This window comes from Carettochelys insculpta, chromosome 3 (assembly GCF_033958435.1).
Source record: "Carettochelys insculpta isolate YL-2023 chromosome 3, ASM3395843v1, whole genome shotgun sequence".
Lineage (NCBI taxonomy): Eukaryota > Metazoa > Chordata > Testudines > Carettochelyidae > Carettochelys > Carettochelys insculpta.
Window position 1 is genome coordinate 47,955,894 of NC_134139.1, and position 144,179 is coordinate 48,100,072.

The 144,179-nt window shown below is 44.8% G+C and overlaps 1 protein-coding gene across 1 annotated transcript; it reads right to left on the bottom strand.

Annotated features, from left to right (window-relative positions):
- Nucleotides 1–8,063: 8,063 nt before the first annotated feature.
- Nucleotides 8,064–81,741, bottom strand: KCNK5 (potassium two pore domain channel subfamily K member 5). Its single transcript, XM_074988558.1, has 5 exons — nt 81,468–81,741; nt 18,396–18,507; nt 16,465–16,631; nt 15,248–15,416; nt 8,064–13,664 (listed from the first exon to the last, which is right to left on the bottom strand). The coding sequence occupies exons 1-5, from the start codon at nt 81,651–81,653 to the stop codon at nt 12,844–12,846; spliced, it is 1,455 nt and encodes a 484-aa protein (XP_074844659.1). The 5' UTR covers nt 81,654–81,741; the 3' UTR covers nt 8,064–12,843.
- Nucleotides 81,742–144,179: the final 62,438 nt, after the last annotated feature.

Here is a 144,179-nt window from a genome sequence, read left to right on the forward strand (position 1 = left end):
AAGTGCCACACTCCTTCTAGTGGGTGAGGGGCAGTCCCTCCCTCCCCTGCAGCAGCGAGGCCTAGGAGTAGTTCTTTCAGGCTGTGCCACTGCAGGGTAGGGGCAGGATTGTCCCGGTACTCATCAGAAGTGGCGTGGCGCTCATGGTGAGTAGGCAGGTGGGATGAGGGGTGCATGTGCCCCTACGGGCATCCCCACATTGCCCATGCTTCCAATCTATCTTGGCAACGTGGACTCAGTGATAAATAGTCACTTACACCAACCCCATCCCCAATATTTAAAGTTGCATCTAGTCCCCAAAGACGAGTCACTCACCCTGTATCAGTTTGAATCTTGGCGCTCACATGATAGCCACACCTGTAACCACTCCTATAATGAGGGAAAAGATAGTTACGTACAGGTGAAAAGCAAGCAAACAGATATGCACAGAGAAGATATCGGCTATGATTCCCAGAGATGACAGATATGCCTATCAATTCAAGATATCTGTCAGGGCAGATCTAGGGGGGGATTTCTGTGTCAGTTTATAATCTCTGGCCCAGAGAGTACACACAGGAAGCAGATGAAAAAATGTTTTGTGTCTGTTTTATTTCTTTTGTTCAGCCTCCATACGCATTGGAGGAGGTTCCTTGCATACAGCATTTCCTAGGTGAGATAGTCATTAACCAACCCTTTGTATACAATATTCCATGATGGCCCACCTGATTTTGATAGTTCTTCCAGTGAGTGTTGCTATTGTATTCCACTGAGTAGTAACAGAGAGATAGCCATGTTAGTCTGTATCCTATCAAAACAAAAAAGCAGTAATGAAGCAGTTTAAAGACTAACAAAATAATTTATTAGGTGATGAGCTTTCGTGGGACAGACCCACTTCTTCAGATCATAGCCTTACCAGGACACACTCAATATATAAAGCACAGAGGTTCAAAAATTGTTATCAAGGTTGACAAATCAGAAAAGTTATAATTGTTGGCAAATCAGATAGAAGAGCAAGAGAGGAAAGTGAGGAAATGTTAGATCAAAGTATGTGAAAGAGTCCTTATAATGGGCCAGGTAATTGCTGTCCCATTCAAACCATGTGTGAATGTGTCAAATTTGAATATGAATGTTAGTTTCAAACATTCTCTCTGTAGATGGTTGTTAAAGCCTCTTTTCTGCAGAACACAAATTCTCAGGTCTTTAACAGAATTGCCCACTCCATTAAAGTGCTGGCTGACAGGTTTGTGTATTTAGAGATATTTGATGTCTGCTGTATGTCCATCCATTCTTTGGCAAAGAGTGTTTGCAGTCTGTCCTGTAGGCAAAGTATATGGGTATTATTGGCACATGATGGCATATATGACATTCGTCAAGGATTCTGTAATTAACGTGGTTAGCTCCAATGATGGTATCTCCAGAATAGATATGTGGACAAAGTTGGCAATGGGGTTTGTTGCAAGAAGTTCCAGGATTAGTATTCTTGTGCTATAGCCTGTGGTTGTTAGCAAGAATCCTCATAAGGTTGGGAGGTTGTCTATAGGAGAGAACAGAGTTGTCACCAAGGGCCTTCTGGAGTGTGGCATCATGATTTAGGACAGGTTGTAGGTTTTTAATGATGTGTTGCAGTGGTTTGAGTTGGGGGCTGTAGGTAATAATGAGAGGTGTTCTGTTATTGGTTTTTTTTGGGTTATCTTGGAGTAGGACGGGACCTTGAAAGGCCATCAAGTCCAGTCCCCCACACTCACCGAAGGAACAAGCACCTGCTAGATCATCCCTGACATAACCACTTGGAGGGCAAACATAGAGTAGTATGCACTTTAAGAACCTGTGATATGCCCCTTCTCCCTGCCAGTACTGAACTGTTTGCCGTGGTAGAGTTATTAGTCCAGTCCAAGTGGGTTGGTTTGTTTGTTCTATGATTCAAAAGGATGGCGCTTTTCCTTGGGAAGCCATTGAACAGAATGGCAAGTCACTCATAAATTGCTGCTTCTTTGTTTTATCAGAGCCCTCCTTGGAAACCCTTATGATTTTCTTTGGGGGTAAGCCACAACTACTGTGTCACTTTGTAACAACAGACAGCCATAAAATTAATGACAGTAGGTTGTGGTCCCCAGCAAATGGCCAAGGCGTATTGCTTGCTGCTAGTTTTTCATTCATTTCCCATTTTAGTCAGAAATGAAAAATCACATCAATTGCCTTATTAATTTTGCCTGCCTTTCCAGCTGTGCCAGAGATGGAGCTGGCAATGGTCCCAGCCTGAAAGGAACAGAAAGATATTGGAGTAAGCTGTCCATGTTTGGATTCTTGAGCTGTTCCCTCTCTGTTCCACTGATTGCCAATATATAGTAGATAGGCGACAGGTCTGCATGTGGGGTATAGGGGAAGAATAACCTTGGCATTGAAATTGAAACCCTATCATCTTACCTCACAGGGTGTGGGAGTTCAGTCCAAGCTGAGAAATACAGCATTTGTTTCTGGCAGTATAAATACAGCTAGCCACATGCAGGAAGACAAAGAAAAAGCTTTCATTTGGTGGTCTATAACTTTTTTATAGCTGCTTTCTGGTTTTTATGAGACTTTTCCTGTAGGCCTGAATGCAGGGGAACAAATTGATTTCCTTCACATTTTTGGCAATAATTTTTTTTTTTTAACATCCTATGAATGGACATGGTCTGTGGTTGGGATAAGTGCTTCTCTTACGCCAGCATATTTTTAAGCCTCATTTTAAACAGTGCGCAGACCACAAATAAGCACAAGAGGTTTTAAGACTATGATCTGAAAAGTATTAGAAAATAATCACAGCAGTTCGTCATACACCCAGAAACTGACTAGAGAGGTATAAAGAGATGCAATCAGCAAGTTCTTAAACTCAAACCTATAAACCTGTAGTAGAAAGTAAGGTCTCCGATCAAAGTGGACTGGTTCTACTATTCTCAGTGCAGAGCTGTGCTACTTTTTAAAGAAGAGGTGATGATTTGAATACAATTAAAGGCACAGTGCATTGTACTGCAAGACACACAGGATTAGGCAGGATGACAGGCAGGTTTATGGATTCTTTGTTTCTCAAAAATAGTGGACTTGAATGAAAAAAAAAAGCATTTCTGCCCCCCTCCAAATAAATAAGTAAATAAATAAAGGATGAGGGGAAATTTTTGTCATTTAAAAAAAAAAAAATTCTTTTTCCATGAGAAATTTTAAAACTTTTTTTAAATAAAACATTTTATGTCAAAATTATTTCTTTTACTCTTTGGAAATCAAAAGCTTTCAGTTTTACTTCCTCAGATCCCCCTGTCCAAAACTCCAAAACCTGAAAAGGGAAACTTGAAATTGTTTTGATTTCCAAAAAACTGAAAGAAATTTCATTTTTAAATTATACAAAAATGTTTTTAATTGTAAAATGTTAGTTCAAAAAATTTTAAAAAAGTTTTGAATTTTCACCCCGCAGTTACTCCAACTATAGACTTTTTCTGTAAAAAAAATTAAAATATTACCTCAAAGTTTTAGTGTAGAAATGCCGGTGTCAGAGACTACATTCTTCTAACAGGAAGGTTTTAAAAAAGTTGACTGAAAAAAACTCTACTAACTACCATAATTTTTGAAGATTGTCCTGTCTGGAGTGTTATATCAGGCTTGACACCAATGTATGAGTACCTTACACCAGCAGAAGATTAAAATGTGTTTTACCAGCATCCTGTATGCCAACAAGAACTGTCAACAATAGCTTAATTTGGGAATGTGATCGGACAAAGTGCTTTCAGCCTGGAGTGGTTCAGCTTGTTTTCAAGGTCTGTTTCTGGGAGATGGTGTCCTTCTGAACTCTTTCTGCTCCCATGCTTCCTTTTGGGATTTTCTTTCACCCCTTTTTATCAGGAATTAATTTCTGTGGGCACTAAGCCCAGGGCTTTTTTTTTTTTTTAAATTACATTTATAGCTGAAGTTTGTACCATGCACAATATTATACCCTGAAGACAGGGTTTTTTTAACTCTAGCTAGGATGTGAAACAAGGATCTCCCATCCTGAGGGCTAAATACATGATGAGTCTTTTAATATCCACTCTGCTCCTCCTCCTTTGATAGATTTCTCCCCCCACTCGAAGTGTTTAAAGGGACTTTTTTCAGTTTGATTTTGTTGAACGTTTAAGGCAAGGATGGGAGGAATGACGGCCTAATTGAGCAATGGTAGAAAGACAAACTCTGTTCTGCTGGGAGCATGCATGTACATGCGTCAGCAGAAACGGTGCCAGATGCCCTGGGCAGGCTGGCATCTGTCAACATAGAAACCAAACATTTCCCCAAATATGTTAAACATCCCAGACTGCGCAAAGTCTACGTGTAATAATTGAATCTAGTCACTACAGAGAACACAGCCTGAAGAACTCCTAGGGAGAGTAGGGGCTGATCTAATCTTCCCATCATGGGATGTACACCAAGAAGAGGCAGGGCAGTTGTCCCAGCAGTTCTAAGGGATGGTCCTGCTTTGACTCACAAAATTGATTCCTGGTCCTGGTTAAAGTGACTCCCGTGCTACAGGGCTGGATAAACTCAGTTGCTCTGTGCAGGCAGGCCAAATTTGCATATGTTGTGTCCCAATGCACCAGGTTGCAGTGCCTTGAGCAGGGAGCTGAGCCCAGCCAATCCTGCAGGATCAGAGCTGCTGCAATGTGGGTTGTGCTTGATCTGTAGCTACCCCACCGCCAGCCAGCCCCAGGGCAGGGAGGGTCTCTGCTCCCTTCCCAGCTTGAAATATTAACAGGAAAGGACTATAGGCCAGCAGTGGGCAACGTGTGGCCATTGGGCCGCATGCAGCTCACTGGGGGCTCCACCTGCATCCCACAGAGCCCCAGTTACCCTCCTCCCACCATGCCTCTTGGCTGCTAGGGTATGGGAGCCCTGCCCTTCCTATACCTCCTTCCTGCCTCCAAGCACTTTCAGAGGAGACGTGAATCACCTGATTCATGCCCCATCCTCCCTCCTCCCAGCCAGAGCTGGAACTCTGCATGTCAGTTGATTCTCAGCGTTCCAGTTCTGGGAGGGAGCGGGGCCAGCGAGCGAATCAGGGGATTCACAAGCTCTGAAAGTACTGGAATGGAGTGCGGGGTGGTGGTAAATGCAGGGCCCCAGTGTCCCAGTGCACAAGAGGCATGGGTGGGGGGCATGGGGCCACAGGTGGAGCCCCAGTAGGCTGCAGGTTGCTGCAGCTCACTGAAGTGAAGGAGGTCCACTCATGCAGCTCACCCACTATTCCTAGCTGCCCATCCTTGTTCTAGGCTCTTCCTTCCCTCCCATCTCTAGTCATGCTCAAAGGGCGAGGCGCTCCTCCAGTCATGTCACGGGAGCAAATGTGTGAGGTGGCCAGAGGACGCTCCCCACATTAAAAGTGCAAAGCTATCCTGAGTGATGGTGGCAAGTCATGGGATTGCTGCCAGGCCTCTGACTGGTCGACTTCTTTACTGCCTCTGCCTCCCCTCAGGAGCCAACACCATTCTCACACTGGCAGAGAGGGGAGAGGACTGCCACACTGCAGGAGAGAGGGGGACTTGCAGCAGCACTCCCTATAGATGAGGGGGGCAGTGTCACTCCCTGTCATAGCAAGCCCAGGATGCGGCAACAGCCATCAGGCAGCACCACCCTGCAGGACCCCCTTCTCAGGGCTGGGAACTGGATGGTAGGTAGCAGCCATGTCTGCAGAGGAATGGGCCTGAGGCCAGCGCAGGGGAGGGACCAATCAGGGAGCACACCAGTCAGGGCTCTTTCCCAGCTGCAGCCTCTGCTCTCCAAAATCTCTGGACATTTCCTTGCATTTGAAACACTACCCCAGAAGATGGAGGCTCAAAAGAGAGGCTATAGCCTGGAAAACATGGACACATCATAACCCTACCAGGGAACAGAAAGACCCCAGCTGCTCAGGGGCTCCACTCCCTCCCTCCTCCTCCTGTAAGAGACACAAAACACACCCTGGAAAGGGGCAGAGGGGATTTTGCTGCTGCCCTCCCTGCCCAGGAGATTGGGGTCAAATAACCCTGGTGCTGCAGGAGGGGCACAGAGGAGGCAGAAGAGTTGGGGAAAAGGGGGCAGGATGAATCTGGGGTTAGAGGGCAGAATTAAAAGCAGGGCAGGAGAATAAGCAGATGTAGGGGATAGAGGGTGGGGAGTCTGAGTGATTCTTCCTTGAGGTGGGGGATCAACATCGCTTTGCCTCAACATTTTTGGGAGAGTTGGCAGCACTAATTGACACAGACGGGATGCACTGGTGGGAGTTTAAAAACTAACGACAGACCCAAACCCATTTTTAAGCCTCATGATCTAAAGGTCTGACTTACGATTTTTGAACCATTGGGATAGGCAATACCAAATTCCCTTTTCTTTCGTTGTGCCCTCGGTGAGAGAGACTGCAGCAGCAACCTCCTCTGCGGCAAGCAGGAGCTGTGCCTAGAGGCAGAAGACCGCAGCTGCTTTCCTCGGGGGACTAGCAGCTTGTGATTGGAGAGTGTGGGGAGCTAAGAAACCTTGGGTCAGTACTGGCCCCTCACCATAAGCAATGCTGTTCAGTCCCCTACCGGCTGTGATGCAGCATGAGAGCTGCAGGAGCTTAGGCACAGAGTGCAGTAGGACAGGCGTGTCCAACCCGCGGCCCAGCCCTGCACAGCTAGTAACGCGGCCCCACAAGATCGTAAACTTTTAACATTATTATGTGATTTATATACATTATTATATATTTTATATGCGGCCCAAGACAATTCCTCTTCGCTCAATGCGGCCCAGGCAAGCCAAAAGGTTGGACACCCATGCAGTAGGATGTCTGCACCATGGTGTCAAATATCCAGCTGGCTCAACCTTAAGCACTAGTGTTACAGAAGGTTGTCAGATTCCAAAAGGTAAAACTTACCCTTACTATGAGCAGGGATAGTTTCGTTGCATATGTAACCACAATAAAACCACATTCCTCAGTAGTCAGAGTTCAGGAATGGTATTCGGATCAGCTCCCTCATCCACACAAGAGCGTAAGGCAGAGAGGCAACATTTAATTAATACTGCACTTGCATGGTAACCTTTCAAGGGTCCCGTTGCACTAGTTATCATCCATGTTTTACAGGAGTGTAAACACTAAGGTGAAGAGGTCAAGTGACTTGCTCAAAGATACATGATGAGTCAGCAGCAACTCGAAACCAGAGCCAAGAGCCTGGTTCAACCAACACCACCACCTCATAGCACCACTGATACCATCACATAAAAACTGAGAGGACCACATTCCCAAGCTTTCAGGGTCAAGGCTGATTAGAGCTCTTAGGGGAGAGCATTAAATGGAAAGCACCAGGTGTTACAGAAAGCTGTGTCAAATTTCAAAAAGGTTATGCTTACCCTATGAGTCACTACTGAACAGGGTCTGGGCAATGGATGAGTGGTGCCTGCAGGAGCGGGGTGCAGGGAATGCCATTCAGAGGGATAGGGAAGGAGCAAGAGGGGCACTCCTTTAAGATTTTGTCAGAAGCACAGGGGTGCAATGCACCTCCCATGTGCTACCACACTTGACTTATTCCTGGCTTGGTACTTCCTGTCATCAACTGGTAAGCTGGAGTGCGCCATTGAATATGTACACGCTACAAACATACATATTAGGCTGTGCTCAGACTTTGGGGGGGGAGGGGTTGCCTAAAGCTAGGCCTGTGCATCACGTGACCTGAATTCTATTGTGCTCAGTGTATTAAATTGCAGAGACATAAACAGCGCTCTCAGGAATTCTAGCCTACTCAATGTCCACCTTAGGATTGTTTCTACAGATTTAATACATTTTTTGTGTTCTTTGCCTCCCATTTAGATACTGTGGACTGAGCAAGCATATAAATTAAAAAGGACCTTCCAAATGCTGACTTGTGCCAAGATGTCTTCGACAGATTTTGCTCCTTCAAAGTACAGTGTATTAATTTACAACTTGCTATGCCAGGGCCTTAGGTTTCTGAAACAAAAACAACCTTGTCTGTGATTTGCCGTATAAAGGTAAGGTATCATAAAAATAAGATTCATTTCCTTGATCCTTCTCCCATTCCCTTTTCCCCACTTATGACTGGAGAACGCAACTTGCATAATTCATGTTTTATTGCAAAATATTAAAATAAATTACATTGACACAGTCATCCAATATTTACATACATTGTGATTCCAGTGACAATCACCAAACACACCAAGAACAGACAGATGCGTTCACGTGATGGAGTGACAGAAATGAGATCACCAGGACTGCACAGACCTTAAGGTCTCTTTGTAGACTGATGTCTAGAAGGCAAGAAGCGTATAGAAAAAAATAGAGCTCTAAGGCTCCTATTAAGGTTATCAGGCTTCTATTTTTTTTTTTTTTGCCGTGTTCCTATTTTACAGAGAATGTCAGTATTTCTTTTTTATCTGTACCACTCAACTCAAATGCTGAAAAAAATTCATACCTTATGCAGGATGACTAGAGATTTGTCGGTAAGCATAGCATTTGTTTTATCTGTTTGTGACAGCCATTGGCAGCAATGGGTTAACACAAAGCCCAGCACTGAAGACCAAGACTCATTTTGTCTATTACTCAGCAGCGTTGTACCCATATATCAGATTTGTTAGCCTGCCTTTCACAAAACACACACACACTCATGCACACACACACGCACGCACACCTGAAGCTCATTTACTCATCCCCAAACAGGTCTAACTGGCGTAAGACAGAGGGAATAACACTGATAGAGGGCTAAGTGGAAGATGAGGCCGCCTTGTCAGTTTAATTTGGATGTAGGAATGACAATTTTCAACACAAGACTTTGTTGCAACTACCGATGCCTTTTACAGCATAGAATCATCGTGGCAAATGGTAGTCAGCCATAAAAGGGGAAACCACACTCAGATTTAATGCCCAGAGGTGGCTGGAAATTAAATTAGCAGCCATTAGTCAGCTGGAAGGATTTCCCCTCTTTATATATCTATATCTGCCATAAATTTTGTTTATTAAAGTTAGCAGCTGACCACACAATCCCATCTATAAAACTGAAATTACTAAAGAACAAAGCACAGCCTCAGTTCACAAAGCCAAGCGAAATTCTAAACCGTGGCAAATCATAAAAACTTAAGTTTCTTTGAACTACTTCACATTATACAAAATTTTGCCCAAGTAGCATCTTGGAATTGAAACTAGCTGTAGGCACTTTTATGATGAAGAGCTAAAACATAGACACTTATGATTCACTATGTGAGAATCAAAGGGCAATAACAAAATGCTAGTTAAGGCCCCCAGTTGTTGCTTTTTGTACAGTGGGGAAGACAAAGAGAGCTGGCTGGCTTCGAACTCCAGCAATTCTGAAATGGCACCAGGATCTGAAGAATACCAATGAAAATAAAATACCTTTTTGGTTCTGTGTGGGCCATCTGCAATATACTAATGAAATACCACAATCTCTGGGTGTAAAGCAGGATTTAATTGGTGCATAGCCCTAACATTGGCCCACTGCAGAGGGGTGAATTTTGTCCAAAATGGTTACATTAAGGCATGTGGGTGGGTTGTCTCGAGCACAATACTGTGAGGTGCGTTTATGTCTCCAAAAGAGAATTCTGTATTTAGTTCCAGGAAAATTAATCAGTACCAGAAAAATCCATTGTGTTTATAATAGAGACTTTTATATTCTATATAGGGTTGGTCATGAGAGCCATGTTAGCAGCTTGGCAGAAGGCAGAGAACTGCACTTAACTTGATTAGATGGAACACATTACATCCTTCCACATCTTTAAAGACACAGCTGCATTTTGATATGTGGATGATAAATCCCAAGGTGCAACATTCCATCTCAGGAAGAGAACCCAAACAAAGATTCTGGGTCACATAATTTCTGTGTTAAAGAACCAACACTCTAACACTCCATGGACCACATGTTGACTGCTCCTCTTCTTTCCTTAACACAGAATACCAAGTAGATGGATTTAATTTCTTCATTTTTGGTGTGCCTTTCTCCTCTATCCTAACCTACAATTAATTGTCAACAAAACTTTGACCTTTATGTCAACAATGGAAGACAAGCTGGAGAACAAGAATAGCTTGTTTTGGAGTGTTTTCTTAAAGTGATGTGCATTTCTTTAATTACACTATTTGACTTTCTACAGTAAAAGTCACATCTCTGTAAATGGGGTACTACCTCCCAGTTCTGATGGTTGAGGGGGAAAAAACCAAAAAAACAAACAACAACCCACAGTGGCACCAAGATATAATTATTACCCATGAGCCTCTATATAAGGAAGCATACCTGAGGGGCTTGGAGTCAAGAAAGACTGTGAAAAGTATTAGCTATTAGAATTAATTAAAACCTTCTGAGTGCAGACACTCATTCATTCCCATCACAAGTCTGGTGCAGCTAAACACAGATTCCTAAAAGCAGTAAAAGTATGTAATTATATTTTGAGTTAGATGCTCTCTTCGTCTATGATATTGTAAAGGTGGAATTAACTGCTGAAACCAATTAAGTTAATTCCATTTTTTCTGCTAACATGTTTAACAAAGCAAGACACTGTCCTTTGTTACAATTAGGCTACACACTCTCATGAACACAATACAAGTTTTCAAAGAGCAATCAATGAAGACATTCCTTGTTTTACAATAGGTGGTTTCAGAACTTCTTGGTAACAGAATATCTAACTGGACTGCTGGGTTCCCACAGTTCCTCCTCCAATGTGTTAGGAGACACCCGTGTTTCAAACAGCAGCCAATATTTACAGTTATTATTAAAATTTAGTAACTCAAGATTAATATTACAAAATCCCAGACAACCAATGTCACTGAGTTCTAGAGGCAGCAATAGCTACTATTTTCCTTCCCAAATCCTTATATTTAAGTTTTAAGAGTTTCATGAACTGTCAAAATTTCTAGAGCATCTTGGAATGATTTACATACTGGAAACATAAACAAAACCCTGCCATTTTAGATCCCAGAGTCTTGACAATTCTCTCTTCTAAAAATACTTCGGACTCTCAGACAGTCCTCCCGCTCCCTCAATACACACTTCTCAACAGCGTCCAGTATCCAAGGTAGTAGTACCGCTTGCCAACTTGCAATCACAAGCCTCATTGAAAGAGTATCACGTGGTGTATGCATAGATTTCTTTTTTTTTTTTTAAAAAGGAAAGAAGAATATATTACCATTTTCTTTTTATTAAAAAAATTCTGGAGGTTAACATTTTTAAGAAGTAGCCAACCCAAAGCCCTAATTAGAGGCAAACAGTAAAATTTTCAGCTGTGCCCAAGTGACTTAGGGCCCCAAGTCCCTTTTTCAAGTTACTGTGGCACTTAAGGGCTTGTCTACAAATAGTTAGCATGCCACAAGCCAGGGTATAATTGTACAGTGCACGAGCTTGGTACTCATTAACTGAAAGTTCCACTGTATGCTGTATGTGAAAGAACACTTAAGGAAATTTTAGAGAATGGTAGCAAGGTCTACATGGCCAGCTAGCATACAGCAAACTATGTTACATCAGCAAACCATGTTACATCCTCACCTATTGCACACTAATTCTCAAGGTACACAACCCTAAATCACTAACACTTCTGAAAATTGTACCTAGGGTCTAGCACTACACAACCTTCTTGGAAATGTGGTAGAATAACCTCGTATCCAAATGGATCATGCTTTTAAAAATGCCATAAGTAAAATGTGATTATTTTTAAAACCATCCTAACGTCAAGTGTAACCTGAAGTACCAATTGGAGAGAGAGGTAAAGCAAGGGTTTCTCAAAGAGAGATACTGATAATAGTGTACAGATTCCTGTAGCAGCTCTTCAGGGACATTTAACAGGTATTGAAACATTCAGACAGAATCCACTACTCAAAAGGGGATTTTGCTCAAAAAAAGACAGTTTAACTAAAACTTCATCTGTACAGACAAAGTGTATTCAAGTATTTTTTTCTAGAATATGGATAGTGGAAGGACCCTTCAGGTAAAAAGTCAGGCATATCCTTTGTGCTCCTCTCTTCTTTGATCAATGGGGGTTCCCCCTCCCCACCTCCTTCTTGTACAGATCTTGGCTGCTGGACACAGTGAAATTTAGCCACAAGTGCTTTTCATGCCCTTAAGATTTCATCCCAGGTAGTTTTTTTTGTTTGCTAGGCAGGCACTTGCTAAACCAGTTCCTTTGGCATTTTTCAGTTTAATATTTTTGTTCATAAATTCACTGCTCACCACTTACTAATGGTACTGGCATAACACAGACTAATGCTATGGTAGCATCTAGATGATTCTTTACTCACCACTGCCAATGCACCTCAACTCTGACCTATTCCAGTCCCAACCTTCTCTTGAAGAGAGATTACCAGTTATGCCACTAGTATTCTAGTGGTAGCAAGCTGGTGATGCGTGGCTAGGATAAGACCCCAGTTTACTTTCACTTGTGATCTATTCAGGACTTGAATCCAGCTTTACAGAGGTGAAAGGCTAGTGCAGTCATCTAACATGTTCTACATACCTAAACCAGTTTGTCTGCAATGTACAGTTTCACACCCAAATGAATTCTCTCATAAAAGGCACAATTTAAAAAAAAAACAAAAACAAAAAAAAAACAACCAGGTCCAGTGTAACAACTTTAGTCATTTCCTTCCACTTCAAGAACCAGAGTCCCAAGAGGAAGCAACACTTCAAGCTTTTAACTGTCATCTTCCAACTGTTCTAACACAGACAAGCAAAGGCGATTGGACTCCAAAAAGCAAATAACTGTTGATGACATTAAGACTTAAGACGTTTTTGGTTTAGGTGTTAGAAACAGGAGGTGGTAGTAATATACCTGCCTTCCTCCTGTGTAAAGTTCTGAATAGACAGTATTAACCACCTTCAAAAAAACATTGCCAAAATGCATGCTGTTTCACGTTGTAGCCGTTACATTGTTTACTGTGTTGTACACATTCATTAGCTGTTCATAAGGCACAGAAACCTCTGACTCATTACTGGTACAGGTAGATTCATCAGAGGATGGGAACTTCACCAGTTTTTTAGGAGTCTCGTGTTCCTCTGCAAGATTATCCTCCATAGAGGACTTTGAAGTTTCCTCATCATCTGAAAGATCTTCCTCATCATCTTCTTCCTCATTTACAAAAGTTATATTGGCACTCTCAAAGATCAGGGGTCGGCAATCCCTGGAGTCCCAGGCTTCCCCTTCTTCCTCACTGATACGGTCCAGTTGGTTTACAAACATGGTGCCCTCCAGGTGGCTGTCTCCAGTGTGTGTGTCATGTAGGTGCCTCATGACATGACCATTTTTGAGTCCTAGAGAAACCTTGTCATAATCAAATGATTTGCTCTTTGTATATGTCACTTGGGCATCCTTCTTGGCATTCTGGATATTTGGTTTGGCATTTTCTGCTTTAACCATTTTGTCATTGCTTGTCTTCAGGGCCTTCTTCCCAATCTGCTTGATGAGATCATTGTAGGTCTCTTCCTTCTTTGACAGGAAACTGAATATGTTCACATCCTTCGAGCTGCCCATCTGCAGAGGTTTTTTAGAGGGAGAGTGGTTTTCAAAGGACTCTTTCCTTTTTTTCCTCCGTTTTTTTATTGCTTTATGGACTTCCACAAACATGCTGACCTTCCAATTGACAAAGAGTGAAAGCCAAGCTAGGCCCAAGTAGATCCATAACTCCACAAAATATCTGTAAAGAGCATGATAGTTTGCGTTCGGGTTTACTCCTATAAAGAAGTCAAAACAAGAAAGGTTATATAACAAGTATGCACAAAGTTTAGGGAACATTTTGTCTGGATATAATGAGACTTCCAATAAAGAATCTCAGAAGGTGTGTCTACACTAGGAACTAACTTTGAAGTTAACTTCAAAGTTAGGCACTACTTCAAAAGTAGCCTGCAGAGAGTCTACGCACATGTTCCCATTCTTCAAAGTTAACTTTCAAGTAAGGGAGCCCAACTTCGAAGTCCTTAACTCCATTCCCAGAGTTAAACTTCCAAGTAGGGTGTGTGCAGACGCTCAACTTCAAAGTCTGTTACTTTGAAGTTGTAAGCAACTTCAAAGTTATTTTCGTAGTGCAGACATGGCTAAAGTGTTTTCAGATGACCATTTTCACACCTGCCTTCTACGACCAAAGCTGAAATAGAAAATATGGGGAGGTTTCCATTTAAATTCCGCTAGAATTCTACATGAATTCTTTTTCTTTATGAAAACACAATGTTTTGTAAATTGATTAGGGAGAAAGGGTTTGACAACTGAAATTGTCCTAGGTCAGGAATTATTCTATTTCAAACTCTACTGGGTGGATTTGGACAAGATATGCCCAAATTTTCAGGAGCGCATTCCAGTGTTTCCTGCAACCTGAGTGCTTGTGCGGCCACCCACGAGAGATTCAGGTGCTGCCCAGATGATTGGCAAAGCACCCATAGAGACCACAGCCAAGAACATGTGTTTGTACTGGTGGTAAATATCTGCACAAGGCTCAGTACACATAACAAAATGTATCTCCCGCATGTATGGAAAATATTAGAAGGAACACTGGTGCCCTCTACACATCTTGGGCTCAATATTCAGAAGTGTTGGTCATCCACAGCCCCCACTAACTTCAGTTAATCTATAAGTACTCAGCACTTCTGAGGAATAAATACTACTCACCAAAGCTGAGCCTAGGTGGCTGAAGTTGTACATTAGGCCTCAAAACCTCTGCATTTCCTTTTCTCCCATTGAGAAACAGGGACAATGCTTCCCTAACAGTGATTTGTGTAAGAGTGGTTCCATGAGGCATGTTTCTAAAAAAATTTGGTGGTTCTAAAAGCATGTGTGAAATATTTATAACTCAAAATTAGGATTATTGAGACAGGCATAAAGAATTTAATTGACTCTCCATGGCTGGCTCCATAGTTTTCCAGCTTTTTGGCCTAACCCAAGACTTTTTAGACCACAGGTCTATAGGTCGCATCCCAGATGATGAGACACCACCCAAATCCTGGGGCTGCTAGGACTGGCGCAACTAAGGACAGGAAAGGAGTAATGTCTTCCTCTTCACAGAGCAAACTCTCCCCCTATTCCTTTCTGCTTCCCCCAAGCTTCGTAGAGCATGGAGCTCAGGATCTAACAATTGTCATTTTTGAAAAGAGTTCCAGCTCCAGATTCTCTTGGAATAGTGCTGGTCTTTAATAAAAAAACTTCAGTAATGAGAAAGCCCCCAGATGCATCCCCACCACAGACACACATACACAGCATCCCCACCCCTCAAGCACTGACATTACATAACCCAAGCAATATACAATAAAACAGGGAATTAACTGACCAGCAACAAAGTCTCCAAATCCTATGGTGGTGATTGTGATGAATGAGAAATAGAGACCTTCAATGTAGTCCCAGCCTTCCGTCACCATAAACACAAAGGGAGGAATGACCAGATGGACTAACACGCCCCAGACAATGAAAATAGCTGTGCACGTAATTTGTGCCTTTCTCTGTGAAGAAAAAGAAATTTCAGGCACACAAGTCAAGCTTTCTTCAAGCCCAGTGCATTTTACAGAACATCCATCAAGGTTAGTCTGAAGACTGATGTCCACAGGCATGTCGCCAACTCTGTACAGTAGCTGCTGGAGCAATAGATAAGGTGTGCTCTGGTAGTGGGGGGTGGGGTTGCAAAATGCATGTGGGGGTAGGTGCATGGTTGACAGAGGAGGAGCCAGTGATCACTGAAGGAGCAGTACTGGATTGACAGGAGATAGCACTGGAGGGCTCAGGAGAAAACGCAGAGCTCAGACACTTTATATGAACTAAACATGCCATGTTCTGAATTCCTCGGCTTCAGTTCTAGCAAAGGTTTTTGCAAGCCACATGAACCACTTCAGCTGCACTACGATGTAGGTGACCCTACTAACACCTTTGAGAGAACAACGGCCCTGTAATCCACATGTGCTTGTTAATTCTCTCCAGGCAAAAACACCTTCTGGTGCAGAGACACACAACTTGCCCCCCAGAGCACTTAAGCTCTGGGCTGGGGAGACAGGATGTTGTGGGAGGATTAGTCACAGATGTTATCACCAGGCACACTGCAAATTTAGCACGTGTTGAGAGAATTTTAGCAACATCCTTCCCATTCTCTCCCTCAACCTCTGTACACACGTATTTGTATCTCACCTCCAACAGTTAATTGTACCTGCTTGGTTTTGCTGCATTAACAGTTATGTATAGAGATTATACTCACTTCTGTAACATTGTTTTGTGAATGTCTCCAAAATTATTAAATGTTTCTATGACCGTGTAATCCAGAGGCCCAATCAGGGCCCCTCTGTGCTAGGTGCTGTGCACGCTCTAGTGAGCAGGGACCTTGCCTCAAAGTGGTTACAAACAGGGCCCATTTACTTTCTCAGTTCAACCCTTATTATTCCTTGCAGAATATGGCCCTTAACAGCCAAGTACACTACCCAGATCAGCAGATAGCTGAAGAACTAGATGTTCAAGTCACACACCAACCACACCCTGCAGAAGGAAAAACGCAGAAATCCATACCAGGCTAACTCCTCTCTTTGTTAGGAACTGGCCCAGCCTCTTGGCACGCCCACCGAAGAACTTTCCCAAAGCACTGATCCAGGTCAAGCACAGAGGAACTCCAAAGAGACCATAAAATATGCAGAAGACACGTCCAGCGGGTGTCTTTGGAGCAACATTTCCATAGCCTGAAAGAGATAAAAGACCATTGCACAGATGCCAGTTCAAAGCAGTTCAGCATACAGATAGGGAGTTGTTGCCTAACACTGATGTAGGAGAAGGCCCTGACCTCACAACCGAGGCTGGGTTGTGTTGCTCCTATTGCTATCCTCTGACTGCATACTTCCCTGCCCTCGCCACCTACAGGGAAACAGTAACACACACTGGGCAAAAGGTTCCGTTTTCCAAGTAACCCTTGGATTTTGGTGCCATACTTTTTTGGGCTTATTCGCTAAGTCAGAGAACTCTCTCCAGACCAGAGAAGCAGGGGATTAAAAAGAAACTTCTCTTAGAGAGGTTTCTAAAAAGAATTTTTCTTTCTGGTAAAATAACGTGAAATGACCTAGTTTTATAAATTGTTTCAATCCAGAGTTTGACTTCATCCTACACATTTGTTAACGGAGACAAAAGGAGTGCTCTGTTGCTGAAGTATACCATTATTTCTATACCAGTAAAGTGCTCCTAACTGGGGGCACAGCCTAAGGAGAGGATGTCAAAACTGCCCGAGGCAATTTATAAATTTTACTGGGAAATCTGCAGACAAGGCCTTTTTTTTTATTTTTTCCCCCCGCCCGAGTTCCATTATGAATGTGTAAGTCTTGTCCTGACGTTTTTACACATAAAGGAGGCATGCTAGTGAAAAGGTGGAGGAAAAGTTGTGATGGAGCAACTTGCCTTGGTCAGGGCTTTGGTTAATTTTTGGACAGTGACAGAACTGAGCAGATATTCTGATCATAGTCCCGGTAAAGATCAAGCTAGCTGTCTAACTCTCTGCCAGTATTTTCTTGCTTAAACCAGTTTTTGCTTTCTCAAACTTTTTATTGGAAGTCAGTTTTTTTCAAAAGATTTTAATAATAGTGACAAGCAGAACATGATGCAGTATTTGATTTAGCTCTAAGGTTTCCACCTCCCCTGGTCAGTTTGTGTTTGTAAACACTGTATGTGTCCCTGGTCAGAACAAAATAACAAACAGTGCCCCTGATGTTTTCCAACATCTTGCAGAACATTCTGAATATATCGGCAAAGACCTTTTACAAATGCAAAGGAAGATTTTTGCAAAAGGACGCTGCTGATTTTGCACATTCTGCAGCACTGTCTGCATACCCTGGATGAGGAATAAGCCTTATTGGTGCTATAGGCTTTCACATGCACAAGCCAGCAGTCAGATTTAGGAGAGTGCATCATTTCTGCCCAGCTTTGCCCATGAAATACAGGAGACAGACAGGAAGGCTTTCAGATCTGTCACTTTCACTAATGATGATGCATTTATCAACAGCTTGTTTGGGAGTGTGTGGAACACTACATGACAGGAGAGTTCCACAAGATCTCATGAATGTGTGGATGTTCCAAACCCCCAAAGATTTGTTTAACTTAAATGCCACACTCTGAGCTAAATTTGTATTACAAGAGACTTGCACACATAAGTGCTGATTGGCCCTAAGAACACATTAATCCCACTTTGTCAGCACACTGGATCTGTAACTATGCAGCAAGATAAACATTTCTATTATGCATTTAAAGGATTTCAGACCTGCAAACACAGAGACTGAAAAATTGTCATTGCCTCACCAAATATGCTTCAAAAGGCACACTTTAGAGGTTTTTATTGATTTGTGTACACTTCCAACAGGCTTTTATCATCCTTCAGTAGACAGCCATTTGGACAGGAGAAGGTACCAGCCCACTAGAGCTTAAGACTTAAAGCCAGAAGACTTTACATGCTAAATACCCACCGATTGTTGTGATAACCGTAGCAGCAAAGATGACAGCATTAGGCCAATTCCAGTTATTGAAGGTGTTGTTCCCAGTGATAGCAACCCCTTTTCCAGCAGCATCTGATACCACCTACAAGGAAATAATGGACACATAAAGTCATATGCATGCAATGCCCAAAACGAAACTTGAAGTAGAAAGCTATGCCCATCAGGTATTCCGCCTAGTTCAACCTTGGAAAACTGTAATGAAATTTTACTGGACACCAAGCATAAAGTGACTAAACATCCATCCTTGCCAATATTGAAGGTGGGTTTGGGAAGAAGACACAACCATCCATAAGAACAGCCAAAATGGGTCAGACCAATAGTCCATCTATCCTGTCTTCCAACAGTAGCTGATGTGAGGTCTTTACCGGTTCTATGCATTCATTCTGAATCATCCTCTGTTGCCTATTCCCAGCTTCTAAGGACACTTTGGAGAATAGTTTTACATCCCTTCTCATCCTGGCTAAAAGCCACTGATGGACCTATCCTCCACAAAGTTATCAGGCTAGTGTTGAGCCCTGTTACAGTCTAGGCCTTCACAACATCCTCGGGCAAAGAGTTTCACAAGGCGACTGTACACTGTATGAAGAAACACTTTTCTTTTGTTTAAACCTGCTATTAATTTCATTGGGTGACTCGTAGTTCTTGTGCTATGAGGAGCAGCGAACACTTCCTTATTTAATTTCTGCACACAAGTCATGATTTTGCAGACCTCTATCATATCCCTGAGTCAGCTTTTTTCCAAGTTCGGAGTCCCAATCAATCTCTCCTCATATGGAAGCTACTCCTTATCCCTAATGACTTTTGTTGTCCTTTCTGTACCTTCTCCAGTTCCAAAAAATTTTGAGATGGAGCAACCATAACTGTGCACAATATGCAAGGTGTAAGCATTCTCTGGGACCTACACAGAAGCAATATGCCATTTTCTGTCTTATTATCTCTCTCTTTACTAATGATTCCGAACATTTTGTTAACTTTTTTGATTGTCATTGCACATTGGGTGGATGTCTTCAAAGAACTAGCCACTGACTCCAAGATCTCTTTCTTGAGTGGTACCAGGTAATATAGACCCCATCATTTTATATGTATACTTGGGATTATGTTTTCCAGTGTGCTTATCTGCCACTTTGTTGCCCGATCAACCAGTTTTATATGATCCTTCTGTAACTGTTTACAGTCTATTCTAGAATTAACTATCTTGAATAGTTTTGTATCATCTGTAAATCTTGTTGCCTCACTGTTCACCCCTTTTTTCCAAACCATTTACGAATATGTTGAACAGCAATGGTCCCAGAATAGATCCTGGAAGAAACCACTATTTCCCTCTTTCCAGTTTGAAAACTCACCATTTATTCCAATCTTTTGTTTCCCCCCACCCCCTCTTTTTTTTTCTTCAACCAGTTATTGATTTATGAGAGGACCTTCTCTCTTATCCCATGACAACTTACTTTGCTTCAGAAACTTTGGTAAGAGACCTTTTCAAAGGCTTTCTGAAAATTCTAAGTCTAGTATAACCATTAGATTACCTTTGTCCACATGCTGTTTCACCCCTCAGAGAATTCTTAGAAGATTGGTGAGGCATACTTTCGCTTTACAAAAAAAAATTTGCTTGTACTGAAGTTAGGCTTCATAGCCTGTAATTGATGTAAGTCACCTATGGAGCCTTGTTTAATAGTTGGCATCACATTAGCTATCTTCCAGTCATTTGGTATTGCTGAGTGAATACCATCTGATCCTGACGATTTATCATTATAGTTTACAAGTCCATTCAAAAACTTCCTCTAATGACGACATCTCTGTCTGGTACAACTCCTCAGATCTTCCCAATCCATTAATGAAAATGTCTTACCTATGAAAACTTAACTGTAGCAGTGTTCACAAGGTTTGCTTGGGAACCAGCTCTGGCTAGAGTTATATCGTTTCCTATACATCTCGTGAACTAACTCCCACTTTATATTGGTGAAATAGCATTCAAATGGTGTCTAGCACAGCTATCAAATATGGGTTTCTGAGGGGACAAAAGTCAGCATGGTTTCTGCAGAGGGAAGTCGTGTCTGTCTAATCTATTAGAATTCTTTGAAGGGGTTAATAAACATGCGGACAAGGGGCACCCAGTGGACATAATATACCTAGATTTCCAGAAAGCCTTTGACACGGTCCCACACCAAAGGCTTTTATGTAAATTAGGTGGTCATGGGATAGGAGGAAAGGTCCTTTCATGGATCGGGAATTGGTTAAAAGACAGAAAACAAAGGGTTGGAATAAATGGTAAATTTTCACAATGGAGGGGGGTAACTAGTGGTGTTCCCCAGGGCTCAGTCCTGGGACCGATCCTGTTCAACTTGTTCATCAATGATCTAGAAAATGAGGTAAGCAGTGAGGTGGCAAAGTTTGCAGATGACACCAAGTTGTTCAGGACAGTCAAAAGCAAAAGGGATTGTGAAGAACTACAAAAAGATCTCAGCAAACTGAGTGATTGGGCAGCAAAATGGCAAATGAAATTTAATGTGGGTAAGTGTAAGGTAATGCATGTTGGAAAAAATAACCCAAATTACACGTACTACATGATGGGGTCAAATTTAGCTACGACAGATCAGGAAAGGGATCTTGGAGTTATAGTGGATAGTTCTCTGAAGACATCCACGCAGTGTGCAGCGGCAGTTAGTAAGGCAAATAGGATGTTAGGAATTATTAAAAAAGGGATCGATAATACGACAAAAGATATCATACTTCCCCTATATAAAACTATGGTACGCCCACATCTCGAGTACTGCGTGCAGATGTGGTCTCCTCACCTCAAAAAAGATATATTGGCATTAGAAAAGGTTCAGAAAAGGGCGACTAAGATGATTAGGGGCTTGGAAAGGGTCCCATATGGGGAGAGGCTAGAGAGACTGGGACTTTTCAGTTTGGAAAAAAGGCGATTGAGGGGCGATATGATAGAGGTATATAAAATCATGAATGGTGTGGAGAAAGTGAATATAGAAAAATTATTTACCTTTTCCCATAATACAAGAACTAGGGGACACCAAATGAAATTGATGGGTAGTAGGTTCAAAACTAATAAAAGGAAATTTTTCTTCACACAGCGCACAGTCAACCTGTGGAACTCCTTGCCCGAGGAGGCTGTGAAGGCCAGGACTCTATTAGGGTTTAAAAAAGAGCTTCATAAATTTTTGCAGGTTAGGTCCATAAATGGCTATTAGCCAGGGATAAAGTATGGTGCCCTAGCCTTCATAACAAGGGCAGGAGATGGATGGCAGGAGATAAATCACTTGATCATTGTCTTCTGTTCTCCTTCTCTGGGGCACCTGGCATTGGCCACCGTCGGCAGATGGGATGCTGGGCTTGATGGACCTTTGGTCTGACCCAGTATGGCCATTCTTATGTTCTTATGACATATGCTGAAAAACAATCAAATTTTAAAAACTTTCTAACATTGTTATAAGGTCTGGAACAGCTTGGATATAAACAGGCCCCAATGAAATCCTTTGACCAAGCCACACAAATGCAAATAAACAAACAAACAAAAACATCACAGGCAAGTGCTAGTTCACCTGCTATCCCAGTCAAAGCCTCATGAGCTAGCATAAAACTGAGCTCCTTTTAGTTATAACTGGGAAAAACTAAATAATCTGGACTCTAGCTGCACTGCTGGAATCTGCCCTGTTTCTCATAAGATCTTCTTACATTAACTAAGATGATCTGAAAGCTAAACGTGCCCTTATAACATTTTGTGGTGGGAAGAGTCAATATTTTTGCTCTGGAGAGCTAGCAAATCAAAAGCCTGAACATCAGCTCAAACTGAAAAGGCAGTAAAGACTCACAAAGAATCCTCACATCTTGCAGGGATGATCTCTGGAGGTAGTTTTGTGTTTCTATTGATAGTGCACCTTTACGTATGCCTCAGTGCATATAAAATTATTCTGCACATGGAAGGAAAAGATCAGAGGGACCATTGATTGTATACTGTCTAGTCTGAAGAGAAGGCTTTTCTTTATGCTGGCCAACATCTTGCAGGTGAGTCTCTCTCTCTGCTCCCCCAACCCAGCTTTCCTTCCTTGCTAATGTACCGTACTTATCACAGAGATATAAACCCAGTTAATAAAAACACAGGTTATTTAGTTTTGAGCCTCACTACATACAAACTACCCTACCTTCAACCAAATTTTCCTCAAAAAGTATATTTATTGAGTATGTGGTGGAGAAAACCATTCATCTCACTCTATGAGGCCATTTAGAGATAAAAGAGAGCCTTGGAGTCTGGATGAAGGAATATGATTACAGACACTCTATGGGGGAAACTTGAGAGGCATGCAAGATTGTGTACAATATCTGTTGTAGGCTAAAGGCAACAAATACAGGTGCTGATAGAAAAAAGGGCCAGCCTGCTGTGGACTGTTATCAGTTGATAGAAACCACAAAGATGGGTGTTGCTCTGAGCGTATTTGTTAAAACCACAAGTGCCCCCACAAAGGGCATGCAGGAACCAAAAGAAAGCTGAATGCACACACTGAGTTCCTGCAGTGATAGAAAAATCTTTCTTTATATCAAGCATTTGCACGACAGTGACACACTTATGCTTCTCTAGTTCATAGTGTAGACATGGCCAAAGTTTAACAACAGCAAGCCAGAACAGACAAAATAGAAATACAATGCTGAATGGCTTCTGAAAGCCCACACACTCCCTGCATATTGAGCTGGAATGAAATGAGAAAACTGAGGCCTACATGAGAAAGTTTCACTAGTATAAACCAAGATGCCAGCTTAAATGGATGAGGTTAAACTGTGTGTGTGGATGCTTCCTTGATGCAAGGTGGCTTTGGTATGGCTTTTATATTTAGTTTAAATCAATTGAGAACTGATTCAAGCTAAACTGAAATAAGCTACTCTTGCACAAGATCAGGGAAGGCCAATACAGGACTTTGTATGAAATGAAGTTTGTCAACCATGCTTTCTCTGTGTAGATAAAACTTCAGTCAAATTTCAAATGAGAAAAGCCATGGAAAAGATGAACTATGGTTCAAACAACCTTCTGATTTCCTGGGATGGGGGTGCTGAGGTGAATGAATGGTGCCATTCCAAAATGACTTCATCAGTTCCTGGTAGGGACTGCAGAACACTTCAAAACCTCACAAGTGAGGGAGCTGACAGATACATTGAACTCTGCATGGCTGCCCAAACTTCATCCATTACCAGGAAAAGGAGATACTAGGTGTTGGTAAGATGCCACTCACTCTCAAATTGCTTCTCATGCTGTTAAACAAACTGCTTGTAACTCTGCAATCTGGGATTCTCTTGTCTGGAACATCTGTGGTCTGGCAGACAGCCCCAGTGGCCGGGAGCAAGGACAAGCTGGAAGCCCAACAGCTGGGAGCCCCAGCTGGGTAGGATACAGGGCAGCAGGCAGTGGAGGGAAAATGGGCAGCTGCAACCAAGAAACTGGTGGCCTGGGGCTGAAGCCACTGGCAGCCCAGAAACCTGGAAGTCTGCAACTGGCCTCAGCTGTGGCTGGTGCATGAAACACATGGACGGGACCGAAAAGCCACAGGGGCTGGGAAGCTGTGGGCGGCAGCAGGGAGGGGAGCCAGGGAGTGGGAGTGGGAGTGGCAAGTCAACATTGACCTTCCCTGGTCTGACAAAATCCCCGGTCTGGGACCACTCAGACCCCAAGGATGCTGGACTAGGGAGGTCAAACCCCTACTTGAATTAGTTTAATTCCTCACAAGGCAAGAGACCTCAAAATACACACTAAATCCCACACACAGAAATTTCAGTCTTCATTATCATTGGGCCATTATATCATATCACATTACTTCACCCTCAACTTGAACTAAGGAGCTCAGTGTACAAGTTTGTGAAAGCCGTCAGAGCATCATCTGTAAGTGGCCATGGCTTTGATTGTTTGAGGGAGAGAGCTCAGGAAGGAGAAGGCAGGTAGAGTGTAAGAGAAGCCCACACCTGCTTTTGGGCCCTTCACCATGAGTTAATTAATGTCCTTGGGGGACAGGACCAGCTCTTCTTAATGCTGTGTAAATATTTCAAAATATCAGCTATAACCGCACTTGCACTTGACTGAGAGAACTTTTACTTTTGTTAGTTCCCAAGTGCCTCTCCCCATCCCTCCCCCCACAAGTGACAAACTTTTGTCATGGCAAGTGCAAATGTGAACATTGGTTTGTGTGACAAAAGCAAAAGCTGCTTGTAGGAGATGGAAGTATCTTGTCATCAAAAGTGCCAACAAACAGCATTCACACATGCTGACTTAGCAACATGGCCCTGTCTCTAAAATCTGCGGAGTGTAGATCCGCAGTGTCCAATATGCTCCCCATTCACTACATATGGTGAATGGGGCAGCAGAGCCTGGCAAAATGCAGCTCAGGAGAGCCACATATGTGGGGTGTCCCTATGGCTGCTCTGCGCACATGCCCCACCACACAGCTGGACAAGCACGTGGCAGAAGTGGCGGAGGCGGCCCCTGCAGTACTTTCTCTTGACATGGCGCCTGTGGCCTCAGCTGGGAGCCATGTGGCTCCTTTGGCCCTGGTGTGGCCTCGGGACCTGGCATGGCACCTGCAACCCTGGAGACCCCAGATTCCAGCAGTTGGGTGGAATATACCGGGGTGGGGTAGGCTGGGCATGCCTGGCTCTGGGGGAGGACGTTTAATTAGAGCAGGAGGGAGGGGCCGGCAGAGCCTGGCTCTGCTGGAGGTGTTTGGCCTATGGTAAATGTGCAAGGAGGAAAACCACAAGTGTGGAAATCCTTGATTTACTATCGGACTCCCCTGTGGACATACCTTTACCTTCATGGCAATTCCCTGCCAGAGTGACACCTCCTTCTTGTCTCTAGTGTCAAGCAATTCTAGTAGCTGCAGTCTTGCGTGATTCTCCCACTTGCATTCCCATCTTAGTACTTTTCGCCATAAAAAACCTGTGCATAGCTGAAAGGTCACAGTTCACATTCAGCATATATAACCCAGAGGCAGAAGCCTGAAATAAACTAAACCTTTCTCCTTATAAATGTAATGTCCCTTAAACAGCACAATGCAAAAGAAGTTTCTTAGTGATTATGGTTACGGACCACAACTATTACTTGGTTAAGGACTGTACTGTAGGTTCCTTTGTAGGAAAAACGTGCAGCTTAGAACTGCAGACCATGTGTCCCATCGTACCAGCATGGAAGAAGAGAACAAGAGCAGAAAATTAAAATAATCTTGGTACAGAAGGAAAAATATGTAGCAATTTTCTAAGCAGAGTGCTACTTCTTGACCATTTTGAAACTTGAAAAAACAACATCAGCAGGTTATTCAAGCAGGCACTAATACCTTTCAATAGCAAATGCATTTTGTGTGCAAAAAAGTTTGTTAGACTGCTAAAATCTTCTTCAATTCGAACAGATTGTGTCAGAGATTAGGCCAATTCTGCCATTCCCCACCAAAGTATACAACTTCCTCAGCTTTTGGCATTGTTACTGAAAACAAACAAACACAGACATGGAATCCAAAAGAGGGAAGAAACTAATACATATTTTAACAATAGTAATAAATAAAGATCATTCCAACATAAAACACAGTAATAAAGTTCTCTGTCTTTCTCCCCAGACTAAAATAATGCTCCATAGCAGCCTCGGGTTTCCTTCAGTGGCATCTTTTACTGTTAACTATTAACGACTGGCTTGGCTGGAGGATTTATCAAAGGTCAAAGTGACATTCTAATAACTTTCTACCCGTTTGCCTAAGGCTTCATATTTATAGGAGGTTTTCCATGCTAATGTTTAAAGAGTTTTAGACAAGTGTGCCAGTTAGGTTTCCCATACAAATAAGAGTCTGACTGCAAACAAGAACAACAGAGCATATTTTTTTTAAAAGACATATTAGTTTGGAGGAAGATAATAGCGTGAGAAAAGCCAGATATTATGGATGGCTAGCCTGAGCTCTCTCCTGACATCTTTCCATTCTAGCAGAAAAGGAAAGAAAAGAAAGCTCAGACTTGAGAACAGTATGTGGATGAAGGCTAAGCCTTTCCAAACAACCAAACCACACCAGCCTGTACTTTGAAGGAAAAATGCTGGTGTAGGCATAGCCAAATTTCCTGCCACTGCAATATCAGCACAGCTCCAGTGCTAACAGGGATGGGAGTCACTAAAAACAAGGCACCTGTTTGTCAGCTATCAAGCTGCTAGATTATGCTCAGAGCAGGTCTCCAGACTGGTTGTTAGTACAATTTGATTTGTGTGGAAAATCTGACTTAGAATAGTATCGTAGACAAGATCTGTGGGGTCAGTTAAAAATGGACAATGAAAAGCAGGCTTCCAGGCCTTTAAAAAAAGAGCAAGAGAATGGTGGGACTTGTATGAAGAATACAAATACAAAATGATATGCAAGTGTGGCCACAGTATAAAGTACCCAACTGTGTTAAATTACAGCTCTTTAAACCAGTGATGGGGCAACCTATGCCAGTGAGTGGTCCGCATGAGCGGCCATCCAACTCAGTGGGCTGCAAGACTGTTGTAACTAAGATGGCCTCCTAGGATAGGGTAGTTTTTCGAACCCAGAATTTGTGGGGTACGTTGATTGTGTTGTAGAAGAGGTTTGACTGGAGGCAGAGACAGCACACGGGTCTTCAGTCAATGTTGTGCAGTCAGCATGCACCTTACTTCACATGCCCTTGTGTTGTGTGCGTGTCACTTTAGTAATACTGGTAAGGGCAAAAAAATACATAGACAAAAAAAAGAGTGGAATCTGGCAACCCTGCACATGGCCAACACTAAAAATGTCTCATGGGATATACACAGAACCTTGATGTGCATCATATAGAGCACAGGTTGCCACCACTGCTTTAAATTGTTATGCTCTGCCAGTGTGAATACAAGCAAGCCATACTGTAGCCAGATATACAAAAGACATGCAGTTTAGCTCCTCTTTTTCAAATTTAAAAAGCAGACTTTTAACTTCTATCTACGCAAATAAACCCTGCACAAAGTCTGAGGCTTTATTTTCTTCTTTTAAAACAATCCATCACATAGGTTCACATCCACAGCAATAAGATAGAACACTATTAAACAAATGCAGGCAATTTTGTAAACAGCAGACTTCTAAAGCCACAGAATATCATTGAGGAGCAAAGGGACACTTTACTTTACAAAGCTCTGGTTGCACATATTTTAGAAAAAACCCATCGCTCCCATTTTACAAGGGAGGAAAAAAATTACATCAGTTATGCGCAGTGTCCTTGTTTAGATACCTGCAATGATTTTCTGGCTTATCTCCAAACCAGGTAAGTGCTTTAATTGATTATGGCTGTAACTAGTGCAGCACTATCTGAAGATAAGTCAGTGCATTCAAAATTTTAATCTGCCCAGATTAAAGAGAAGAATGAGATGTACACAAAAAAAATCTGCTTTGTTATAGCAGTATCAGGTTTTGCTAGGCAATGCCTATTATCGTTGTGTCCCTTGGTAAAAAGCTGATAGAATGTCTGTGCAAGCAGAACACCCAGTAACAGCAGTGACAGATTTACTCACATGTGGGCCTGGGGTTATTAGATTTTGTGGGGCTCCTATATACAAGTCTTTTTCCTTATTTAAAACAAAATGACAATTGTGGCATCAAGGCTGTTAAAACTATACTAAATTTACCTTTTAATTAACAAAGCCATTCTGTGGTTAAACTTCACTCTTAAAACACATAGGCCATGTCTAGACTTAGGAAAAACTCTGAAATTGCTATGCTAATGGCCAAATCGAAGAATACTTATGAGGCACTGAAATGAATATTCACCACCTCATTAGCATGCTGCCGGCTGTGGCACTTTCACTCATGCGTGGCTCGTCTACATAGGGGTCCTTTTCGAAAGGATCCTGTAAACATCGAAATCTCCTTATTCCTATCTTGTAAATAAGGGGATTTTGAAGTATGCAGGGTCCTTTCAAAAAGGACCCCGTGTAGACGAGCAATCGAAAGCAGCATTTTCAAAGTGCCATGGTTGCCATTAGGCTAATAAGGCGCGGCATATTCATTGCAGCACCTCATTAGCATATCCCAAACTGTCTCATTAGCATCCCCCTTTCGAAAGAGGGGGTACTAGTGTAGACATAGCCTCTAAGCCACAGTGGTCAGAACAGAACACTGCATTTGAAAGCACACACTAGTACTTAAAGTAATGGTTGATATGTTCTTAGCTCTGTTCCCTGCTCTGACATTGACGCTGAATTACTTCAGGTAAACTACTTCACTTCCCAAAACCTGACATTCTTCATCCACGAAATAAAAACAGCCCATGTTCAGGTGTGCTAAAAACAGCATTTCTTAAGCTTTTTGAAACCACAGAACAAACAATTTGTTTTTATGCAGAACAGCTACGGAAATTTTCTTCAAAGAAAAAAAACTGCCAGACCTAAAAAACCCAAACCAACAGCAACATATACGGCAAAAAGTACAGTAGTCCCTCAAGTTATGAGAATGGCACCCTCACATAACTCAAATTTTGCATAAGTCGGGGGTGTGGGGGCTGCTTTTTTTCTCCTGGAAGAATGCATGTTCCGCAGCCAGGGAATCAGCAGAAGCACCCAGAGCTCGATTTGAAAGGTGAGTCCTGGAGTTGGGGGACAGTTGGGGAAGGTTAAGCCTGGTAGTGGGTTGGGACTGTGGGAGGGGGAGCAGGGGGGTTAAGCCTGGGGTGGGTTAGGGATGCAGAGGGGGTGGAATTGAGCTAGGGATGCATGGCTCTGCAGGTTGAGGGTTGAACCAGAGCCAGAGCTGGGCAGGGGTAAGGAGGGGTGAGCTGGAGCCAGGCACAGGAGGGAAGGCTTAAACTCCACTGTGACCAGTAGACCAGCTCCCCTCCAGGTGCTGAGTTTGAACCCAGGCATCCTGACTCACAGCTCCCTGCTCTAATCACTAAACTAGACTCCCTCCTCTTCTCCGAGGCACACTAAGTGCCGCTTTGTGGAACACTGGTTGTGGAGCACTGTGCTATGTAAATGTAAAACATAACCTAAATGGAAACTGACTAATAGGGTGTATTGTAAGAGCATTCCTTCTTTAACTGCACTCTGTTCCTCAGGTGAAGTTGACTGCACCTTACAAACCCACTGAAACATATGCTATACTGGCACCTAAAGATTTTCACATAATCCTCAAATCCTTTTCATGATCAATGCCCTTTCTATCTAGTACTTAGCTCTTTTGCAACAGACTTAGTTAACATTTACTGGCTCATGTCACCAAAATTACCATAACCTGCACATGTTTCTTTTCATTACTTGATGTACCTCTTGATTTTAACTGATAACTCATTTTCCACAACTACATTCAGAGTCTTGTATATAAAATTTAAAGATAGAAAACAATGTGGATCAGTTATCTAATCATGGGTACATGCCACACCAACAATTTAGCCAATCACAATAAAACTGTCCAGAGGCATGGGGTTTCCATTTATAATCAGATGAAACTTTACACTGTCATTCTTTCAGCAATTTTTATTTTAACTGAATCCAGCAGCAACAACAACAAATCCTCAGGCAATCCACACTGCAGTTATGTGTTTGATTTTATCACAAGCCATTTCAAGAGGGGAGGAGAGATCAAGTCAGCAAACAAGGAAGGAGCCCCAAAGGTGCTGTAAGCGTTAGTTGTACTTCACATCCACAGGATAGCTGTGGTTCAGTCAAAGGAAATAGAAGTCTACTCCTGTACTTACTGAGAAAGAGCTTCCATCCCACCTCTTTTTTGTCCCTGGTTGTCAGCAAGGTCTATGTAGTAAAAAGATGTATCTAGAAAGGATATGAAGAGGGATGCAATGGCAATGATGAAGAAGCTTATGGTGGAGGGAGTTACATCTGGAGGAAGGTAAGGGAAGTAAATGTACTGGAAAAGAGCTCAATTTGACTCCACCAGAATGTTCTACATTAACACAGATGAGCATATGCACATTTCCAAGACAACAAGAGACTCAACCCCAACATGTTCATATGCAAGGAAGTGAAAGCAATTCTGGGTGCATTATGGCCAGCTATCTGGAGACAGAGGCCAAGAGAATATTCAGAGCTATGCGAGTTCAACTCCAGGTGTTATTTATGGAACTGAGTTTAAATAAAACCAATATAAACCATAACTGTTAACCTAATGTAAACAAAGTTAAGAGTGTCTACACAGGATTTTGCACAATTTGAACTAAAATGGTTGAAAGCCACAACTAGAATTAAATTTGCATATGTATGAACACATGTAAAGACAGAGATCAAGAATTCAAAGCCCCTTACATGTAGCAAAGGGGTGATAAACAATAATCAGAGTTTATACATTCGGCAGCTTGAATACAACAATATTTTGACCTTTGCAATGTTAGAAAATGTAGAGAAGTTCACATATCTGGGGAGCAACATAACATCTAGACAGTAAGGAGGACATAGTAACTAGAATAGCGAAAGCAAGAGTGAGCCTGAAGGCGATGGGTAAGATCTGGAAAAGCAAAGCAATTAGCTTAAGAACAAAGCTGAGCGTCTTGAAAAGTTGTGTATTCAGCAGCATGTTGTACAGATGTGAGACATGGGTGATAACGAAAGATTCGAAAAAGAAGAATAGTGGCATTCAAAAGGAGTTGTGATAGAAAGATTCTGAGAATAGGATGGATGCAGAAGGTCACCAATGAGGAATTATATAGGAAGATACAGCTGAAAGAGAACCTGCTGCAGAAGGTTATAAAACGGAAGCTACAATTATTTGGGCATACTTGCAGAATGAACGACGAACGAAAAATCAATACCCTGGTATTTGGCATAATGGAAGGTTTGAATAGGAGAGGCAGACCCCACAGAGAATGGATAGATGATATAGTAGATTGGTGGGGAGCTAGTCTACAGAAACTAAGCCACGCCGCACTGGACGGGGAAAGATGGAAGTAAATAGTGAGAGAGGCATCAGACACCAACTGGCTCAGAGCCCACAGTTATTGATGATGATGATGAAAAAGAAGAAACTGATTCACGTGTTCTGTTATTCACTAAGGCAGTCTTGCTTTTGGGAGATTCAGACATGTTACATATGATAGGGTTGAACAAATCCTTAAATGTTTCAACACTTGCCCACAGTACTCCTCTCTTGTTTGTAGCAGTCAAAGAGCACTGTGTTAGCTGTTAGCAATGAAGTTTTCCTTAAATAAACTCTCATGATCTATTATTCCTGTGTGACCTGCAGTACTACATAAAGCGTTTAAAGCCAACAGAGCCCATTTATGTGCGGTGACTTAACATTTGTAGACAGTCTTGGACTAGGGAGAGAAGGTGATTATCTGAACAGTGGCTTATCAGAGTGTAAACTTAGCCACTAAACTGTTTTCTGCCTTTTTCCTCTTAATAAAAAAGTTACTTCTATCCAAGTTTTCTTCTCATAGCTTCATGTCTGCCTAAAGGGGCTAAAATGTTATATTTTCCCCATTATTTCTGAAAATAACCAGACTACTGTTAATGAACCCTTTGTGTGCCACCATCCTTGCTGCTAGCCAAAAACAAGGTGGCCTGGGATCATAAATATGGTCAAGAAGTTGAGAGAATACAAAAGGTTACAACAGAAGGTCAGCATAGCAAAAATGTAAGAATGATAGGGAAGGGGGAGATTATAACTCATGACTTCAGGGGTAGTTGAAAAAGCTGCAAAGGGACCAAAGCACATGCACAGGTTGAACCTCTTTGGTTCATTTGTGGCCTGGACTAGAGAGCCCCAGTGGCATAGAGCTGGTCCTGGTAAAGCCAAGGGGCCTGAGAAAATGCGGCAGAAGCACAGGTAGGGAGCCCTTCTGGCAACCCTGTGGTGGCCTCATGGGCTAGAGTGAAGCTCCCCTGGAGCCTGGAGTCAGGGCTAGGAAGGGAGCCAGACCAGCATGCTAGCAGCCCCCTGTGAGAGTCCAGAGGCCTGACATTTCCTGGTCCAGCAAATTCCGTCATTTGGGACTGCTCAAGTCCTGAGCATGCTAGACCAGGGAGGTCCAACCTGTAGCAGTGTATGAAACAGCAGCATCCTTCTAAGACTCTCCTTCTACTTTTGTATATTTCTCTCCACCATTTGGTGTGAGGCAAGTTGTTCATAGTGTGTGTGCAGTGTATGAATACACAGGAATATAGGACAAGAACTCCATAGAAATGGATCTGAATCACAAGAAATGCACGTGCTTTTGGTTACTGCCCAGCCCAGTCATAATGACAGCATCTTTATGATTGTTCACTTGGCCTCTCAGTCCTCAGCTGCTTGAAACATGCTGGCTCTTGACCAGGGTCAGTGTGCACAGCCAAACAAGCAAGCCTATCAGGAAGCCTCAGGCACTTGACAAAGTCTCTGTGGGACCCTGGAAATTAACAGGACTTAGGATGGCTGACCTTTCATTTCCACTTCCTCCCACACAGCATTATCTGAGGCTGGATTATGATTCTGATGTTGATCAGGATAACAGCCATGCCAGATGAGGGGGAAAAAAATTAGGAGAGTCCTGGGTTTCCTAGTTTGCTTTTGTGGGAATGGGTGTGACTTTTTTTGTCGAAAGAAAAATGACAGGTGAACCACATTGTCTCAAGCTCACACACAACACTGCAGTGCCTTACAAACCTGTGAAAGTTTGACTGTCATTTATGAGCTATGTAGAATGTAGTGTTTAGAGGTGAGTGGGGCAAAGCCTCCAAGACATGAGTCAGCAGCAGCATGCATTTGCACTTGCATTCGGGATGCATGGTGAGTGATAAATCAAGCGAGAAATAAATTCCAGATTTTAAGTAAGAGACATCTGTTGGCTACACAAATTCCTGCTTAACTGAGCATGTTGTAAGCAGACCCTCAGAGAAGATGTTGTGAGAGGCATCTCCTGCCAGCCATCTAATCCCAGCACTCCAGACTTCGAGGACCTCTGCATATCCTAGAATTCTGTACAGGTTGCACCTTTCTAGTCCAGCAACATCCGTAATCTGGCATGGATTTTAGTTAGCCAGATAACCACCCATCATAGGTACGGCCAAGTTTCCTGTGGTCCCACAAAGTTTGTTTACAGTCACCAGTCCTGGCTCTCAGTGTTCTGTGCTGTTACTTAGCTGTAATTCATCCCTAAATGTCTTCTAAGAGCCCAATAATGGTGGAAGTGTTGTTAATGCTGCGAGACAATACTGACTCTCCTGTGGTCTGGCAAATTCTCTCATTCAGCACTGGTCAGGCCCCAAAGGCGCCAGACTAAAGTGGCTGAACCCCTAGTAGGTTTGATTCTTCCGAATGTGAACATTAGCAGCATTCAACCTAAGAGCAGCATATGATCACTGCACAGAATAGTTTATGACACAAAGGATCAACCAGTAACAAACTATTGAAATTTGCATGCAGAGGCAGCAATGTATTTTAATTAATTGAATGCCATCATGGTACAGGAATTAGTGTTCATAACTGCCAAGAAGAATAAGCTTACTTTAACCATAGTCAAAAACAGCTCCATATTAACTTATTAGTTACATACATTTAATATCACTAGACAGTTCCTCCTCCCTCAATAAGGGGAAAAAATCTTAAAGCACAGGTGTTAGCTCTACTGTTTACATTCCCAGATAAAACTTTTACATATAAACCATACACATTTTTCCCTGAAGCCATACGCTGCCTTTAATAAAGGAATGATTAAATGGTATCAGCTAGTAACAACCACTTCAACAATTGCTTTAACTGACTGTATCATCCCAACAGGTTCCCACAGCAGCCAAAACCAAAGTTAACTAGGTTTCAACTGCTCTTTTCCTAGTCTTATTGTATATATAGGTTGGCATAGTACAGTGGAGCACTTACAGGTTTTTACTTTGAGGTGCATCAAAATAATCTAGTCATACGTATGTCAAAACTTTAACCTACGATTTTGCAGTGTGTCATGTTGACCTCCAAAGTTTTTCCCTTTCCTCTGAGGATTGAGGAAATCTCTTCTTTAAACAGGGGTCAAGTAAACATGATGTGACAGACAGGTTTTAACAAGACAAGTGGCACCTTCCTACTATCTACACTAGCAATTCTTGTAAACAAACCACAGACATTTTTACAGGCAGAACATGAAGCTTTAATGAGCCCTTATGACAAGTCATATGCAATTTAGTTATCAAATATCAAACTCTTATCAAAATGAGATAAAAACAAAAAACTTTGGCTCCATGGTAGTGAACACCTGTAACTGGTTAAGCTAACATTACTCGAGCTGTTGGTTTTCCATTTGCCTTTGCAATTTCTCCACATTTCATGCTAATTATGCAACAGTGCAGTTCTGCACACAGACATTTTGAAGATCCAAATTATGTTACTTGTTCTTACTCCTAAATTTACAATGTCCATAACCAGGTCTTAAATCTGAGCAAATTTCTCCTTACTCCATAGAGCCCTCACCAACATGCTGCCCCTGCCTCTACGTCTTGTATTTAAAGCATACAAGTAAATACATTGTCTGGTTGCTGCTTTGTACTGATTCTGTAATAGGACAACAAACCAGGCAAGCAGCAGGCCAGACTATTTTCCTGCTGTTTTTACAGTCTAGGTCTACTAATTAATCACTTAGTACCTTTAGAATTCCCTCTGGATTGATTGTTAGAAAGCATTGGTGGAGATATTTGTTCCTTTCATTTCTATCCCTTGCAAAATTGCTTCACCAGCAGCCCCACTAGTTTCTGAGAAGAAAAGAACACCTAACCAGCTTGCACTGCACAGGACTTTGGAACCATGCAGGTTCATTTCAAGGAACAATCAAGCATGGATTAGGAGGGCAGGCCAAGGACCAGTGCTGGAGTTTCTTCCAAATTCACTGATAAGCCAGAAGAGGAAAAACAGATTGTTCTAGCATAAATATATGAAGACCAACGTGACAAGCATGGCCAGGCATGTAGGAAACTAAGAAACCTATTAATGAGTTTTGATATGGCAAAATCTTGCCTCAATGACTGCACTATATACTCCTTGCCTTGATGGCCATGTTTAATTCCATGGGGGTGGGGGCAGTGATCTAGAACCAGTGTTACCTGTAAGCGCTGTGCTTGAGTGGCTGCCCAGGAGTGATTCAGGAATTGTCCAGGCGATTAGCAGAGCACCTACAGTTGCCAGCATGTGTTTCTATTGACCGTGTACCTCTGCATATGCGATGGTGCACAAAACAAATTTTTTTCCACCCATGGATGGAAAAAGTTAGAGAGAACACTGTGTAGAACAGAGGATTAAATGATTAGAAAAGAAACCATGCTCTTGCATCATGAGCTTTAATATTATTGTGGCCATGGGGAAGTTAGTTTCAAATCTTTTTACATGTGTGAAGAACAACAGAGAGATGATCCATAACTGACAAGACTCCGAGTTTCCAAAACCAGTTCAATACATTACATAACTGGGCAACTGGAGACACTAAGGTGCCCAAGATTCCAGCCCATAGCCTCTGATTACAAGAGCATTGGCACCAGTAATGTTACCGACAGGGGGGTTCAGGCTTAATCTCATGCCAACACAGCTATTTCCATCTACGTTGAACTTTAGACCTGCTTGCGTAGTCTATAAACAACAAGCAGAGAACACGGAAAAAAAAATCCCCTTTCAGTTCTATATCTTTATATTTGAAGGAAACTTTGTTACTTCTGTGATAATGACCACTACTAGCTACTTCCAGTTAATCAGTTACAGGTCATCCTTGAAGAGAATGGTTAGTCAACCTTTTATCAGAAAAAAGTCAATCTTCTTTTTAAGGATCACCCATTCTGGTTAAATTGTAAACCTCTGACAAGAAATAAATGAACAACCTCTCTAGACAAGAGAAAGTGAATGTCTCTGATTATTACAGAGATTCCTATTCAGGACATTGAGTCTCTGTGACCCGTCAGGGGAAAATGGGTATGGGTTTGGCTGAATCCCTTTTTTAGAAATCAAAGTACAAGGACGCTACACAAGTACTAAGAAGGTGGATTAAGATGCTGCCTTTAGCTACTGTCTTTGCTGCAGGTGTCCCTGTCTCACATGCTGAAAAATACAGTTCCTCTATGGCTGCAACTGCCAATCACAGGTGGAGTAATAAACCTGATACCCAGCATCCATAGCAGGTTCTGCTTTTAAAAATCCTCCTTTCCCCCCACAATCCCCTCCCTCAACTATTACTTCTCCTGCCCATTGCTCAGAAGACCACCCCTAATATATTCTCTTATAAAACATACAGATAATTCACCTAGATGGAAGAAGGGGGCAGGAGGAACATTTAAGAAATCCTGGAAAAAGAAGGGTAGCAATTAGAGTAGGAAAGACCACTAGATCAGAAATTCTTTCCCTTCTGCATCTCTGAAAAGCCTGGTAAGAGAGAAAACATTTTCTAAAATGTCTACTTTCCATTTCCTTTATTGAATTTAGGAAACTAAGTGCTTTTGACATGTTTACCATTAACACATTTAGGCTGGGACACAGACTCAGTGCTGCTGCTGTATTGTAGACACTTAACACAGAGACAGAAGTAGGTTTTCTGTTTTTGTAGTAAATCTACCCCTTGAGAAGTAGCTCAATGGAAGAATTCTTCTGTAATTTAACTGTGTCTGCTTCAGGGCTTAGGACAGTAACTCAGAGAGGTAGCCATGTTAGTCTGTATCTTCACAAAACAACACAAGCACTCCTGTAGCACCTTAAAGACCAACAATATAATTTATTGGGTGATGAGCTTTTGTGGGACAGACCCACTTCCTCAGATCTTTTCCAGATCTGAGGAAGTGGGTCTGTCCCACGAAAGCTCATCACCCAATAAATTATATTGTTGGGCTTTAAGATACTACAGGAGTGCTTTTTTATTTTGTGACAGTTTAACTGTGTGTCTCTAAGTGGGAATTTTTCACACCATTGAGTAACATAGCTAAGTTGACTTGTTTTTTAGGTGTAGACCATACCTCATGAAAGTTTAACTGAACAAGCTCAAAGGTATGAATTTGAAAGTACATTAAACCCCATGTGCAAATACTCTCATCCAGCAGTAAAGGGCCCTTACATCACTTTAGCTTAATTGTGCATTAAGCTAATCCCACCTATATATTAGAAGAGCTCTGGTGCTATAGTTTATACCCTCCCTGAGGGAAATAATCTATACTAGTAGAAGTGCAGTTTTGCTGGTACAACTGTGTGTGTGTGTGTGTGTGTATCTATCTATATCTATATCTATATCTATATAAGGGGCTTTTGCTAGCACAGAGCCATTGGACAATGATCAAACCTCATTACATTCCAACCTAGACACCCATGCTGACAAAAGTTTGTATTGTAGACTTGGCCTAAACAGTGTTCCTTAAGCTGAGGGCTTGGGCATCTGCCTCGGAGAGATTTACATGCTGCCCAGCTGATTAGCAGAGCGCCCACAGCTGGCAGCATGCATTCTATTGGGGGCACACAACTGCACAAGCCTTGGTGCACATGAAATTTATTCAGCCCATGAAATGAAAAATTTAGAGGGAACATTAGGCCTAAGGTCACTTTACTTATGAATGAAAGTAGTTGATGTGGGTGTTAAATACACTTTAGATTGAGACCATTAATTAATTTGATTTAAATTTCCTTAGTTAGGTATGCCATTAAAAAAAAACATGTCTTCTCTACACAGAAAAGATATTCCACAATAAGGCAGGCAGTGAATTTAAAGCAAGAGCTATTTAAAAAGAGCTATTCATTTGTGGACTCTTATTCTAGAACATCAGTGTCCTTTTCTGGTTTAGTTTAATCCATTTTCAAAGTGGACTAAATCAAATCAGAAAAAGAATGTAGTGGGCGCTAGTGGACAAAGCACTTACTGGCACTGGCATCTGTTCCTAGCTATGCCACTGACCTGATGGGTGACCCATCCATTGCAAGTCAGTTCCATTTTCTTTGCCTCAGTTTCCCCATCTGTAAAAAGGGGGAGACCACTGATTTCCTTTGCAAAGTGTTTTGATATCTACTGAGCTTAGTATCATCGTTATTCTGGGATAATAATACACAAACATGGATTTATTTTAGAACAGTTATTATTTCAGAATAATTCCATATGTAGAGAAGTCCTGAGTAATTGATTCTTAAATTATCATCAGAAGAGGTGTGAAGAGCTAGTTTATATGTGACTTTAAAACAGTATTTCTACAGCACCATTCATATGCACTGACACCACTTCATACATAATTCCTGCATTGGACAGCTTAAAATCGGAGTTAGAGAGAGGACAGCAAGGGATAAAGTGCATGGGGTACAGAAGAGATAAGGATTATAATCTTGGGAATTTCTAGTTTGTTCATTGTTGGTATACTTTTAAAGACTGTACAGTCAAAGGCAAAAGAGAAAAGTATACCCCTTCCAAATCAGACAGTTACATACTAATTGCCTTAGTAGTTCATGTTATCAGAAGCTCCTTAAAAAAAAAAAAAAAAAAGTATGCATTCGAATACTATGAACTCCAAGAACTCTGTATCACTTCAGAGGTACAGTGTCATTGAAGGACACTGTAAAGTGGTCTAAAATTGTGTGTTCAATCAGCATCAGGTAGCATCTCCAATTAAAACAGTGGCAGCACCAGTTCTTACCAATGTTGATATTCTTTCCAGAGCATCTATGGGGAGAGTGAGGTGCTGGTGTGAACAGAAGTTTCAGGGAGTTCTGTGACATTTCCAACTATCGCACAGAAAATTACAGCCGAGCAAGAAGCACGAATGCAGTGAACAGTGCTGTGCAGTGAACGAATGCAGTGAATCTATCTGAGGACAGGACTCTTTCAGAGATGTGAGTGCCCCCTCCCTCTTTTAATTACTGTCCCTCAGCATACAGTGCAAGGGCTGAGAATTTTTAAGGAAATGGAAAATACCCTGGGAAATAATAATCAGTGACACGCCAAGAAAACAAACACTCTCCTGTGGGACATTATCTTCTTATTACAAATAAACAGGCAGAGAGTAAGTAAATTTCCCCTCTCTGAGTCTTCCCACCCTTCCTTTGCATTTATCTTCAAATGCTGCAGAAGTCTCAGTTTGAGGAATAGGAGTCCCAAGAATGGATTTTAACTGCACTTGAGCTACAGACGTATTATTAAACGATGGATGTTAACCTTCCCCCCTCCCCCAATAGTATTTGGCAATGGAATGGGACTGCCCTACAGAAAACCAACAGACCCACTGGGAAGCCAACTGATTTGGCTTAATCCTGTCCTCTTATAGAAGCAGGGCGAGACAAGTCCCAGGTGACCACCTGTCCCATATTAGGTGGGACGGTCCCATATTTAGGATGCCAAAAAGGCGTCCCTACTTATTTTTTAAAAGGCACTAACTACCCTGAATTTGGGCCCCCTCCCCTGACCTTTTCCACCAGGAGCCCTGCACAGCTGCTGGTGGGAGTCACTTCCCTGAGCCTCCGGGAAGCAGGGGAGCGTGGGCAGCTGCCATGGCCCTGCTGCTTCCCTGGGGTTCAGGGAGCACTGGCAGCTGCTGCTTCCCTGCAGCTCCCACGGAGTGCTGGGGGTGGCTGCTTCCCTGGGGCTCCTGGGGAGGGCCAGCAGCTGCCAGTTTCTTGAGCTCCCAGTGAGTGCTGGGGGCTACTGCTTCCCCAGCTCCTGGGGAGCACCAGTGGCTGCAGCTTCCTTGGGGCTTCCAGGGAGTGCTGGGGGGCTGCCACCTCCTTCCTGGATTCTCGGGGCTTGGTGGAGCCGGAAGGGGCCACCCCTCCCTCCCATAAGTCCCTGTCCCATATTTGGGGCAAGGAGATATGGTCACACTAGACAGGTCACATCCTAATTCTATGTCTAGGCTACAGGGATTTATTGGCAGAAGTTTGTGTCAGAAGATACCTTGCAACAAACCCTCTGGTCGACAGATTATGGCCGGACTGCAAAAGAGGACCAAAAAGAGTGATGTGCTCTGTCAACAGAGAGTGGTCGGACTGCCTGGCCAATCTACCAGCAAAACAGCCACCCAGAAGCACAGCAGACAACGTTGAGCAGTGTCCCGGAAGCCTTTTCTGTCAACAGAAGGCCCCCCCAAGAACCTCCAGACAGGTGTTTTGTCGACAGATCTCTTGTCAACAGCGGCGTTCTTCCTTGTGGTGAGTGGGGTACGGCTGTAGACAGTGTGGTGTTCTGTTCACTTAGTGTTGACAGAACACCCTGGGAAATCTGGATGCTCCGCGGGTTTTGTCAACAAACCCCTCTAGTCTACACATACCCTCTGTGTACATGTTTGTCAACTTCCCTCTTGCTGGTCTAAGGACAGACTCAAATTAGAGAAGGAGATGTCTAAAACTCCCTTTTGGGCTTTGACCCGAATGCCTTTCAAAACCAACATGAGTGTTGCCATAAACTTCAATGGAAAGAAATAAGATCTTTAAACCAGCGTACATTGTTTGAGCTGAGCTACTGCAGTACTTTTATAAGCATAGAGGTAATTACAGACACACTGGAGTTCTCTTTCTGCATAGTTTAAAAATGAGTAGATGTGGGAGTGATCCATATAGAAATGCCTTTGCAGAGATCACTTATTTCTCTATGGCATGTGTTTTAATAATAAATTAGAAATTCTCAATCTAGTCAAGCATTACCACCTCACCTGGATATGCAGACACCATACAGATCAAGTACCATTTATTAAACACTTGAGACTTCCAACAAACCTGCAACATAAACAGTGTATGTTTTGAACTGATTTCAGCTCTGATTTTGCAAACAACCATAATTCAAGTTTAACTGTACACATTGATAGTTCTATTTAGGGTTGTCAATTGGTTAAAAATTGTGATTAACGAAACCAATAAACAATAGAATACCATGCATTTCAATATTTGGGATGTTTAATTTTCAAATATATTGATTTTAATTAGACTCACAGAACACAAAGGATACAGAGTTTATTTTATTTTCGATTATAAATATTTGCCCTGTAAGAACCAAAATTAATGTATTTTTTCTGTTCACCTAATACAAATACTATAGTGCAATCTCTTTATCATGAAAGTTGCACCTACAAACAGAGCCTTGTAAATTTGTGGATATCTTTTATATCCACGGCTATCTAGATCTGCGGCTATAGCTATCTGCGGCTCATTTATGTGGATAGGATTACTAAGTTTTGATCTAGAATCATGCAAATTTGTGGACATCTGCAGATCATTGTTTCAGAGGCAGAGGTGCATACAAATTGGCACAGGGCTCTACCTACAAATGCAGAATTATGTATAAAAAAATAACTCAGTTAAAAATGGTGCAGTGTAAAACTTTAGATCCTACAAGTGCACTCAATCCTACTTCTTCTTCAGTCAACAGCTCACACAAACAAGTTTATTTACATTTTCAGGAGATAATGTTACTCATGTCCTGTTTACAATGGCACCTGACAGCAAGAATAGGCATTCACATGACACTACCGTAGCTTGCACCGCAAGATATTTACATGCTTCAGCCACCATTCCAGAGGATATGCATCATTGCTGATGACAGTATCTGTTCGATAACAAACCAAAAGCAAAGCAGATCATCATATGTTCATTTTCATCAGGAGCCAGATGCCATCAAGCAGGTTAAATTTCTTTTTTGGCAGTTCAGGCTATATAGTGTCTACTTCAGGGTGTTATTCTTTCAAGACTTCTTGACGCACGTTCCACCTCATCCCTCTCAGGTTTTGGAAGGCACGTCAGATTCTTAAACTTGGGTCAAGTGCTGTAGCTATTTTTAGAAATCTCAGATTGCTACCATCTTATAGCATTTTGTCAAAGGTGCAGTAAAAGCGTTCATAAAACAAACGCGCATCATCTGAGACTACTATAACATGATATATAGTGGGTACAAACAGAGCAGGAGATGTACAATTCTCCTCACAAGGTATTCAGTCACAACTTTAATTAAATATATATTTTTAAGAGAGTGTCATTAGCACGAAAGCCTGTCTTCTCTAATAGTAGTCGAAGCAAGAAAGGGCATATGAATGATTAGCACTGTTTTGTTTTTGAGTGCAGTTACTTAGCAAAAAGCCTCATGTTTGTAAACTGCACTTTCATGAAAAAGAGACTGCACTATAGTACTTGTATGAGGTGAACAAAACACTATTTATCATTTTACAGTGCAAATATTCATAATATAAATATAAACTGAGCATTATACACTTTGGATTACGTGTTGTAAGTGAAATCAATATATTTGAGTGTAAAAAAACATTTAAGCAATAAAATACCAATTAAAACTGCAAGTAATTAAGATTAAATTTTTAATCATTCACAATTATTTTTCTGAGTTAATCACGTGACTTAACAGCAATCAAATCAATATCTCTAGTTCTGTTGCTTTTATGTGATAAGACCTCACTGCCGTTCATCATTTACTTGCCTTTTCCAAACAAGCTCTGAAAAATTCTACTCACCAAAGGGCAAGTTATTCACCTGCTCCCTTCCATGGGGCAAGTAAGGTGTTAACACTGTCAATCATAAATCAAAAGAGTTGGATTTTCTGTTTGGCAGATCAATTTTACTGAGTTTTGCAAAGCTGCTAAAAAGGACAAAGAACAGACAAAGGTGATGTTGCTCTGAGGAACAAATCATTCCAGCTCTGAAATTCTCATAACTGCTCTGAAAGTTTCCACTGAATACTAACGACCTTTTCCAACACTCTTTGGAACAGAAAGCAAGTTCTCTGAATATAGTGCATAAGAGGCAATTCAACAACCACACCTTTCCACCAGCATATTTTAAAAGCATGCAGGAATTCCCCGCAAGAGTACCAAAATGTTACAAAGATGTGTCATAGAAAAGGGAGGCCAGTGAGTGAAAAATCAATCATCCACCTGGCACATCATTATGGAAATAGCTCTACGAACCGAAACAAACAAAACAAACCAGCATGCAGTAGAATCTTGCTCATTTACATTTCTGTTCAAGCGACTCATTAGAAGATGCTAGCACTTGGGTAAATTTTAAAAAAGCAAGGTGCGTGAACCATGAGATATATTTATTCCTCAAACATGCACAACAGTGATATTCCAAAACTGACACAACTTTTTATGAAGTCTTGATCAGTGTGTCCCTGTGTACCATTAACTTGTGTGCCTGCTAAGGAGAGAATAAAATGCCACCCAGATGAATAACAGAGTGCCCACAGCTAGGTTTTTTTTATTTCTACTGCTGGTGCACATTTGCATATATGCTTCAGTACACAATAAAAATTGGATTCTGCTCCTTGATGGAAAAGATTAGAGGGAACATTGGTCTTGATACTGCAATACAGACCTCTGCTGTTAAAAAAACCAGATTCAAACTGCAAATTTTTTGTGATGACCCACAAGATTTTTACTTTTACAAAATGGAGTATTATCAAAAGTTTGGACACATCTCAGATGCAAAATACAAAGCTGTCCACAGATTAAGAAAAGTTTGCATGCAAATATTTTAATTTGTTAATGAAAATAGGATCAAAATTAAGGTGTATAGTACAACTATAAAAAAGGAATAAAAACAAAAAAAACAAAACTGGAGATATCCCCAAGCTACACATTCAACAAGAGCAGGGCCTTGTTAGTAGCAATGGTAAGAAAGACACCAATTTCATTACCTCCACTTTAAGAGTTTCACTTATAAACACACTATATTTTGAAATTACAAAAGAAAGAGTTCAAGGAATGTTTAGTCAACATGTAAATGCTTAAAATGTGTCCCTGCTTTGTAAACAATAACTCTGAGTTGCAATCTAGCTTGATTCCTACTAATGATTTTATCATTTCTTCTTCAGATTCACTTGAAATTTGCAGCAATTATAGAACCAGCCTTTTCTGACACATAGCCCCTACTCCTTCCCTCCCTCCCCCTCAAGGTTGAACTTTCACAATCGTGAATTTCAGAAACAAGGGTGCTCAGCATGAGAACCAGATTTTTTTTTTCTGTTCCATCTTTCCCTTAAAAAAGGCAGAGACCACTCCTCTTAGGCCACATCTACACATCCAGGACTATACTGGCTTAGCTATGGAGCGGTCGCCATACCGGCATAAACCCACACACACAGCCTACACTGAGAGATTTTTTGCTAGTGTAGGAACAACATTTCCCCAGCCCAGGAAAGCTAGCTCAGTGAAAGCATTCTTCCTGTTACTTAGCAGCTGTACACCAGGGATTAGGGTGGCACAGCTGTGTCATTCGGGGTCATGAATTTTTCACATCACTGCGCTGTAACTGTAAAATGTCAACAAGGCCTTAGCCACTGTCATGCTTTTAGAAAGCAAAATGTGTTGCCATCTTTGTTTCTTGTTTAATGTACTAAACAAGACCCGTGGAAAACCATCATCAAATGGAATGATTAACAAAAAAGAGGTGGGACTATATCTGGGTGCCTAGATAAGAAATACCAGTTGTTCTTTCAAAGCTTCGTTACATTGCCTCATTGCCACGTTTGTCATTTTACCTCACATCATGTAACTGTTAGGTCCCTGCTGCAAAGTATGGCAGGACTGAAAGACACATGTTTACTGTCAGAAGTCCGTTTCAAAACTGTCGTAAGGCAAGACATTAACAGCTCAAACTAACCAATTTTTTAACAAAACAAGATTAAGGACCATGCTCCTCTGCTAAAAGCCATAGAGTAGGTAAGATATTTTGCATGTTTTAGCCCAGCCAGGTTTCCTCACACTGTAAACTATCGGCGACTTAGACTAGGGCTCCTAGGTTCTATGGTAATATTGGACAATGCTAACCCCATATAGAACAGGCAGGAGATTCATCCTCCTATAGCAGAAGGCAGCCTGCATGGTCCTGAGTGCCTCAACACAACTGCTTTGCTGCCCACCTTTCCTGGTAGTATTACAGCTCCTTATGAAGACACGCTGGCTCCCACACAAGAGCTTTGCAGTCATAAAGAGGATATAGTGATTAATACTTCTTGGAACAACAGAGAGAAATAAATTCTACCTCTAAAAATAAAACAGTAAAATTTAGACTATTTGCCATTTGTAAGATGAAGTGTGAACATGACAGGTAAAATCATTTAAGCACTTAGGAAGACAGAAAGCACTGCCAGGAGAAAGGAACATGAAGTGTGAAGGGGGGGTTAAAACATGGAGCTCTGCTTTCATTCTCCATTCAGAACAAACACCGGGATATGTTACCATCCTCTCTGTACAAGAATTCTGATGTGTTTGTGCATTAATCTCTGAAAGGCATGTCAATATTTTCACAGAAAGTGCTGTTTTAAGATCTGCTTGCATATGGAGAATGCCATAGACAGTTTAGTTTTCCTATAAAGCCATAATTCATACAATGGACAAAAAAAGTGAGGGATATTAATGAGAAGAGAGCAAAGAGGTGATTCCCTCTTGTACTTTTCTGCAGAGTTAAACAATAACTTGCTGAATTATGAGTTTTAGTTGGGTGGAATTGTTCTGTCACTGCAGTAGTGAAAGCTGGAACTTCCCAGCCCCAGCACTGACAAGTCCCACATGTAGTTTTGTGCGCGCGTGCGCACGCGCGCGCACACACACACACACACACCAGTCAAATGTTACGTCACTTAATGTAGACTCGCCTGTCTCCTGTTTGGGTGTGAAGTACTTAAAAAGGGCTGTACCCTCTATATAAGCTCTTGTATTTGTCAGATGATATGGACAACACACAGTTTCTCACCTAACAGCATATGCAAGGGCGGGCTTCTATACTCTGGCTGGTCTATGTTGACAAGCTAGTTTGATCAAGCTACACTGCTGAGGGATGTGAAAATTTATGCCCACCAAGAGCTGTACTTAGGTTGACCTAACTACTAACATAACTGTAATTAAGGTTGACAGAAAAATTCTCATTGACCTCACTATAGCAATGGGAAAATCCCTTCCAAGAGAGTCTACATTATGATGCTACAGCGACTCAGCAGCAATACTGTACACTAATCCCTCGTTAAAGGAGTACTCGTAAGTAAAGTACTCGCTAAAACGAGTGATACATATACCTACCTTTGTTCACCAGATGAGTGAACTCCCTCCATTAATACAAGCCCTACCCCCTCCCCACAGCCCCAACCCACCACAGCCTGACACCCCCACACCAGCTCCACAGCCCCAACCCGCCACAGCCTGATCCCCCTCTGTCGACTCCGCAGCCCCAACCGACTGCAGCCTCCCCATCCCCCTGCCAGCTCTGCAGCCCCAACCCACCACAGCCTGACCCCCGCCGCTGGCTCCACAGCCCCCACTCACCACAGCCTCCCTGCCCCCACCCCCCGCCAGCTCTGTGGCCCCAACCAGCCACAGCCTGACCCTCGCCACCTGCCAGCTCCGCACACCCAACACATTGCAGCCTGACCCCCCCACACCTGCACACCCAACCCACTGTAGCCTGTCCCATCCCCGTCCCCCCGCTGGCCCTGCACACCCAACCTGCAGCAGCCTGACCTCCCTGCTGGCCCCGCACACGCAACCTGCTGCAGCCTTAACCCCCACACCTGCCCCACAGCCCCAACCTGCAGCAGCCTGAACGCCCCCACTCGCCCCACGGATGCAACCTGCCACCAGGTTTTAACCCTCCCTCCCGCTCATGGCCCCAAACTGCCCCCAGCTTTTGACTGTCGCCAGCCTCCCCCAACCCAAGGTTTACTTACCTTTCAAAAGCAGCGCAGCTGCTGCCACTCCTTCACCGAGTTAGGAGCACAAGGAACCACTCAGACTTTTACATGTATTTGAATGGTAATTTAGTGTCCTTCAAGAGTTTTTGCCTATGAGCAGAAAGTTGGGAACCAATTGTGCTCACACAGTGAGGGATAAGCATACATGTCTATCTGCAATGTAAACAAACTCTAGATCAGAATCCAGTTTCAAAAATGAAGGTGCTGAGAAACCATTCAGTGCCTTACAATCACTGTTTTCACAATTAACAAAAAGTGGGAAACTAAGGTTTCATCTAGAATAGGAGGTGTTTTACTGTATACACTGGCAAATCCTCCAAGAGTAGATGCAGCTTACACTGACAAAAGAGCCTTTGCTAGCATAGTTTATACCAATTTCCTGAACAAAATAAGCTATACCAGCAAAAAGACACTTTCCTTTGGCTGGTACAGCTATTAGCTAAACTTGTGATTTTTCACAGATAAACTTAAGAGCTGGTGGACCTATGAGAGTAAAAGGCATGTAAACAGAATCCTAAAAGGGCTTTTCATTTTCCTCTTCCAAATGGAGTGCCTGAGACTCCTTTTCGTTAGTAACATCTGTAAACCAGCATCATTTTAGGTAGCTGTATGACCACAATCATGGGTGTGGCCAAGTTTTCCATGGTCCCATAAAGTTTGTTTACAGCCACCAGTCTTCGCTCTCAGTGAGCTCTAATTTACCCCTAAATGTCTTCTAAGAGCCCAGTGAGCAGTGGAAGTGTTGGTAACACTGCTAGACAATATTGACCTCCCATGGTCTGGCAAATTCTCTCTCTGGCACCAGTGAGGTCCCAAGGGTGCCAGATTAGAGAGTTTCAACCACTGTAAGTATACCTCTCTGCACTTGTGATTTTTGCCAGTGCAGGTAGGTCAGTCAAAAATCTCATCATATCCCTGATTGACACAGCTGTTCCACAAAAGGATGTAGTGTAGAGGTACTTTAATCTGTTGAGCGTAGAGAAAGCCTAAAAAGCATTGTCATGGCTGTGTTAACGCTATAGTGAGGCTGCGGTGCCAGAGCTGGGAGACAGGTCTCCCAGCACTTAGAAAAACTACCTGCATGAGGAGTGTAGCTCCCATCATAGACAGCCTGTCTACATGGGTGCTTTACAGCACTGAAACTTACTGCACTTTGGAGAGGAGTGATTTTTCATATCCCTGAGTGAGAAGGTTTTAGTGCAGTAACTTGCCAGCATAGTGTCGCCCTTAAGTCATGATCAGGACCTGAAAAGGTGAGGCATAATTGGTCTATCAATGCCCCAAGGGCATGTATCCTCAGGAAAATTAAGCTGAATTAGGAGTATGTGTAAATTAAAAGAACATTTGTTTAAGTAATCTCATGCCAAAAGAAAGTGACCTCTCAATTAAGCTGAAGTGAACTGACCATTTTCCTTCTGAGTAAGAGCACCCGCATAGGGATTTAATCAAAGTATTTTAACGAATACTCTTTAAATTAGCATATTCAGTTAATTTAGCTTAACTAATGAATGTTAATTTCACTCTACCTGTTTACCTATTTGCAAAATATAGCTACATAGGTGCTGTAGGAGGGGAAATAATATTGAAGAAAAAGTTTCCCTTTGTAATTTCAATTAGATACAATTAAGCAAAATGAGGAAAAGTTCAGATGAACAGGCAAGCTGCCTGGCAACTTCATCTATGGAGATCTAAAGACCTTAAGTCACCAAATACGTTGGGGCATAATGTCAATGTATTCAGTGACTGTATAATATATTAGTTGACAGATATAATAGATCATACAAAAAACTAAGCATACACTGCTACTTTACGGAACAGGGGTGTGTAAAAACTTCCCCCCCCAACCCCCCCGACTGCAGCAAGTTACAGCTCTGTAAAACGCCAGCACAAACCGGCTTCCAGCACAATTAGCTACTTTCTTCGTGGAGGTGGTTACTGGGAGAGCTCTCTCTCAGCGCTCCTGCCACAGCTAGACTTTCAAGTGCTGCCACAGCTGAGCTTTCATTTTAGAAGTGTAGACAAAGCCTTAGCGAAGGCTAGTAGAGGTTATCGGAGAGAGAAAAAGAGGATTAAACTTTTATGTGAAAGATCTAACATAGCTAAAAGTAAAAAGTTTACAGATTTTATTTGCCTCAAGTGAGTTTTGAAGGTTAGCAAGTTTAGCCATTATTGTCAAGGCCTCACTTTTGTTAAGGAAGAAAGTTGGAAGATACTGTTCAGACACTGTACTCAAATAAGGATTGATTAACATTAGTCCTCCCACTTCCCGGGTAGAACTACCAAGATAAGGCAGAAGTTAGAAAGTTAACAGACACAACAACTTGCATTTGCTCAGCTTACAAACCCAAATGGTTTTTTTCTCCTAATGTGTGGCAACCCGAAACCTACAGTCCAGAACGTTATCAAGGATGTGAACGTCAAGCCAGTGTTGACAAAAACACTGACCTAACAGCTCTGGAGTATGCACATGACAAAACAAAATCCTGCCCCCTCCCATAGCTGCATGGGTGCTGTAAGGCTGACAGGAGTAACAGCAGCAGTTATGACTCAAACGCATATAGGATGCGCAGGTGCTGAGTAAAGGGATGATGGGATGGCATTTTTACTGGGTAACTTTTTGGACTACCAAACAGGCAGATACTGTATTGTAGTCTATACAAGTGTCGCGATGCAGTACCTTTACTAACTTTTCACCTAGTTAATGACCATCAAAATACTTCTGAACAACCAAGCACACAAGTCACACTTTTGCTCAGTAACATTTCAACAAAAGAGAAAGAGAAGCAAGGCAAGTTTCCAATGTCAGCAATGACAGGATGCATTTTAAGAGCAGGGAGGTGATAGTTTTATTTTAACAGGAGTAGTGGGAAAGAAACTCCACAGAAAAAACTACAGCTACATCTATACTACAAACACTACACTGGCACAGCTGCATTGACGGAAGGGGTTTTTCTGTCAAGGTCATTAAACCACCCCTCAGAAGTAGCAGCTAGATCAACAGAAGAATTTTTCTGGTGACCAATCTGTATTTAACCTAACCACATCTCTCATGGGTGTACATTTTTTATTCCCATATGCAATATACATAGGTTGACCTAAGTTTTCTGGGGCAGACCAAGCTGATTTTTCTTTGGAGACTTCCGTTACTGTGCATACAGTTTACTGCATGTCCTGACCCCCAAACCCTGGTGGTCCAGTTTCTCCACTGTTAGGACAAAACACTGGGTAATAGTTACCACACTTTCTTCTGTCATGGCAACAAAGGTTCCCCATTCAATTCTGAATGCTTTCAAAATGAAAGATATTGCGTATCTTGGATGAATGTTTGTGAGCAAGTAAAACACAAAACAAAACAAAACACACATTCTTCTGCTGCTCTTTTTACTATGTCCACCAGAATCATGTTACAGGTTGAACCTCTCTTGTCCAGCACCCTCAGGACCTGACCAGTGCTGGAAGACAGGAAATCAATATTTTATAGCACATTACCAATACTCTCACTGCTTATTTGGCTCTTAGAAAGACATTTAGGGGTAAACTACAGCTAAACAGCAGCACAAAACACTGAGAGTCAGGACTGGTGGCCGTAAACAAACTTTATGGGACCACGGAAAACTTGGCCACACCCACGATAAGTGTTCAACGAGCTAACTAAAATCATGCTGGATTACAGAGTTTGCCGGATGACAGTATTATGGATTAGAGAGGTTCAACCCGTACTAACATGGTGTTTTGTGCCATTCTGAACAGAAGAATAAAGACATTCCCTGCTGCCAAAGAGCGCCCAATCTTTAAGTCAGACATACACACACAAAGGACGCACAGGAAAATAAGTTTGTTTTGCTAAGCAGTGTCTTGTCAGTCCCTGGGCAAGAATCCATTGTAAACAAGTTGTCACATTTAACTGGGATATATCCTGTGGAAAAAAAAATGTCTTGAATAAATAAACAAAAAGCCAGTTTGTTTCTCTGTGACAGCTTGGGTCACTTACTTTCACAGCTTGAGTTCAGCTTTCAAGTATGGCCTATAATCCTTTTAGTGCTTTATTAAATTAACTGTTTTCAGCGGTTAACTAAATGATACCTACATGCTGAGTCTTAGAAATACAAAGTTCTCACATGCCAGTTTTAACATGCACTCCTACACCAAGACAAGACTTGATTTCTTCAGGTTTCAGCATGGCAATGTCACGCAAGACATTTCAAAGTTGTGCCATTGTGCAAAGCAACAGCATTATGTCCCCATATGTGTCAATATTAACAGTGCTGACAACAAGGGTGATTTTCTAGTGACTACTGAGCTAGGGTTTGTCTACACCGGCATTTTACTGCATTGCCGCTTTCCTAGCTTGGAGTATAAATCCCACACCCTCCCCACACCAAGTTCCAGTGAAGCACCAGTGTAAATGAGTTCCCAGCGCTGAGAGTTACACTCCTCATTTAGTTTACATAGAGGGCCCAGACAGCTCTCTCAAAGCACTGGTACTATGGCCATACTTTTACTTTAGAATTCTGCGGCAGCTGTGCTTTAATGTTTTAAGTGCAGACATAGCCTGAGACAGTCAGCTTCTAGAATGAAAATAAATCTGAGGGGAAGGGAGGCAGGGAATACCTAAAAGGAGGGGAGAATCATGAGCCTCCCTTGCCTCAATCAAGGCATGGGTGCCCAAACTTGATGTTCTTCTGAGCCACATTTGACAATTCTCAGAAGTTCAAGAGCTGGGGCTTTGGCCCTGTGGGTGGGGTGGGTGGTCTCAGGTCTTCAGCCATGCCAGAACCACCTGTTGAGGCTTGGATCTCCAGCCCTTCTGCTGAAGCTCCAAGTCCAATCAGGCATGCCCCACAGAGCTGAACTCAGCTATGCCTCTCCCTGCAAAAACTCTAAGCTCTCCTCTCCACCCCAGTTTGGTCGGCAAAGAATGAGGAACTCTGTGAAGAACTTTAGCAACACAAGAGCCACGTGCAGTCTGCAAGCTGGGATTTGGCTACTCCTTACAAGGCGGCAAAAAATCCCAGCTCTAGTTCATTCAAGCCACATCAGGCAAATGATGTGCAAACAGGGAAGAATGCATGTGTAATTATAGTTTTACACTGAATACAAACCATCTCTCGCTGGCCCACCATACCCTTCCTTCTATTCCTTGGTTGAATAGTAGACCAGACATCTTAGAAGTATGTACATATTTTTGAAAAATACATATTTAAAATACATCGGCTCTTTGCTGGAGGCTCTCTGCTCATCAAGACTGCAAGCCACTGGCTCCCTAAAACTCTAGAAGTCTCCATCCTTGATTCCAGACTCTGACACTGATGCAACTCAGTGGAACTGCATCAGAGAGCATGAGATCAGATCCATTCTTTTAGTGTTTGTTTCATTAAAGAAAACACAGCATGTTGCATAATCATGTAGGAAGAAATGGTGGAGTGCCAGCAGCCACTTTCACATAGATATTTGCAAGTATCCTCCAGCAGGAGGCGCTTGCGACCGGGGCTCTTGCAAACAGGCCAACTGCTAACAGATGGGAGTTTTGAGAGGGCCTCTCCTGGTGAAGGAGGGGGCAAACTATAGCACCTTGCGGTAAGTGGCTGTCTAGAGTGTGTGGATATTTGTGTTTGGGGGGTCTGGGCTTGTGTTTGTCTGTTTGTTTGGAGTTTGGAGTGCTGAATTGTCTGTTTGAAAGGCTGTGTGCTCAGGCTGGCAGTTGGAAGCTGTGAGCCTTGATTAGGTTTGTAATCCATGCCTCTGTGCTGATTGGCTGAGCTGTAGCCAGAGGGAGGGGCTATCAGGAAGGCCAGAGCCTTTTAAACCCTGCTGGCAAGCGACAAGGGCACTCGCAAACAGGCCGAATGCTAACAGGTGGGATTTTAGAGGGAGCTAGTTACTTCTAACGTCCTTAAATCTTTTATAAACATCCCCATCTGAAACTTTTACTTAAGAACCCCATATAGAATTAAATTAAATCAGAGGAGGAAATGGAGGCAGAAGACCAGCAGCAGAGAGGGGCTATCCTGTTTATTGCATTGAGCGTAATATGTATGATTACCTACCCTGTGGGCGGGTGGCTTATGTGTGCACTCGATGCAAGGAGCTCCTGGCCCTCAGAGACTGAGTGTGGGCTTTGGAGACCAGGGTGGCTGAACTGGAGGAGCTAAGGGAGGCAGAGAGCTATGTTGATGAGGCTTTCCAGGACATAGTAGGGCTGTCCCACCTCTAATCTGACAGCCCCAATGCTGTTAAGGAAGATGAAAGGCTCAGGGAAGGAGAGCAGTCAATGGGAGCAGAGGGAAACCATCCCATAGTTGGGACCCTCCTTCCAGAGGGTGCTATGGTATCCTCTCGCGCCGAGAATACCTCTCTGAGGGAGGGAACGCCAGCTGTTAGGAAGAGGCAGGTGTTAGTAGTGGGCGATTCGATCATTAGAAATATAGATAGTTGGGTCTGTGATGACCGGGAGAACCGTATGGTGACTTGCCTGCCTGGTGCGAAGGTTGTGGATCTTTTGAGGCATCTAGACAGACATATGCAGTACTGGGGAGGAGCTGGTGGTCGTGGTACATGTAGGTACCAATGATATAGGGAAGGGTAAGAGAGATGTCCTGGAGGCCAAATTTAGGTTGCTAGGAAGGAGACTGAAATCCAGAACCTCTATGGTGCTATTCTCAGAAATGCTTCCAGGTCCACGCGCAGGGCCAGGTAGGCAGGCAGAACTTCAGAGTCTCAATGCGTGGATGAGACGATGGTGTAGGAAAGAAGGGTTTAGATTTATTAGGAACTGGGGACACTTTTGGGGTAGGGGGAGCCTATACAGGAAGGGTGGGCTCCACCTAAACCAAGGTGGATCCAGGCTGCTGGCATTAAACATTAAAAAAGTCGTAGAGCAGTGTTGAAACTAAGAGATGGGGGAAAGCTGATTGGTGCAGAGAAGCACGTGGATTGGATGGAGACTTCTCTTAGGCGAGACTCCATTGATACAGATTCTCTAGAATTAGTCAGAAAGAGAAGAAGGGAGATGATAGAGTATGGGCCAGATCAGATGAGAAAAAAAATCACATGTAAAAGAATCCAATACGTCAGGGAAGGGCAGGCATATGAATAGTGGTAGTTTTTTAAAGTGCTTTTACACAAATGCTAGAAGTCTGTCTAATTAGATGGGTGAATTAGAGTACCTTATATCAAAGGAGGAGATTGACATAATAGGCATCACGGAAACCTGGTGGAATAAGGACAATCAGTGGGGCACTATCATACAGGGATATAAAATATATCGGAAGGACAGAATGGGTCGAGCAGGTGGCGGAATGGTACTGTATGTGAACAATAATATAGAATCAAATGAAATAAAAATCCTAAATGAATCAAAATGTTCAATAGAACCACTATGGATAGCAATTCCTTCCTCTGATGGGAATATAGCGGGAGGGATATATTATCGACCACCTGACCAGGACAGTGATAGTGATGCTGAAATGCTAAGGGAGATTAGAGAGGCTATCAAAATTAAAAAACGCACTAATAATGGGGGGATTTCAATTATCCCCACTTTAACTGAGTACATGTCACCTCAGGAAGGGATTCAGAGAAAATTTCTTGATGCCTTAAATGATTGCTTCTTGGAGCAACTGGCACAGGAACCCACAAGAGGAGAGGCAATTTTTAATTTAGTACTGAGTGGAACACAGGATCTGGTCCAAGAGGTAGCTATTACAGGACCACTTGGAAATAGTGACCATAACATAAGAACATTTAACATTCCTATGTTGGGAAGAACACCACAACAGTCCAACACTCTGGCATTTAATTTCAAAAAGGGGAATTACACAAAAATGAGGTTAGTTAAGCAGAAATTAAGAGGTAGAATAACTAGAGTAAAATCCCTGCAAACTGTGTGGAAACTTTTCAAAGATACCATATTAGAGGCCCAACTTAAATGTATACCCCAAATTAAAAAACACAGTAAGAGACCTAAAAAAGAGCCACCATGGCTTAACAACCATGTAAAAGAGGCAGTGAGAAATAAAAAGGCATCTTTAAAAAGTGGAAGTCAAATCCTAGCGATCAAAATAGAAAGGAACATAAACACTGCCAAATTAAATGTAAAAATGTAATAAGAAAAGCCAAAAAAGATTTTGAGGAACAGTTAGCCATAAATTCAAAAAACAATAGTAAAATGTTTTTTAAGTATATTAGAAGCAAGAAATCTTCTAAAAAAGCAGCGGGGCCCGTGGACGATAGAGACATAAAAGGAGCAATCAAGGAAGATAATGCCATTGCAGAAAAACTAAATGATTTCTTTGCTTCAGTCTTCACGGCTGAGGATGTTAGAGAGATTCCCAAATCTGAGCCGTCCTTTATGGGTGACAAATCTGAGGAACTGTCCCAGATTGAAGTGTCATTAGAAGAGGTTTTGGAACTAACTGATAAGCTAAACAGTCACAAGTCTCCAGGACCGGATGGTATTCACCCAAGGGTTCTGAAAGAACTCAAATGTGAAATTGTGGAACTCTTAACGGTGGTTTCTAACCTATCTTTTAAATCAGCTTCAGTACCCAACGATTGGAAGACAGCTAATAGAACACCAATTTTTAAAAAGGGCTCTAAAGAAGACCCTAGCAATTATAGACCGGTAAGTCTAACGTCAGTACCGGGCAAATTAGTAGAAACAATAACGAATAAAATTGTCAGACACGTAGAGGAACATGATTTGTTGAGCAAAAGTCAACCTGGTTTCTGTAAAGGGAAGTTGTGTCTTACTAATCTATTAGAGTTCTTTGAGGGGGTTAACAAGCATGCGGACGGGGGGATCCAGTAGACATAGTATACTTAGATTTCCAGAAAGCCTTTGACACGGGCCCTCACCAAAGGCTCTTATGAAAATTAGGTGGTCATGGGATAGGAGGAAAGATCCTTTCATGGATTGGGAACTGGTTAAAAGACAGGAAACAAAGGGTAGGAATAAATGGTAAATTTTCACAATGGAAGGGGGTAACTAGTGGCGTTCCCCAAGGGTCAGTCCTGGAACCAATCTTGTTCAACTTATTTGTCAATGATCTAGAGAAAGGGGTAGGCAGTGAGGTGGCAAAGTTTGCAGATGACACCAAACTGTTCAGGATGGTCAAAACCAAAGCAGACTGTGAAGAACTTCAAAAAGATCTCAGCAAACTGAGTGACTGGGCAGCAAAATGGCAAATGAAATTTAATGTGGGTAAGTGTAAGGTAATGCACATTGGGAAAAATAACCCCAATTATACATACAATATGATGGGGGCAAATTTAGCTACAACAGATCAGGAAAGGGATCTTGGAATTATAGTGGATAGTTCTCTGAAAACATCCACACAGTGTGCAGTGGCAGTCAGTAAAGCAAACAGGATGTTAGGAGTAATTAAAAAAGGGATAGAAAATAAGACGAAGAATATCTTACTTCCCCTATACAAAACTATGGTACACCCACATCTTGAGTACTGTGTGCAGATGTGGTCTCCTCACTTCAAAAAAGATATATAGGCATTAGAAAAGGTTCAGAAAAGGGCAACTAAAATGATTAAAGGTTTGGAACGGGTCCCATATGAGGAGAGGCTAGAGAGACTGGGACTTTTCAGTCTAGAAAAGAGGAGACTGAGGGGCGATATGATAGAGGTATGTAAAATCATGAATGGTGTGGAGAAAGTGAATACAGAAAAGTTATTTACTTGTTCCCATAATATAAGAACTAGAGGACACCAAATGAAATTAATGGGTAGCAGGTTCAAAACTAATAAAAGAAAGTTTTTCTTCACACAGCGCACAACCAACCTGTGGAATTCCTTACCAGAGGCCAGGACCCTAACAGAGTTTAAAAAAGAGCTTGATAAATATCTGGAGGTTAGGTCCACAGATGGCTATTAGCAAGGGGTAAGGTATGGTGCCTAGCTTTTTGTCGAAGGCGGGAGATGGATGGCAGGAGACAAATGGCTTGATCATTGTCTTCGGTTCACCTCCTCTGCGGCGCCTGGCATTGGCTTCTGTCGGCAGACAGGATACTGGGCTAGATGGACCTTTGGTCTGAGCCAGTATGGCCATTCTTATGTTCTTATCCTTGTCCCCATTCCCCTCAGAAACAAACTAATTTCTATTCTTGCTCTTTGTGCTTTAAACTGATTTGGTTAATGACGGCAGGTTGCTCCAATTCCTCTTTAGGAGCAGAAACATGCTACAGCAGGTAGATGTTTTTCATGGTATATGTTGACACATATAGAGGGAACAAATGAAGAGCTTCACAGGTGTTCTTTAAAAAAAAAAAAAAAAAAAAAAACAACAAAATATTGCCAAAGGCATGGAAGTGGAGTTCTTGGCCACTAGAAGGAGCTGAGATTAAATAGCCCATCATGTTACACAGATCATAAAAGGGCACACCTGTCTATATGGAAAGCTGTGACTGAAAAGCTTGGACATAAGTCAAGATTATTTGGATCCATAACTTCCCAATATTCTGAGTAACAAAAACAGGAACTATATTTACTTTTCTTGAGAAAAAGGAACAATTAAGAGTAGATAATTTGTTCTAGTTTCCTCATTTCTGCCATGGACTTGTCAAGTACATAGTACCTCAAGGACTGGCAAAGCTTGTCACACTAGAGACCTCATCTTAACACCACACTCTCTCACGAACGCTTCCTTTCCCAATTGCTATCACACTGACCAACACCCATTCACAACTGCATAAGATCGCTGAAGAAACTACTGGAGTTTCTGTTAGTTTTACACATGAAATATATACATATAACATTTAAAAAAATAAAACACCTCCATCTATAATTCCCGGTTCTCCCTTTCCAAAGGGAGTCACTAGGTGACATACAAAAAGTAAAAAGTCCAAGAAAATAACTGGAAATAACCCTACAAATATTTTAAATAAATTTCCCATATAACATCACAAATAGTTATACCATTTATGAAGAAGTACTAAGTGTCATGAACATTTGAGATTACACTCAAAATCAATAGTCAGAACCCATTCAAATTCACAGGTCTGAGATTTCACTAATGACTCCACTTCAGCTAATGGATTTTACAAGGCAGTAAAGTAAACTGCAGGGCAATAATCGCTTAATTTCAAGAGCACCACTTAGCACCGAGCAGGTTCAGTTTTTTTGGAACAGGTCCAAAAAGTCATATGAGAGTTATTGCCTGTTGAACTGTGTACACGTCAACATAAGCAAGATAATATACTGCATGGCTCCTTCTCTGTTACTATGCAAATACATAGAAACTCTTATATATCCAACTCAGATTACTTTTGGAGGCAAAAAGCACAATGCAATATTGATCTTTACAGACAAGCAACACAGGAACATCTCTCCCCCACTCCACACTCCTTGAGCCCCAGCCGGCATGGAAAGCTGAGCCACACTTGAATCTTCTGACAGAAGGAACAATCAACGGGCAGAATCACTGAAAAGTTGCAAGCTTCCGTTTCCAGCCCTTTCTCTCCTTCCTGCTCCTGTAACAAGTCTGGTAGAAACTCAGCAAGTGTCTCTATCTACCCCTTCTTACACGCCACAGGATAAAGAAAGCCATTGCTCAATTAAACTTCCCACTTTCCTGTGCAGAAATATCTTCAAATGAAGAGCTGTTCATCATCAGGGCATTTTGAAAGTCATCAGAAACACAGAAAAACTGCAAGCAGATGAACTACATACACACAAAAGATACAACAACTTCAGCAGCAAGTTTTCTTTCTAGTACCTAATCTGAAACTGCACTACAAAAACACATTCTTCAGCTGGAAAAGAGAACACAGCTGTTTCAACATCTGTCCAACCAACCATATCCCACAAACCGGAATATGCATTCTTAAGTGTGTGCTAAGAAAGCCAGGATGCTCCAAAAATATAAACTAAATCTTGCATTTAACCAAAGTTAAATAAAGAAGAGTATCTACTCTAGTTTTGCTGGGTAAGATGAAAGTCTTAGGACCTTACAAAGAGATACAGCAAAGTTATCACAAATAGACCAAATATGCAACACATAAGTGAAGGGTATTACAATATACTTCACACAGGAGCCCCAGTAATAGCCAAAGAACCACATTGTAGGGGGCACTGTACAAATACAGACCAAAAGGATAGCTCATGTCCAAAGACCTAATGGCCTGTCTTATGATCGTGCCTTGAAAATCTAAATGGGCTATTACAAAGAGGTAAAGTGAACTTGATTTTAACCCTTTTTGCCACTTTAAGGTGAAGGCAGGTAGCCAAAAATAGTCTCCCACATTTAAAGAGAAAAATCACATTCCTAGGGTCTGCCGAGATGGCCAAAGAAATGCCACTATTCATGACGCTCATTTACCCTAAGTGAACTTTCTAGTTATGTTACGTCCGCACTGAGAAAAAAAGGTGCATTTTTAAAATAGGGCAGCTCAACCTTTTTGTTAGGCAAGCAGCAGTTGCGTTAGAAGCCTCAACTTTCAAATTTGTTTGCTTTGCCACAGAAGGGGATAAAACGACAGTCATGCAAATGCAAGTCTGCATTTAACAAGTTGAAGAGGTTCAAGTGTGGTTAATGTAACTGACAAGTGCAGGCTTCCTCCATGCCCAGGGAGTGCTCAATCCCTTCTCTGCCCCTGGCTACGCTCCCACCTGCCTCCTTCCCCCAAGCTTCCATCCCTGTCCAGCCTCTTCTGCCCCAACCCTGCCTCTTCCAGCTCCTTCTCTGACTCTTCCCACACAGTTTCTCACCTTATCCTGCGCTTGTCCTGTTCCCCACTCCTCTCCTTAGTCCCTCCTGCTTGCCATGGAAAGCTGATGGTAGGGGCTGGTAGGTACTGTAAGAGAGAGGGAGGAGTTGATCTTTGGGGCCACTGACAAGAGCGTTGCCCTGGGGATGGAGGGAGATGAGCTAGCTGGTGGTGGATGCTAAGCCCCCATAGAGTCTGGCATATGGTAGTTTAAAAACTAGAGACTGTCAAATGAAAGCTGCTTTGGGAATCCAAAGTAGCACTGAAGAGCAGATAAACATGTCTCGCCTTGTTACACATAGCCAAGGTTCATATTTGTAGGACAACAGAGGAAGTTTCCCTTGTCAGGGCCAACTCAGACACAGCCATTATCTAACTTTATGGGAGTCCTGCACCTGCTGCAACTTCAAAAACAAGCTACTTTATATATACACATCACACAAACACGCACAAGTCTGAAAGGCTTGGATTTTATTTCTGAGCAGCTGGAAACCGGTTATATGTAATCTTGGGAGGCTGCATTCATAAAACACAAACAGAAGCCCTTCAGTGTTTGCAGATTTGTGCAAGCATGTCCAGCTCTTACCTGTCTTCTTAGAAGGCAACATGATCCTCAGAGCAGGGGCTCTCTCAAACTTCCCTCCACCCCAGAAGCCCTCCAACACGCTATAAAAAGCTGCACAGTCCACCTGTGCCACAACTGTTCTTCTTCATATAAATGCAGGGCCAGCATTAAGGACTAGCAATCCAAGCAAGTGCCCAGCTCCTCACCACAGCATGCCCCGCACAGTTTAGTTGCTCAGCATTTGGTGTCAGCTCCAAGGGTGGGGCTTGGGGCCCAAATTGGTGGGACTTCCATTTTTCTACCCTGGTCCCCAGTAAGGCTAATGCTGGCAATGCTTGGCAGACCCTCTCAAACCAGCTCATAGCACCACAGTGGGCTCTAGAACCCTGGCTGAGAACCACTGCCTTTTAGAACAAATTACTGTAGCACCAACCCTACAGAAAAGTCAAGTGAACAGGGAGAAAATATTACATACTGATGGAACAGGAAATTTTGAAATATCACAGGGTATGATAGATTCAGTCCCTTCTGAAAGACGATGGTCCACAAATACTTTATCTACCTCCATGCCCCTTCTCTTTTTATGCTCTTTTGAGGGAAAAGGACAAAGCACTTAAGGTTTTTGAACAAGCAACAGCTTTCAGAAGGTACTTAAAAGTTAACTACTCTGTGGGTCACAGGAACTCACGCACTGACTGTGAGATAAGATGTTTAGATTCAAATAAGGCTGGATGTGAAAACAGAGTTACTCAAGCAGAGTATGGGGGAATGGCTTAGTCTGTAAACTTAGATTTTATTTTAATTTTATTTGAATACATACTTTATGCAGATATATCAAGGGCTACAGTTATGCCACATGACATGGTAAGAAAATGTTGCCAATGTGCTCCACATTAGGTGTCGGGCTCGCCCGGCGCCGCAGATCGGATCTTCCAAGCAGTTTCTGCTGGACCGCGCATGCGCCGGCGCGTGCCGCTCCCTTGCGTGCTCCTGGCCACGTGCGCGATCCGGTCCCCGCCAGTTCCTTGACCAACCGCCTCGGATGCTCCTGCAAAACACTAAACAGAGATCCGAAGCGGGGAGGAGGGGCGGGTAGTGGAGCACCCACGGGGACACATCTCGAAGAGCCACCGTTACTATGGTGAGTAACCTTTCTTTCTTCTTCGAGTGTCCCCGTGGGTGCTCCACATTAGGTGACTACCCAGCAGTAACCCAAGATAGGAGGTGGGTAATTGGATTATGTGCAGCTTGTCCCCGAGAGGACCGCTGTCGAGAGATGGGTATCCTCTTGGAATACCCTGTGAAGGGCGTAATGTTTGGCGAAGGTGTCACAGGATGACCAGGTCGCCGCTCTGCAAATGTCTTTTAGCGCAACGCCCCTGAAAAAGGCTGTTGATGCCGCCACCGCCCTAGTGGAATGAGCCTTGGGCGTGGCCAGTAAAGGAGTCTTTGAGTTCGTAGCACATTTTTATGCAGGATACAATGTGCTTCGAGATTCTCTGCGAAGAGAGACCTTCTCCTTTCGATTTGGGAGCGAAAGAGACGAGGAGTCTATCCGTTTTCCGGAAGGACTTGGTCCTGTCTATATAGAAGGCTAGCGCCCTCCTCACGTCCAGGAGGTGTAGGCGCGCCTCTTTGTTAGAGTTATGAGGCTTTGGATAAAACGAGGGTAAAACAATAGGTTCGTTAATATGAAACTCAGAAGAAACTTTAGGAACAAAGGCTGGATGCAGCCGTATGGTTACCGCCTCCTTGGAAAAAACAGTGCAGGGTGGCGTTGCCATAACTGCCGCAAGCTCGCTCACTCTGCGAGCTGACGTGATTGTGAGAAGAAAGGTCGTCTTTATCATAAGGACGCGGAGGGAAACCGTGGCCAAAGGCTCGAACGGTGGTCCCGTTAGCGCATTAAGCACCAGGTCCAAGTTCCACGAAGGTGGAAGCGGTTTCCGAGGGGGGTATAGGTTTACCAACCCTTTGAGGAACCTGGTAACCATGGGATGGGCAAACACCGTGTGCCCTTCCTCTTCGTATCTGAACGCTGAAATGGCGGCAAGGTGGACCTTTAACGAGGATAGTGAGAGTCCTCCTCTCTTGAGGTCCAGTAAATACTCTAATATTACAGGTATAGGCACCGAAAGGGGGGCTAGCTGTTTGGTAGAACACCATAACGTGAAGCGAGTCCATTTCTGCTTGTAGGTCCTCCTGGTGGAAGTCCTCCTGCTGCTTTCTAGGACTTGTTGCACTTCCTCCGTACATGTACTCTCTAGGGAGCTGAGCCATGGATTAACCACGCTTGTAGTCGCAGGCCTTGGGGGTGCGGATGCACTATGGACGCCTGAGCTTGCGTCAGCAGATCCGGTGCCACCGGAAGGGGCATCGGTGGACGGTCCGACATGCGCAGGAGTAGGGGGAACCATTGCTGTCGATCCCACGTTGGGACTATCAGGATCATTCGGGCTCCTTCCCTCCTGGTTTTCTGCAAGACTTTGTGGATCAGCACTGTGGGAGGAAAAGCGTAAAGCAGGGGCCCCCTCCAGGAGATCGCGAATGCGTCCCCCAGGGACCCCCGTCCCAGTCCTGCCCTGGAGCAGAATCGTGGGCACTTCTTGTTGTGTTGAGTAGCAAACAGGTCTATCTGGGGAAAACCCCATGCGTAAAAAAATCAGTCGTAGCAGATCGGGACGGATCTGCCACTCATGCGTGAGTGCGAAACGCCTGCTCAGCTGGTCTGCCTTCGCATTGTGAGCGCCTGGTAAATACGAGGCTTTCAAGGTTATATTGTTGGCGATGCACCAGTTCCACAACCGGACTGCGTCCGCGCATAAGGCACGGGACCGAGCTCCTCCTTGCCGATTTATATAAAACATGGTGGAGGTATTGTCTGTACTGATCCCGACTACTTTGCCTTGTATATGGTCTCGAAAGTGTCTGCAGGCGTTGAACACTGCTCTGAGCTCCAGTATATTTATGTGCAGTGACTGCTCTGTGGAGGACCACAGCCCTTGCGTCACCTCTTCGCCCATGTGTGCTCCCCACCCTATGAGGGAGGCATCTGTAGTAAGAAAAACCGATATTTGTGGTTGGTGGAAGGGTACCCCTGTTACCAAGTTCTTGGGGTTTACCCACCATTGCAGGGATTTGCGCACCTCTGTTGTGGGCTACACCACCCTGTGAACAGTGTGTGCTGCTGGTTTGTATACGCTCGCCAGCCAGTGCTGCATGCTGCGCATGTGTAACCTGGCGTTCTGTACTACGAACGTCGCTGCTGCCATGTGGCCCAGCAGCTGTAAGCACGTCAGAACTGGCACCGTAGGGCTGAAGGTGATGACTTGCACGAGGGAGCCGATGGCCCAAAAGCGTGTCTCTGGTAGATACACTCTCGCTGTAATAGAATTTATGCATGTCCCTATGAACTCTATGTTCTGTGTGGGATCTATCTTTGATTTTGCCAGATTGATAACCAGGCCGAGCGAAGAGAACGTGCCTGCTGTGACACGTATCATGCGTAGTACCTCCTCCTTCGAGGCCCCTTTGAGTAGGCAGTCGTCCAGATACGGGAATATAAATACCCCCTGTCTGTGCAGGTAGGCTGACACCACTGCCAAGGTCTTGGTGAAGACTCTGGGGGCCGAGGAGAGGCCAAACGGTAGGACCTTGTATTGAAAATGTTCTTTGCCTACCATGAACCGGAGGAATCGTCGGTGAGCCGGATGGATAGTTATGTGAAAATACGTGTCTTTTAAGTCGAGGGCTGCGAACCAATCTCCATTGTCTAGTGCCGTAAGGATGGAGGCGATTGTGATCATCCGAAAGCGTTGCTTGCGCAGGTACCGGTTGAGGTCTTGAAGATCTAAGATGGGCCTCCAGCCTCCTGTCTTTTTCTCCGTGAGGAAGTACCTCGAGTAGAACCCTTTCCCTTGCAGTTGCTCCGGCACTCTTTCCACTGCCCCTATGAGCATGAGATGGTCTACCTCCTGCTTGAGCCTCGCTACGTGGGAGGCCTCCTGGAGGTGGGGTCTGGGTGGAGGTCATGGCGGTGGGAGCGACTGGAAGGGTATGGCGTACCCCGTGGCTATGATCTCCAGCATCCATTTGTCTGTGGTGATCCTTTGCCACTGGTCGTAGAATGGTCGGAGGCGATGGTGGAATAACCGCTTCGGATGACCTTGTGCGATGGTAGTGATGGCGCAGCCCTGGATCTGTGTGTCAAACTTGTGGCCTTTGGCCCTGCCCCGAGGACGCACGGCTCTGTTGGGAACGTCGCCTGGGAGTTCTGTACTGCTGGTGCTGTTGATGTCGCCCTTGCTCATAACCCCTGTGGTACTGGGGATGCTGTTGCTGGTACTGGTACCGTCTTTGTTGAGGGTAGTACTTTTTCTTTCTGTATGGAGGGGTGTAAATCCCCAGGGTCCTAAGTGTGGCTCTTGAATCTTTACTGGAATGAAGGACCGAGTCAGCTGATTCAGCAAACAGCTTCTGCGAGTCGAAGGGAAGATTGACAATCTTTGCCAGCAGATCCCTCGGTATACCTGAAGTCTGGAGCCAGGACTCCTTTGCATCACCACTGCCGTAGCTGTGGAGCGTGCTGTTCTGTCTGCAACATCCAGGGCGATCTGAACTCCCGTCCTCGAGGCCGCGTAGCCTTCTTGCACGATGGCCTTGAGCACCGGTTTCTTTTCCTCTGGAAGCGAGTCCATGAGGGAGGTTAACCTAGTGTAGTTGTCGAAATTGTGGTTCGCTAGATACGCTGCATAATTTGCCATTCGCAACAGTAGTGTGGAGGAGGAGTAGACCTTTCTGCCGAACAGCTCTAGCTTCTTGGCATCTTTGTCTGTTCCCCCTGTCTTGAATTGAGATGTCTTTGATCTTTGTTGCGACGACTCTACCACCAAGGAATTTGGTTGTGGGTGGCTGAACAGGAACTCCATGCCCTTCGCCGACACGAAGTATTTCTTGTCCGCTCTCGTGTGGACAGGCGGAATAGTCGCAGGTGTCTGCCATATCATAGTGGCGGACTCCAAGATTGCTTCGTCAAGCAGTACTGCTATTTTGGAGGAGGCCGGAGGTCTCAGATTTTTGAGGAGCTTATGGTGTTTCTCTTGCACCTCTGCTGTCTGGATGCCTTGCGTGAAGGCCACCCTTTTACACAGCTCTTGAAACTGTTTGAGATCGTCCGGAGGATGGACGTCCCCCGGGGCCGTAGCCTCGTCCGGGGAGGAGAGCGAGGAACCACTAGGATACGCCGCTCTGGACCCTTTCGGTTCCTGTTGGTGATGGTACATCTGCTCGCTGGAAGTTTGCAAGGGAAAATCTCGGGGTTCCATAACCAGTTCCCCCTGAGATACTTGAGTCTCTGTCCCCGTTCGCGATTGCCCTCGGGGATACGGGACCATCTGTGGGGATCTTTCCCTGGTAGACTGCCGGTGGTGTCTATGCCCCGTGTGACAGGGACAACCATGGCAGCATGGGCACTGTTCTTGGGAAGGTGACCTGGAGCACTCCCTTGGCGCATACCCCTGCGTCTGGGGGAGCGAGATCGTCGAGAGACCTGGGACACTGGAGAGAGCGATTTGTGATAGTACTCCAGCGGCTCAAACCCCAAGAAGGGTGAAGGTGGTCCCAGCCAGGGCGAGGCTGGTTGTAAAAATGGAGACGGGGGCTCCGGGTAGGCTAGGGGGGACCCCTGCCTTCTAGCTGGAGTCTGCAGCATGAGCGGAGGGCTGAGAGAAAGCAACTCTGCAGCCCTGTCTGGAGAGGGGCTGCGGTGCCTTGTTTTCTGTGCAGCCTTCCCCCTCCCTTGAGGGGGTGGCTACGCCCCCTGACGTGCAGGGGATCTCGGCCCCGTCCGCACTGCGCTCGGCACGCTCGCGGGTGGTGCCGCGCGGGTGGTGTCCTCCGGTGCCTGCAGGCTGCGTGCCTGCGCGCTCTGCACCGCCGGTTCCCCGGGGGTCGGTGCCGCTGCCTGCGGTGCCGCCAGTACCGGCGCTTGTTTAGCCGCCGCCCTGCCTGTGGTACGGGGCGGCTGTTTGATCATCGGAGGCTGAGCCGCCTCCACGTGGCTCTCTGTGCCACTGCCGATCAGCTGTTGCTGCGGCTGGGGGCTGTGCGCTCCTCCCGTCCTGCTCGCTGTTGCTGCCGGCAGGGATCGGGTTGGGGAGACTTTCCTCCGTTTTTGCGCTGATGGGGTGAGGGAGACAGCTTTCCTTTTATGGGCCCCGGAGGGTCCCTCCTGCTGCGGCCGCTCCGGCACGTCTGGCTGGAGGGCCTTGTCGAATAGCAGCATTTTAAGCTGCATCTCCCTGTCTTTCCTTGCTCTGGCTGTTAATTTTGCACAGAAGGAGCATTTCTGCGTGACATGGGACTCCCCAAGGCACCTTATACAGTGACTGTGCCCATCAGACGCTGGCATTGCCTCTTGGCAAGACTCACATTTCTTGAATCCTGAAGAGGACATTGTTGGTGAGTCTTTTAGTTGTTAATGGGGTACTTAGCACCTTCTCTGTGCTGTTTTCCCCTCTCGGATAGCCTGCCGCGGCAGGAGGGCTAATGGCCCTAGGCTCCTGGCCTCCAGTGCTCCGCTTGTTACTAGGACTGGACTGAATGCCGTCCCGCTTGTTGTTTCTTCTTTTTTTTTTGAAAATAACAACTGGCTAACTTAACAATAGACTAAGAACTTGAAAACTTTAAAGAAAACAGCTAAAACCATTGAATATGCTAACTTGGCCGTAGCCTAGTCGGATTCCGTCTGCAGCCGACGGCGGTTAAGAGGAACTGGCGGGGACTGGATCGCGCACGTGGCCAGGAGCGCACAAGGGAGCGGCGCGCACCGGCGCATGCGCGGTCCGGCAGAAACTGCTTGGAAGATCCGATCTGCGGCGCTGGGTGAGCCCGATACCTAATGTGGAGCACCCACAGGGACACTCGAAGAAGCAGCAGCACATCACACTTTTTGGCAAGCTGGATGTTTGTTCCACTTACTCTTGCCAACTGATAGCTGGAAAGAGCAAACCAGAAAAATGCCCGCTTTTTGCCACAAGTGCTAAGTCATCTAGGAGAGGGCTTATAAAACAAACTGTCATGGCCAAAATGGGATGTCTGGTTACCCAAAGGTAAATACAGAACTTATACGCAAGTTGATTAACTGTATACTTCTTTGGTACAAATGAAAAGCAAGCATTTTTTCAGTGCTGTGACACTTTCATATTTTTGTCTGATTTTGTAAGCAACTAATTTTTAAGTGAGGTGAAACTTGGGGGTATATAAGACAAATTAGACACCTGAAAGGAGTGCAGCAGAAAGGTTGAGAGCCGCCTCTCTAAGAAACTGTGTACTATACTTGTGACTACTAATCTCCCAGGAAGGCTATCACTTGGTTCAAAGTAAAAGCAGGGCCAGAGTTACACTGTTCTGGAACTACTGGACAAACCTGTATTTTGGCTCCCCTTCTTTAAGTACAGACACACAGTAGAGTCACACAGCATGGGTTTACTGGAAAAGCTTTTAAATTATGAGACAGACTGAGTGTATCAACAGCAGAGACTGCATGACAGGGGCTACTCTGTCAGGCACAAATTGAAGCCCAGCATAGCACACACCCACCACACCCACAACAAGGTTCATTTTCCCGAGCTGCCACGAACCTACCCAGGAAGCCCTGCTGCCTTAACTCCTCAGTGCCACTCAGCTTCAGACACTGCTGTGCATTCCCAGGACCATACACCTCTAGCCAGGACACTCCCCATCTGCCCCTGCTACTTGGACATTTGAGGGCAGGTGAGTAGCTACATTGGCTGGAAGACTATACCAGGCAGCCCAGCTTGAGTGCAATAGACACTCGATAGAAAAGTAGCACTCCCTCCAATACTCTCCTCGTCCCCGACCCCAGTGCATGGGGGCAAGACTTAGGGGCAAGGCCAGCCCTGGCTCCAACCTGCCCTGTAGGGTACTTCTCAGGGACAACTGGTGCTCTACTCCCTCACACCTGGTGCAGACCCTCCTACGGGCAAGTTGCAACAACACCTCACTACAGCCATGTGTCCCAACTATGGGTTTTTTTTGTTTTGTTTTGTTTTGTTTTTTTATAATAGCAACAAATGTTGGTTGGCTATTTTCTAAAGAGACTGAACACTTGCCTGACTGCTAAAGTCAGTTGCAACATAACTCATTCCTGGTTGTGTATCTATTTAGTTAGTATGTTTGTTCTAAGGACTGAAAAACATTGGAGGAAAAAAGTCTAATTGAAAACAAACTGAACTCTTATTTACTGTGAAAGTAACATTTTATTCCAAAAAGAAGATGAGTGAAAAATGGAACACAATCCTAAATTTTTACAAGATACAGAAGCAAGGGTTGACACAATAGCGAGACAGTGGCATGATATAATGCATTATTTCCTAAAATAACCAGGGGGTGAGTGTGTTAGCAGCACTGACCAGGGAGTCTGTGCTCGGACAACTAGTACCCATAGTTCTCCACTGGCAACAGCAATAGGTGAGGCTGTAGCATTGAGAGGGTTCAGGTATTTTTCCACTTAGCCATTTAACATTGCTCCAAATAGGTTTAAACAACAAAGCAACGAAAAGTAATCAAACTATTCCACAAGACACCCAACCATTTCCCATCCTTCGCCTACCCACTCTGAAGTTATCCAAACTAGAGCACGGCTATGTCTTCCCGTAAGTGAATTTTAGGTCTCAATTTTGTCAGCACATATATTGTCTATTAAGCAACGTAACCGAAGAACGACTAGGATTGCCAGTTTTGGCTGGATGTATTCCTGAAAGTTTCAATACATAACAATCTTTAAATTTCTGGAGATTCCAGGTCATCCTGGAGGGTTGGCAACCCTAAAGAAGGCAGGAGTCCTGGGAGCCACTGCCACATCTAGAATTGGTTGCTGAGCAAGCTCAAGTCAATTGAAGCCCACATTCCTCAATTTACCTAATTCTAAAAGGTGTAAAATAATACTGACCTTAAAGAGACAAACCTTAATTTGTGCTTTAAAATTCTTGGGCTCTAGTTACCAACAATATTTTTACTTAAGAATTTTATATTAGCAACCTCCTGCCCTGTTCATGTGAAGGCAGCTCCATTTTCTCTTCTAACTATGCAGGATTTGGACATATGTTGTATTTTGCTTTGGGAAAATCAGACATCCCAGAGTGCAAACTGCAAAATTCATATTACTGTTAAATTCTGCCTCCATCCCCCAGCACCTTAGATGTAGCAAATGCAGAAATCAGGGCAGCTGTGCAGTCTGTGAAATTTACACACAATACAATTCCGATGAAAGTCTTTCAATGACATCTTTTCAATGGAGAGCAAATCAAATTTGATGATTGTTTTGTTAACTTGGAGGGGAATGAATCATCACTAAACAACTCTACTCCCTTTACTGAATGTTGAGCAAGTGAAGTTAAATCTTAACTGCCTTTCAGGTTTTAGAAAAGTAGCCTACAGATGCTGTCAAGCCTGACAAACACTTACAGTGTTAACTTTGAAGTAATAAACCCTGGAAATACAGCATTTAAAGAAAATATTTTGTTTTTTTTAATAAGAAGCACAAGTGAGAGAGAAACAAAAACAACCACATGCATAAGTCTGGTACTGAAGCAAAATTCTTAAACCCAGGCAGGTGTTGTCAATTTCTATACCATCCTGTTTAAGTACTCTATGAAGTCCACTTGCAGGTATTTTTCTTTAGCGCAAAAAACACACGCACACTGTGAGCTGTCCTTGAAGATCTCTAAGCACTTCTTCATAGCACCAGGCTCTGATCCAAAAAGTCAAGCTATCTGACTGCTTATTTTAAGCCTTCTCTTTGCAGTCTTGTAAGATTCTTAAATAAAGATCCTAATTATTTGTTGAAATACCTAAAGAAACCAAACATTAGCAGCTGGAATAGGCAGTTTCTCCTTTCTTTCTTTAAGTTATTCTCCCCAAACAAGTTTCATAACACACAGCTTTGAATTCTTTCCTCCACTACCATGAGCAAAAAAAAATTTTGGCTTATCAAAAAACAAAAGTATTTTGACTATTCCCACCACCCGCCAAAAGAAAAAGTTCCCAATAAACAAGGTCAGTCAGACTCACCCACATGAATAAAGCTCCCAGCAGTTACCTCACTGTTTCACAAACTGGGTGTGGTAATAAAGAGCAGAGGAAAGAGAGTGGAATGATAGGGAAAGATTACATAGCCTCTTATCTACCCCCTGCTTTGAAAATGCACTGTCACAATTGAGAAAGAGTAGCAGAGGGCAGGTCTTCAAAAGTCACCGCCTGGCCTTACTATTCTGTCAGAGACTTCCTTGTGTAGTCAGGGACAATGGCAGGTTGCATGTTCACATTTGCAGATTTTGTTATCTGAACACAAAAAATTATACTACTTTATACTGTAATAGTTGAAGTGGCACAACCCCACTACAATGGACAGTTTTTACTGTATAACAGGATTCATTAAACTAAGTATAACTATTTACATATGGAATAGGAATAAGTTATATCGGTAGAAGCAGCCTGATACAAATATAATCCCAGCCACACTAGTGGGGTTGTACAAATACAACCATATTGGCTGATCCCCTCCCAACACAGTTATACCAATACAAAGCCTGTGTTTTAGACGAAGCCTTATTGTAATACCTCAGCTGTTCTCAAACTGTAAGTGTGAACCCCAATTTGAATTGTGACCCTGTTTTAAAGCGGTCATACCAGGGCCAATAGTAGATTTGCTGACTAAAGCCAATGCCAAAGATCCACTGCCCATGGCTGGAACTGATATTCAAGGGCTTCAGCCCTGGACAGTGGTGCTCAGACTTTGGGTTTGGCCCCAGCTGCCTGGGGTGGCAGGGCTTGGGCTCTGCACCCCGCCCCCCCAGGGCAGCAGTACTCAGGCAGGCTCCGTCTTTGGTGCCTCCTCCTAGGTTATGTATTCATTTTTGTTGTCATAAGGTGGGTCACTATGTAATGAAGTTTGTGGACTTCTGTAAACTATCCTAAGCTTCTCTTCTAAGCTCAGCTGCAAGAAAACAATGCCTGGCCCTGTGAAGCCAAACAACCACCTTCCTCACCAGAAACAACATGCAGCCTTCTGCTGAGGTAGCCCTGGGAGGAGTGAGGAAGCAAAAGACCTTAGACTTTAGCAAAATACTATTAAAAATGGCATCAAGGGCATTTGAGACCCTCTGTTCTGTTTGTGCTGAATATGTTGGTAATTCAGTTAGCTGTAAATTAACCTTACTCCAGAGACAAAACCAATTAACATGTGCACTCTTGTGAAACTCCTCTGAACCTTCTTAGATGTGGAAAATCACAAAAGGCATTTCAAGAAATGTTAGTTGTTGGCCCTCAAACACCAATCACCACCAATCAGTATGTGGCCGCCTCCCCACCAATCCCCAGCATCTCCCTGCAGGCCTGAGTAAAGTTGTCAAAATAATGACACACAGGGTTTGAACAGAGGAAAACTGCAACATAGCTCAACGGTTTTACCTAAAAGCATAGTGGCACCTGGCTGAAAGCAGTCATTTAGACAACCCTAGGAGGTTCACCGCTCACATTGGAATAAGTCTACTTCATCTCAGGGAGACACTTCAAAAATAGTATTTGGGAATATTTATAGGGAACTCTTTGCTTTTATTATAAAAACTGCACACGGGTAGTAGAAAAAAGTCTTCTCTTCACTGCATTAGTTACCTTTTGCATTTCTCTCAGTTTCCGTGGTGAGAACAGACTGCTTTGATTCATTTGCAGGTTCTTGTGCTCTAACACTGCTGTGTCTAATACAGTTGCCTCTCACCACATGTGGCGAATGGGCACCAGTGTGGTGATTCTGGCTCTAGAGCTGCAGCTGAGTGCAGCCTTGGTGCGCACGTGCCCCACCCCAATGGGAGAAGTATGTGCTGGCCCCTGGTGACCTCAGCCACTCTTCTGGCCCTGGCAGTGGCCCCAGTCGCTCCTCTTGCCCTGGCTGCTTCAGTGAGCTGCCGGCATTCATTTAGAATGGGGGGCTGGAGGTGCCTGGTTCTGAGGGAAGGAGAGGGCATTTAGTGGGGGAGGCTGTGGTGAATATAGAAAGATGACAACCACAAGGGTGGTGATCTTTCAATTCCCATTGGACAACACTGCTCTATCTTATACTGCAACATGTCATTTGTAAATTCTATAGAAAATGTTCATTAACCATTCCAGGAGAATCTATTTAAAATTGGGTGCATTTCTATTGTTAAGTGTGGTGAAAGCTTGTTTTACAAAATCAAAATTTTTAGGCCAAATTGACCTGACACTGTCCCACTTAAAAGCAATTTTAGGTTGTTAATATAGAAAGGTTAGTTTAAATGGGACTTGACAGGAAGATAAAGTGATAAGCCTGGCTGCTTGGAGCTTAAGATCATAGGACCAGATTCTGCAATCACTCCACACAAAGAATTTCCATTGTTCTTGCACCCAATGTGTTTACTTAATTGGACACTAAATCAGAACACAGAGTGCTAGGTATGAGACAAGGCAGTGCACAGCCCTGCTCTTGGGACAGTCATTTTTTGTTATTTTTGTTTTCTTCCCCACCATTCTGTTACACAATACAGGTCAGCTGAGCTAATTTTTTCTGAATGTTCCTTGTGGTTTCCTTGAGGATGATTATTAGAAGATAAGCTACTTGGTGAGCATTGCTGAAAGGCTTCAAAGAGAAGTACATTTTAAGAAGAGATATTAAAGAAGGGAAGATGACTGCCAACTGTCTGACACACACAAGATCAAGGAGGCTATTCAGCGCTTCACATGGCTGCACTGGAGAAGGCCAGTTGTAAGTGGAAAAGATATAGAAGAAGCAACCAAGCAGAAGGCTTAAGAAGAGGAGAGGGAGAGCTGGGAAGAGTCAAAAGTAAAGATGTGAGTGGGTCCGCAGTCATGCAGAACCTTGAAAAAAAGTTCAGAGAAGCTAATGAAGGGACTCAAGAGATATGGCAGTTTGAGCAGTGGGGAGGAAGATAATTTTGCCAGCATAATATTGGATGTGCTGGCGGGGGGTGGGGGGGTGTAAATTAACTACTGGTACCACCTATCAAAGCAGGATGCCCAGAGCCAGCCAAGAAATTAATGGATTTTAGAGATGGTTTACAATTCAGTAGGAGATACTGGTTAGGGAAAGAAAATGTAAATCTGACCCAGTTTGTAAGTGATGCAGGTACCAGGGATGAAATCCTGAGCTTCATTGAAATCAACAGGATTTTTGCCATTGACTTCAACATGGGTGGAAGTTACCTCATGTATTCATTCTCTCTGAGAAATGCCAGGTACACCTATGGCACTATATAAGTTTAACTATACATACAGCAATGTGACAAGCCCAGATGCTTTGGAGGATGGTAAAATTATCACCAAATGTTACCAAGAGGAGTGAGAGAAGAGAACACACACATCACATTTTAGCCACATTGTGTTTGCATTAAGAATGGAATTCACATTAGGAGCCACCAGAGAGGTGAGAACAGATATTGAAAGTGTGGCAGTTTTGAAAGAAGTCAACATGGCAATGGTGAGCTTGAGGAAGTCTAACAGGTGCAAGGATGAAGAACAGAGATCACACCCCCCAAGGGGGTGCCCAGGAGCATTCAGAAAGGGGGTGGGGGTGGACAGTGGGCCTGGGCCAGCTTCTGTGGTGGGGGCAGGGGGAGGAGGGAGAACCTCTCTGCTCCCCCCCCCATGCAACCCTAGCTCCAAGCCTTGTGCATGGCTCTCTCCCCAGCCTCTGCATAGCTCCACAGCTGGACATGAGCCGAATGCCAGACCCCAACTGTGGCCCAGCTGCAGCTTCACTTCTGGCCCTGCTTCCAGCTTTCATCCCAGGCCACAGTTCCAATCCTGCTCAAATTTGGCCTGGCTGCCCCTCTGTCCAGAAGTAATACTGGTCAGTAGAAACAATGCTGCAATTTGGTGCCTAGGAAGTCTGCTCCTCTACCTTAAAACACAGGGGAGTCCCCAGCTCCTAGCAACACAGGCTCATATCATATGCCTAAGAGACAGAGAGAGACTCCCTTGTTGGGTGATACTTGGGAGGTGGAGGATAGGGTGCACAAGCAGGGACGAGAATGAGGGCCCTGCAGGTAGGGGCGGAATAGAAGGAAGGGAAGGACCAGAATTCCCCCAACAGGCAGCACTGCTTTGAGGGGAATTGTGGAATTATTGAACTTCAGTGATTTTTACCTACATCCACAGAGCAATATGGATGAGTTCCAGCCTAAATTAAAGAGCTGTTTAGGCTGTAACCCACAACCCCAGCCGCATAAACAAGTCCAGCACTTAAAGGTCTCTAAACCCAGGCGAGAGGTTTTTCTGTGCGGACAGTAGGTATGGTTGGGGAAAAATGTAGGCAAAGAGTCTGGGCTAACTGTGCAGTGAAGACATACCCACAGGCAGATGCTAACAGAGCTTTACAGAAACAGAACCAGGTATCAGCAAGAATTATAAATGCCCAAGGAGCGGAGCACAATCAACTGTGATAGAAGTAGCAGGCTCTTGTTTTGTCTCTGCACACAAACACACATGTATACTTAACTTCCACTTATCCCTTAATTCTCCTGAGTCTTCATCAGCCCTTTCCACTATATCTCACGAGGATATGCTTCATAGGATACTAAGGGCTTGGCAGTGAATTAACTTAAATTGTACAAAGAACTCTCGGAGCAAGCCTACACTGTCATGCTACTTCGGTGCATCTGTGCTGCTGTGGGGGTCTGGTGAAGGAGTGCTCTCCCACGTGCACTATCACTCCACCTCTGTGAGAGGCAAAAGTTGTGTTGGCTACACCAAGCTAAGTCAATGTGACTTAGTTTCCCAATGGAGATTCATTTTCACACCTCCCAAAGCAACGTAAGTTACATTCACTTAGGCGGTACTGTGGACCTGCCCTCACCACGGAAGACAAAATGTCCACATGGGGAGTTAGCGTGTAATAACTATTGTGCTTTACATTTACACCATGCAGACAAGCCCCAAGATGGGAACAAAAGACTGCCGCCACAAGCTGACAGACAACTCAATTACTGGACATAGTTAAGAAGTTACGGATGAAGAAATTAAAATCACAGGCTCAAGGCACCAAGAACCATCTCCCACTACACTTGCACAGCACTAAGCACATCAACAGGAGGTGAATACTGATAAGAAACTGAAAAATCCAGCCAACGCCTTTCCTGAAATAAGCTAGCAGATGTTGCTGTAGAACAATATACTCAGTGACTCACCTGCTATCCTGGGACGCAACAAATGACCAATCTCACTTTTTTAAAAATTCTCTATTCCCTACTGCTCACCTCTATACTTAAGGCAGCTGTGTGTGTCCATGTTTTAAGTGTAAAACTATCACATAGGCTCCAGAGAGACAGACTACATGGTCATGCCCAGAGGTCTGCAACCCCAGCTCCAGAGCCATATACAGCTCTCTAAGGACTCCTTTGTGGGTCCCAATGGTATAAACGGCAAAGTTAAAAAGAAAAAAAAAATTCTCCTGATTATTTTCAATAAACAGTGAACATCCGAAAGCCCAAAAATGAACAATTCATAGCTAAATAGCAAACAATATGTGATCTCAAAATGTTGGATAACTCCCCCTTTAATATGTGCAGTGGACTGTGGAATATGGTACTGTATCCATGTTTTGATTTTATTGCTAATAAAGTCTTGATTTTGAAAAGGAAGCTTGCAGCATTCCTGCTGTGAAGGACAACATGCTTTTTAAGAAAGAAAAATTAAACATGAAGTAAAGCTGGCACAAATAAAGTGGATTTGGGAGTAAAAGTCAGGAAGACAGTAGTAGGAACACACACACATGAAGTGCGAGGAAACTGAATATGCAAAAAGTTTGTGAACATCTTGCAGTAAACATGTATTGCATTACAAATCCTTGTGTATGTGCTGTTCTTAAAACAGAGGTTACAAAAAGTCTGGTTTGATGTTATTTATCAAGGACCATCTCATGTTGACATGCATTGTGGCTCTTGAATTATTGAGTTTTTACCAAATATGCGGTGGGGGTGAGGTTCTTCTTGCTGTTTTGGTTGCTGACTGCTGGTCATGCCAGTTAGGGGCTGGCAACCTCTGACATGCATGCCAAACAATTTTCATTGGTAAGTGAGACAGGAGCCCAGTGCCCCCTGTCTGCACGCCATAGGAGAGCAGCAGTGCTGAGGAGGAAGGGGCCGGAAGGAGTGCTGCTTTCAATTTACGAGAGCCTCGCCTCCACACCCACATCCAGTCCCCAAACCAATAGGAGCGGCCGTGAGAGGAAGGCTGGAGAATGCGAACCCTTCACAGTGCTACCAGCCATGCCTTATTAGGGTAGGGCCTCACGCATGCACAAAGACAACCAGGCAGGGGTGGGTCTCCAGGTGGTTTGGGCTCTGCAGCAGCTGCAGAGCCCAGGCAAGGAGGAAGCAGGGCTGGGACTAGCCTGCCCAGTGTGGAGCCTGCAGGAAGCAGCAGTAGGAGGGAGCCGAGTTGGGCCCAGGCTGCATGTGCTGCTGGTATGGATGGATGATGCTGAGAGGATGGGGCCTGCAGCTGGTGCCAGCCCCACAGAACACACCTGCATCAGCTGACCTGTACCCAGCCCGCTTCCCAAGCACCTGAGTAGACAGCTGACACCTGAGCTGAGGTCAGTGCCATAGTGCAGCGGAGCATCCTCATAAGCCAAGCATGGGGCGGGGCCTTCTCTGAGCAACCCACACATAACTTGTTCTCACCATAGCCCGCTGCCCTCCATGCTCTCTCCACCCTGCCCCCTCCCCATGGCATCTTAGCTGGCAGCATCCAGCCAGGAGGGGATTAAATCTGCTGCAAAGGTTTGGTGACCGTCTCCCAGCGGGCACGGAGCCTGCCTCAAACAGGCTGCAGCCAGGAATGCACTACTGAGACAGCAGGTGAGAGCAGGTTGGGACGCTCTTACCTGCTGTCCCTGTGGTCCTCCAAATTTTGCAGCATCCTACTGAGCTACAAGTTCTGCATCTGTGTACCCCTGGGGGCTTGGTGGGCAGAGGGCCGGTACGGACTGATCCTGGGTGAAGCCCCTTGTACTCCATTTGTTCGGCTGGCTAGCTTACTCCTCCTCAGCTCTCTGCGCAAATTTAGCAATGCACAGTTTTGGTGATGAGGAACTAGGCTCCAGTTCTGCACTGGGGGTATGGGGGGCAGCCTTTGGCATAAGAGCAGCACTAAGTCTGAGCAGGGAGCTCTGGCTGCTTGAGCCCCGAGGCCACGTTTCCCTGTTTTCGGGGTAGTAGCAACTTAGTGTCCCTCTTGGGAGAAAAAGGGGCTCTCTGTCCTACAGTGATGGCACACCCAGAGTAGCCTCCCTGCAGCACAGCCATTTGTTCTGCCCAAGGGAAGGTACTTCTCACCCATGAGAGCACCTGACGAGCCCTGCTGTGTTTGCCCAACCTGGCTCCGCTCCCAGCCTCTTGCCAGCAGTAGGACTATTAGGGACTTTAAAGGGTATCACAGGTACTCAAATCGTACATAGAGATCAAAAGGTCAAATTTCAGCATTCTGCCTCAGAAAAGTTGCTGACCCCTGCCCTAGATGAACAGCAAGGCACTAACAGATTATTATAGCAGTCCCTTGAATTATGCGAAGGTTGCATTCCCACACACCCTGGCACAACTCGAATTTCACATAAGTCGGGGGGCATTTTTTTTCTGCCAGCAGAATGCACGTTTTGCAGCCAGGGAAGCAGAAGGAGCACCTGGAGCTCCTTTGGAAAGATAAATCCTAGGGTTGAGGGGGCAGTTGGGGAGGGTTAAGCCTGGCAGTCGGCTGGGGTTGCGGAAGGGGGGCAGGGGGTTAAGCCTGGGGTGGGTTCGGGCAGTGAGGGGGAAGGGGTGGAGTCGAGCTGGAGCCACAGGTGGGGGGTATGAACTTGGGCAGCAGGGTTGAGCTAGAGCCATGCACTGGGTGGTGAGCTGGAGCTGTGCTGGGGGGGTGAGCTAGGTCACGGGCGGTTTAAACCCAGGCCAAGGGTGAGGAGTCAGAGCCACAAACAGGGGTGGTAAGTAAGGCCATGGAGAGGGGAAAGAAGGTTTAGAACCAGGGCCATGGGGGGTTTGAACCTGGGGGCCGGGCTGCATGGGATTTTGGGCTGCACTTAACTTGCATTAACACGAGCTAAGTGCAACTCAAAATTGCGCATTTTGAGGGTTTACAGTACTGTGAGAATCTGCTGAGTCCTATTAAGTAGCTGTACAGAGGAGTTATACAGCAGACCCTCGAGTTACATGAGCGTTCTGTTCCATGTGCCCTTGCATAACCCAGATTTCGCGGAAGTCGGGGTCTGGCTTCTTCCCTGGCAGAACACATGTTCTGTAGCCAGGGACGCAGCAGAAAAGTAAGTCCTGGGGTTTGGGTGCAGTTGAGGAGGGTTAAGCCTCGCAGTGAGTTGGGGCTGTGGGAGGCAGGTGGGCGGTGGGGAGTTCAGTCTGGGGTGGGCTAGGGCTGCAGGGGCATGAGGGATGGAGGTGAGCTGGAGCCCTGCTCAGGTGGTGAGCCCGGCCATGTGGGGAGGCGGGGGTGGGGTGTTGAACCAGGGCTGTGTGCGGGGGTTGAACTAGAGCCTCATGTGGGGGCGGGGGCTGAACCGGGGCCGCATGTGGGGAGTTTAAGCTGGAGCAGGAGGACGGAACCAGGGCCACGCGCGAAGGATTGGAACCAGGGCTTGGTGTGGGGGTTGAACTCGGGCAGGAGGATGGAACCAGGGCCACGCATGGGGGGGTGAGCTGGAGCTGCACGTGAGAGGTGGTGAGCTGGAGCCAGAGCCAGGTACGGGGACGGTGGGGTGAGCCAGCAGGGGTTTGAACTGGGGCTGGGGACTCTGAGCAGGAGTCATGCCTGAGGGGTGCTGAGAGCCAGAGGCGGAGGTGGGGGGCGAGCAGTACCTATATGTGAGTGGAGCTGGGGGGAGGGGGAGCTGAGCTGGGGCCGTGTGGAGACAGGAGGGTTGAGCCAGGGCCAGGGGGAGCGAGTTAAGTGCAACTGGAAATCACACATTTCAAGGGTTTACTGTAGGAATCAGGGGTCAGCCGTGTAAGAGTGGGGTCATATACTCTGGGTTCAAGTACTCTGAGACCTTACTTTATGTATAATGAACATGTTCCCTCCACCTCTGGCCACTCCTTATGGTTAGGAAGCAGTCCATTGCTAAAGATGTGACAAATCATAGAGGTTAAGTGAGATTCAAAGCATATATTACAAAAAATACGCTGCATTTACTCATGATAGCACAAAGGGAGTTTTAGAAATTGATGTATTAAAATATTTCATATTATCTCTTCACGTATACTATGTTTTATAAAAATCAAGCTCAAACTGTAACCGTACAATTTTAACTGGTCTCTGCTTAACCCAAGTTTTACCCAAACCACGTGATTAGAACTAAACACAGATCGGAGGCAAACTTTTCAAAGTAAAACATACTAAGCGCAATGAAAATACAAAACAAAAGCAGGCCAAACAAAGATGATGACCAAGTGCACTGTTGCTTGGTTTCATCTTTTTGTTTCTCTGATTGTTACACCACCACACAGAGTCTATTCAGATATTCAAAAGTAGCCACATGGAGTTAAAAAAGAAGGGGAGAGAATCTGTTCATTTTGGTAGTTCTGCCAATCTCATCCCTTAAAGAGTTGCTGCAGGACTGCAACAACAGCTTATTAGTGTAATTCAACAGAGGAGTACTTTTATTAGCCAGACAAAAAAGCAGTCCAGTAGCACTTTAAAGACTAACAAAATAATTTAAGAGGTGATGAGGTTTGGTGGGACAGACCCACTTGTTCAGACCACAGCCATACCAGAACACACACAATATTTAAGGCACAGAGAAGTCTGTTCTGGTATGGCTGTGGTCTGAACAAGTGGGTCTGTCCCACCAAACCTCATCACCTCTTAAATTATTTTGTTAGTCTTTAAAGTGCTACTGGACTGCTTTTTTGTTTTGATAGTATATAGGCTAGCATGGTTCTCTCTCTGTTTTTATTAGCCAGGGTAAGGAGTCGTCATCCTTCTGAAACCTAGGCAAGTGGACTTGAAAAATGAAACTTTTGTGCTGTGCTGGGTAAAGGTTGAAGAGCAATTTTAGAAAAACAATGTAATTAGAATCTAACAACTGCTTTACTGACAGTAAATACAAATTATGCTTACTGTAAACCATCTTAATTTTAAAAATTAGCATTTCTTCATGTGGGGAAAACGCTCACATTTTTCTAGTAAACAATTATTCCTTTCAGTTAGATGTGTTTTAAAATTACACAAGATACTGCATTGTCTTAAAAAGGAAAAACAAACAAGCAAACAAAAACCAGCCAACCAAAAGCACTTGTAAAGCACATCACCTGCTGATATAAACCCAGTTTGTTCCCTAGGAACACCACACTCCACCAGCAACTGGCAAAACCCAAAAATCCTGAAGAAAGCTCAATACAATTGTTTTTGCAATGTAGGAAATTTATAGGAAGTTGATTCAATACACCAATTAAGAGAAAAGAGCTGCAAAAGTCCCTTTCCATGTTAAATAGAAATCGTGCATGAAATCTCAAATGTTAAAATGCGCGGACGTACTATTAGTATGAATGAAAATAGCTTGTTAGAAAACAATCGCCGCTCCCCTCCCCCATCCTTAAAGGCACACATATCTACACCACTTTTCAGTACACCCTACTTTCAAAGGGGATTTGCTCGCGAAAGACTCCCCCCCCCCATGTTATAAATCTCCGCAGAGGTAAACTCAGCTACTCGGGATCTAGCTTGTGCAGGGCAGGTGTCCCAGCCAAGCCTGGAAAGCCGTTCGTAAGAACTCACAGCACCATCGCTGTAGCCTTTCATTCAAAGTTTTGGCTCAGAGGGGTAACCCCATGACGCGCACACGTGTCTGGTTTTTCGGAGGATGGTCAAGGAGACATCGTCAGCCTTCGCTCGCTCTCTGGCTCAGCTTCGGGTTACTCATGCGGTCTGGCCTCACAGGGAAGCTCTGCTCTGAACCGCGCTTTGAGATCCCCACTTTAAAAGGGTCTCGTACACACACAATGCAGCAACCCCTCCAGTCGTGCTAGTCACACCCGCGGCGCTTCCCCCTAGGCAGCCGTGGGCCCGAACGGGGGAGTTGGAGGCAGCACCCCCTTACCTGCAGGATCTTCTCCAGCCCCTCCTGGCCCAGGCAGGGAAACTCCTTGAGCAGCTGAGTTTTCTTCTGCTTGTAGTCATCCGTCGCGGCTCGCCAGTTGGGCTCCTCCAGCACTTCAAAGATCGCTGCCCCGATGGACAGGTAGAAGATGATGACAGACGTCAGCAAGGGGCCCCTGTCTACCATGGTGGTGGAGGGAAAGGCTCAGGGCCAGTGAGGAGCCGGGCGCTGGGAAGGGATCAGCAGCCCGGGGCTCCCTCTGGAGAGAGACTGAGGCGCTTTTCTTCCTTCCTTCCTGCCTCCCTCGCCTGCCCTGCCCGGCTCGCCCTCCCCCCAACACCTTTCTTTTCTCCCTCCCTTTTTGTCTGTGCGGCTCCCGCTCCCCTCCCCCCGGCCCCGGGCTCTCTCCCCTCCCACCGTCTCCTCCCTCCTTCCCTCTCCCTCCGGCTGCCTCCGTCCTCTTCTTCCCCTTTCTCCTCTTCCTGCCTCTGCCCGCCTCAATCCTTCGGCGGCTGTTTGAATTTGGTGCCCTCCTACTCCCCCCCCCACGCTTCCTGGACAGCGCATGCGGGGCGGCTGGAAGGGGAAGTTCTCCGCCCCGGCTCGGCTCGGCTCAGCAGCCTTCCCGTGTCTGAGACCTGAGATGGCGCTTTGCCCACTCCATGTGCTGGTGCTGGGCCGCCCCCAGCCCCACGCAGACACGTGCGCGCTGCCCGCCGCGGCGCCCCCTGGAGGGCCGACCCGAGCTGCACGGCAGGAAGGGCTGGGCTGGGGTCTAACCTCCGCCTGTGCCCTGTGTGCGTGAGGCAGAGGGACCTCTGCCTATACTCTGTGTGTGTGTGTGTGAGAGAGAGAGAGAGAGAGAGAGAGAGAGAGAGTGAGTGAGTGAGTCACCCCTCTGCCTGTACTGGATGTGTGTGAGAGAGAGTGAGTTACCCCTGTGGCTGTACTGGATGTGTGAGAGAGAGAGCGAGCGAGCGAGCGAGTCACCCCTCTGCCTGTACTGGATGTGTGTGTGAGAGAGTGAGAGAGAGAGTCACCCTTCTGCCTGTACTGGATGTGTGTGAGAGAGAGAGTGTTACCCCTCTGCTTGTACTGGATGTGTCTGTGAGAGAGAGAGAGAGCGAGTCACCCCTCTGCCTGTACTGGATGTGTGTGAGAGAGAGCGAGCGAGCGAGTCACCCCTCTGCCTGTACTGGATGTGTGTGTGAGAGAGTGAGAGAGAGAGTCACCCTTCTGCCTGTACTGGATGTGTGTGAGAGAGAGAGTGTTACCCCTCTGCTTGTACTGGATGTGTCTGTGAGAGAGAGAGAGAGTGAGTTACCCCTCTGGCTGTACTGGATGTGTGAGAGAGAGAGCGAGCGAGCGAGTCACCCCTCTGCCTGTACTGGATGTGTGTGTGAGAGAGTGAGAGAGAGAGTCACCCTTCTGCCTGTACTGGATGTGTGTGAGAGAGAGAGTGTTACCCCTCTGCTTGTACTGGATGTGTCTGTGAGAGAGAGAGAGAGCGAGTCACCCCTCTGCCTGTACTGGATGTGTGTGAGAGAGAGTGAGTTACCCCTCTGCCTGTACTGGATGTGTGTGTGTGTGAGACAGAGAGAGAGCGAGAGAGAGAGTGTCACCCCTCTGCCTATACTGGATGTGTGTGTGTGTGTGTGAGAGAGAGAGAGAGAGAGTGTCACCCCTCTGCCTATACTCTGTGTGTGTGTGTGAGAGAGAGAGAGAGAGAGTGTCACCCCTCTGCCTATACTGGATGTGTGTGTGTGTGTGTGTGTGTGAGAGAGAGGGAGAGTGTCACCCCTCTGCCTATACTCTGTGTGTGTGTGTGTGTGTGTGTGTGAGAGAGAGAGAGAGAGAGTGTCACCCCTCTGCCTATACTGGATGTGTGTGTGTGTGTGTGAGAGAGAGAGAGAGAGAGAGAGAGAGAGTCACCCCTCTGCCTATACTGGATGTGTGTGTGTGAGAGAGAGAGAGAGAGTGTGTCACCCCTCTGCCTATACTCTGTGTGTGTGTGTGAGAGAGAGAGAGTGTCACCCCTCTGCCTATACTGGATGTGTGTGTGTGTGTGTGAGAGAGAGAGAGTGTCACCCCTCTGCCTATACTGGATGTGTGTGTGTGTGTGTGAGAGAGAGAGAGAGAGTGTCACCCCTCTGCCTATACTGGATGTGTGTGTGTGTGTGAGAGAGAGGGAGAGTCACCCCTTTGCCTATACTGGATGTGTGTGTGTGTGTGAGAGAGAGAGAGGGAGAGCCACCCCTCTGCCTATACTGGATATGTGTGTGTGTGTGTGAGAGAGAGAGAGCTAGTCACCCCTCTGCCTGTCCTGGATGTGTGTGTGTGTCACCCCTCTGCCTATACTCTGTGTGTGTGTGTGTGTGTGTTTGAAAGAGTGAGTCACCTCTCTGCCTGCCTGGGTGTGTGTGTGAGTGAGTGAGTGTGTCATCCCTCTGCCTGTACTGTGTGTGTGAGAGAGAGAGAATGTCACCCCCTCTGCCTGTACTGGGTGTGTGGGTGTGTGTGTCACCCCTCTGCCTATACACCTGTACTGGGTGTTTGTGTCACCCCTCTGCCTGTACTGGGTGTGTCTGTGTCACCCCTCTGCCTGTATTGTGTGTGTGAGAGAGCCACCCTCTCTCTATACTGTGTGTTAGTGTCACCCCTCTGCTTGCACTGAGTATGTGGGGGGTGGATGATCCCTCTGCCTGTACTGGGTGTGTGTATAAGAGGGAGAGTGGCACCTCTCTCCCTGTACTGGGTGTGTCTGTGTGAGAAAGAGTGGCACCCCCTGCCTGTGCTGTGTGTGTGACACATCCCTCTGTGAGTGAGTGAGTGTGTTACCCTTGGCTTGTACTTGGTGTGGGTGTGAGTGTCAACCCTCTGCCTGTACTGGGGGTGTATGTGTGAGAGGAGAGAGAAAGTGAGTCTCCCCTCTGCCTGTACTGGGTGTGTGAGAGGGAGCATGTCATCTCTCTGCCTGTATTATGTGCAGATGTCAGAGATAGTTACCCCTCTGCCTGCATATGGTGTGTGTGTGTGTGTGTGAGAGAGAGCGAGAGAGAGAGTGAGTCACCCCTCTGCCTGTACTGGGTATGTGTGTGTGTGTCACCACTCCTCTGCCTGTATTGCATGGGTGAGAAGCCTGCACTCTGTGCGTGAGAGAGATGTCTGCCTTTACCCTCTGTGTGTGTGAGAGAGATGTCCACCTGTACCATGTGTGTGTAGATCGTCATCTGTTTTATATAAATGGGGATTGGAAAATGATACCCTATGTAAAATTAGGAGTGTCAGGGCAAGAAGGATGAGCGATGCTACTGGAGAGTAGATGACTTTAGAAGGTAATTGACATTTATGGTGAATGGGTGCTCTATGCACATCTCCACCCCCCCCATATATGTTAGTGACCATTCACATTAATAGAGTGTGAGATCTGATCCTTTTTCTTCCTGAAGCTGAACAATGGTAAGAAGATGCAACTTACCTCATTTCTCTTAAGGAGGGGATTGACTGTCACTTGACAAGCTTTTGAAACATGCCTCTCATTTTCACCTGAGCTGGCCAGAGTGACCAATATCAGTAAGAGAGGGAAAAGAGCCAAAAACAGGGAAAGGAGGCACGTGCAGCCTTCCTTTCGTCCATTCCCTTATTCCCTTGTCTGATTAGATTGTAAGGCCTTCGTGGCAGGGACCATGTTCTCTGTGGTGAAAAACCCATAGTACATTTTGTGCCTTTAATGAATAATGCATGTGAGAGCGAGCCCCCTGCCAGTGTTTTTCCATAAGACATTCAAGAACTGCCAGCTTGAGACAGTCCAGCGTGACTTGTTCATAAAGCCTTGCGGAGGGATTGTACTGACCTTTACTTGTAAAGGAGTTAAAGAAAGAGATGGGGGGAAGGTTGCAGCGCTGTGTTGAGAGGAGTTGGAAATGTGAGACAGTGGGAGGGGGAAATGTGAGAAAACTGGGGAAGGGAAGAGAAGATGGAAAGAAGAAAAATGGAGCAAAATAAGTAAACAAAAATAAAAATGAGAGAAACATGGGGAAGAGGGAAAACCCTGCCTTAGGTATGGGTGTTCATAGTCACTAGTATGCAAGACACAGTGACGTCAAACCAGTGCTCTCATGAGACTCTGCTTATAGAAAAATAAATTGCTCCTTACATAAACAGCCTTCTTCAACAATGCATATGTTATTCAATGGCAGTTATTGCCTACAGTATGTTCTCTTTTTTCTAGCTCAGCAGTTTGGTAGCAGAGTGAGAAAAATCATGAAGGGGGGATCATAACGAGGTCTATTAAGTCATGAATGCTGTAGAGAAAGTGAATAAGGAAGTGTTATCTACCCCTTTATGTAACAAATAGATAGCTGGGATCACCCAGTGAAATTAATAGTCAGCAGGTTTAAAACAAACATAAGGAAGTACTTTGCACAATGTACAGTCAGCTTGTAGAATTCGTTGCCAGAGGATGTTGTTAAAGCCAAAAGTATAACTCAAAAAAGAATGAGATAAGTTCATGGAGGATAGGTCCATATCTTGCTATTAGGCAAGATGCTCAAGGACGCAACCCCATGCTCTGGGATGTCCCTAAATCTCTGATTGCCAGAAGCTAGGACTAAATGACAGGGGAGTGGATCAGTAGATAGATTGCCATGTTCCGTTCATTTGTTCTGAAGTGTCTGGCACCGTCTAGATGGACCATTGAACTGACAGAGTATGAGCGTTTTTATGTTCACCGAAAACATAAATATGTTCGGATTTCTGTGTCCTCTTAGAAATCCCCAATTACATGCAGGCTTCTTCAAAAGGGGTCACAGAACCATGGAGAAACTTCCATGTGAAGTGATATTAAAAATATCATGTTTGTTTAGTTTAGAGATGAGGCACATAAGAAGGGAGATAAATGTAGTGCATAGGATAGAGAAAGTAAATTGGGCAAGTTTTTCTCTCCTAAAGCAAGAACAAGAGTACATATAATGAAATTGGAAAGCAGCAAATTTAAATCTGATAGAGGGAAACTTTTTCTTCGTGATGCACATTTGCCATATGGAATGCTCAGCCATGTGCCATTTGGACAAAAAGCTTTGTGTGTGTGTGTGTGTGTGTGTGTATGTATGTGTATATATATATACACACACACATTTTTTTTAAAAAAGCACAGGCTGCTGATGGATGACAAAAACATCCACAGTTATATTACTTAAGGTTTAAAAATAAAACTGAAGGAATGATCTGGGCCAGATATTGCATAATTGCCTATTTGGGTTTTTTTACAGCTTCCTCTGAAACATTTGAAAGACACTGAGCTAGATGGACCACTGTTCTGATCAGGTTAATAGCAGTTTTGTGTTCATAGACTATAGAACCAGAAGGGACATCTGTGATCATATCATCTGAGCCCCTGCATAAGACAAGGACATAGAACATCCCTGAATCAATTTCCTTTAGAACCTGAGGACATCTTTTAGACAAATATCCACTCTTGAGTTCATAATTTCCAATGACTGAAAAGCCACCACATATTCCTGTTTTCCCATCCTTGCACATCGGTGTCTCTTTAACTGGTGGTATTTGATAGTTGGCTGCATTTTGCAGCCCTCTTCCTACCTATATCTCTTTATATTGTCGAAACAACCATTCTAAGGGAACAGCATGAACATCCCAGAACATGATGCATATTTGCAGAGCAGATGAGAATGAATTACATTTCAGCATTAGAGAGCATACATTTAAGACTGGGTGGAATCTTTCTACTTTTCCATTTCATACTTTCTACATCAACTACTCTGCCAGATTATTCAGGAAATTGAGTCAGTTGACATTTTGAAATACTACTACACTTGTCAAACTGCTTCTCTGGGTTTTAGAGAGGTGGCCCACATGCAAAAATAGTTAACCACAATTCAGTGGGAAGCAAATTTCACCATCTGAAAGAAGAAGTGATCTTGTGAAACTGTCAACAAGCTTCTTTTGCTTGGAAATTTCACTTCTGTTACTTTTGTCTGCAGCAGAATAAACAAGACATATTTTCATCCTGCAATGAAAGTGAGAGTAATGAGAAATAATATGTCTAAATCATGGATGGTTTTATTTGATACTTGCATGACTGTGCTTTTTCTAAGTGGTTTTTCCATAGCTGGCACCTCTTTGTGCTCTTCTTGACCTCATAAAAGATCCAGTCTTCTTTTATCCATGACCTTTTTTTATTTCATCTCCCTCAGATTAAACAGTGCCCCTATTGTTCACCTACAACACCTGTCACATGGGCCCCACAGCTTTCCAGACTAATTAGGATACTGAAAAAGCAGAGATGGCTCACTCAAAATCTAAAAAATTGCAAGTTTGAAATATCAAATAGTATTATTGTGAGCAACACTGCGAGTATCAATTGTTTGTACTGTTTGCAAAAGTCATCATCATTTCAGATTGTCCAGTCCAAAAAGGAAATCCTTTTCAGCCAAGCTGCATGTCTAAGACACATTTGCTGTACAGATGTTTCCTAGAACAACCCTAAAATGAATAAATAAATGTTAGAAAATGTTTTAGATTGAGAACATGAAAATACTTTTTGGCAAAGGAAGCCTGTTGCGTAGTGACAAGTGCTGCAGCCTTTATTGAGTATGAACTGTGAAAATCGCAATTAACTTCAGCCATCTATCTTCTCAGGCTGCATCACTTCGCACTTGGAGATCCTTACTTTCCAGTCGGCTCGTGATCTCAGTCAAGATGATATGCATGAACTCTGCATCTCTCACTCTTTCAATGGGTTTGACCCATCCAGATTTGCTTCTCAGCTCTTGTTGAACTTTTGTCTTATTTTTTTTTGTTCATAGGTGGATGGGATTGTAATTTATTTATGCAGCAAAGCTCAGTAGCAATGTCTTTTTCAGTAGTTTATTTTTAATCTACATGAGGGAATCCAGATATCTGAAAGTTTATTTTCTGTGCATGCCATTGGCCGTCTTATTCCTCATTTGTTTACAGTAGCAATCTGACTTTCAGTGTTGGACAGTGGGAGTCCTGTTCCTCAAACCAATGCCTGAAGAAACTCTAAACTTTTTTCAGTCCCATTGTAACTCTTGCAGACAAACATTGATAATACCAATTTCTTATTATAACTCTTGATTTTAACATGCATTTCAACATGGACAATCTAAAATATTGCTATAAAAGTGAATCAATTGCAGTATTACCCCATTTTTGTATTCACTTCCTTTTATGGAGATACACACCTCATGGAGCTCAAAGGGACCTCAGAAGGTCATCAAGCCTAGTCCCTTGCCCTCTTGGCAGGACCAAGCACCATCCACCCCCCCTTTTTTTTTTAAATAATCTATTGGCACTGGACCACTAAATGGCCACTTTCAGGATTGAGCTCACAACCCTGGGTTTAGTAGGCTAATGCTTAAACCACTGAACTAACCCTTATTAGTTTCCTATTTTGGCTGCCAGAGGTCATGACCAGATTTAGTAGGAACGTGTGGGAGAAAAATGGTGAAATTTGCCAAATATTTTGATATTGTTTATAACATAAAACATCAGAACTCCCAATTGCACATAAGGACCCAGGAAGGACATGTATTCTGGAGATGAGTGCATGGTTGTTTAGATGGTATCAATCGGAGAGCTTTGGCTTCCTTTGAATACACAGATTAAGTTGGAAATTTCAACACACAAACTAAATTACACCTTCATTGTCATCACTGAGCCTTGGAGGGATAATGATCATGACTGAAATATTTTATATTGGCATATAACTTATTCAGGAAGGACAGACAAAAGGAAAGAAGTGTTATGTTATACATCATAGCTATGTCTACATATATATATGCTTTTCTAGAAAGAAGTGAGAAGCAGACCAGTTGAAAGTGTGCAGGTAAAGATAAGAGGGGGGAAATGTGTGATGTCACAATAGGTTCTACTATAGACCTCCAAATCAGAACTATTTCTTGAACAAATGAATATCCAAAATGCAAGGTGTGGTAGCAATATAGGACTTTTAATCACCCAAACATCTATTTGAAAAGTACTATAGCAAAACACAAAATGTCAAATAAGTTACTGGATTGTATGGAGGACAACTTTTTGTTTCAGAAGGTGGAGAAAGTAACTAGGGGGACAACTGTTTGAACCTTGATTCTGACTAACAGAGAGGAATTGGTTGCACATCTGAAGGCTGGAGACAATTTCAGTGACAAGGCTCATGAAATAATAGATTTCATTATCATAAAGAAAGGAAGGCGTGAGAACAGCAAACTAAAGACAGTGGACTACAAAAGTCATATTTTAACAAACTCAGTGAACTAGTCCCAGGGGAAGAAAAATCTAAGGAAATAAGGAATTCAGGAAAGCTATAGCTCAAAGAAACAATATTAAAGACACACCTATTGTGATGCAAAGGAAAGATATGAGGAATAGTAAGAAGCTAATATGGTGAAGGCACGCAACGAGTTATACCTAGCAAGAACAGTAAAAATAATAAGAGGTTCTATATATACATTAGAAGTGGGAAAAAGATGGATAAAAGTCCCCTGCTTACCAGGGCTGAACAGCTAGCAATCGGAAAACGTCAAGAAGGCTGAGGTGCCTAATGTCTGTTTTGCCCCAGTCTTGACTAAAATTTTAATGGTAATAAAATATTTAGTAACAATATCACAAGAGAAGGAATGAAAATCATAACAGGGAAAGAACAGGTTAAAGGATATTTAGGTAAGTTGGATATATTCAAGACATAAAAGCCTGATGCAAGTCACTCTAGGGCAATAGTTCTCAGACTTTTGCACAGGCAATCAATTATAAAAGAACAAGCAGCGCGTGCATGCACAAAATGTGCTTTTTTGAATTCCTTTAAAAAAAATGCAGCACTTTTTCCGGAGGCCCTCTTCCTCTCCCAAATGAGGAAGAGCACCTTCTTTTGAAAGATTTTTTTTCAGAAAAATGTGTGTGCAGATGCTCTGTGGGCCCTTTTTTCAAAAGAGCAGTCCTCATGGAGCCGGATTTTTTGATCTCTGTCTCTTTCTTTCGACAGTGGGGGCTGTGTAGATGCTCTCTTTTGAGAGAGCAGATTGCTATTTTGACCCCCTTTTTTGTGTTTGGATATGCTCTTTCAAAAGATGATCTTCTGGATGATAATCTTTTGAAAGATCACTGTAGTGTAGACATGGCTCTCCGGGGGTGCATTTAGCCATCTGGGCAGTACCGTCCAAACTTCATGTGGCTTCTTAAGAGCCATTTGCAGCTTGTTATGCTGCTAGCAGCTGCTGCTGCTGCTGCAGGGACAAAGGCGGCTGCAGCTGCGGCTTGGGGATGGGGGAGGTGGGGGAATTGAGCAGTGGCTGCTAGCTGCAACTGTTTTTGTCCCTGCAGCAGCAGCCGCCATCAATAACAAGCTGCAAATGGCTCTTAAAGAACAACGAGCAGCTCAGATGGAGCTGCCCAGCCAGCTAACTACATCTCCTGAGGTGACCCTGCCCCAACTGGAGCTACTGCTCATGCTCGTGGCACCAGCCGCTCCCCCCAGCCCAGGAACTCACCAGCTGGGTTTGTAGGGGTGTCAGTGGGCTGCCAGGTGAGTGGGGCTTGGGGGAGAAGCTGGGTTTGGAGGTGCCAGGGGGCTCTTGGGCAAGTGGGGCTTAGGGGGAGAAGTTGGGTTTATGAAGTCTCAGGGGGGCTGTTGGGTGAGTGGGGCTTGGAGACAAGCTGGGTTTGGGGTGCTGGGGGGCTGTTGAACAAGTGGGGCTGGGGGGAGAAGCTGGATTTGGGGCCTTGGGCTACTGGGTGAGTGGGGCTCAGGGGAGAAGCTCTGCTTGGGCAGCTGGGCTGGACATAGAGGGGAGGAGCAGGCTGGGGTCAGTCTGCCCCCTGCCATTTCCTTTATGTTCACTACTTGTTGCCTTGACTACTCCTCCTGACCTGATCTATGGAGGGTGCAGCCTGCTCAGCTATCCCGCCCAGCTGCAGCCCAGCTGCCTGGGTGCCAGTCTGTGCAGCAGGCGTGAGGGGGAAGCAGGCCCAAGTGTCACCTGCTCTGCCTTCTGCTAGGTGTGACTGACGTTTCTTCCTGTGACTCACTTTACCTCTGTGCCTCCTTATCTGTATGACATATCAGTTGGGAGGCCTGCCTATGAAGGAACCACACTGGCACAGTGGGTTCAAATAACTCTTTACTTACTGTGCCTCACATGTCAGACCTAGTCACATATACACTCCGCTGTTCTGGCTGGCTGTTGAACAGACAAGTCACTGAGCACCAACGGCATGCTGATGTACTATTTGCAGAGATACTGTCTAATTTTTACACCGCAGTGCCTCATACGTATTCCCTGGGGTATGACAAGTGGTTTGCAAATAGATACAAAGAGAGAAAGCCCTATGTCGTCATACCTGCTCTCTGCCTTTCTGCTCATACAAGATAGTGCAATGACCTTGTAAACCCAGGTTGTGAATTCAGTCCTTGAGAGGCCTTCTAAGGTTCTGGGGAATATTAAATTAAAAAAAAGTGTGTCAGGATTGGCAATAGGTCCTGCTGTGAGTGCAGGGGACTGGACTTGATGACCTTTCAAGGTCCCTTCCAGTTCTGTGAGAAGTGTGTATCACCTTGATAGGGTTTTCTTTGGGAGTGAGGGAAGATGTGACAACATCTAGATGGCTGAGCTACCAGCACATCCTCTCCTAAAAAAGGAGATACCGACAAAAGTACAGTTTGACATCATTTATTAAGGACTGTCTCATAGTCACATGCATTGTGCCTCTTGCAGTATTGATTTTGTAACTGAATTTGAAGAAAAGGCTCTTCTTGCTATTTTGGTTACAGACCCCTGCTCTAGGCTCTGGGGTAGGTTATGCCCCCCTCACTAGAGCCAACACACAGATAACATTCTTACACTCATCCCCAGGGTGCCACCTGGGAACAGAGCTCTGTCCCTTCCTTGCCCGAGTCCCTCAAACAAATTATCTGCCCCAGTAACTACTCATGGCAGGGTCATTCTGATAGGCAGTATGTCCAATTTGCTGTCTCCCCACCTGGCTAATGCGCTTTCTCTGCAACTGTAATCCATGCCAGCCAGCTCACTTAGTGTGCCTCCTGCCCTACTCATTTCTCCTGGGCAGGCAAGGTGCTTTCCTCAAGTGCATCTGCCTTGGCAGGTTTTGCACCTATCCTTTAACCTCTGGACAGATTTTATATAGCTCGTGTCTTCAGGTCCTGGGCTGGCGCGAGGCCCTCATAACTATAATAAACAAATGTGGTTTTGTTATAATGTATTATCATTTATGATTTATTTATTATTTAAAATTTCCCCTTTTTCTATGAAATAGCTATTATGAATTTATAAACATGAGGGGGCACAATTGATATTCTTGTCTCAGGTACAAAATTAGCTAGTTGTGGCATTGGTGTTTAGAGTGGAGGCTGACAGCTTGCCACCCCCTAATAATAAGCCCTTGACTCTCTGAGGTGTCATCATCCCCTGTCTGAGAACCCTTGCCCTAAGGTATTTAAGGAAATAGCTAAATCAATCTCAGGACCCCTGGAGGACAAGTGAGGTTCCACAGGACTGGTGAAAGGCAAATATAGTACTTATCTTGAACAAACAGAAGAGGACCCAAGGCGCTAATAAGCTATTGACCAGTCAGTCTAACTTTGTGACCCAAAAGATTCTGAAAAGCATTATTAAACAATCAGTTCATAAGCACCTAAAATAAAATAGGGCTACAAGTAATTGTCAGTTGTCTAGAACAAATCATGCCAAAGCAACCTAATTTCCTTCTTTCACAGGGTCACTGGCCTAATGGATAGTGGGGAAACTGTAAATGTGCATCTTAATGTTTGGAAAGGATTTTGGAACTGATATTCTCATAAGCAAAGTAGGGAAATATTGAGTAAATGAAATTAACTATAAATTGGATGCAAAACTAATTGACAGACTATACTAAAAAGTAAATATCTGTGGTTTACTGTCAGACTATAGGGACATAATTAGTGGATCCTGGAGGAATCAGTCCTTCAACCAGTACTATAGAATAATTCATTATGAATTTGGATAAAATTTAAATATAAAATATTTAAATATAAAGTTTGCAGATGACACCAAGCTGGGAGAGGTTGCAAATGCTTAGGGGGGCAGGATTAGAATTCAAAACAATGGTGATAAATTAAAGAAGGGGTCTGAAATCAACACGAGGAAATTCAATAAAGGTAAGTGCAAAATACTGCACCCAGGAAGATCAAATGCTCAAATACAAAATGGGGAATAACTGGCTAGACAGTAGTACTACAGAAAAGACTCGGGGTTATAATGAATCACAAACTGAATATGACTCAACAATGTGATGCAATTACAAAAGGTTATTAATGTATTAACATCAGTGTAGTATGTAAGACATGGGAGGTAATTTTCCCACTTCATTTCTGTTTTGAGGCCTCAGCTGGAGTCCTGTGTCCAGGTCTGGATACTACATTTTAAAATGCATGGACAAATTGGACAGAGTCTAGAGCAGAGTAACACGTTTTTTTAGAGAAACTGACCTGTGATGAAAGACTAAACAAGTTTGGACATGGTTAGTTTTGAGAAAAGACTGGCGGGGCGGGGAGGGGCACCTTCTAGACTTCAAATGTGTAAATAACATGGTGATCTGTTCTCCATGTCCACGGCAGGTAGAACCAAGAAATAAAAACCTAATTTGCAGCAAAGGAGATTTAGGTTACATATGAGAAACATTTTCAACTATAAAGCTAATTAAGATCTGGAACAGGCTTCCAAAGAAGTTGAAAATCCCCATCACTGGATTTTTTAAGAACAGGTTAGACCAGGCGTGTCCGACCCACGGCCCTGGACAGCTAGTAATGTGGCCCCACAAGATCGTAAACTTTTAACATTATTATGTGATTTATATACATTAACTATATTATATATTTTATATGCGACCCAAGACAATTCCTCTTCACTCAATGTGGCCCAGGCAAGCCAAAAGGTTGGACACCCATGGGTTAGACAAACATGTCAGGGATAGCAACGAAGGGTCCTGTGGCACCTTATAGACTAACAGAAAAGTTTAGAGCATGAGCTTTCGTGAGTTAACTCACTTCTTCAGATGTGAGTTAACTCACGAAAGCTCATGCTCTAAACTTTTCTGTTAGTCTATAAGTTGCCACAGGACCCTTCGTTGCTCTACAGATCCGGACTAACACGGCTACCCCTCTGATACATGTCAGGGATAGTGTTATTCAGCCTTAGCACAGGGTGGTTGATTAGAGGTCCCTCCCAGCCGTAAATGTATATGATTCTATGGTGGAAGAGTCTTTGTGCATTTAGTTTCCTCATAAATTGTCAATTTTTCTTTGTTTCTTATAAATCATGTTACTGTAGCGCGCGCACGCACGCACGCACGCACGCACGCACACACACACGCATCTGCAAAACCTGTCACTAAATTCCATTGAGATTTTAAGCTTCAATGCTGCATAATTCTTCAGTTTATTAATCTTATTTTACAAGCATTAAAAGGCTTGTCCTGTGCCAAAATGTTTGTTGAATATTATGTGCAGACGTTGGCTGCCTGTAGGATTTCTTGCTATAGAACTCCTATTCTTCTTATGGAAGAAAATGCAGCAAACTAATTTCTATGCCTTTATCCCAAATCCTGCAGCAACATCTTGTGGAGCTGATTCTGATCTTATTTGAAAAAGGAGTGACCTCCATGCAGTTTAGTAGAACGTGCGCCTTTATACCCTGAGGCTTTTTGATGATGTTGGATTCACAGTGAGATACAGCAGCATCCAAAGCTCACAATACAACATGAACTGTCATGCAGACTTCCAGGTGCTGTGGCAAAATGAGGATAACAGGCACTGGGGATGTTTAGCACCTTGGACAACAGAATCTATACTACAGGATGGCAATCAGAAGGAGCAGGCTGTGTGTATTGGATGCCAGGCCTGATAAAGGATGCCTCCCACAAAGCTGCCCTGAACAATGTCATCTTCAGCAATTTCTTGTGAAAAAAGGATTCGATACTATTTATGCAGGAGAAATATTCATAGGGTTTGAGGGTACTTAGATTTTAACATTCATTTTGTCACATTGCTTCCTTCAGTTACATACCAAAGTCAGATGCACTGGTATCAAGCAAACATACTTTAGTGGAAGACATGAGTCTAGGAAAGCAATTTGGCATAAAACTGGCTAATACACTAGCAAGTTGGAAGACCGGAAACAATCCATCAAAACCATTGTTTCAGTTTAAGACTTGGCTTTTGCCACTACTATAAAGATCAAAGCTTCCTGGAAATTATAGTTAGTCATGGGACCAAGTTTGCAGAGCATCGAATGCGTTTCTCTTTCATTGACTATGTAAGAAGTCAAGGAGACCCTACAAAGTGCAGCACATTCCAGTGTGGCCCCTCAAACTCTTGGTGGGTTTGAGTGGAGGGAAGAGAATCTCCCTAATGGTTTTTCTCCATCTACAAACTACATAGATGTTGTCAGCTGCTTCTTTAGCACCATCACCGACACATTCCCCAGACCTTGCAGTAGCCTGTCTGAGCTAGGAAAGAGAGCAAAGGGTGGGTGGGGGGTAACTGGCTCTGGACTGTATTACTGTATGGGAAGAAACAATCAGTTTTACACATAAGCCGTGTCTACGCTTGGCCAAAATTTTGAAAGGGTCATACTAATGGCCAAATTGGAGAATACTAATGAGGCACCAAAACAATATTCAGTGCCTCATTAGCATGCTGCCAGCCTTGGCACTTTGAAAGTGCAGCGTTTCGATCACGCATGGCTCGTCTATGTGGGGCCCTTTTCAGCTGATAGGAATAAGGGGATTTTTGACATTTGCAGGGTCCTTTCAAAAAGGGCCCTGTGTAGATGAGCCGCACATGATTGAAACACAGGACTTTTGAAGTGGTTCAGCTGGTAGCATGCTAGTGAGGCACTGAATCTGCATTTCAGTGCCTCGTTAGGATTCTCCGATTTGGCCATTAGCATGGCCCTTTCGAAATTTTGGCCAAGTGTAGACACAGCCATGTAGAATGGGAAGCAACTGTCTAGGAAGGACAACTGCAGAAAGGGATCTAGGGATCATAGTGGACCACAAGCTAAATAAGGGTCAACAGTGTGACATGGTTGCAAAAAAAGCAAACATGATTCTGGGATACATTAACAGGAGTGTTATGAGCAAGACACAAGAAGTCATTCTTCCACTCTACTTTGTACTGATTAGGCCTTAATTGTAGCACTGTGTCCAGTTGTGGGCACCACATCACAAGAAAGACGTGGAGAAATTGGAGAAGGTCCAGAGAAGAGCAAAAAGAATGATTAACAGTCTAGAGAACATGAGCTATGAAGGAAGACTGAAAGAATTGGGCTCGTTTAGTTTAGAGGAGAGAAGTCTGAGAGTAGACATAGCAGTTTTCAAGTACGTAGAGTGTTACAAGGAGGAGGGAAAAAAGTTTTCCTCTTTGGCCTCTGAGGATAGGGCAAGAAGCAAAGGATTTAAACTGCAATAAGGGAGGTTTAGGTTAGACATTAGGAAAAATTCCTAACTGCGAGGGTGGTTAAACACTGGAATATATTGCAAAAAAGCAGTCAAGTAGCACTTTAAAGACTAACAAAATAATTTATTAGATGATGAGGTTTTGTGGGACAGACCCATTTCTTCAGATCATGGGAGAAAATTTATTCTCTTTGGCCTCTGAGGATAGGGCAAAAAGCAAAGTATTTAAACTGCAGCAAGGGTGGTTAATGAAGAAGTGGGTCTGTCCCACGAAAGCCCACCGCCTAATAAATTATTTTGTTAGTCTTTAAAATGCTTCTTGATTGCTTTTTTGTTTTGATAGAATCCAGACTAACACGGCTGTCTCTCGGTCATTATGGAATATATTGCCAACGGGGGGTTGCCTAACTCCAGCACTGGAGTTATTTAAGAGCAGGCTAGATAAACTCCTATCAAAGATGGTCTATAGACTCTGGACGGTGCTTGGTCCGGCTGTGAGGGCAGTGAACTAGACTTGATGACCTCTCGAGGTCCATTTCAGTTTTGGTGTTCTCTGGTTCTATTGCCCACACAGTTTTACAGAAGCAGCAAGAAATCCTGTAGCACCTTATAAATGAACAGGTATTTTAGAGCATAAGCTTTCCTGGGCAAAGACCTGCTTCAAAATATCTGTTCATCTATCCCTTGCCACAGGACTTCTTGCTATTTTTGAAGATACAGACTAAGGCAGCTACCCCTCTGATACAATTCTACAGGTAATCCCTGGTTATAGAGGTCCATGACAGCTGCAGTGCCAGGGATGTGGTTGGGGAGAGGCCTGCCAACCAGGAACCAGAGCCTGGGCAGAATCACAGGACAAGATCTGTGAGGGTTGGAGTGCTCCTGAGTGTTTTTTGAAGGCGGTGGGGCAGGGGAGGGAGGCGTTGTAATGGAGTTGTAATTGGGTTATAGATATAGATATGCATAATAGAAAGATACTTTGAACAAATACCTCTTGTAACCTATCATTTTAAAAGTTATAATCTGCTGGATCTGTATATCCTACTTTTGTGTATGTATGATTCTAGTACGTGAAGTTAGAAATATGAAATATATGTTTGTTTATAGTTTTAAATGTGTTAAAGAGGGTCATTAATGGTGTCTTTGGGACCCTGATGACTGGGCAATCAGCTTGATGGTTTGTGAATGGCTTTGTTTGTCCTGTAAGTCTGGAAAGTGGTTAGTCCAGAAAGACATGACCATACCTCCTTGTATGAACTTCCATTTCGGAATTCAGTGTTTTTCCATGTGTGGGAAATGGTAAACAAAGGGTTCCTGCCAGGTGGGGGTTGAGTGTATGTCTAAACAATGGGAAAATTTCAGCTCCTTTGTCTTCAGCCTACTTTGGAATCTTCCTGACAAACCACAAGAAGGAACAAAGGAATATAAAAGGCTCTGGATCCAAATGAGAGAAAAAGAATAGCTCTGGTCTGACGATTGTACTTGACATGAGAACTGCTGTGTAGGGTAAGAATCTGTATGCCGTAAGTCTCTGAGGGAAGTTAGAACTAGCTGCGCAGTTTTCTTTTATTTGAATCTTGTAACTCACCTTGATCTGTCTGATTTTACTAAATAACCACTTAAATCCGACGGTTTTGGCTTAGTAAAAACTTTTGTTTATAATCAAGCCTAGTGTAAGCAATTATTACCTGGGGAGGGCTACCACTGTGCATATTTCCATTTCATTGATAAAGGGAGCTTATCTGGTGAGTCCTCCCCATGAAAATCTTCTATACAGAGAAAAATGCATTTATTTGGGGTTTTGATCTGTTTTGGGGGGCTGATTTCCTGGGTACTGTTCCCTAGAACTGCATCCTTCCAGAACTGAAGTAAATGTCTTCATTGGTCTGAAGCGGGGTTGGCAGTGGGGGTTGGAAAACACAACTGTGTGACTTGGCTGGGGGAGACCAGAGGATCTGGCTGAGCAGGACGTGGTGGTGGGGAACCCTAGCGAGCAAGAAGGTGGGTGCCAGTGGCATGAACATTTTACCAGGGAAAATCACAAGGAGTCTTCTGTGACCTCACCCCACCACAGAGGGAGTCTTCCCTTCCCCCCGGAGAAAAAAAAAAAAAGGCTTATATAGCAGGATTCTGTGTAAGCAAATCTCCACAGAGGTTTCCTCCCTCGGGACCCCCTTCCATCAGGAGATGATCAGGCCAGGTCTTGTGTATATATCACGTTAGCAGTAAGGGTTATGAAAGCTAATGATTACCAGATTGATATCTACATCCAGTAGAGATTTTATAATTAATTTCCTTTGAATATTAGAATTTTAAGTTTCCAAATAAGAAAAGAAAAGAAAAAAAAAAGTTATGCAATGTACTTCGTCTGCGTCAAGTGTCTGATTCCAAAGGGGGTGCCAATGAATTCAGTTTTGAAGAAGGTACTGCTATTAGAACAAAAAATTAGTTTTTTTCAGGAGAGTGGAGGGGGCTGGGATTGGGGTACTATGTATCCCACCACCACAGTAAACAGATCAGTCCAGCTGGGAGAGGGTGGCAGAGAGGAGCAGGCTGCTGGGTCACTTTACTTCCCATGGCTCTTGCATATGTGGTGAGGGAGCGGGGAGGGCGGGGGACAGGGTGGACTTAACCCTGTACTGGGACTCCAGGTAATCCCTGAGGCAGCCCTGGGCCCTGCAGCTAGTATGGGGGAAACCAACCATCCCATCCATAGGATGGTTCAGGCGGTTGTTGAGAGGCTCCCTAAAGCATGGAGACTTACAACAATAAAAACTCCTTATGTGAATGGTGCTTTGAAAGGTCTGACTGTCTCTTTTTTTCTGACTTCTGCAATGCAGTAACTATCAGAATTGGTAAAGGGTGTGTGTGTATAGTTCATTTTGCAACATCAGCCTTTGTGATGCAGTTTAAAGAAAAGGGATGGCCTGCAAGATTTCATTTTACCCAAATGGAAGGTGCATTGGCAACATACCAAGTGCCTGAGGGCTGCACTCATCTTTCATAAAAGGGAACCGATTGCACCTAGCTGTCTGTATGTGAACACGGAAGTGCGTCCTGCAAATGCTACAGATCTCAGCATGCACTGTTTCATCTTGTTTCAAGAGAGCTCTAAATTGTGACTTGCAGGCTGAGTGCTTTACTCTTGCATTGCTGTCACCGTTTGTTATATTTATGAGTGGCCTTGAGCCGTGTTGTAGAGCTTTCTGGGATGTATCACTCACCCCTACAATGGAGAAAATATAATCTCAATCAGAAATGTGAAAATACTGATCTCATTAAACAGGAACTTGACAGGCAGAGTTAGTGTTTTATGTTATTTAATTTTGTGCCTACATAAACATATCACAATGAAACTTGCACTTTGAAGGAGCTGATAAATGCTTTTATAACTCTAGTTCAGTTTACAAATGAGTAATGTCTAGGTCAGATTAATTAAAAAAAACACATGTCATATACACTCATCCCTTGCTCTATGAGCACAACAGGTTCCCAACTTTGTGCTCGTAGGCGAAACTTGTAAGAGGGAGACTAAATTCTCATTAAAATACACGTAAAAGTCTCTGATTGGTTCCTAGAGATCAGGGAAGGAGTGGCAGCAGGTGGTGCTGCTTTTGGAAGGTAAGTGAACCTTGGGTTTGGGGGCTGGAAAAGGTTAAAGGCTGGGGGCAGTTTAGGGCCATGAGTGGGAGGGAGAGTTAAAACCTGGTGGCCAGTTGGGTCCGTGGGGTGGAGTGGCGGCGGGGGGGCGGTGTTCAGGCTGCAGCGGGTTAGGTCTACCGGGCTGGTGGGGAGGGGAGGCAGGGGTCAGGCTTCTGGCAGTGGGTGGGGCTGGTGTTAAGGCTGCCGTGGGTTGGGGCCGTGGGACTGGCACAGGGATCAGGCTGCTGTGGGGCTGGTCTGCAGGGCCGGTGCCTGGGGAGGGGGTCAGGCTCCCATGGGGCTGGTGGAGGCAGGGCTGGTGGCAGGTTAGGCTGCCATGGGGCCAGCAGAGGTGGCTGGGGGGTCAGGCTGCTGTGGGTATGGGCTGTGGGGCTGGAGGCTGGGGAGGGGGTCAGGCTGTCGGGGGGCCGGCGGAGATGGGGGTGGGTCAAGCTGCCACAGGGCTGGCAGAGGGCGGGGCCAGCGGGGGTTCAGGCTGCCTCAGGGCTGGTGTGGTTGCGGGGGGTGGGAGGGGGCTAGGCTGCCGCAAGGCCAGCGGAGGTGGAGGGTCAGGTTGCCACGGGTAGGGGCTGCGGAGGGGTCAGACTAGGGCAGGCTGAAGCCACGGGGAGGGGATTAGCCTCGTATTAGTGGGGGGAGTTCACTCGTAGAGTGAACTAAGGTAAGTAAATGTGTCCCTCATTTAAGCAAATACTCGAAAGTGAAGTACTCGTTTAACGAGGGATAAATTTACTTTTCACTTGATGCACTGTGTAGCTCAGGTAAAGCAACCTTTTCTTTATATTATAAATCTAATTTAGGTTATACCTACACTTAAAATGCTACATTACTGCAGCTATGACTCACTGCAGCAATGGGAAGGGTTCTCCCATCGGTTGAATTGGCCCACCTCCGCAAGAGGTGATAGGAAGGCTGAGAGAATTCCTCCATCAACCTAACTGTTATGTTAGTCTATAAGGTGCCACAAGACTTCTTGTTGTTCTCCATCAACCTAGTGCTATCTAGACCAGAAGTTTGGCTGGCACAGTTGTGTCTCTCAGGGAGCGTGGATTTTTTCACACCCCTGAGAGACATAGCTATGCTGATGTAATTTTTCAGCGTAGAGAAGCCCTTAAATGTATCCTCATCTCTATGCTAGTCTCTCGCAGATACACAGGGACAGATCACTTCAGCTGAAGAGTTGACCCTTGTATTTCAGAGAGGTATAGTCCTTCTACCTAATGATAAAATATCCTATCTACACAATTATAGATTAATTAGTGGCACACATTATGATGGGATCCCACTGGGGTGCAGCCTGGGACCCTCAGTCCAGCCTGGGCTGTGCCTAACTATGCCTTGTTAGTGACCAGCAACAGACCCTTCAAAAGCTATTATAACTCAGCACAACTGCACATGTAGTCTTCGCACCTAGCCAGATGGTATGAATGCTCCAAGAGCCACTCATAAATCTTGCAGAGAAATGCACACCAGAGCCAAATCTCCCCAGCTTTCAGTAAGGTACCTTCGGGATAGACTGTCTAATTTATTAATTGGTTCACCATTTCATCAATGGAACGTGGCTAAACACCAGTCTTCGTAAAACCCCTGAGCAAATTTCCTAAACACTTCAGGCAAACACTGGTAAAGATAAACAGTAAAAGAAATTATTGACTACAAAGATAGAATTTAAGTGACAGGCTAAAAGCCAGAGTAGTTTCCAAAATAACATAAAACAAACATGCAGTATAAACTCTCAGCCCTATTAGTCTGGGCAACAACTAACTAGTCCAAGCACTCTTTTCACCCGACTGGATATAGCAGCCCACAGTATACAGATTTGTCCCCTCTGTCAGACTCTTCAGGGTGTCCCTGGTGCTTGCAACACGGTGGGTGACAGACGAAGGGCCAGCATGTGGACACTGTGCTTGTGGGGGCAAAGTCCAGACATGCCTGGGGCGACCTTGCTGAGTCTCCAAGTCTGGCTCAGCAATTCCCCTGGTGTTGCCACATGCAGGTAAGTTACTGAATTGTAGCTCCCTTATGGGACAATGACTATTGGTGGTGGTTTTTTCACCCTGCCCAGCTATTGGTTACTTTCCTTGCTGTTGCCTTTGAGGAGCTAATAGCTGGCTGAATTCCCAACTTGCAGTATGTTTTAGTGACAACCATACAACATAATTCTCATACATTCATATGCCTTAATGATATACATTTATGGATACAGAAATGACTTTCAGCTAATTATCATATTTCCCCTGATACCGCACATACTCCCCCAAGGTACAAAATGTCACACCTATTTATTAATTCACAACAGTGCATGGCAATCTCTTTATGAGTCTAATGGGAGGGATATAGATACATACGTTAGTGGTAGACAGGCAACCTCATGAAAACCAAGATCTATCCAGTTTCTTTTCCTTTCTTTTCAAGACTGACCATTAGCAGGCCATAGAAGAGTGCTGGTACTGGAATCCACTTGGAGAACAGCATGGAAATGTTTGGAAAATCCATTTTCAAGGTAATGTGTAGAAGGCTGGCAGGAGGGATTTTACTGGCACACACTGGTAAGGCAGGGTCAGGAGTCTGCTGCTTAAACCCATTGACAAGAGAGTGTAGGAGAGATGACACTAAAGTCCTTTGACATGGTACAGTCACAGAAGACCCCTTGGGATGCTCCCTGGTGTGCTGATCATGGCACTAACACCCACCATCTTGCTCTCTGAGGCTCCTCACCACCCTGCCAAGGCACAGACTTGGGGTTACTGCCCCCCTGCAGAATGATGCAGACACTGTTTAACCACAGCTCTGGGTGGATACAGTTTTGGGGCAAGGCATCCAGGAGAACAACCCCCAGAAAGGATAAAACCCACTCCATCTATCTCTGTGCATAAGATTTGCACAGGGAGGGCTCATTAGGTAAGCCCCCTTTATCAATGAAATGGAGATGTGGTAATAACAATTTACACTGGACTTGATTGTAAACAAAATATTTTTTTAAAACAAAACAGGAGGATTTAAGTGGTTATTTACAAAACAGGCAGCTCAAAGGGAGTTACCAAATCAAACAAAAGAGAAAATGCATAGCTAATTCCATATGATCAAAACAAAAAAGCAGTCCAGTAGCACTTTCAAGACTAACAAAATAATTTATTAGGTGATGAGCTTTCGTGGGACAGACCCACTTCTTCAGATCATAGCCATACTAGAACAGACTCAATATTTAAGGAACAGAGAACCAAAAATAGTAACCAAGGTTGACAAATCAGAAAAATATTAACAAGGTGAGCAAATCAGAGACAGACGGGCAGAAGGGGAGGGTGTCAAGAATTAGATTAAGCCAAGTATGCAAAAGAGCCCCAATAGTGACATGAAAAATTCCCATTCCAGTTCAAACCATGTGTTAATGTGTTGAATTTGAATACAAAAGATAATTCAGCAGCCTCTCTTTCCAGAGTGTTGTGAAAATTCCTTTTCAGTAAGACGCAAATTTTCAGGTCATTAACAGAATGGCCCACTCCACTGAAGTGGTGACTGACCGGTTTGTGGATCAGGAGTGTTTTTAGGTCTGTTTTATGCCCATTAACTCTTTGTCTAAGAGAGTTTGAAGTCTGTCCAATATACAAAGCATCTGGGCATTGTTGGCCCATGAAGGCATATATGATGTTAGCTGAGGAACATGAGAATGTGCCTGGGATTCTGTGAATAACCTGGTTAGGTCCAGTGATGTGGCCAGCAACACATTCATCTACCTGTCACTCTCCTAACCTGGTGGGTCAGATAACCATTGTGCAGGTGTATGACCTATGAGAGATGAAACAAACTCCACCCATAACCACCAGGATTGTGGCCAAGGCCCTTTACCGCTCAGCTGCCATTCCTCAGAATACTATGCCACTAGTAGTATAGAAAGAGAGAAAATAAAAACCACTGGGATACATGCTATGTAGGGTACCAACTGTCATTGGCAGGAATGTGGACTAGATGACCTAACTGGTCTTTTTTCATTTATGACTTCTGTTCTTCCAAGCCATCTTTTCACAATGGTTGAGTTTGCTAGTCACAGCCCTTCTTCCGGGACAAAGAATAGCTCATGGCTGATCTGTAAATTATACCAAAGGACGCATCTCTCAGATAGTGTTTGGACTGAATTATGCTTTCACTTCTACCCAGTAAAATGAATATCAAATAACTCCAGACTAAATAATGTCCAGTCCATTCCGTCTCCCCCTTTCAAAAGAATATACTGTACCATGAAGTTAATGGGAGCATTTAAGAGATTGAATAACAATGGAAAGAATGATTCAGAGAATCAGTCTCAGCTGAACTAATCTCAAAGTGCCTATCCAGCTCTCTGCCTTTTCTGGTAGTCTTCACACCATTTATTTCTATGTTTGAAGTAAAGTGGATAGGGGGATAGGAGATTCCTGCACATGTGACCCAGTTTGTTTGTTTTGAGATGCACAGAAAGAAGGGCATTATGGGGTTCTTTTTATTTTCTGCTACAGCAAGGAGCTGGGGAATCTCCACTCCTTTCCATGCATTTATGTTTCTTAATTTAACTTTGTCCAAATGTTTTAAGGCAAGTTCAAATCAGAGTGAAAACTTAAAAAGCAACTGGAGTGTAGGAGACGGGATCAGACCTGACAGCTATGGTATGTATTGTCTTTGGACTCTGGAGGCTATCTAGCATTCCACAGGCAACAAATCAGAAAATGTAAATGTTCATGGAAGTTCTGTCAAAAGTACACTGAGGCCTTGTCTACACTGCCACTTTACTGCACTGTAACTTTCTTGCTCAAGGATGTGGAAAAAAACGCCCCTTCCTGAGTGCAGCGAGTTACTGTGCTGTAAAGCACCTGTATAAACAGGCTCCCAGCACCATCAGCTATTACTTTCATGGAACTGTTTTACCTACAGCAATGGGAGAATTCTCTCTCAGTGCTGCAACCATGACCACGCTGCTATATTACAGCATTGCTGTGGCTGCACTTCAAACTTAGATGTATAGAAAAAACCTGACACAGGTAAAACTAATTCAGAATATTTGCATAAACCTGCTAGTAATCTGCAAAGTGTAGCATCACTGGGCTAAATGCTCTCAGTCAGAAAGGAACTATAAAGGTTTCAGTATTATTGTTTTTTCTTGGGTGGAAATGGGGCACACGCCTCACTCTCATGGACCTCTGAAAAATCTCCACTACCCATGTTCTCTATATTGCCAATCTTGTGACTCTTAGCATTCCATTTTAGCGTGAGGCTTAGTGATTCCAAAACTTGCTGGACCAAATGGGGACCTGATGGAACTAGAGGCTCTAGTACAGAGCATTAGCACTAGAGCACTGGTCGGGCTGTCTTTTATCCCATTGAACATCTTCTCTTGATATTTTGTAAGGAATGACATTTAATCTGTGCACAGGGCCTGGACAATGCCTGCGTAACCGTTAAGTCCTATTTGGCCCTCAAGAGGGACTTATGTGATACATAGAGAACAACAAGAAGTCTTGTGGCACCTTATAGACTAACATTTTGTAGCATAAGCTTTCGTGGGCAAAGACCCACTTCATCAGATATTCTGAATCAGATGCATCTGATGAAGTGGGTCTTTGCCCTTGAAAGCTTATGCTCCAAAATATCTGTTAGTCTATAAGGTGCCACAAGACTTCTTGTTGTTCTTGAAGCTACAGACGAACATGGCTACCTCCCTGATAAGTGATACATAGTTCTTGTATTGACTGGCTGCACAGGACAGGAGTGGATTTCACCCTGAAAAGAACTGCAGGTTTGTTCCTTGTGGCAGGGTCTTTATTTTTATGGCTGTAAACCACACAAGCCCTTGAGCTTGTCCAAAAAAATACATAAAAAAATAACACGTTGCAAAAGAATAAAGGAGTGAGAACCCCTCACTTCTCATTTAGATGATAATCTGCATGCTTTGCCATCGATTGGAATCCACTTTCTATGCAGAACCATTCCTGTTTGAGTGTCTGCACCATAGCATGTTTAATGAAGATTAATGGAACACTGTGTCAGATTCTTTGCTGTGTACAGTACATTGTTTTCCCTCCCCAGCCTACTATGCAAGAGCGCAGAATGCCAGTAAAGACAGCGGCAGTGCTATCACAGTTCAAGGCTTCCCACTGCACTTGCTGAGGAGGGACATGCCTGGCTTCTCCAAAAATAATGCCCCAGAATAGAACAGAAAGCCAAGAGGAAAACAACAAGAGTTTCAATGTAAAAAAAAACAAAACATAAACTCAATGACCCATGTTGTTTCAGAAGTCTCCTCTCTTATTACGTAGCTCCACACAAGAACCCGCTGCTTAGTCCCTGAGGGTGAAAGTCACAGTGCACAGCTAATCAGCATGATACCACTTAAGTCCTGAGGGACTTTAGTGGTCCCTGCCCGCTAGTCCTCTTCACAGGGGTGAATTTTACTCTTAATCCCAAATCCATTCAGCATAACCCACCCCAGGCTGGCTGTGTCACTGTCTTCATATGTGCATCAATGATGCATCAGGCTGAAAGCTTCCCTTGTTTTCTTATGTTGGAATCTTATTTCGTAACAAACAGATATTCTGGGCAGTGTGTTTCCTGGGTATTATTTCACTCTCCCAAGTGGTCAAAGTCACTGATTCACTCCTTACAGCTTCAGCCCAAGGCCTTTGTAATCCCCCAGAATTGTTCTGCGTTGTGTCTTGTTGCTGACCAGGTGGGGAGCTGTGTGAGGAATGCTGCTCTGTAAGCTGATTTCCTCTTTGCCTTGAGCACAATGAGAGAAGCTGTGCTCCTTCTTCATCCCCCTTATTTTAACCTTTGCCTGCCAGAGAAAATAGGTGTCAGGTCCCAGGTGATGGTAGTAGGTTATTTATGCCACAGAACAATGGAGGGATGCCCTCAATACCTGGATCCAGGAAGACATATCTAAAGATATGTATTTTGCAGGGTTATTGTGGACTCAGGATGGGCTTCAAAGCCTGATTCCTGGTTTGAACTTTCCCAAAGGGCAGGTGTGTTCAGAGCAGGGGCTTAGTTCAGGCCTCTCTCCATTTTCAACCTTCTTACCCTCCATAATCATAGACCATTCATTAAAGTGCAAGTTCATTGAGAGCAAGCTGTTGCTCATGGCAAAAATGCAGAAAAAGCATTTCTGAATTTAATACCCATAAGTATTTCATTGTTTAAAACCCTTCATAACTCATTTGGATTTGAAAGCTAGGGACAAATGTCAGTAAAGAAGTGTTTTTTTTAATTTAACATTGTAAAATAAAATAAAAATAATGCTCTACCCATTGTAAGTTTGTACAGAGTGTATACGTGTACCCACATCACAAACAAACCACACACCCAACACAATATTCCAAGTCCTGCAGGAATCCTGCAATAGGGAAACATGGCGCAGGAAGTGAAAATTTACAGGAGAAATTCTTTAAAGTCATTGCTTGAATTTGAACCCAAAAAAGGATGTAAGAGGCATTAAGAGGCAGAAGCTAATTGAGCAGTCATGTACTGTTCCCATGGCACCTTTCATCATGGGTCTCAAATTGCTTTATAGATATTAATTAATCCTCATTGGATACTGATGACGTAGACAAGTATTGTAGTAGGAGCGGAAAATGAAAACTTGAGATATCTAAGTGACTTGTCCAAGGACACAAAGAAAATAAATGGCAGAGCCAGGCCTAGCCCCACCCCAGAAATCTTGACTCCTAATACTTCCTTCTCCCAAAATCATTCATAATCAACAATGTCATCACCAAAATATTTAGCTGTACATTACTGAATATCCCACTGATGTATATTATTTTGAGCTGTACTGTTTTAGTTCTTGAATACTATGGGACATACTACTCACCAGGAAAGATCACGGTTAAATCATAGGGGCTCTAATCTATTCAAACAGGCAGAACCAAAGTGTTATGAATGTATGTGGTTCATAAATCTGTTACAGAACAATTCTTTAACATGGTTCCATACTATAGAGGAGCCATTAGAAAAGGCTGGGTGGATATCTTTTAAACATATGTAACTAATGTAGCAGATAGTTGAAATGTATCTGGAATACATGTTAGACACCTGCAGGGTAGAACGGTGGTTTTATTTTAAATCACTGGAGTGGCCTCAGGAAGCTGGGTTCAGTTCATGGCTAGACCATAGATTTTTGCATGCAAGCTGGAACAAATATTCTCTCTCTTTACCTGAGTTTCCTATTGAATAGGAATGCTAATACCCCAGTTAATACAGGTACTATGCAGATAAATACCTTAAAGTTCGTGGGATGCGGAGATACAATGGGATGGTGGGTCTACGAGTAGGTAGATAGTTCTATGGGAAATACATGGGATACAAATTTAAAAAGTGACAGCTGTTTAGCTATGAGAATTTGAAGAGCTCTACAAGTGAGAAAGGATCTGGCCATTTGAGCCGGAAAACCTTACTGGAGAACCAGGTCTTGTGGAAAAGATGCTCATACAGTTTCCCAACCCAGTGTAGGCTGGGGAAAAATGCTTGCAAATAGTTGGTAGAGAACCTGTTTCTTGACATAAGCTGGCACTGATGTCATGGCTCAGTGGCTAATGCCAATCTTGCCAGCATTTCTAGCTAATGTGTTTGTATTACAGCTACACCAATGCAAGCAAAGTTAAGTCAATGTTTAACTTTACTGTTAAGCAAGGGGAATAGGAAGGGGGAGTTGACGGCTTAAAGGGGGCTTGATCGCGAACGACTACAGTCCTTGCAAAATTGATAAATAACAGACAGTCCAAATTTTTGTGAGCGCTCCAAGGTTTCCTGTAGGATTCCTTTAGATAAGAATTTGAAGGGCGCTGATCATTTGTGAAGGTACATTCCCTTCTCAAGGTCCAGCATACCAGAGGAAACAGAGCTCTTTTTTGAAAAACAAAAAAACAACCAAAAACCCAAACTCTTTGTCCCTTGCTCTCAGAAGGATGCACTGTTTATAGTTTCTGCACAGAAGTCTAGCACTGATGTGTCATGCATTAGGAATAATAAGAGAAAACTGTGGTGGCAAGTGAAAACATGAGAATCAGCAGAACTTTAAAAACAACTGACCCCCCCAAAACAAATAGAAGCTAACCATATATTGCCCTTTAGATTAGCTTCATACCCTAAATATACAGGAGAGCATGAAAAGAAGTGGGACACATAATTAGGGCGACTATGTCTCCCTGTCCCAAATACGAGACAGGGAGATATGAGGGAGATGGGTGGCTCCTCCCTGCTCCGCCAAGCCCAGGGGAGCTTGGAAGGAGGCAGTAGTCGCTGGTGCTCCCTGGGAGCCCTGGGAAAGCAGCAGCTGCCGACTCTGTCCAGGAGCCCCAGGGAAGCCGCAGCCACCAGCTCTCCCTGGGAGTCTGGGGAAGCAGGAGCCTCCCAGCGCTCCCTGAGCCCCAGGAAAGCGGAGGCCACTGGTGCTCTCCAGGAGCCCTGGGGAAGCAACATGGATGCAGCAGCCACCCATGCTCCCCCGGGCTCCGGGAAGTGACTTCTGCCATCAGCTGTGCCTAGGCAGCTGCTGGCGGAACAGGTCAGGGGGAAGAGCCCAAATACAGGACAATTAGTCCCTTTTAAAAAATAAATAGGGATGCCTTTTTGTCGTCCCAAATACGGGACCATCCTGCCTAATATGGGACAGATGGTCACCCTGCACATAATATTTATATTTCTAAATACTTTCTCAGCCCACACTTGGGAAAGGTTTTCCAAGTATGATGTAATATCCCAGCATTTGCACAGAACTTTAATTTGATGGAGAACTATGGATGAAGCCTGCAAGATATTGGGTTCATCACCAATGTTCCCTCTATTTTTTTCCATCCATTTGTAGAATATATTTGTGGGACCCAAGGTGTGGGCAGATGTGCACTATGCAGAGAAACACATGCTGCGGGCTGTGGACACTCTGCTAATCAGCTGGGCAGCACCTGAATCTCTCCTGGCAGCTGCCCAAGCACTCAGCTGACAGGGAACTCTGCTCATTACCTTACAGGGGGTGCCAGAATCCAAGCAGGCTCAGGTCAATGAGCGCTGCAATGCTTAGACTCAAAACAACCAAATTCAGATTGGTCTTGATGGATTATTTCATGGTTTTGCCTTGAGACATAAGACTTTTCTACACTACAGATGCTTCAGCAGGTCAGCAGGGACTGCAATGGTTCAGGGTCAGCAGAGACTGCAATGGTAGCACTGCAGTGCAGGCAGTTGCTATAGTCACACAAGGAGTTTTTCTATCACCGTAGATAATCCCCTCCCTGCGAGCAGTGGTAGCTCGGAAGAGTTATTCTGTGGACCTAAGGCTGTCAATTCTGGGGTCTGGAGTAGCTTACCTTTGACTCTCATTGGTTTGAGCCTTCCACATTTTTTACTAACATAGGTAGGTCAACTAAATTTTAGATGTGGACCAAGCTGAACGGTCATATTTTCAAAATGGTTCCTTTACTGTACCCTGGCTGCCAGGAGATGTATTTGAAAATAATCTCATCTCCTATCATGCACGTCTGGTGAGTGTGCACTCACCTAATGCAATTTGACTATGTAAATGAGTTTTGCATTTACATATTGGTCCAGAACAAAAAAGCAGTCAAGTAGCACTTTAAAGACTAACAAAGAATCTATTTTGTTAGTTATTAAATTATTTTGTTAGTCTTTAAAGTGCTACTTGACTGCTTTTTTGTTTTGATAGTATATAGACTAGCACGGCTCCCTATCTATTACTATTCAACATATTGGTCCGGGTATGTATTGTGGACAACTAAGCAAGGCATCTGAAGATCTGCTCCATACCACATTGTTTTCTTCCCCCCCCCTCTTTGCTTTATAAAAGTTGAAGGACCAGCAGCAACTTAGTTGGTTTAAATTAACTTCTGGATCTGTAACAGCACTAAAACGACTCAGAACAGTACAATGGAATATTATTGTATGTGATACTCTGTGGTTGTCTCAGAGTTTGGGAAAATGAGAGCGAACCCAGTGTTGCCAACTGGCGCTAGTTGTACTGAAGAGTCAAAATAGCTGATTTATTGCCTTGGATGTTTGTGTTTTAATTTGCACACCACAGTAAATGGAATTAATATTTTAAATGGGAATTTTCAGTGTACAGAACACATTTAAAATATTTAATTGCTGCTGAAACTCTTTGAAAACTTGAAAGGTAAATGTATTTCTTTACTAGTCCTATTCCCTCTGCCTAATCAATGTTTGCTGACTTGGCAGTGCAGAGTTGCCCACAAGTGCTGGGTTGCTGGCACTGAATTTTTATTTTGTTTAGAAAACCCAACTATGGGACATGGATTTTGTAAACAGATATAAGGACCTACCACGTCTCTGTCATCTTTACTGCCAGTTCCTCAGCAGCAATTCTCCTTCAGCAGTGTCAACTGGGGTTCCCAAATGTCATTGAACTGTGACCGCCTCCTCACAACAAAAAATACTACATAGAGGGGGAACCAACACCTGAGTCCACTCAAGCCCTACCCAAAGCCTAAACCCCACTGACATGAGCAGGATAGTTGGGGAGGGAAAGCCAAAAAAAATTCATCCCCATCCAGGTGCCTTGTAACCTCAGGCCTCCCCCCCAGCTCAGCGTTTTCGCCATGGGCAGTGGGGCTCAAGTTTTGGATTTGGCCCTGGACCCCATTAAATCTTACACCAGCCTAGCTGACCACATTAAAATGGGCTCGTGACCCACTTTGGGGGTTCCAACTCTCAGCTCAAGAAATGATGATGTCAGCACACAAGTAAGGTCTTTTATACAAATAGTCCCAAAGGAAAGCTGGAGTGGCATTGTCAACATTTTCTTTGGGCATGGAGAATTCAGCTGTCACAGGTTTCCTGGAAATCCTAATCACCTTCTAAACCCATAGCTAGCTCTCAGTTACAAGTAGGGTCAGACTCATGAGTGCTTTGGAGATGGAGCACCCATGGGAAAAAATGATTGGTGGGCTGCTGTACCAACCATCTCCTCTCTCTTCCCCCAGTGCCTTTCACCTGCTGGAAACTCTACTGATCAGCATCTCCCACCCACTGCAACCAGCGGTTCTCTAGCATCTGGGAAGTACTGGAGAGGAAGAATTCTTGAAGAATTCCACAGAGATTTTAACAACCTGCACCCCACCATCAATCTCAGCCTTGAGCATTCCACATGAGAGGTTCATTTCCTGGACACCACAGTACAAATCACTGATGGGCAAATCAATACCACCCTCGACTGGAAACCCACTGACTGCTACTTACCCACATGCCTCTAGCTTCCATCCAGGACACACCGCATGATCCATCATTTATAGTAAAACCCTTAGATACAACCGTATCTGCTCCAATCCTACTGACAGAGACCAAAAATTTCAAGACCTCTATCAGATATTTGTAAAACTAATTTAAGCACTGGGAGAAGTTAAAAACAAAACAAAAACTGGTGATTGACAGGGCCAGACAAATACACTCATCCCTCGCTACACGAGCACAATTGGTTTCCAAATTTCTGCTTGTAGGCAAAAACTCATAAGAGCGACACTAAATTCACATTAAAATACATATAAAAGTCTCCAATTGGTTCCAAGGGCTTGTAACTTGACATAAACCAGTTGAGTTTAGGTATTTTTCTGATGTATTTGAATAGTTTGGCATCAGAAATAGGATGTAGTGTATGTATGTAGAGCAGGGGTTCCCAGCTTATGGGTCGGGACCCAAACATGGGTCCCATTAGATTCGTTTAAGGTCGCCAGCTGGGCAGTTCCCAGCTGCATGTGGCTTGTAAAGAAGCCATTTGCAGTATCTTAACATTGCTGCCTCAGACAGATATCTATCAATAGCGATAACTGCTGGAGATGGCAGCTGTCTCTATCACTAGAGACAGTGCCTTACTTCATGCCTAGGTGCTGAAAGCTTAATACTGAAGTTAATTGCTGGGAGCAGGAGGGCTGAGGGAGCCACCCAGCCTAGCAGCCCCAGTGAAGAGGCTGTGGGAGGAAGAGGAGTGTCTAAGGCTGGGGATGTTGAGGGATGTTGTGGGGGGGCCCTAAGACTGGGGGGAGTTTGAGGCTGCAGGGAGAATCTAATGCCAGGGCTGTTTGGGGCTGCTCGGGGGGGTGTAAGCTTTGTGGCAGTTTGTGGCTGTTGGGTGGTTTTAAGGCTGCAGGCAGTTTGTGACCCTGCTGGGGGATGCAAAGCTGGCCGAGGATGAGGTCTGTGGGATGGGCGGGGAGTCTAATACAGTAAACCCCGGAGTTACCCAGGAGTTGTTCTTGCAACCCCTCCATAACTAAAATTTTCCTGCAAGGGAAGTGGAGCCAGGAACCACCAGGGCTGGTCAGTTTCCTAGCTCCCAGAGTGGCAGGAGCTCAGAACCAGGGGTAGGCTGGTTCCAGTCTCCCCATGGCTTATGGGGTCGGGAAACTGATCAGTTCATGGCTGGTCAATTTCATGTTCCTGCCATTGAAGGGGAGGGAACCAGACTAAGAGCCTTCTCCCTCTCTTTCCCCAGCTGAAAGGCTGTCAGACAGCTGCATGTCTGAGAAAAGCGGGGGGAAAGGCTCCAGCTGTGGGTCTCCCCGCCCCCCAGCCAGGGACCCCCATGGCTGGAGGTGAGCCAGCTGCAGGGCTGCGGGTCTCCCCGCCCCCTGGCCAGGGATACCGCTCATATAAGCGGGCGAAGTTCACTCATATAGTGAATAAAGGTAGGTATATATGTTCCTCGTTTTAGCAAGTGCTCATAAGTAAAGTACTCATTAAACCAGGGATGAGTGTACATAGAAACCAGCTACTTCTAAATAGGCCCAAGAAGATCAATAACAAATCACCACTTGTTGTCACCTATAGCCCCCAACTCAAACCCCTCCAGTGCATTATCAGTAACCTACAATCTATACTGGAACAAGATGCTACACTCCGAGAGGCTCCGGGTGAAAGGCTTGTGCTATCTTACAGACAACACCTAGCCCCAGAAAAATTCTCTCTCGCAAGAAAAAGTTCCAAGTTCGTTTCCCTGTGGTATGGTGTGTGGTTGCAACAAGTTAACTTCTCCCAGTGCTTAAGCCCCTCTGGTTGCAACAAACCCCACTGCCAGCTTTGCCCACGCAGTTACTCATGAGACACCATCACTGGACCAAACCATGTCAGTTACATGATCAGGGGCTCATATTCCTGTGCCTCCACTAATGTTATATATGCTATTATGGGCCAGCAATGCCCCTCTGCTATGTATTTTGGACAGACTGGACAATCACTTTGCCAAAGAGTGAATGGACATTAATCAGACATTAAGAATCTGAATACACATAAACCTGTCAGTAAGCATTTCAACGGAGTAGGCCATAGTATTAAAGACCTGAGCATCTTCCTCCAACAACAAACAGACTTTAACACCAGATTACAAACTGAACTGGAATTTATTCTCAAATTCAACACTTTGCACCTTGGCTTTAATAGAGGTAGCAATTACCTTATGCGTTACAAAGGCAGCTTCCCCAGCTTTGATATTTGTAGTGATCTCATGCAAATCACTTAACTTAATAGACACATGGGGTGCGTCTACACTAGCTGGCTACTTCGAAGTAGCCAGCCCAACGTCGAAATAGCACCCGTTGCGTCTACACGTGCCGGGTGCTATTTCGACGTTGAAATCGACGTTAGGCAGCGAGACGTTGAAGTTGCTATTCCCATCCGAGGATGGGAATAGCACCCTACTTCGACGTTGAACGTTGAAGTAGGGTGTGTGTAGACGATCCGCGTCCTGCTACTTCAAAATTGCAGGGTCCTCCATGGCAGCCATCAGCTGAGGGGTTGAGAGACACTCTCTCCAGCCCATGCGGGGCTCTATGGTTGTCACGTGCAGCAGTCTTAAAGGCACCACCGACCCGGATTTCCTGTGGCAGGAAGCTGAGAGCATGCAGGCAGCAGCACAGGCACGTGCTAGCCCTGCACGCTTCTCACAGGCCCTGATCCCCACTGCCTTTACCCATGGCCTCCAGCCAGCCCCCCAAGCTACCCCAGGGCTCCCCTCCTGAGGGGACCCAGGCACCCCCAGCAGCCAGGCGGGGGGCCAAAAGGACACGGGGCTCCTCCTGGTCGGAGGCCGAGCTCCGAGACCTGCTGGGGCTCTGGGGCGAGGAGAAGGTGCTCCACGTGATCGGGAGCAAGCGGCAGAATGCAGAAGCGTTCGCCCGACTGGCCGAGGGCCTGGCTGCCCGGGGTCACCCTGGCCGCACTCCAGATCATGTCCGGAGTAAAGTGAAGGAGCTGCGGCAGGGGTACGCCCGGGCCCGGGACTCGGCCAGCCGGTCTGGGGCTGCCTCCGCCACTTGCCCCTATTACAAGGAGCTCAGGGCCATCCTGGGCCCCCAGGACACCTCCTTCCCCGCAGCCACCCTTGACACCATGGCCGACGAGCCCCAGCAGGCCTTGGAGCTGGAGTCTGGCCTGGAGGCCAGCCCTGCACCCCGGGGCCCACCTGAGGAGCACCCCCTTGGGACAGCGGAGGAGGGGTCCAGCAGTGAGGAGGGGGGGGCTCCTCATTGACCTCCCTTCCCGGAGCACCAGCTGAGCATCCGCCCACTGGGCTACCCCTGACCGTGGCAATGGACGGTCAAGTACATACCCCACAGAGCACACACCCATGGGCCACAGGGTGGGGGCACCAGCCACGACCGGGAGCCTCCCACACCCCCAGCGGACCCCAACCTGCGAATGCCCAGCTACAGTACAGTCCCAGGACGGTGGCACGACCATCAGCGCCCGTCAGCACCCGTACCCATGGACAGAACTCAGTCTTGACCCTGGGGGAGGGGGGACAATGCCATGGCGACAGCCAACAGGGACATCAAACCCACCGACGGGGACGGAGACCCAGCACCCAAGAGGGGGCAGGGAGAATGGGCCACGGGCCAGGGCACTGGACTAACAGCCTTCCCCTCCCTCTCTCCCCCTCTCCAGCTGCAGCATCGGACACCCCAGGCAGCCAGGCACCGTCGGTTGTCCCCGACAGCCTGCCAGAGGCAAGCCACCGCCAGCAGCCAGAGACACCCCCCCAAGGCCAGCAAGACAGTCCCGCCACCACCGGATTCTTGGAATGGCCCCGGTGGACCCTCAGCTGCTGGCAGCTCTCCGGCGGCAGACGGAGGTGGTGGAGGAAAGACTCCACTTCAAGCGGGAGGAGTCCACCCGGCGGTGGGAGGCATGGGAGGACTTGATGGGGGTTTTCAGGGACATAGCCAGCTTGATCCAGGAGGCCGTCACCCGGCTCCTGCCCCCCGCTACCCCCCGGGCCACCCTCCCTGCCGCTCCACCCACCTCGCCACCTGCTGCCCCACCTACCGCTCCACCCGCCTCGCCACCTGCTGCCCCACCTACCGCTCAACCTGCCTCGCTGCCTGCTGCCCCGCCTGCCGCCCCACACGCCTCGCCACCTGCTGCCCCACCTACCGCTCAACCTGCCTCGCTGCCTGCTGCCCCGCCTGCCGCCCCACACGCCTCGCCACCTGCTGCCCCACCTACCGCTCAACCTGCCTCACCACCAGCTGCCCCACCTACCGCTCAACCCGCCTCGCTGCCTGCTGCCCCGCCTGCCGCCCCACCCGCCTCACCACCGGCAAGCTCCACAGAGCCCACTGGGGCTGAAGACCGGCCAGTGGAGGCATCCTGACCCTACCTGCCGGTCCTCCCAGACCCCAGCCGGCCACCACGGCCACGGGGAGGGGGGGTTGTGAGCCGTACCTGCGGGGGCTCATGCCCCTCTACCCCCACCCTGGACTGATGGGGGCCTGGTGGATGGCTCGGCTGTTGGCCCATGTATATAGTTGTCCCCCTTTTTGTAGATTAGTTGCAGTTTCTTTGTTTAATCAAACAAGTTATCCAGTTTAAAAAAAAAAAAAGTTTTATTTTCCAAAAAGCTGGAGGCGTGTGCTTGTTGGGCGGGTGGTGTGCGGGTGTTGGGGGCGGTGTGCGGGCATTGAGGGCTGTGTGTGGGGGGGTCTTCTGGGGAAGGCCAGGGAGGTGCTCAGGGGTCTTCCTGATTGAAGTGGGCCCGCAGGGCCTCGCGGACCTGTACCCCCCTCATGGTGGGCTTGGCGGCTGGGTGTGGCAGCCGGCTGGGGGAAGCCTGTGCCGGCGTCGACTGCCCACCCCTGGATGAAAGCCTCCCCCTTGCTCTCAACGATGTCGTGGAGCGTGCAGCATGCGCCCACGACCTGGGGGATGTTTTGGAGGCTGATGTCCAGCTGGGCAAGGAGGCACCTCCAGTGGCCCTTCAGACGGCCAAATGTTCTCTCCACCACCTGGCGGGCGTGGTTCAGGTGGGCATTGAACTGCTCCTGGCTGGCGTTGAGGTGGTCGCTGTACGGGTGCATGAGCCAGGGCTGGAGGGGGGTAGGCCACATCTACCACGAGGCAGAGGGGCACGGTGGTGTCCCCCAGAGGGAGATCCCTCTGGGGGATGTAGGTCCCCACCTCCAGCCGGTGGCACAGGCCTGAGTTCCTAAAAACACGGGCATCGTGTATGCAGCCGGGCCAGCCCACGTACACGTCCTGGAAGTGGCCCCGACTGTCCACCATGGCCTGCAGGACCATGGAATGGTAGCCCCTGCGGTTGATGTATCTTCCTCCGCTGTGGTCTGGGGCACGGATGGGGATGTGGGTCCCATCCAGGGCCCTGAAGCAGTTAGGGAACCCCATGGAGGCAAATCCGGCAACGGCTGCGTCCAGGTCCCTGAGTCGGACGACTCTCTGGAGCAACATGGCGTTAAGCGCACGGACCACCTGTGGGGAGGGAGCATAGGTGCCCATGAGGCTGTGCAGGGTGCCCCGGGGCCCTTCCCCCAGGACCCCTCCCAGGCACCTCCCCGGGTACCCCACTTGCCCAGCCCATCCCTCCCTGGTACCCCTCCCTTTCCAGCCTCACACCCGGCCCCTCCCTCCCCCCCTCCGTCCCTCCTTCCTGAAGCCCACACCCAGCCCCACCACCCCCCAGTGGGTGCGTGCCCGGGCCTCCTTACCTCCATGACGACAACCCCGACCGTGGCCTTTCCCACTCCAAACTGGTGTCCCACGGAGCGGTAGCTGTCTGGAGTGGCCAGCTTCCAGATGGCTATTGCGACCCTCCTCTTGACAGGGAGGGTGCACCGCATCCGGGCGTCCTGGTGCCTCAGTGCAGGTGTGAGCCACTGGCAGAGCTCCAGGAAGGTCAGCTGGCGCATGCGGAAATTCCGCAGCCACATGTTGTCATCCCACTCCCGCATGACGAGCTGCTCCCACCACTTGGAGCTGGGGGGTTAGCTCCGGGGGGGGGGGGGGGGAGCAGCCGGTGAGGGAGGAAGAAGGAAGCCCGGTGGTCAGGGGTGTCCCCGTCTGCCTCCGGGGTGGGCTTTTCTGGCAGGAGCCACTGGGCGGCCTCCTGGGCAGCACCTAGCAGGGCGCTTGCCCCCTGGATGACTACCTGGAGGGCCTCTGCTTCCTGCTGCAGCTGCTGCTGGGTGTCCATATCTGCTGTGACTTGGTCTGCAAGACAGTGGCTACTGCTCTGCAGACCTCATGCTGTGCAGGCCGGGTGTGTCTGGGAGGGCTAGTGTGCTCTGTGACCCGGTCTGCAGTCTGTCCTGGCCCCTTATTTCGAAAGAGGGTGCTTGTGTGTGTAGACGCTCTGCATTTCCTTCCAGGGCGGCTCTTTTCGACGTTCCCTGTCGCTACTTTGATGTTGAATGTCAACGTTGCCAGCCCTGGAGGACGTGTAGACAATATTCATCGAAGTAGCCTATTTCGATGTTCTTACTTCGACGTAATGTGCTAGTGTAGATGTAGCCATGGAGTAAGTAATTTCATCCCTACCTTTCGCCTCCTCCCCAGCTGATTTATCAGTGTTCATTTAATTTTTGTTTGTTTGTTTTCTATCTCTGTTATACGTTCATCCTGCCAGTACTTTTTCAGCACTATTCCAGATCTGAAGAAGAAGGTCTGCCCCATGACAGTTCCTGACCAAATACATTGTTTTGTTAGTGTTTACAGTCTTTAGGACTGCTGTTCTGTTTTGTTGAGAGGAGGAGCAAGGGCAGAGCATGATCAGGCAAGGCACAGAATGAGGCAGGGAGAGGCCAGGTAGGGGTGTAGTGGGGAGGGAAGAGATGGGCCAGGAAGAGGCAGGGCAGGGATAGGCCCTTGGAGGAAGGGACGGAGTAGGAGTGGGCCTGGGACAGAAAGGCGGGGGTTAAGCACCCCTCAACACAACAGAAAGTTAGTGCCTCTTGTTACAATGCCCTGCCACTCCCATACACCTCCTCAATATGTGTTCTTGTTTCCAGAGCAGCTCTCAGCTCTGTCCTGTAGCTTTTACTGCTCCAAGTGAGAACATATGACACCTCCCAGAAAGTCTTTGCACAGGACAGAAGACCAAAGCTCAAATAGTAGTAACAGTGCCACTGACCACCTATACTTTTGCTAGCGGCTACAGATTACTTTCTGGGTAATAGTCAAGACACAGACTGGCTGGGGCTAAATACGTTGGGTAGGCTTGGTAATATTTCATTTTTATTGTAATTTTGATGTTTATTTTGAAGTTTTTTTAATGTCTTTATCAATTTATACTTTCATAGGTTCCAGAAATTATGGGGGAGATATTAAGATTCAAGCAGTTAAAGCTTTATAAACTGATAAAAGCACCAACTGTGAACATCTCATGTCAAACTATATATGGCAAACACCCATAAATCAATAAATGGTACTGGCTTTTTCTATTCATTTGCTAGTCCACTTGTTACAAGCTGAATTTAAATGTCTAAATTACTTGATTTTGATTCTAAGTTCAAGCAACGCTTTTCCTACTTGCCCATCTGTAAATTTTCATTATTATTGTATTGATGGAAATATTTTTCATTGGTTTATGTGTGCTCAGTGTAATCAGGGTTTAGCAGTATTTACTGAGAAGACTAATCCTTCCAAGCCTTCTTATGGGTAACAAGATTTGAGACCTCCCCATAAAACAGGAAAGCTACTGTAAAGTGTAAAGTTCATAACACTGTTTGTTAACTAATTCAAACCAGAACTAAATTTTGAGCTATATGTGGATTTACTAAACTTCACTTAACTCTACCCCCCATTATTCAATGATCTTTCAAATATTAATCTCAAAGGCAACCTGTAAGTTATGATAAATTAACAAATAACTAAAAGGTTGTCTTCCTCTTCTACATCCACAGACAATATTTTGGCTTTGTTTTTAAAATGCTAAAAGTACAAGTTTTCTCTAGACTGTTTTTCCTGAAAAATTCTATTGATGAGTAAAGAACTGGCATGTAACTTTAGAGGCACTGAGAAAAATGAAAGGTGGTTAACTGAGATGTGGAGAAAGATTTAAAACTCTTCACCTTTTGTTTGTTTTTGTTAGTCTACTTAATACAAACACCAGAGAAAATTAGTCTTTGTTCAAAATTCAACCTCCTCCTTGTCTATTCAATGAAAGGCTGATAAAGATCACAATCCAATTCCAGCTCCAAAGGACTCTCCCAGAAAAACCCAGAGAAGACCAGAACTGACATTCCTGATCACAGTTAAAAAACCAAAAGAAAACACGTGCACTTTGATCGACCGCTGCCTTTCTGGAAATCATGAGTTTTTAATGCCTGGTGGCGGTGGCTGTAATGGAGTTTAACTTCCCCCCTTTCTGAGACCTGCGGGGCAGCCCCAGGAACTCTACCGCCATCTCCCCAGGCTGGGTATTGCCAAGATTTGAGGGGCAGAAGCAGGTTGACCCATTGTTCACAGAGTGAGGTGGCAGAGCAGGCCCGAGGAGCTGGGCTCTTTCTCCTCTCTCTTCCCATACCCCAGAACTGCTCTTGGTTCCTGAGGTCAGTGGAAGGATGGAGCGGCAGCATTCTATCTGCCTCCTGCCGCAGCCCTGGTTGGCTGCTTTTTCCCAAGAGGTGGGCTAGCGGAGAAAGCAGCCACTCAGAGTGTGGCTTTTCCCATACCGGGCTGAAATGCATGACAGGGCTGGAGCTCCTTGCATCTTTGCAAGACTGTCCCCAGCCCCTGACAAAATCACATAACTCATGATGAAATCACAAGAGTTGCCAATGTTGGGGGTAGGAAATAATAGTAATAAACATACCAAATGCAGGAATATCAGCATGAAATAAAGTTTACTTTTATAAATCACCTCACTTCCCCAAGTCATTATTTCTGACACTAATTTACAAAACATGAGACCTGTCTTGACTTGTGGTACAGTGTTCATCACCATGGTACTTGGGTTCAGGCAGTCAAAGATATTTAGGCTCAAGGGTGTGCAAAGTAGGGGGCTGTCCCCCTCCAGGGCATGTGAAGTTTCATAAGGGATACAGAGTAATCAGCTGATAGGTCTCAGGCTCATCCATCTCATTGAAAATGTTTTTATGTCTGCGTATTCACATTTATATACCGATTCACAGTGTTTTTTCATTCTACAAACTTTTTTTTTTTAAATCTTAAAATGAGATGCGATTAGAGACTGCTGATAAGACACCAACCTCCAAAGCTGTTCATGGTGTGCAACAGACATCACCAGGCCCTGGACAAGGTGCCTTGGGGTGGCTCTGGGCCTCCAGGTGGAATGGCACCTTTGGCAGTAGAGGTAGTGCTGGGGGCTAATCTCCCCCAGTCAGCCCTTCAGTGCTGCCTGGCAGACGCTTCTGGGGCTCTGCCAGTGATTTAAAGGGCCAGTGGTTTCAGCCACTGCCTTTGCTGCTATAGTGGTGTTAGTAGCCAGGAGCCTCAGGCTCTTTTAAATTACCAGGCCCCAGGGCAACTGCCATCCACACTCTGATACTTTAACATGCATCTGACAACAGGGGTCTTTGTCCACAGAAGCTTACGCTCCAAGAAATCGGATAGTCTGTAAGGTGCCATAGAACTTCTCTCTGTTTTTACGGTTGCCTAAGCAATGATGTGAAGCAATCTATCATGCGATAGTTTCCAGATGGATCGGTACATAAACTACATTCTTGAATCCATCAGCAGATGAAACCACCCACCCCCAACCGAGCTGCAGTTTGTGATTCATGGGACGCCTAGTACTTATCCAGGTGTGATTAGTACTGCTGATAGCACCCAGAGAATTACACAGCTCCAGAGACAATGCCTTGAGGGCTAGCCATCCAAATCATCTACTCACTTTGCTGATTGCAATGATTATACCCATTGAGTTCTTCCTCTATTTAAAACCCAACCAAACAAACACTCTCAGGACAAACCTAATCTGACTTCCAGGAGGCCTGAGCTGGTTCAGGCAGGTTATGGCAATTGGTCTGTTGACATTCTTTTGACAGACAAAACAGTCTCTGTAGTAACAGAGAGGAAGCAAGGCACTACATTTAGCCGTTTGGAATGGAGATCCATCAACTACATGATAAAACAGTCTCTGTTATAAACTGGTTTATTGCCTTTCTTGTGTTTGCGGCTGCTAGCCAACAGGGTGCTCTGAGATTCTGGCTGTAAAAGCATGCACTGCAGATCCAGAGCTTCACTACTGTAAAGAACAGTTCCAAAGAGAGCTTACAAGAAAATTAACTGCACAGCCAGCTTATAGAATAGTGCATGTTAGGAGGAGAAATCTCTAAAACCATCCTGGGGGGCAGGAAGTTATACAGTGACTGACATACTATGAGATAAATTCATCCTTCTGTGAAAGGGCCAACACAAGGTCAGTACCACCTTAATCCAAATGGGATGTTTGTGGTCTGTAGGCTTTGTGTCGCTCTGCGCAGAGAGGTGAATTTCAGTTCCTTGAGCATTTTTGAGGCTTCACCCTCATCTTATTGAAGACAAGGCACTGTAAGTAGACTGTTAATAATTGTCTTGGTCTGCCTGCAGTCTTAATAACTTTGACACTTCATCTCAAAGAATCCCCAAGATGCTCCAAACCACCTACAGAGGAATCGCACCATTCACCACCAAGCTCTTATTCAACTAAAATCAGTTTTTAAATCAATCTACTTAATCTAAGTGGTCACATTTGTAACAGTTTACACCAAATTTACATCAATTTAGCTTCAACTGGTAACTAAGTTTTGTGCAAAGAGGGGGCCTCTAGTGCAGCCACCAATGGTATGGATTGCAGTAGCTGCTGAACAGCATGAAATCATGCTATGCAGCAGGGGCACCCAAACTTTTTGGCATCACCCCTTATAGGTGTGGGGGGTGGGGAGGCTGAGTTGCCTCACGCCCCCCAGTTTGGGAAACCATGCTATACAGAGACTCGGGGCTGGGAATGAAGAATTCCACAGCCAACTGAAACTAGTGGGGTAGTTCAGGCTGGATGAACATTGTCGGAGTTGGACTTCAATCTGATCCCAGGGTGGAATACTTAACTCTTATGAAAAGGACACGGGACATGGTCAGAATTTTTAGCATTTGGCTTTGTCTCATATCCGCAAGACCCTCAAAACCACGCTTGGGCTTTTAATCCATAGTGATTCAAACTGAACGATGGCCTACTCACAAAAAAACCACTATTTCTTCCCATAACATGTAGTTGTTTGTGTTTTCCCTGGAGGCCTCTCATCCAAGCACTGGTCAGACCCATGTCTGTTCAGCTTAGGATGCTGTTGGCTCATGCAAGTGAAAGTGGCATGTCTGAGAAAGAGTACCCTACATCATGCTCTCTGGAGTGCACTGACATATGCTCGATTAACACTGTATGATTGTTGTTCCACTTCACAAAGGGGATATGCAACTTAAGAGGCTGTTCTAGTGATCAACGTTTTCAATCAGTTGCTCTAACGCAATCTCTGAGAGCGCCACCTGGGAACTGGACACCAAGCTGACTCTCCCACATACTATTATAACTCTGTGTTAATGCCCCTGAAGCCTGTGCAGATATACCGTTATAGAACAGGCCTAAATGAGATCAAAATCAGGACCAAATTTTGAGGCATTTCTATATCATTATCCCCTGCGTGCTCATTGACTCAAAAGCCTCATTGAGATCAACAGGATATTTGAGTTCACATGGAATATGACAATGATCCAGGAGGTGTGTTTTGGTTCCGATTTTTCCCAGTGAAATGAAGATGGTAGAAACTCTCTTGACAATACCAACCAAATTTCCTCTTTAAGTTGATGTACCAGGCTGTTACCACATCTGGCAGAGGGCCCTCACTTTGGCACACTTTCCTTTCCAAGAAAGTGGCCTGCTGGATGGAAAGAGGACCAAGTTCAGACTTTCAGCGAATGCCTAGAGAAGTCTCCCACAACCAGCTTGCAAGTAGAACCATTGACAGCAGGAGCAAGCTCAGGCAGAGGCCAATCAGAGCCCAGTAGGACAAATTAAAAGGGCTGGCTCCTTTTAATAGGGCTGGAGTCAATTCCAGTGACCCCAAGACAGAGAATGAAGGCTCTGTCCGCTCTAATCCTAGTAACCTGGCACAGTCAGGGCCTCACCTACCAACACTGGCCTTGTTTCTCTGTGAAGGAATAACGTCTATGTTATTGGCATTTAATACCCTGGTGTCTATTTTGAGTTGAGATTTAATTGTCTTCTGTTAGCTCTGGAAGGGAAGTAGACTGGGCTGCTGGGCTGGCCCATGGATGTGTCAGATTGTTGTGGAACGAAGACACAATATTTTGTGTGTGTGTGTGTGTGTGTGTGTGTGTGTGTGTGTGTGTGTGTGTGTGTGTGTGTGTGTGTGTGTGTGTGAGAGAGAGAAGAACCACTGCAACACTGTGCCCTGTCCCATCCATAGGATGAAGTGCAGTGGCCACCCCAGGCCCCATACTTCTGGGGCCATCACAGCTATCACCCCAACTGTCCTATGGATGGGAGGGACTAAGGGACTCTGGGGTTGCAGCACTGCAGCAGCAGGGTTCACTCTCCTTCCCCCTTTCCCACTCATCATGTGGGTGGCAGAAGCTTGTCAGCCTGCTCCACGGCTGGACAGCCCTCCCAGCCCTCTATGCTCCGCTTCTCTGTGGCAGCAGGAAATAGAGCGCTCCAGTGCCTGGACACTCCGCTTCCCACCTCCGCTGAGAACAGGACACAGCAGCCGGGAGGGCACTGTCATGAGGTGGAGTGCTGCTCCAGCTCCCGCTGTCTGCATGGTGGAGGGAAGCAACCTCTACCACGGCGCCAGGCCCCATAATACCGTGGGCAGCATTGCTCAGGAGAGGAGACAGAACAGGGCTGGGGCTAGGGAAAGGGCACAGCCTGTAGCTGGAGGGTGGAGGTTTCCCAGGCCCTGCCTCTCCCCTGTCTGGATGGCCCTGGCCCTGATGTAAGGCATTGCTGTGGTGCTGAGCACATACAGGAACGCTCCCATATCCCATATCCACAAAGTGCTTGGACAGGCTCACATGCAGGATGTTATTTACTTTTTCAGTAAGTAATGCAGCAGTGAAACTTAATACTGGTTACCACTGCAGACCTAACTACTGAATCTAGTGCCCTGATTGCAGTCCAACAAAAGTATGATGCCAGACTAGATAGCTGGAAACCCAGAGAGGATCTATAATTTTTCCCCACCTCCTGGCTGAAATTTGAAAGAAGCTGCCTAGAAGATTTAGTTTTCTATCTAGAAGCTTATTCATATGTCAGCTTTTTATAATCTTTATTTAAGACTTACAGAATTAATGCTTCACTATGGTTTATGCGTAGGAAGCACCATGATGTTTGTAAGTGGTCTATCTACCAGTTGAACCTCTCTAGTCCAGCACACTCTGGTTTGGCAACATCTGTGGTCTGCCATGATTTTCATTAGCTGGATGCCCACTTAATCATGGGTGTGGCCAAGTTTCCAGGGGGGACCATAAAGTTTGTTTCCAGCCACCAGTCCTGGCTCCCAGTGTTCTGTGCTGTTATTTTTCTGTAATTTACCCCCTAAAGGTCTTCTAAGAGCCTAGTAAGCAGTGGAAGTGTGGGTATTGCTGCTAGATAACTGACCTCCCATGCTCTGGCAAATTCTCCGCTTAGGCGCTGGTCAGGTCCTCGGGTGGGGAACTAGAGAGGTTCAGCCTGTACCCATACACAATCAGTAAGAGCTGCAGGAAGTGGTGGTCCAGCCCACAGGTAAACAAAATCTCTGGCAAACGGCATGTGGCCCATGAGCCACTTACTACTCACCCCTTACTTAGGCCCTTCTACAGCTGTATTTACGCTGACATTTAGGCACCTTTACATTGCCAAAAGCAGCATAAAGGGATCTTAGTGTGAATCAGAACTAGGCCATAAAATTGTATAGTCTTATTTGAAGGAATTAATTCCTATGTTCATTCTTGTTCTGGTAAGGCTATGATCTGCAGAAGTAGGTCTGTTCCACGAAAGCTCATCACCTAATACATTTTGTTAGTCTTTAAAGTGCTACATGGCTGCTTTTTTGTTATGTTCATTCTTGATTCTTGTATCTATATGAACTAGGTATAAAACATCTTCTTGGTCCTGGCAAGACAAGAAGATGAAATTCCATAGTTCCACAGTTCCATAATGATGTGAATATATTAGGACATGTTAAATGGAGGACCACAAGCTCGTACTAAACTCACCTATATTTCCACTGCGCAGAGCAGTAGCACTGAAAGTTCTCTCCATCAGAAGTACACAGGCATAAAACCTGGAAATGCACTGGTACGAGCCTCTAGAAAATGACCTTTTCCACTTCCACTTTAAAGGGACATCCTTTGTCAATTAGAGGAATTAAGTCAAGTTTAAATTGAAGAAATTTTATACAGAAGACAAATGGAGAAATTTGCTAAGAGAGCTCTTGGAAGAGGATCTAACAGGAAAGAAAGGAGGTTAAGATTTTGAAAATAAAAGGCCAGTTACAGTTCCTGAAATAACAGTGAGAAAAGGCACACTGTCTTGAGTTTTACTACCACCTTGTGAACCCTGTGTAAGGGAAAACTCAGGGTATGTTGTCAAGACACCAAGGCATAAGAAGCAAAATCACGCTGTAGTCATGCCTTCGAGGGTCTGCTGTTTGTTTGATTCAGTGGGCAAAAACAGACAAGACCATCACATGCATTCACATGTAATGATGGCGATGAATAATCCCAGCACATTTTTAAAATTCAACTCCTAAACTAGTAGATTTTTTCCATTCCTAGATATGCTGATATGCCACAGCACAAGAAGGGGAGGTTTCAACCATCCTCTACAGAAACAGAGGAACACACAACAATAACCTTACAAACAAATGCCAAAAACTATTGTGGTCAAGCACTTGCATGGACTTAGTGGATCAAGGATACCTTCATTAGATATTGAACTGATATGCAAATTGCTTTAAAAATAGAATATCAAGGGGTACTTGCCTGTCCTGGTTATACCAATCAGACTCACAGCGATACAGTGCTGGATGGTTTGTGGTGACCACAGCTAGCCAGGTAATGAAAGGCTATTTTATGAAAAAATCTCAGTTGTCCACATTTTGTCATGGAGCAAAATGTCAACATTCTGGAACTCCTGGAGAAACAGAACAATCCATTTTGCCTACTGTTGGGCTGCAGGGAAACCCGGCAGCCTGCCTATTTGCCAACTGGCCACCTGGCTGGGCACATCGAGCCAGCCTGCCTGCCTATCTACCAGGCCTCTGCCTACCAGGCAGGCAGCTGCAGAACTGATAAATTGGCAAGTCAGGCATCCAGTGCTCACTTTCTAGTGAAAGTTTGGACATTTTTAGAGTCCACTGAATCAGCATTTTCCAATGGAAAAATGCTCCATCTGCCATTTTTTACTAGGTCTAGAGGTGACATGGAATTAGTTCTGATTGAGCTAAGAGAGCAGTACATACTGGAAACAACATGATTATATTTAGGAGCTAATGTGGGGGCAGCAGGATGGTATAGCTTCCAAAGGGCTAGCCCCAAATAAAACAACAAGAAGTCCTGTACACCTGATAGACTAAATATCTCCAAAATTTCTGTTAGTCTATCAGGTGCCACAGGACTTCCTGTTGTTTTTGAAGATACAGACAAACACGGCTACCTCTCTGATGCTAGCCACAGATAGTTCTCCTAAGAGTCTTTACACCTCTCAAGACAAGAACTTGCTTTTCTGGTGGGGTTCTACAGCGTAAGGGATAATGAGCCATCATCCTCTCATTAACTGTCTGTTGTCTTCATAGCTGGAGCCAGTGAATCTGAAGAAATTTGCATCTGAACAGATATTTTGGCAAACATGTAAACTCTCTCAAAACAAAAAGCAGTCAAGTAGCACTTTAAAGACTAGCAAAATAGTTTATTAGGTGAGTTTTCGTAGGACAGACCCACTTCTCTGTTTTCTTGACCTTCATGAATAGGGCTGGGTGATGTTTTTGGACAAAGTTTTTTCACTGAAAAATATGGTTCTGGTTGAGTTGGAAGTCATTCTTGAAATTCACATAAATTAGACAAAAAAATATTTGGCTGAAAATATTTGGCAGGTGTTATATTCACAAAGGGACTTTGGTGCCATTCATAAAATGATAAGACTGAAAACAGAAGAGGGTGGTGCTACTCTATTCCCAGCAGAACTTTTAGCCCAGTGGCCATGTCTACACTAGAGGATTTTGTCAGCAAAATGGCTGTTTTGCCGACAAAATCCATGGAGCATCCAGATTCCCAAGGCATTCTGCCAAGATTTCCAGATATTTCTAATAGTGGCATTCACAGAAAAAATACAAAACTGGTCCTTGCCCCGAAATGCTTCCACCCTGGATGTTAGTCAGGGCACAATAAGCTCATCATCAGGAGCAAATAGGCTCAGAGGGGTAGCTGTGTTAGGTTGTAGCTTCACAAAATACAAGCAGTCCTGTAGCACCTTAAAAACTAAAATTTATTTATTAGGTAATGAGTTTGCGTGGGTAAGAGCCACTTTTCCAGATTTTCCCCACAGATCAGGACACAGCAACTCAAAGCAACACCATACCCTGCCAAAACAACAGCTGCAAAACCTGCATATGTGTCTTCACTGTTACAGTGACTGAGAGCCCCCACAACATACAACACACCTTTCGAGATCCCAGGATCCAACACATACTTATCTAAATTTCCACTAAGCTGCATATTTGTGCACTCACACAGCTTCCCATTGAGCCCAAGGCAGGACCTCTCACCAATCCTCAAAGCTGCTGTGGCTGGCTGGGAGGTGCCCCTCCCTGCTGGCCCCAGCACAGAGCTGTCGCAGGCTCAGGAGAGGATCCCCAGTTGCTGTGGCTGAGGCAGCTCTGTGCTGGGCCCAGCAGGGAGCTGCCAGCATAGCAGATCCTGCTCCTCATTTGGGGGTGGGGAATCCCAGGGTTCCATGTGCCAAGGAATCTCATGCCCCTCAACCCAGGAGCCAGACCTGCTGGCTGCTTCTGGAATACAGTGTGGGGCCCCGGGCCAGGCATGGCCCAAGCAGTTTGCCTTTATGCCATTGACCAGGACCTTCGCAGGCAAGCCAGATCTCCAGCTGGAGCCACCTCCTGCATCTGAAATCCCTCATCCCCAGCCCCGCCTCACAAGCCCAAACCCCAATCCTGAGCCTGTACCCCCTCCTGTACCCCACCCCCAACCCAGAGTCCATATCCATTCCTGAACCCCAACACCCAGCCCTGAGACCCTCCCAAAACTTGGAGCCCCCTCTTGCATCCCAAACCTCTCATTTCCGGGCCCACCCTGCAACCCTCACCCCTTCCTGCATCCCTGCCTCAACCAGCATTCCCCTCTTGTCTTCCTAATCCCTCGGCCCACCCCTGTCTGCAGCCCCTTCCTATACCCCCAAACCCCTCATCCCTTGAGCCTTTGTAGCCCAGCCTCAGCCCTTCATCCCCAGCTTCAAACCAGCGCCTGCAACCCAAGCCACAGCCGTTACACACCTGCACCCCAATCTTCTGCCTCAGGCCTGAGTCCCCTCCCACACCCAGTATCCGTTGGCCCTAGCCCCACCATATGAATTCTGTTGATGTAGACGTCATGTCCATATTGGTACACAACACTCATTGGAAGTGGCACAGTGCTGATGGTGAGTGTGTGTGTGTGGGAGGGGGTGATGCTGGTGGTCCATGAGACCCCCTCTGCACCTCTACATAGCACATATGCCTCTGTCCAACATGTCCAATGAAAATTTCATCAACGACAGCACTGGAGTGGACAGTGCTATGTCGCTGTAGGAGCATCTTTTGCTGACAAACGCTACTGCCACTCATCATGGGTGGCTTAATTATGCCAGCAGGAAAGTTCTCTCCTGCTGTCATTGAGCAGCTATGCAGGAGATCCTACAGAGGCACTGCTGTACCATGGAAAAGTCCATTGTGCTTCACCCTCACTCGTGACAGAGGCAAGGATTCTCTTCCCAGGTTCTGCAGGGATAGGACCACAGAGTCTGGCAAAAGTGGGTGAACTAATCTGGATGAAATCAGAAACCTGAGTTATTATGCATCGTTAGAACAATTCAAACCAAACTTCCGATTCTGTAAACACTTTCCTAAACTCCCTCCCACCCCATTCCTTCCAGGGCTTTATTCTATTTAGGTACATATGTCTATTAGGCACAAGTCCCAGCTGGACAAGGTCCTGGCTGGGATGACTTAGTGGGGATTGATCCTGCTTGAAGCAGGCGGCTGGACTAAATGACCCTCTGAGGTCCCTTCCAGCCCTGTGATCCTGTGATATGTGATTCCCAATCATCTTAATATCTGGTCATCTACCAAACATTTAACACCAAAAATAAGACTCTTTTTCCTTCTTCCTCCTCCTCTGAGTGCATAAGGAAAAAAACCTCTCACTGAAGTTAATGGAAGACTAAGGGCTTGGGTCTTCCACTATTAATGGAAGTTGTAGCCACAGCATATAGCAATAGCAGCTAGGTGTTTAACATAAATGGAACAGCGTGCTCTGTCCTGTACAAACCTGAGGGAAGACACTAGAGCTGGGTGAACGCTCAGATAGACTGACACCATCTCAGTGTATTTCAAATAAAACATGGAATGATTTCTTTTCTTCATTCTAGACCCTGCTCCTAAGCACATGATCACCCTCCACAGCAGGGTCAGACACTACAGATCAGATGCATGTATGGTGCATTATAACCATTAGACAAACATTTAACACTGAGTGCGCCTAGACAGAATTACTTCTGTTTTTACAGATGGGAAAATGAACCAGAAACACTCAGCAGCTTGTCTGATGTCAGTGTGTCAAGGAACAGATTAGAACTCAGGCTAACATCATACACTCTTAATTAGTGCCACAAATCAATTCTAACCCACATGGCATGGGGTCAGAAAGATCCCTTCATTAGGATGGACAGTGTTTACAGTATATTGAGAGAGTACAGACCCTTTTCTCAACATTTGCCTGCTATGGAAAGACCTTTGAAAATTTTGTGTCTCAGAAGAACAGGGAAATTTTATTATAAATCTCAATACTTTGAGGTTTTTGTGACTAATTTACTAAATTACTAAACATGAAAGGAGCTAGAAAGTACCATCATTCACCAATAGCCCATGGCTGGCTCGCATCTTTACTGAGCCATTGCAGGCGTAGCTTTCAAACCACATAAGAATTGGTTCTGGTTTTCTCTCTAGTATGATTGTATGCATTTTTAAAGTCTTGTGGACTACAGAAATTATAGACAAACCAACATTTCAAGGCAATAAATTCATCATCTCACTGACATGTTTTCCACTGGTTCTCTGATTGCTGTGGATCTTTTCCTTATGAGTCATTTGGCCCAATGAAATTATTTACCAGAGATCAGTTCAGGAACAACCAGAAGTCCTGTGGCACCTAATAGACTAACAGATATTTTGGATCATAAGCTTTCATGGGCAAAGACCCGCTTCGTCAGATGTATGAGTGGGGTGGGGGGCATTTCCAGAGGGGTATTTAAAGATTTGGGTCCCAGTAAAAGGGAGGGCCAGAGCTCACAAGCTCTGTTCAGCAAGTTGGGAATGGCCCATTATCAGTAGTAGGTATCAAAAGAGTTAAAAACAAGCCAGATCAGACAGGGGAATGTAGCCCATTGTCAGAGTCTAATGGGGAGATATTAACACCCAGGGCAGAGAAGCTGCTTTTGTAAGGGGACAGCCACTCCCAGTCTCTGTTTAATAACTTGCAGCTCAGCAATTTCCTTCTCCATTTTATTTTTGAAATTTCTTCATTTTAGGACTGCTACTTTTAAATCTGTTACTGAATGTCCAGGGAGAGTGAAGTGCTCTCCCACAAGTTTCTGTACATTACCATTCCTGATGTCTGATTTATGTTCATTTATTCTTTTATGTAGAGACTGTCCAGTTTGGCCACTGTAAATTGCAGTGGGGCATGGGTGGCACATGATGGCATATATTATATTAGCAGATGTGAAGGTAAAGGAGCCCCTGATGGTATGGTTCAGCTATAAGCAAAGTAATTTAATAAGTCTATTTGCATGCCACCTACATAAATGATCTGTAGATACCTGTGTGAAAACATTTATGTTATTACATTAACACTTCCTATTTGTTGTAGTTGCTGGTATTCCCCTGAAGAAAGAGGGCATCAACAGAATTTAGACATAACCCCAACCATATAACTAGGCAATACTGAGAAGTGTCTGCCAATTAAGTGCATTAACTAGCATTAGTATTGCCTTTTCAAAGCTAAATATACTATTTGGCAGCAATAGTTTTACCAAGCAAGAATTACGTGGTACATTAGTACACAAGATAAAATTTGGGGAAATGTAATTGGTTTTCCAGCTTTGTTGAGTGTTTCTTGGAAAATTAGAGGAAAACTACAAAGGATAGGTTATAATTGTGATGTTTGGTCAGCTTTTGCCAAAGAATGCAGACAAACTACAAACTAACAAACTCAGAGCTAGAGCTGACCCCAGTTCACTGTACGTTAGTTTCGCTCAAAATAGGCGTTAGCCTTCTAAGAATATATTTAAAGTTTAGACTCTCTGAACAGCTTGTAAATTGCTTCATGCACTAATCTCACTTGTAATGTCAATAATCCACATAAACAGAGTTGAAAAATATTTGCGCTGAACTTCTGAACCTTGCCAAGGAACTTGCTGTCCCTGCTCAGCCAGGAGGACTGGATCAGTGGTTAAAGCATTGGCCCTGTAAACCAGCAGGTGTGAGTTTAATCATTTAGGGGCCTGGGGCCAATAGATTTAAAAAAAAAACAAACAAACAAAAAAAAAACCCTATCAGGGATGGTGCTTGGTTCTGCTAAAAGGGCAGGGGACTGGACTCCATGACCTCTCAAGGTCCCTTCCAGTTCTGCAAGGTATGTATGATACAGGGATGTTCTCTTTTTTTGAAAGGTCAAATATGGTAACCCTGACTAACAAGTTTATTTATTAGGAAACGAGATTTTGTGAACAAGACCCACAAAAGCTCATTACCTAACAAATACATTCATCTTTAAGGTGTTACAGGACTACTTGTTTTTAATACACTTTTAGGTTGTGTATTACAGGACTGGCTATAGGCATGGTCTTTGGTGCAAGATCAAGGGTACCAATTGTTTTGGGTAAGTGACTGATCTCTTGAGACTACAGACAACTTGAATGTGGTGTGATTTTTGATGTAAGGGACCATTTATCATTAAGTCCAGAATATCAGGATGACAAGATAGAGTGGAGGGGCTTAGGAAAAAAAAAAAAAAAAAAAGTGTGAAAAGCAGGGGTGGGAAACTTTTGGGTCAGGGGCCACTGACCCACAGAACAATTAATTGTGGGCCACATATGAGTGAAAAGTAAATAAAAAAAGCAAAACAAACAAACAAAAAACACAAAAAAAAAACCTTTACTGGCCTGGCCCCTAAGTGAGGAGGAGGGAAACCCCCCCCCACTCACAGGTGAGACCCCCGCAACTGGAAAGCAGGGAGGAAAGAGACACTCACTTCACTTCCCTTGATCTCCAGCCCCAAGGGGAGGGGGTTTGCCAAGGCTCAGGGCATACACCCAGGGCCAGACTATTTCTTCTGGGAGTCCCATGGCTCGTAGATTTGTGAAGACCCTTGTGGGGCTCTGGGGTGTGGTCAAAAGTGAGGGGTTCAGTGTACAGGAGGGTGCCTGCTCGGGATCATGCTGGTGGGCAGGGGTGCAGAGGCTGAGCAGGAGATAGGAGTGAGCTGGGATGTCTAGGCAAGAGGTAGGGTATAGGAGCAAGCTAGGGGTGAGGCTGCAGGGTCTGGGCAGGCAAGGGAAGGGAACAGGCTGAGGGTAAGTGTGCAAGTTCTGGGCAGGATGGAGAGCACAGGAGGGCGCTGAGGGTGGATGTGGGAGAGGGGTGCATGAGCAGGGTTGATGTGCAGGGTCTGGGAAGGAGGAGCAGAAGCAGGGTAGGGGTTTGAGCAGGGAGTGAAGGAACAGGCTGGGGCCCGGGGTGTGGGGTCTGGGCAAAAGAAAGGAATGGGAGGATTGGAGTCACTACCTGGCACAAACAGCCAGTGGGGACACAGGCATCTGTATGGCTTTGCGTGGTGTAGGGAAGCACTCCCTGCAGGTGTGCGCACGCACGCACACGCATGCACACACACACACGATTTTGGCCAATAGGATCAATGGAGGGTGGTGCCAGCAGGAAATGCTTCTCTGCAGCATGCAGGAGCTGCTTCCTTCCCCTTGCCAGGGAGAGTGCATGGGATGGATGCAGCCTGCAGCTTGTCCTGATCAGGCTTGTGAAGTTCAGATCTTCACCCACGCATCTACCCACCCAGTGGGGAGCTAGCACTGGTGTTCTAGACCTGGAGCCCCCATGTGGCTGGAACACTAGTGCTGACTTCTCCCACCTCTGACAACATGAGGTGTGGGGGAGCCACAAGTCTCAGCCCATAGGGTCCCCAAGCCTGCTCTAATGCGCATTCTGCAACTCCATGATTAGATTGGTATAGTGATACAGGAGTTCCCATTTGTTACTGGCTTGGTAAAATTAAAGTATAGAACATGCACCAATTGGAGGTATCTGCCCTGTTTTTGGGCTTGGTCGGAGACAGGAGCTCACACTGTCTGAAATGTCACACAACTAGGCCAATAGTATCTGAAGTGCATACACAGTATTGGAAACAAGATGCAGGCAGCTTGAAAAAGGGACAAACTCAGAACATCCGTGTTCTCCCCTCTGCTGCTACTGACTTGGTGCACCCTTGGGCAAGCCACTGAAGCCCTGATGCTACAGCAAATTCCAAGCAGGCTGATCCCTGTAGTCACACTGAACCACAGTGACTTCAGCATGAATGCGCCTGCACACTGCTCATTGCAGGATTGGGTTCAGGCCCTTTCTGTGCCCCGCGTTCTTCCCTCCTCTGAGAAGTGTGAAGAACGGTCAGGGGAATGTGAGGCTAGATTAAACAAACAAACAATCTTGATAATGCTCTGTGAGATTTTTCCCATGGAAAGCACTGGAAAAGGATAAGGTTTTATCACAATATAAATAACTGAGCAGGAAATTATCTAAATATCCAGGTTAGTTTGCTTATTCCCTCTTAGCTGTGTCCACAGGCTTCGAGGACTAAAAAGGACCCAGCAAATAAAAAGAACTTGTTAGTCACTAAAATCAGCAGAGCTGCTTCTGAACACAGAAGGGTAACAGAGAGGTAGTCATGTTAGACCTACTTCTTCAGATCAATAGCATTTCCAGTACACACTGAAATGTTATTGATCTGAAGAAGTGGGTCTGTCCGACAAAAGCTCATCACCTAATAAACTACTTTGTTAGTCTTCAAAGTGCTACACGACTGCTGATTTACATAAAAGAAGAGGTAGATGTAATGAATAACATTTTAGGAAGTCATCCCTCACAGCAGAAACATAGTTTAAGGCACTGTCTCGGGGAAAGTAAATATTTCAGAGGCCATTGATATATAGACTTTAAAACTGAAACTGTATTATTATCCAACAGATACCGCATTCTCTCATTGAAGGACACTGTGGGCTTGATAGCGCCATGAAATCCCTAGTGAACACTAGACCATTCTTGTGTTCCCTTGAGGTGCTCCTGGTGGGAGCTGGCTGGGATTGAAACACATGCATAAGCTGGAACTTCTATGCCTAGGAAGGGGTATGTTCTTTGACGCTCGGCCTGAGGCATCCTGGGAAATGTAGTTGAAGAGTCAGGTGATCATTTTGTTTCTGTTGTGTCTGTTTGAAGCTGATTATATTTAAACATGCATACATTCCATTGAGGTGATGAGGCACTTGGCTGTTTTGTATCACGTTGGAGCAGATGAGATGGAATGGGATTGGTCTGAAAGAGCAGCCTGCTATTAATGTCTTTAGACAGGAGAATATGAGTAAGATGCTTTTATAGAAGGGAGGTAACCTTCCTTGCTTATTTTGGAGGGAATGCTGGAGCAAGTAGAAACCCAGCACTTTCTCTTTGGAAGATTTAGACCAAGGGTTCTGAACCAGGGCTACATATACCCCAGGGGGTACTCAGAGATTTTCCTGGGACCACATGAACTCATTTAGATATTTCCGTGTATACAATTTTACAGCAAAAGCACTAGCAAAGTCAGAAGAAGCTACAATTCCATAGAAAATGATTTGCTTGTACTGCTCTGTATAACGTTGGAATGTAAATAAAATGTTTGATGTATTTTATAAGAATGTGCTCAAAATGAGAAAGTAAGCAATTGTCCAGTAATACTATGCTGCGACACTTATTTTTGTCTGATTTTGTATGTTTGAGTTGAAACTTGGGGGTACAAAAGACAAATCAGACTCTTCAAAGGGGTACAGTAATCTAGAAAGGCTGCAAACCACTTATTTATATAACAGAGAACGGACACTGGGTTGGCAGCATTGTCTGTATTCTTCGTACTTTCCAAGCTATACGTATAGTCTTTATACAAAGATCTTTTACAGAAGCTGTCCCTTCTCACTGATGGGACAACCATAATACCTTAAGCTCACTTTCAGAAAGTCCTTCCTCATAATCACTTTGGATCTCCTGTTCTTCAGTTCACTGCAGGAGTCTGACTTGTACCTTCTTATACCATCTTCAGCAATTCTCACTTTCCTGAATTTGAACACCCTGCAGATAGTTATAGATTGTCATGGTACCTTTTAGTTATTTATCTAGGCTATGCATGTTTAGCTGGTTAATAATCACCCAGAGCCACCCAGGGGGCACAGCTCTGGTGGGGAGATACCAGGGGGCAGAGCATGGAGGCAGGGCACGGCAGGGCTCAGCACAGGAAGAGGGGCCAGGCAGAGGGCACCAGCAGAGCCACGCAGTGACAATTTGGTGGCTCCCATTCCGTCTGGAGGCAGCCAGGAAACACCAACCTGTAGCTTTCCCACGATGCCCCAGGGCAGAACCATTACCGATGCCCTCCAGGTCAAGGTCACTGCCCTCTGAGCGGGTACTCAAGGCAGATCAGTGCAGTGGCATCTTCTCCTCCTCGCTGCAGACAGGTGGCCAAGAAAGAGTCCCTGGACCACTTTCTAAAAGCCCTCCAATGTGTCAATATCTTTCTGGAATCTTGATGCTTAGGATGGAACAAAGTATTCCAGAGTGGCTACTTCAGCACCATGTGGAAGAGGATAGGACGGAAAGGGGTCCAGAGTTAAAACCAGAATAGACTAACACAAAATGTCATCATTCTATCTTCAGACATGGTGTCTGAAAAAATGCCATCAAATGTTGCTTTGGTCTTTGTTTTGCAGCCTCATTACATTGCAAATGCCTTTCTAATTTGTGGCTTTATTATTTTCAGATCTTAGACCCTGCCTGATGTTAAAGACCCAGCGGCATAGGAGTGAAAACATTTCAGACCTGCCAAAAGGTTTGGGATTGATCAGAAACTGGGCAAAGATGCAAACCTTTTTTCACTTTTTCTGAACTGATCATAAAGCATGGTGAGATCTTTCCATGGAAGTGGCTGGAGAAGGGAAGTACAGTCAGCTTAAGAAAATATTGTTTAGGCAAGTTTGCCATTTCTACAGTGTCTATCTCTACTAGACATATCAATGCTGCTCCAAGCATCATGGCATGCAGGAATAATATATAGTTAATTATCTACTAGAGCATATCAAGGACACATAACCTGTATATCTGTTGTTCACCTATTCAGTTTTGTCATTACCACATGAAGAATTCTTCATAGCCCAGTACCTTCTATAATCTTCCATGAATGACTTGTGTTGGAGATCTTTGAGGAAAAAAAAATAACTATCAGTCATGCTTTCTCTGGTGTGTGAGACATCCCAAGTCTCAAAGTCCAACAGTGTCGAGGAACACTCAAAGTGTTTGCAAGGCTGCCTTGGGTTCTGCAGCAGCTTCTTTCTGTCCCTGGCTTCATGGATCTGCCAAATTTAATCTAACAAATGAATTTACCAAATTGCAGTATATGTGGCTGTACCTCAGGACGTGATAGACACTCTGCAGATCCTACATATTGCATGCGGGCATCTTGGCAACCGAGGGCAGTTGCCTTCTAGCCTCCTGCAAGATGAAAGATTTGAGCATGCAGCCAGTCAGCAAGCCATACCTTAAGGACAGGCAGAGTGGTAAGGGACAGAGGTCTAGTCCCTTTGAAGACAACCACGGTACAAACCAGTGGTGACTGGTGACCAGGCTTCTAGGAGGACACTGGACAAATGCCCCTGCCCTGCACCCTCCCCACCTCTGCTCTGCTCAAGCCCCACCTCCACCCTTCCCTACTCTGCCCACATCCCACCACCTTCCCACCCCTGCTTCATTTAATGGGGAATGTAGCAGCAGTCTCACCTCTCTCCCGGAGCAGCACAGCCAGAAAGCACTCAGCAGAAGTGACAGTGTTAACAAGGGGAGGGAGGGGGTGCGCTGGACATTGGGAGGGTAGATGTGACTGCCTCATGGACTCTTATGCATTACCCCTGTAAAAACCTGGAATCTGGAAAACCTGGCAGAGCTGTGGAGCAGGGCGATTTCCCAGTTAGGGATAATAGTTTTGTCTTTTTTCTTAATACTAAAGTAGCATTAGGATGTGCCCCTCTGTGGGGTGGAAGTACTTACAGCTAAGATGGTTGCTAATGTACCAGCTTGGTTCCCACACCTTGGGGTAGTCAGAGGCCCTAAAACGACTCTGGGAGCTTGAAAAATGTTTGGCAAATTCCCCAGGCCCAGTCTTACACGTATGTATGTAAGTTAATGAAGGGGCTCTCCATTGGCTTGGAGTTCTCTGTGAAAGCCTGGGAAAGGGGCTTAATCACAACCCTGGAAAGAATCCCAGTGGCAGAACACATTGTTATGTTAAAAAGTACTTCAGGCGGCATTTGATACCAGAAGGTTTATTCCGAATGCACTGGACACCACAGACATTCAACAAGATGGCAGTTTTATCCTCCTGTGTGTGTTGATACTGGAACAAAGAAAAAGAAACCCTGATTCATATGCTATGGGACTGTCCGACACTCAGGCAGCTGTGGAAAGAAGTGGCCACAAGAGTTAAAACAGAACTCAGCTTCAGCAGCCAAACCTCAACTAAAAATTATATCCAAGATTATTTACCAGCTCAACAGGGTTTAACTCCATCATAAAGGCTTGAGAGCTACAATGATCACCAAGCACATGAGCTTAAACAAAACCCACAGATTCATACAACACTAGAAATGGAAGGGACCTCGAGACATCATCGAGTTCAGTCCCCTACCCTCATGGCAGGGCCAAGTACTACCTAACCCGCTCTTAAATATCTCCAGTAATGGACATTCCATACCCTCCCTAGGCAATTTATTCCCATGTTTAACCACTCTGACAGTTAGAAGTTTTTACTAATGTCCAGCCTAAATCTCCCTTGCTGCAGTTTAAGCCTATTGCTTCTTGTCCTATCCTCAAAAGCCAAGAAGAGCAATTTTTCTCCCTCCTCCTTGTAACACTTTTAGGTACTTGTAAACTGCTATCATGTCCCCTCTCAGTCTTCTCTTTTCTAAACTAAAGAAGCCCAATTTTTTCATTGTTTTCCTCAGAGCTCACGTTCTCTAGACCTTTAGTCATTCATGTTGCTTTTCCCTGGACCTTTTCCAATTTCTCCACATCTCTCTTGAAATGTGGTACCCAAAACTAGACACAATACTCCAGATGAGGCCTAAACAGTGCAGAGTAGAGAGGAAGAATGTTTTCTTGTGTCTTGCTCGTAACACTCCTGTTCATGCATCCCAGAATCTTGGTTGGGATCTTCTGCAACAGCGTCACACTGTTGACTCATTTTGCTTGTGGTCCACTATGACCCCTAGATCCCTTTCTGCAGTACTCCTTCCTAACCAGTCACTGTATGTGTGAAACTGATTATTCCTTCCTAAGTGGAGTACTTTGCATTTGTCCTTATTCAACTTCATCCTGTTTACCTCGGACCATTTCTCCAGTTTGCCCAGATCATTTTGAATTATGACCCTATTGGCCAAAGCAGTTGTAATTCCTCCCAGCATGATATCATCTGCAAATTTACTAAGGCTGTGTCTACACTAGCTCCCAATCTTGAAGGGAGCCTGGTAAGTAGGGTGTCGGGAGATTACTAACGAAGTGCTGCAGTACGTATGCCACACTTCATTAAGCTAATTCTCCCCCGCAACAACTTCAAAGCGGCAAACTTCAAAGTGCCGGCTTGCGTGTAGCTGCGGCTAACCCACAGGTACTTCGAAGTGCCCAGGCTACTTCGAAGTCCCATTACTCCACAAAATTTTGAGGAGTAAAGGACTTCGAATTAGTGCGGGCACTTCAAAGTACCTGCAGCTGACCCACGGCACTTCATTAGTAATCTCCCAACACCCTACTTACCATGCTCCCTTCGAAGTTGGGAACTAGTGTAGACACAGCCTAAGTGTACTCTCTATGCCAATATCTAAATCGCTGATGTCGATATTGAACAGAGACAGTCCTGAAACAGACCCCCTGTGGAACCACACTTGTTATGCACTTCCAGCATGATTGTGAACCATTAAATAACTACCCTGTGAGAACAGTTATCCAGTCAGTTATGCACGCATCTTATAGTAGCTGAAGGAAGGGCGTGAGGGTTCACGTATTTGATTTCTGCCTGCGCACATCAAGACAGGATATTTACAATGTATATTTCTCTTCTCTTCTCTACAGAAGAAAAAGGATGGTAAACTATCTGAACTCCTACTTTCCACATGGGGACACAACAGTGGTACCTTTAACTCACCCAGCAATATTGTCAATCCATCCAACTACACACACAGCCTGACAGAAGACTGATCCCCCTTCCCCCCCGGCCAAACTTGATACAGTTCTGCAGGGATCTGGAAGCCTACTTTTGCCATCTCCAACTCAAGAAATACTTCAAACACGATGTCAAACATCCAACTGACCCACAGGTACTCTCCCACCCACAGTACAAGAAAAATTATTCTTCATGGATTACCCCAATGGTCAAAATGACAAACTGGACCTATACATAGAATGCTTCCGTCGACGTGCACAGGCAGAAATTGGGGAAAAGCAGCATCGTTTGCCCATAACCTCAGCCCTGCAGAACACAATGCCATCAACAGCCTCAGAAACAACTCTGACATTGTCATCCAAGAGGCTGAAAAAGGAGGTGCTGTTGTCATCATGAATAGGACAGGGTACCAAAAGGAGGCTGCCAGGCAACTCTCCAATAACACATTCTACAAACCCACTGTCCCAGGATCCCACTGAGGAGTACTCAGAGAAACTACAGCACCTGCTCAAGACGCTCCCTATAAAAATACAGGAACCAATCTACACAGATACACCCCTAGAGCTCCAACCAGGTTTATTCTACCTACTACCAAAGATCCATAAACCTGGGAATCCCAGATGCCCTGTGATCTCAGGCATTGGCACTCTCAGTACAGGAATGTCTGGATATGTTGACTCTCTACTCAGACCCTATGCTACCGGCACTCCCAGCTTTCTTTGAGATACCACCTTCTTACTTACAAAACTACAATTCACTGGTGACCTTCCTGAAAACACCATCCTGGCCACCACGGAAGTAGAGGCCCTTTACACAAATATCCCACATGAAGATGGACTTCAAGCTGTTAGGAACATTGTGCAGTGGCAATAACGGTGGTGGAGCTCTTGACTTTGTCTTCACCCACAGCTATTTCAGATTTGAGGACAATTTATACCTTCAAATCAGTGGCACTGCTATGGGCACCTGCATGGCCCCACAGTATGCTGACATTTTTATGGGCTAACCTGGAACAACACTTCCTCAGCTCTCGTCCCCTAGTGCCTCTCCTCTACCTGCGCTACATTGATGACATCATCATCTGGAGCCATGGGAAAGAGGCTCTTGAAGAGTTCCACCGCGATTTCAACAGTTTCCACCCCACCATCAATCTCAGCCTGGACCAGTCCACACACGAGACCCACTCCCTGGACACTACTGTGTAAACAAGTGATGGTTACATAAATACCACCCTATACCAAAAACCCACAGACCACTATGCTTATCTACATGCCTCCCGCTTCCATCCAGGGCACACTACACAATCCATTGTATAGAGCTAGGCACTAAGGTACAACCGTATTTCCTCCAATCCCTCAGTAAAACATCTACAAGACCTTTACCAAGCTTTCTTGAAACTACAATACCCACCTAAGGAAGTGAAGAAACAGATTGACAGACCCAGATGTGTACCCAGAAGCCACCTGCTACAAGACAGGCCCAACAAGGAAAACAAGAGAACGCCACTGGCCATCACATACAGCCCCCAGCTAAAGCCTCTCCAGCACATCAGTGATCTATAACGCATCCTGGACAACGATCCTTCACTCTCACAGACCTTGGAAGGCAGGCCTGTTCTTGCCTACAGACAACCTGCAACCTTAAACAAATTCTCACCATTAACTACAGACCACAACACGGTAACTCTACACCTGAAACCAATCCCTGCAACAAACCTCACTGCCAACTCTGTTCACATACCTACACCAGCAATATCACAGGACCCAACATCAACCACACTATTAGGGGCTCTTTCACTTGCACATCTACTAATATAATATATGCCGTCATGTGCCAGCAATGCCCCACTGCAATTTACATTGGCCGAACTGGACAGTCTCCATGTAACAGAATAAATGGACAAAAAAAAAAAAAAAAAAAAAATCAGACATCAGAAACAGTAACATACAAAAACCTGTAGGAGAACACTTCAATCTTCCTGGACACTCAGTAACAGATTTAAAAGTAGCAGTCTTACAACAAAAAAATTTCAAAAATAAAATGGGGAGAGAAATCTCTGAGCTGCAATTCATTTGCAAATTAGACTCCATCAACCAAGGATTGAACAGAGACTGGGAGTGGTTGGACCATTACAAAAGCAGTTTCTCCACTCTTGATGTTCACAGCTCCACGTTAGCTACTGACAATGGGCCACATCCCCCTCGATGAACTGACTTGTTTTCTCCTCTCTTGCTGTTCACAACTCCACATTAACTGCTAATAATGGGTCACATCCACCCTGACTGATTAGATCTTGTCAGCTCTGGCCTTCCTCTTGACTCACACTCCTTCTTTAAACCCCCGCCCCACCCGCTTATTGATGTATCTGATGAAGCGGGTCTTTGCCCACCAAAAGCTTATTCTCCAAAATATTTGTTAGTCTACAAGGTGCCACAGGACTTTTTTGTTTTTGAATAAAAATGTTGAGATGGTTCAAAGAACTCCAGACCTCTA

What these genes read in the sequence shown, in the direction of transcription:
- KCNK5 (XM_074988558.1), bottom strand. Translation starts at nt 81,653, where the DNA reads ATGGTAGACAGGGGCCCCTTGCTGACGTCTGTCATCATCTTCTACCTG. An exon ending in TACGGTTATCACAACAATCG is followed by an intron (nt 16,632 to 18,395) that starts GTGGGTATTTAG and finishes TATCTCTTTCAG; the next exon opens with GCTATGGAAATGTTGCTCCA. An exon ending in ATTTGGAGACTTTGTTGCTG is followed by an intron (nt 13,665 to 15,247) that starts GTCAGTTAATTC and finishes ACTTCTTTATAG; the next exon opens with GAGTAAACCCGAACGCAAAC.